The 144,179-nt window shown below is 40.3% G+C and overlaps 1 protein-coding gene and 2 pseudogenes across 7 annotated transcripts; 2 read left to right on the top strand and 1 right to left on the bottom strand.

The window, feature by feature from the left end:
• The first annotated feature begins 37,415 nt into the window (after positions 1 to 37,415).
• LDAH (lipid droplet associated hydrolase) lies at positions 37,416 to 137,144 on the top strand. 7 transcript variants are annotated; one of them, XR_016038535.1, is made up of 8 exons: positions 37,504 to 38,006; positions 41,291 to 41,446; positions 55,630 to 55,773; positions 73,078 to 73,247; positions 107,701 to 107,935; positions 116,270 to 116,511; positions 120,183 to 120,265; positions 135,663 to 135,798. XR_016038535.1 is itself a non-coding variant. In XM_055399144.2 (7 exons), the coding sequence occupies exons 1-7, from the start codon at positions 37,928 to 37,930 to the stop codon at positions 135,852 to 135,854; spliced, it is 1,059 nt and encodes a 352-aa protein (XP_055255119.2). In that variant the 5' UTR covers positions 37,504 to 37,927; the 3' UTR covers positions 135,855 to 137,144. The 7 variants fall into 7 exon arrangements, 6 of the variants coding, with proteins under 6 accessions (XP_088697335.1, XP_055255119.2, XP_088697336.1 ...); XM_055399144.2 differs by lacking the exon at positions 116,270 to 116,511 and having other exon boundaries at positions 135,663 to 137,144; XM_055399142.2 differs by lacking the exons at positions 37,504 to 38,006; positions 116,270 to 116,511 and adding an exon at positions 39,426 to 40,500 and having other exon boundaries at positions 135,663 to 137,144.
• On the bottom strand, positions 59,725 to 60,680 carry LOC129539016 (L-lactate dehydrogenase B chain-like; annotated as a pseudogene).
• Positions 103,816 to 105,829, top strand: LOC148776106 (nuclear pore complex protein Nup88-like; annotated as a pseudogene).
• Positions 137,145 to 144,179: the final 7,035 nt, after the last annotated feature.

Here is a 144,179-nt window from a genome sequence, read left to right as displayed (position 1 = left end):
TTGGAAGTGCAGGGGAAGCAGAGCCTATTATAATCGAACGAAATGCCAGAAAACTGGAAAGAGAGACAGGAAGCCTGGCGCTGCAGTCCATGGAGTCGCAGAGAGTCGGACACAACTTGGTGACTAAACAACAACAACAACAGAAGATCTTTAAGCTTGGGTAGAATTTCAAAAAGTCTAGAACAGGAAAAAAGCCATCCAAGGAAATGGAACCACCTCTGGCAAGATGCCATGGTAGAGAAGGACCTATTTAAGAAAGAGTCATTCAGTGTGCCTGGAGATCAAGTCTCTGGGAAAGAGCAGAAATGGAGGTAAGGCTTTGTAATTGGGACTGAGTCAGGTCATGCAGGACATTAGATAACAAGCTGGGCAAAGACTTTATTCTCAATGGATTCTGGTGATAAAAGTGAAAGGTTTTGAAACTTTAATTAGGACACCAGCTTCAGAGAGGAAGAGGAGGGGAAAAGAAACTTTGTAGTCATCAAACTGATTAAAGTCAGGTTGGATATGGCAAACAAGGGATGAAACCTGGTAAGAAGAAGAAGAAAGCCAAAGATTAGACCATGTGTATAAAAATATCCTCCCTGTGCAAGGTTGAAAGGAGGCACCCGACAAGTATTCATTGAAGTTGATGGTTCCAGAATTTGGAGTATGAAGAGCCAGTGATGATACTCACTGGGATCAGAAAGAGAAAACTAGGGAAGGAAATGATGGGTTAAGCCATGGGCAGCTTGCCCGTGAGGTGCTTAGAAGACTTCTAGGCGGGAATGGCTAACTGGCATTGGATAAACAAGACTAGAGCTCAGGAGGAAGATTTGGGATAGAGATGGAATCATTGATTTTGAAAGCACAGGTGAACGAACAATATAAATTATATCTTCCAAGAAGCATGTATAGAAGGAAACAGAGGGCAGGAGGGATCAATGTTTGTGGGATGGCATGGTTTGCAAAGGCATCATTATGCCCCCCATTTCCCCCATGGTATCTCCAGAGCCTGGGGCGGTCCTGGAAAAGGAGCAGATGCTCAATAAACGTTTGTCGAGCAGCGGAATGACTGAATTCAAGGAGCAGGTAGTCTGCACTTCATCAGAGGGGTGGAGAGGGATGGGACAGAAATGAGACTTTTCTTTTGCTGAGCATCAGCTCTCTACCAAGATACTGGCTTTACTTGTGGTTTCTCCTTTAAGAGAATAAAGTGATGTTATGTAAAGCTTTACAAAGCTTCAGAGTCAAGCTTTGTAGTGACCTCAGCCATCACACGGAGAAGGCAATGGCAAGCCACTCCAGTACTCTTGCCTAGAAAATCCCATGGACGGAGGAGCCTGGTAGGCTGCAGTCTATGGGGTCGCTACGAGTCAGACACGACTGAGCGACTTCACTTTCACTTTTCACTTTCACACATTGGAGAAGGAAATGGCAACCCACTCCAGTGTTCTTGCCTGGAGAACCCCAGGGACGGGGGAGCCTGGTGGACTGCCGTCTATGGGGTCACACAGAGTCGGACACGACTGAAGTGACTTAGCAGCAGCAGCAGCAGCAGCCATCACAGTGTCTGAAATTCCCATTGAGTTTTCCCTATCTGCAACATTTTTGTGTTTAGTATTCACTTAAAGAGTCAAGATGGGGCTGGGGGCTTCTCTGGTGGCTCAGATGGTAAAGAATCTGCCTGCAATGTGGGAGACCTGAGTTCAATCCTGGGTTAGGAAGATTCCATGGAGGAGGGCATGGCAACCCACTCCAGTATTCTTGCCTAGGAAACCTCATGGACAGAGGAGCCTGGTGGGCTACAGTCCATGGAGTCCCAAAGAGTCGGATGCGACTGAGTGACTAAACACAGCACAGCAAGTAGTCAAGGCAAAACAAAATTCCTTTGAGCTTGGAACATTCTTTTTTTTAGGAGAAATTTTTTATTAAGGTATAATCAGTATAACTATATTAGTTTCAGGTGTACATTAGGGTCTTTTCCAATGAGTTGGCTCTTCGTATCAGGTTGCCAAAGTGTTGGAGCTTCAGCTTCAGCATCAGTCCTTCCAGGGAATATTCAGGACTGATTTCCTTAGGATGGACTGGTTGGATCTCCTTGCAGTCCAAGGGACTCTCAAGAGTCTTCTCCAACACCACAGTTCAAAAGCATCAATTCTTTGACACTCAGCCTCTTTATGGCCCAACTCTCACGTCCATACATAACTACTGGGAAAACCAGAGCTTTGACTCAACAGACCTTTGTCAACAAAGTAATGCCTTTGCTTTTCAATATGCTGTCTAGGTTTGTCACAGCTTTCCTTCCAAGGAGCAAGCAAGTATCATTTAATTTTCATAGCTGTAATCACCATCCACAGTGACTGTGGAGACCAAAAAAATAGTCTTTCACTGTTTCCGTTGTTTCCCCATCTACATGCTATGAAGTTATGGGATCAGATGCTATGATTTTAGTGTTTTGAGTGTTGAGTTTTAAGCCAGCTTTTTCACTCTCCTCTTTCACCTTCATCAAGAGGACTTTTTAAGGCCTCTTTGCTTTCTGCCATAAGGGTGGTGTCATCTGCATATCTGAGGTTATTGATATTTCATCCAGCAATCTTGATTCCAGCTTGTGCTTCATCCAGCCTGGCATTTTGCATGATGTACTCTGCATATAAGCTAAATAAACAGGGTGACAATATTCAGCCTTGATGTACTCCTTTCCCAATTTAGAACCAGTCTGTTATTCCATCTTCGATTCTAAGTGTTGCTTCTTGACCGGCATACAGGTTTTGCAGGAGGCAGGTAAGGTGGTCTGTTATTCCCATCTCTTTAAAAATTTTCCACAGTTTGTTGTGAGCCACACAGTCAAAGGCTTTAGCATAGTCAATGAAGCAGAAGTAGATGTTTCTCTGGAATTCCCTTGCTTTTTCTATGATCCGATGGATGTTGGCAATTTGAGCTCTGATTCCTCTACTTTTTCTAAACCCAGCTTGAACATCTGGAAGTTCACAGTTCAGGTACTGTTGAAGCCTGGCTTGGAGAATTTTGAGCATTACTTTATTAGCGTGTGCTGCTGCTGCTGCTGCTAAGTCACTTCAGTCGTGTCCAACTCTGTGCGACCCCACAGACGGCAGCCCACCAGGCTCCTCTGTCGATGGGATTCTCCAGGCAAGAACACTGGAGTGGGTTGCCATTTCCTTCTCCAATGCGTGAAAGTGAAAAGTGAAAGTGAGGTCGCTCAGTCGTGTCCGACTGATTGACCCCATATACTGCAGCCTACCAGGCTCCTCCATCCATATAATTTTCTAGTCAAGAGTACTGGAGTGGCTGAGATGAGTGCAATTGTGCAGTAGTTTGAGCATTCTTTGGCATTGCCTTTCTTTGGGATTGGAATGAAGACTGACCTTTTCCAGTCCTGTGGCCACTGCTGAGTTTTCCAAATTTGCTGGCATATTGAGTGCAGCACTTTCACTGCATCATCTTTCAGGATTTGAAATAGCTCAACTAGAATTCCATCACATCCTCTAGCTTTGTTCGTAGCGATGCTTCCTAAGGCCCACGTGACTTCACATTCCAGGATGTCTGGCTTTAGGTGAGTGATCACACCATTGTGGTTATCCAGATCATTAAGATCTTTTTTGTATAGTTCTTTTGTGTATTCTTGCCACCTCTTCTTAATATCTTCTGCTTCTGTTAGGTCCATACCATTTCTGTCCTTTGTTGTGCCCATCTTTGCATAAAATATTCCCTTGGTATCTCTAATTTCTTGAAGAGATCACTAGTCTTTCCCATTCAATTGTTTTTCTCTATGTCTTTGCATTATTCACTTAGGAAGACTTTCTTATCTCTCCTTGCTATTCTTTGGAACTCTGCATGCAGATGGGTATATCTTTCCTTTTCTCCTTTGCCTTTTGTTTCTCTTCTTTTCTCAGCTATTTGTAAGGCCTCCTCAGACAACCATTTTGCCTTTTTGCCTTTCTTTTCCTTGGGGATGGTTTTGATCACTGCCTCCTGTACAATGTTACAAACCTCTATCCATAGTTCTTCAGGCTATCAGATCTATGTCTATCAGATGTAATCCCTTTCTGTTTGTCACTTCCACTGTATAATTGTAAGGGATTTGATTTAGGTCATACCTGAATGGCCTAGTGGTTTTCCCTACTTTCTTCAATTTAAGACTGAACTTGGCAGTAAGGAGTTCATGATCTGAGCCACAGTCAGCTCCCTGTCTTGTTTTTGCTGACTGCATAGAGCTTCTCCATCTTCAGCTGCAAAGAAATAATCAATCTGATTTTGGTATCAACTGTCGGGTGATGTCCATGTGTAGAGTTGTTTCTTGTGTTGTTGGAAAAGGATGTTTACTATGACCAGTGTGTTCTCTTGGCAAAACTCTGTTAGCCTTTGTCCTGCTCCATTTTGTACTCCAAAGCCTGTTACTCCAGGTATCTCTTGACTTCCTACTTTTGCATTTGATTCCCCTATGATAAAAGGACATCTTTTTTGGATGTTAGTTCTAGAAGGTCTTGTAAGTCTTCACAGAACCTTTCAACTTCAGCTTCTTCAGCATTACTGGTTGGGGCATACACTTGGATTACTGTGACATTGAACGGTTTGCCTTGGAAGTTGAACGGCGATAATTTTGTTGTTTTTGAGATTGCACCCAGTATTGCATTCTGTGCTCTTTTGTTGATTCCATTTCTTCTAAGGGATTCTTGCCCACGTTAGTAGATATAATGGTCATCTGAATTAAATTTGCCTGTTCCCGTACATTTTAGTTCACTGAGTCTTAAAATGTCTGTGTTCACACTTACCATTGGAAGTATGACCACTTCCAATTTTCCTTGATTCATGAACCTAACATTTCAGGTGCCTATGCAGTATTGTTCTCCGTATAATACAGCATCGGACTTTACTTACTTTCACCACCAGACACATCCACGACTGGGGGCTGTTTCCACTTTGGCTTAGCCTTTTCATTCCTTCTGGAGCTATTTCTCCGCCCTTCTCCACTAGCATATTGGGCATCTGCCAACGTGGAGAGTACAACACAATGATTGATATTTGTATTTATTGCAAAATAATCACCAGGGTAAGTCCAGTTAACATCCAAGTGAACTTGGGACATTCTTAACATTCTCTTCTGTAAAGACAACTCTCATATAACCAGAAACCTTGTGGTTCTTCTGGGACTGTTGTAAGTGTTCATCTAATTGACCAATTAATCATTTTCTAAGAGCTAGCACTATACAATATATATATACAATGTATATTGTATATATAATACATATGAGACAATATGGCTCAACCCTCAACAAGCTCAACATTCATACAGTTCAAATGTATGCATGTTCATTCATATGCATACATGGGCATGAATATTCATTCATAATATAATCTGTAATTAAGTACAGAATCTGTATTCTGTGGGCACACAGAAAACAATGAACAGCATAGTCATGTCTTAAAAGCAGAGATAGAGGTGGAAAGATCATGGAAGTCTTCACAAAAGAAAAGGAGCAAAAATAGAGCCTTGAGAACTAAATGGATCTTGGAGGGTTTTTGGTTATTGCTTTTTTCCAGGCAGAAGGGGCCATGTAAGCAAAGACGATGAGACGTGAGAGGGCCTGAGTGTGAACTGCTTGAAAAAGATGGGCAAGGAAGCTGGTGCATTATCCAAGAAGGGTTTTAACTTAGTGTAACATGACGGGATTTGTGTTTGGGGAAGACCCTTCTGGCAGCTAGTGTAGACATTGCACTAGAGCCTGGAAAGATGCCTAAACAGAGAACTTTATCCCAAGGTGCTTTCCTTTCCATACTCTTGTCAGCCACATAAGGGCCTCAGGAGGGCTGGATTTTGAGGACTGACATTTGCATATGGGTTTTGAACCATTAGAATAGGTTTCAGACCTACATGTATACATGAATGTGTTAGCAGTCAGCAGAAGGCATGGAGGGTTCAGACTTGTCATTGTGGGGGATAAAAATGAGGCTGCTCAAGAAAATAGCTCGATGGTTTGGTCTAATTTGTACTTACAAGTCTTAATTCATCATGAATAAGATTTCCTCTAAACATTATTAGGTTTGCACTTAACTTCCTAAAGCCCCTTCTGTATTCTAAGAAGAGTTTGCCTTCTGTGTTAACACTGGCCCCAGCTGAGCCCCAGCCCTAGACCCAGCCGCAGCTACAGGGAAAATTTCAAAGCTCTCTTAACCTCAACTTGGCATAGCTCCTTTCATCAGGATTTACTCTTAGTGATTTACATTTTAACAACTCTGTTAACACAGACCATCATTCTATGAAATTCAAGTGGGATTTGCAAAGAGCTCTTAGACCTAATACAGTCCTTTAGGTTGTATCTTGAAATATGGCTTAACCACCTCATCAGATTCAAGAGTTTTAACTATCCAAAACCATTTTTTAAGCGCTGACTTAATTGCTGTTGCATTTAACTGCCTTTTCACACACGTGTTAGGCATTTTGCACATATGTCACCAAATGAACTAGAGATTAAATTTCTACAGTAATTTCTTAAAAGCCAAGAAATAACAATGGAGGGATTTTATTCTGCGGTTTAAGATGCACAAGCCCTAGCATGTCTGGCAACAAACAGAAGCCAACAAACAATAGCCAGAAACCCATTCTACCTGTGGATTCCCACCTGGGAATCTTCTTCTACCTGTTGATTTACTCTTAAAGAATAAAAATACGTTGCTTAATCTGGCCCTTAATCTATGTCACAATGGGTGGTACAACATCTATGCCACATAGATGTTAGGTGAGGCTCCACATCAGGAAATTTTTATACAATGATGACACTCAGGGACGTGCCTTCTGAATGCCATCTGTTCCTTCCTTTACTCTCAGCATCTTCTTTCCCCTGGTCTGCAACTAAAGTCCCATTAGTTTCTGGGACTTTTTGGTAAGTGGATGGCTACCCAGAGCATGGCTATCAATCCCCTTGGTGCAGAGTGAGGATGGGACATGCCTTCTCTCGGAAAATTCCCACAAAGTCTGAGAGGATGAGCAATTTCACGGCATATGGGCAGGTAGGCTAAGGATCTCCAGTAAGAGATGAAAACCGACCCACCTAACCTGTAGAGTCAATGGCATCATTTACGCCTCCTAAGAGCTTTATTATTCCACAAACCTTATTTTTACCTTATATCTGATTTTTTTTTAATCAAGACATTCCCTCCTCACCTATCCCCCAGGCAGGGAGTCCATTCCAAGTGTCACTAAATTAACTACATTTAAAAAAATTGTTAACATAAACCTACTATTTCTAACAATCTATGAAATTGAACTTGTTTTTCTTTTCCTTTCTTTTTCTGCTTCAAGTTTTATTTTCTTTTGATGTTATAATAGAAACAGAACTTCTCTGATGGCTCAGACGGTAAAGCATCTGCCTATAATGTGCGAGACCCAGGTTCAATCCCTGGGTAGGGATCTCCTGGAGAAGGAAACGGCAACCCACTCCAGTATTCTTGCCTGGAAAATCCCATGGACAGAGGAGCCTGGTAGGTTACAGTCCATGGGGGTCACAGAGAGCTGGACAAGACTGAGCAACTTAACTTCACTATAATCAGAACAGCACACAGTGAAGAGTCCAGAGGTCTATATTTCAGCCTGGACCCTGCCAATACTACTGGAAACTATAGAAGGTCAATTAACGCTTCTAATTGTCAGATCTCTTTTCTCAAAGGAGACAGAAATTTGCTGGACCATGTGCCCCACAAGACGGTTGTGAGCCTTAGACAAGAACCAGGTCTGTGAATGAAGTCTAAAACCCACCATGAGCCACAGCAAAGAAAAGGAGTCTCATATTTTCCACAGATATTTCACATCAAGCATCATGTAGCTTCGATGTATTTAGTTTCCTTTGATAGCAACCATAACCCTGACCCGCAAATATTTCACATTCTTAGAATTAATTTAATAATAATTTGCTGCATGTGCTTCCTGCAATATTTATAACCGATCCTGAAAACAGTAACTTTCTCACATGGGAATTAAATATTTTAGTGGATATGATTCCATATTAAAATTGATTCAAATTATATAGCATCAGACCATCCATCATTCAAACCATTTCCGATCTAAGGGATCTGACAACATGTCTTCCTATACTGTCCACAAGGGCTGGATTATTCTTTCAGTCCACAAATTCTGATGAGGAAAACTCTCTGAAGAGTGCTGGCTGCAAAGCCCATGCAGCTGCTGGGAACTAGGAAGTGAGTGAATGAGGAAATTAAGGAGAAGCATGCATTATAGATTGTGAACTTTTGGAAGATTTTTACGGAGAAATTTTTCCATTTTTTGAAACAAGGCTTCTTTTCAGATTTCCACACTTCATCATAAAATTTACAATGATTTTCAAAATGTGTCTTTGGCAGTGGAGATTATGTTTGGTCTGGTAAAAGTCCTAGCAGCTTTCTTTTTTAACCAACAGCTCATCTAAAACTGTTTACCAAATCCAGAACATAAGAGAACTTACAGTGAGGTTTGGAGGGTAGCAGACCCCAAATCAGCTGATAGAAAGCTAATTCTTACTTGGATGGAGCCTGTGTGAAATATTTTTCACTTATGTATAGAACTGCTCAGAGCAATGTCTGTGGAGTTGAATTCAGAAGCTCTGAGTGCCAGAAACAACAACTGCATTAGATCAGGTCCAGGAACATGTAATAGGAGCAGAAAGAGGGATTTTCAAAAAAATTTGAGTTTCCTTTTTATCTGTAATATTGCTAATAAATGGAATGGCTACTATGTGAAATACTGGCACTTTTTTGGCTATAAAAGAGCCACATATACAATAAATATGAACTATTATGCTTTGTCAACTCTAGTTCACAGAGAAAGCAGTATGGACATCTCCTAATGGCTAGTGATATACTGAAGTGCATTTGTGTATTGATAAGGAGAATTTAAATATTTCTAACTTATTAACATATTATTTGAATTTAATTTCTCTGTTAAATATCTCTAACACTGAATAATATACTTCTGCTTGGGCTTACATATTGAGGAAAATCTGAATTGTATTAGTATTTGCTGATCGTGTACAGAATTCAGGCACCATATTTTCAAATTGTTTGCTTTTGTTTAAGGTCTTTCCTTTTAAAATAGAGTCTACAAAGTAATGTATATTTTATCATATTTAAGCATATACACATAGAAACCCTTAGAAAAAGTTAACATGCAGCATGTTAACAAAAAAAAAAAACCCAATACCTATAAAGGAAAAAAATAAATACCTATAAAAGAAAATAGTATGATTAGCCAAAAGCAAATTACCAAAAGGATTGACATGTTGTAAGACTATGGGTTTAGGAAATGTGTAGAAAAACCATGCTGTCTTCTTTAAGGGCTGCAGAGCAGAAATTAGCTGACTTCCACGTCTGGCAGCAAGATAGGCACAGATCCTACCTTGCTGAAAGACCCTTCTGATACATACCATGAAAATCACTGGATAAAATATTTTAAGCACTTTTTAAAAATGAATAACTGATTTGAAAAAAAAGGTCAGGAATCTTTGGAAGAAGAAAAAAACTGGAATTAAATGAATACCAAAGTCAGCTAATGAAACCACTACTAATGATGCCACTACCGGAAGAAAAATGGATAAGTTCTGCTTTAACTTCAACATCAGTTCGGTTCAGTTCAGTCACTCAGTCATGTCTGACTCTTTGCGACCCCATGAACCACATCACACCAGACCTTCCTGTCCATCACCAACTCCTGGAGTTTACTCAAACTCATGTGTCCGTTGAGTCGGTGATGCCATCCAACCATCTCATCCTCTGTTGTCCCCTTCTTCTCCTGCCTTCAATCTTTTCCAGCATCATGGTCTTTTCAAATGAGTTAGCTCTTCACATCAGGTTGCCAAAGTATTGGAGTTTCAGCTTCAACATAGAAACAGACTTTCCAAGTGTAATTCAAAATCCAGAGGCAATAAAACTGGAAGAAAATATTCATGACAGCTATCACAGATAAAAAGTTCACATATCTAATTTTAAAGAACTCTTTAAAGTTGGAAGAAAAAAGACGAAAAATCCTTAGAAAAAGGTGCAAACAGACAATTCACAAAAAGTGATTCAAATGGCCCTAGTGCATATGGGAAGATGTTTATCCTCATTCAGAATAAGAAAATGCAAGCTAAAACTGCACTGAAATGCTATCTCTTGTCCAATAGGTTTGCAGCAGAGGAGCTTGGCAGGCTACAGTCCAAAGAGTCACAAAAATTAGACACAGCTATGACAGAGCATGCACACATGCACCCATATACTCTGTCAGTAAGACTGTTAGAAATAGTAATAGTTTTACACATTACTGGTGGAACTGTAAAGCAGGAAAAAGTGCTATATAAAGAGGGGAATTTGACAATAACAAAATGATACATGTACTTATCCTTCAACCCAGAAATCCCATTGCTAAAAATTTACATCTGCAACAATACAAAAATTCATATGCAAAAAGCTATTCATAGTCGCATTATTTGTAACTACAAAATGTTGAAAACTACCTAAATATCCAAGCTTAGAAGATTGGTTGAATAAACTATGGTGCATACACGCAATGTAAAAAAAAGTATAAGGGTGATCTCTCTGAACTGCTGTGGATTTATTTCTAGGAGATATTATTAAGGTGAAAAGACAAAGTGCTATTAAGGTGAAAAGGCAAAGTGCTAAAGAATATATGTGTTATCACATCTTTTGTTAAAGGATGAAAGGAAAATAAGAACACATATACTTATCATTATAAGAAGGAAATACAGGATGGATTAACCAGAACACAACAAACTCTTAACAGTTTGTTAAGAGTTAGGAGGGATGGAGTAGAAAATATATGAGAAGTGAAACTTCTTTCCCTTTGAAACCATATTATTATCCTAAGAATTCAAAAAGGAAATTAAATTAATGAGAATAGAAATTGGAAGGAGGGAAAATGCCTAAAATAGGGCTTCTCAGATGGTGCTAGTGGTAAAGGATCCATCTGCCAATGCAGGAGACATAAGAGATGTGGGTTTGATCCCTGGGACGGGAAGATCTGGAGAAGGAAATGGCAACCCACTCCAGTATTCTTGCCTGGGAAATCCCATGGACAGAGCAGCCTGGTAGGCTACAGTCCATGGGGTTGCAAAGAGTCAGACAGAACTGAGTTGCCTGAGCAGCAACAAAGGGCAGTAAAAGGGTCATGGTGCATGAAAGGTAATGATCCAAGGGAAAAGTATGACATACACATGGTGAATGAAAAGAGAGAGGGAGAAAGAAGATGAGGGAGGAGAAGGAGAGCGCAAATAGTACACCTAATGGGATGACATGGTAGCAACAGGTGTACTGGGTTGGCAGCATGGCCCCCAAAATTCGTGCCCTTCCCAGAACCGCAGAGCTTTATTTATAAACAGGGTTCTTGCAGATATAATTAAATTAAGAGGAGGCCACACTAGAGTAGGGTGGGCTGTTAATCCTGTATGACCAGTGTTCTTAAAAGAAGAGAAGGAACGCAGAGACAGACACACACAGGGAGAAGGCTGTGTAATGAAGTAGGGAGAGATCGGAGTGATGCTTCTATAAGCCAAGGAATGCCAGTGTTGCTCCTGGCAATACCAGAAGCTGAGAGAACGTGAAACAGATTCTCCCTTAGAGCTTTCAGAAAGAATATGATCCTGTCAACACTTTGATTTTGGACACTGAGCCTCCAGAACCATAAGAGAATAAATTCCTGTTGTTTAAAGCCACCCAGTTTGTGGAAATTTGTTACAGCAGACACAGGAAGCTAATACAATAAGCAAATCTGGGTAACGGGTATACAAGATACGCTTTGTACTGTTTTGTTTTTTGTAACTTTTTGTAAGTTTGAAAGTATTTCCAAATAAAAACCTTCTTAAAGGATGTGAAGACAAACAACAGGAAGAAAAACAGAAGAACAGGGCTTCTAAGACTCTTAAGGATCTTGTCCCATTGCAGTCTCCCAGGAAGATTCATCACTGTAACTTTGGTCTAATGGAAAGGATTATAAATTGATGCACAAAAAAGCTTACAACAACATTTTCAAAGGAGTTTTATTGACTCAGACTGAAAACAGCAGGGTTAATACAAAATGAAAAGAGGTCCATTCATTTCCAAACTTCTATGGACAGGAAATGACTTAGAGTACTTCTCAGCTTCAGCCACATGTCATTTTTTAAGGAGAAGAAAAGGGGACTCACAGGCAGAACAAAGGGCCCAGAGAGTCAAGAGCCGTGGAAAGCAATCCCTAGGAGAAAGACTGAGCCCTAAGCAACATCCCCTAGCTGAATTTCAGAATAGCCCTGGGCAAGCAACTGCTGTGTACTCTCACGTTTCCTGTTTTTGAATGGGAAGGTTTCATTTCTGTATGTTGATTGTGTAAGGAATAGAGAATTTGTCTCTTGTTGTACTTGCTCAGTCACCAACTTCTCTTCATAGTCTCCAGGTTAAAAGGAGTGAGATGGACCTAGAGATTATCATACTAAGTGAAGTAAGTCAGACAGAGAAAGACAACAATCATATGGTATCACTTATATGTGGAGTCTTTCAAAAATGATACAAACGAACTTAACAGAAATCGAATCACAGTCATAGAAAACAAATTTATGGTTACCAAAGAGGGAAAGAGGGGAGATGGACAAATTAGGAGTTTGAGATTAACAGATACACACTACTATACATAGAATAGATAAACAACAAGGCCCTATTGCATAACACAAGAAATACATTCAATGTCTCATAATAACCTGTAATGGAAAAGAAGCAGCAGTTAGAACTGGACATGGAAAAATAGCCTGGTTGCAAATAGGAAAGGGAGTATGTCAAGGCTGTATATTGTCACCCTGCTTATTTAACTTATATGCAGAGTACATCATGAGAAATACTGGGCTGGATGAAGCACAAGCTGGAATCAAGATTGCCGGGAGAAATATCAATAACCTCAGATATGCAGATGACACCACCCTTATGGCAGAAAGTGAAGAAGAACTAAAGAGCCTCTTGATGAAAGTGAAAGAAGAGAGGGAAAAAGTTGACTTAAAGCTCAACATTCAGAAAACTAAGATCATGGCATCCGGTCCCATCACTTCATAGCAAATAGATGGGGAAACAGTGACTGACTTTATTTTTCTGGGCTCCAAAATCACTGCAGATGGTGACTGCAGCCATGAAATTAAAGGATGCTTTCTCCTTGGAAGGAAAGTTATGACGAACATAGACAGAATATTAAAAAGCAGAGACATTACTTTGCCAACAAACGTCAGTCTAGTCAAGGCTATGATTTTTACAGTAGTTATGTACGGATGTGAGAGTTGAACTATAAAGAAAACTGAACACCAAAGAATTGATGCTTTTGAACTGTGGTGTTGGAGAAGACTCTTGAGAGTCCCTTGGACTGCAAGGAGATCCAACCAGTCCATCCTAAAAGAGATCAGTCCTGGGTGTTCATGGGAAAGACTGATATTGAAGCTGAAACTCCAATACTTTGGCCACCTGATGCGAAGAGCTGACTCATTAGAAAAGACCGTGATGCTGCAAAAGATTGAGGGCAGGAGGAGAAGGGGATGACAGAGAATGAGATGGTTGGATGGCATCACCGACTCAATAGACATGGGTTTGGGTGGACTCTGGGAGCTGGTGATGGACAGGGAGGCCTGGCGTGCTGAGGTCATGGGGTCGCAAAGAGTTGGACACGACTGAATGACTGAACTGAACTGAATGGAAAAGAATCTGAAAATGAATATATATATATATATATATATTTATCATACAGTTCATGGGGTTATCGAGGCAAGATTACTGAAATGATTTACCATTCCCTTCTGCAGTGGAGCACATTTTGTCAAAATTGGGAAAGGAGTACATCAGGGTTATATATTGTCACCCTACTTATTTAACTTATGTGCAGAGTACATCTTGTGAAATGCTGGGCTGGATGACTAACAAACTGTAGTCAAGACTGCCAGGAGAGATATCAACAACCTCAGATAGGCAGATGATACCACTTTAAAGGTAGAAAATGAAGAGGAACTAAAGAGCCTCTTGATAAAGGTAAAAGAAGAGGGTGAAAAAGCTGGTTTAAAACTCAGCATTCAAACAATGAAGATTATGGCTTCTGGTCCCATCGCTTCATGGCAAACAGTGATGGGGAAAAAGTGGGAACAGTGAGACATGTTCTTTTCTTGGGTTCCAAAATCACTGCAGATGGTGACTGCTGCCACGAAATTAAAAGATACTTGCTCCTTGGAAGAATAACCATGATAAACCTAGACAACATATTAAAAAGCAGAGACACCACTCTGCCGACAACATTCCACATAGTCACAGCTATGGTGTTTCCATCAGTCATGTGCAGATATGAGAGCTGGACCATAGAAAAAGGCTGAGCACTAAAGAACTGATGCTTCCTAACGGTAGTGCTGGAGAAGACTCTTGAGTGTCCCTTGGACAGCAAGGAGATCCAACCAGTCAATGCTAAAGGAAATCAACCCTGAATATTCATTGGAAGGATTGACGCTGAAGCCGAATCTCTGAAACTTTGGCCACCTGATGCGAAGAACCGACTCATTGGAAAAGATCCTGATGCTAGGAAAGATTTAAGGGGAAAAGGAGAAGGGGATGACAGAGGATGAAATAGTTGAATGGCATCACCAACTCAATGGACATGAGTTTGAGCAAACTCTGGGAGATACTGAAGGACAGGGAAGCCTGTCATGCTTTAGTTCATGGGATAGCAAAGAGTCAGACATGACTGAGCAACTGAACAACAACTATATATAGTATACATATTCAAATATATTCAACTGTATTATATATATAGTCAAATTGATATATATATAGATAGACAGATATCAACAGGGTTGATTTCCTTCTTTTTCACTTAGGAAAAAGAAGAAAGAAAGAAAAAGAAAAAAAGGAATGAGACTCAAGGAGTTGTACCTGAGGAATGTTACCCCACCAAGGAGCCACATCTGCACTGGGACCTGATCAAGATAATAAGATCATGGGCTTCAGGTTGATTCTTAAATGAATGAGACTTGGTGGTCTTGAGGATAAGAAATGAGTGTATTTTGTACATGTGCAGGATAGAAGCTGCTGCAGTCAAAAGGCAGGTGTGGCAGAGGATATTTTCCAAATATGGTACAACAATACTTTCATTCCACATGCTCTTATGTCAGTGTGACTTGCCTCTTCTCCTGTTAACAGAGAAAGTCTATAACAAGGCTACTAGACTTAAGAAAGAAAAATATAGGAAGTCCAGATAATTTTTAGTCTATGACCAAATACTGCATGTGACATACTTAATACTAAAAAAAATATGATTTATTTGAAGCTCAAAGTTAACTGAGCATCTCATATTTTATCTGGCAACCCTAGAATTCCCCACCTTTAACTCTGAGTTGCTTTGTGATTGTGGCAGATGTGATGCTACGTGATTTCCAAGGCTAGGTCGTAAAAGGAGGCACAGATGCCTGGTTCCTCTCTTGGGTTATTTGCACTTAGAATATAGTCACCATGCTCTGAGCAAATCCAAGCAGCCTGTGGAGGGGCCCACATGGAGAGGAACAGGGCCTGCTGGCCAATAGCACTGGCTAAGCTCCCAGACAACAGCTGGTACCAACTTGCTAGTCATGCAGTTGTGTGAGAGCTACCTTAAAAATGGATCTTTACTCCAGCCTACAGTTGAGCCATCCCAGTTGTGCCACTGGGATTCAGGGTAGTATGCTACATAATATTAAGATCACTAGAAAACTAGGGGGAAAATAGAGAGAGATTGAGATTTTAAGGAACTGACATACGATTTTTGAAGTTTGGCAAGTTCAAAATCTGCAGGGTAGGCCAGCAGGCTGGAGACCCAGAGAAAAGCTGCTTGGGCAAACTTCTATCAAAGTTCCTTCTTGCTTAGGAGAGGTCAGTCTTATTAAGACTTTCAACCAACTGGATGGGGCCCACCTATGTTATGGAAGGTAATTTGCTTTACTCAAAATCTACCAAGTCAAACATTAATCTCATCCAAAAAACACCTTCACAAAAATATCCACAATATTGTTTGACCAAATATGTGGGCACCATGACTCAGTCAAGTTGACATAAAATTAGCATCACACACATCAAAGACTCATAGTTCAGGATTCCAGCGCTTTTCTTCTGGCCCCTGGAAAGTCCTTGACACTCTATTATGTACAGCTTTATTGGAAATAACAGAAATGCACACTCTTTGGTGCCAAAATTCACCACTGATTGGCACTGATGCTAAGTACCTAGATGGCAACTCCGCAGGTGTAACATTCATTTGATGATAAAACAGATTTGCAAAATCCCTTCAATGCATAGAGAAACTAACCCGAGCTGCAGGATTCTTTATCAGAACCCAGTGAAGTATGAGATAAAGACAAGTATAGTCTTAATGACAGATACACATGCTCTAAGGCTTTGACACTAATGACCAGTACCCAGAGATGAAAATGCTCGTGAGGGCTAATTAGCACTTTACTGCCCTTGGTACTTTCACTTACCCCTGACGAATAGAAAACAGGGAGATGAAAACATGCAGTGCTGCTCCAGACATGTTTCTGGAACCTACCCAAAAAGGCATGGGCGTGACAAGAGCTTCTCTTCCCACCTTGCAAAAATCCTATGGTGGGTGGAGGGGTGTCTTGCTCCAGGGAGGCCTGTGCATCAGTTCAGTTCAGTTCAGTTCAGTCGCTCAGTCGTGTCCGACTCTCTGTGACCCCATGAATCACAGCACGCCAGGCCTCCCTATCCATCACCAACTCCCGGAGTTCACTCAAACTCATGTCCACAGAGTCAGTGATGCCATCCAGCCATCTCATTCTCTGTCGTCCCCTTCTCCTCCCGCCCCCAACCTTTCCCAGCATCAGAGTCTTTTCCAGTGAGTCAACTCGACGCTCTCTCTTATCTCTCCACCTCTAAGTCGTATGCTGACCCCATCTCTCTACTTGTTTAGTCAAGTCAGTTTCTCCTCCTTGAAGGAAAAGGAGGAATACTCTTTATACCACACACCAAAATATTTCCAGAAATTTGGGTAGAGAGTGATTAATATGTTATATCCTGCAATATGTCTGTTTTTACTAGGTAAGACTCTACTTCCAATTTAGATTAACACTACAGAGCCAAGTTCCAGGTCCTTGGACCCTTACTTTCCAACTAGTTCATGTCCATGATACCCATAGGTCACATCTCGAAGAGAGTTTCTATTAGGCCCAATGTCTTCTCTAACTGGATACTCACGCATATCCCGAATTCCTATGAAGCTTGTACGTGATCTTACTCACTTCTTTGATCTAAAGAACAATCAGTCTAAGCTGGGCCACCTCCTTGAAGTGTGAATAAACCATGTAACCCCTTAACATCTTTGAGCTTCAGCTTCTTCCATAAGAGTAACACTTGCAACATGGCAAATACTATGTCTGCCTCACAGACTGTTGTGACTATCAGATGAGACAAATTCAGGGAAAATGCTTCAGAATTTAAAAAGCATAGAAAAATCATAAAATATAAATTATTATATCGTCAGATGCTTTATGCTGAAAAAATTCGGAAAACAGAAATTCTGTTTGCCCTCCCTTTCAATGGCATCATCCATCCCAAGTTTCAAAATTTTGAAGTTATTTTCAATATCATACTTTTTCATTTTCTATTCTGAAGGTCATTAAACATTTAAAAAAAAAAACCTACATTCCATCTAGGAAGTTCTCAAGGCTAGTTTTAATTCTCCCCCACCTACCTCAGCCAGCCGCCTCCAAATCTAATCCTCACAACACATAACTGCCATATGAGTCTTCTTAAACCATCTCTGTTCAGAATTCCATTCCCCTACTCAAGAATTACGAGAATCTCCTCACTTTCCTGTAGGATAAAGGCCTTCACTTATCTTATCTTTCACTGCTCTGCTTTATAATGTGCCAATCAGTAAAATTTCCTCGTGTCTTAGTTATTCCATTGCTCCTAATCTCCAGCACTTTGCTTATACTACTATTCTATACTGGATGATCCTTGCTTTATCCCATTCTTATTAAAAAAAAAAAAGTCTAATGTGGTTTAATGTGGTTTATAGTGTTCAGCTCAACCATAAATCATTAGAAGAAGGAAATGTTGATTTTTGTCTGCTCTCATAATAACACTAGTTCCATCAACATTGCTAAGATCTAACCTCTCTGAACATATGAATCCAAGCAAGATGCTTGATCAGGTTTATAAGTACATCTTGTCCTACAAGACTAAGCCAACTAGGGTAAAGATACTTTATTTAACAAAAATGTCCCATGATTGAGAAAAATTAGTACTTGAAGCAATCAACCACATTCCTTTCTGTTTACATCTAAAGTTATGAGCACTGAGAGCAATGGAAAAGATATTGTGTTCTAGAACAGAAAGCAATGTTTTAAAAGCAGCAAAAAGTAAACAAAAAGGAAAAAACCTCAGAAGATCATCTCAAGAAGTCTGTATCTTCTTTGGAAGTAATCCTCTTAAAGTATAATGTTGAGAAGTTAAAATGACTCCTGCAAATACAAAATGAATGTAAGTCAAAGATCGTATTCACTATTTTATTTTAATCATTATTAATTAGTAAGGGAAACATTAAGATATTAAGATCAGCTTCAAGAAAATTAGAGATTCCAAGGGAACTTTTCATGCAAAGATGGGCTCGATAAAGGACAGAAATGGTATGGACCTAACAGAAGCAGAAGATATTAAGAAGAGGTGGCAGGAATACACAGAAGAACTGTACAAAAAAGATCTTCACGACCAAGATAGTCACGATAATGTGATCACTGACCTAGAGCCAGACATCTTGGAATGTGAAGTCAAGTGGGCCTTAGAAAGCATCACTACGAACAAAGCTAGTGGTGGTGATGGAATTCCAGTTGAGCTATTTCAAGTCTTGAAAGATGATGCTGTGAAAGTGCTGCACTCAATATGCCAGCAGATTTGGAAAACTCAGCAGTGGCCACAGGACTGGAAGAGGTCAGTCTTCATTCCAATCCCAAAGAAAGGCAATGCCAAAGAATGCTCAAACTACCGCACAATTGCACTCATCTCACACGCTAGTAAAGTCATGCTCAAAATTCTCCAAGCCAGGCTTCAGCAGTATGTAAACCGTGAACTCCCAGATGTTCAAGCAGGTTTTAGAAAAGGCAGAGGCACCAGAGATCAAATTGCCAACATCCGCTGGATCATGGAGAAAGCAAGAGAGTTTCAGAAAAACATCTATTTCTGCTTCATTGACTATGCCAAAGCCTTTGACTGTGTGGATCACAATAAACTGTGGAACATTCTGAAAGAGATGGGAATCCCAGACCACCTGACCTGCCTCTTGAGAAACCTGTATGCAGGTCAGGAAGCAACAGTTAGAACCGGTCATGGAACAACAGACTGGTTCCAAATAGGAAAAGGAGTGCGTCAAGGTTGTATATTGTCACCTTGCTTATTTAACTTATATGCAGAGTACATCATGAGGAACGCTGGGCTGGAAGAAGCACAAGCTGGAATCAAGATTGCTGGGAGAAATATCAATAACCTCAGATATGCAGATGACACTACCCTTATGGAAGAAAGTGAAGAGGAACTCAAAAGCCTCTTGATGAAAGTGAAAGAGGAGAGTGAAAAGGTTGGCTTGAAGCTCAACATTCAGAAAACAAAGATCATGGCATCTGGTCCCATCACTTCATGGGAAATAGATGGAAAAACAGTGGAAACAGTGTCAGACTTTGTTTTTTTGGGCTCCAAAATCACTGCAGATGCTGATTGCAGCCATGAAATTAAAAGACGCTTGCTCCTTGGAAGGAAAGTTATGACCAACCTTGATAGTATATTAAAAAGCAGAGACATTACTTTGCCGACCAAGGTCCGTCTAGTCAAGGCAATGGTTTTTCCCGTGGTCATGTATGGATGTGAGAGTTGGACTGTGAAGAAAGCTGATCGCCGAAGAATCGATGCTTTTGAACTGTGGTGTTGGAGAAGACTCTTGAGAGTCCCTTATACTGCAAGGAGATCCAACCAGTCCATTCTAAAGGAGATCAATCCTGGATGTTCATTGGAGGGACTGATGCTAAAGCTGAAACTTCAATACTTTGGCCACCTCATGAGACGAGTTGACTCACTGGAAAAGACTCTGATGCTGGGAAAGGTTGGGGGCGGGAGGAGAAGGGGACGACGGAGAATGAGATGGCTGGATGGCATCACCGACTCTGTAGACATGAGTTTGAGTGTACTCCGGGAGTTGGTGATGGACAGGGAGGCCTGGCGTGCTGTGATTCATGGGGTCGCGGAGAGTCGGACACGACTGAGCGACTGAACTGAACTGAACTGAAAGGAGAATTTGAATACATATACATATGTTCATATATATGTATGAATATATATATGGAGTTTATATTTTTGAAACATCTTTGGAATGCTGAAATCGATTAGCTGCTAGATGTAAAACTGATTAACATTCTTAAGCTTGATAAAATGTTAATGTTTACACTTCTCTACTTCACAAACAGAAATCAATTTTATCTCTACCAAAGTCATTTACATTATATAGATAATAATCATATGTACTATAATCAATTTTTTATAAATTACCTTCTACCCCTATAGAAGGCCCACAGAAAACCAGTGAAAGAAGCACACCTGTTTACAATTAGACAAGCCTCAGATGCACACTAGACAACACTAGACAACATCTAGCACTACGCTGAAAGGACATCCATCAATCTCTTTTGCCCATTTCTATGTCCGGGAAGTTTTCTGATGGCCCCCATGTAGGCAACACTCCACAGACAAGTGGAATGGGGAAAGGAGAGCAGAGGTGGTCTCTGGTTGGATGGGCCAAGGCCACAGAAAGGAAAAAGAGAAGGGGCAAATTAAAGCTTATGCCTCACTACAGTGCTGTGGGTGGACCGAGGTGACCTCTACTCAATCCTCTACTTCCAGGACCTTTCTTACTGTCCCCAAGACCTTGCAAACAACCTAAACTCCCTTTTGTAACTTTCTGAAAACCTCCCAGCTCATCCAGACAGTAGAGATGTGTTTTACCACAGGCCAAGATGTGGTGGCAATCCTGAGCTGGTTCTGTTTGATTCAAGCTACACCTCAGTCACAAGTCTTCTACTCTCACTCACCACAAGCTTTCCAGACCAGGATGCTGCCTTCCTTCAGAAGGATTATGGATGTCCTAGGACACCAAGGAAGAGGCACTCCCACACAGGGAGGTTGGGTACATTCCAAACAGAAGCTCATAACTCCTCCTGAAGAAGGGCCATGAGTGGCAAGTTGATCACAGCTAGGGAGTTTCTCATTAGGAAGTTACATCCAAGGGCAAATAGCAAAGTGCCTCAGTCCAGGATATGTTCATCAAAAGGAGGCTTGTCTTCCTGTGGGCATTGGCCTAAATCTTTTTTGGTTCATGGGTAGAGAATACTTCGGTTGCTTGCTCAAGTGGGATACGGGGTGATCTTCGGATGCCATCTTTCTTCCTTCCCCTATGGTCCATCCCAGTTCCACCAATCTCTCCTCTAATTAGCTGTCTTTCCCTTCCTCTCACAAACCTCCCAGCCTAAAGAATGTCCTCAAATTTTCTCTCATCAAAAACTCTTCCAACCTATAGTTAGTTTCTCCCCTTTCACCAAGGCTTAGAGTTTTGAAACACAAAAGCAAGGATTGCTTTGTTTCTGTTTTTTGCTGTGTCTTTCCTACCCTGAGGCAGGGAATATGAAATGCCCACTTGACCCGGTGGGAAAAGGGCCAGGGGAACACAATAAGAGCAAAACTATACCACAAGCATTGTTTCAAAAGCACAGAGTAGATTTGAGACACCAGTGACCCAGCCAAGATGACATACCCAGCCAAGATGACAAGGCAACAGAGCTTACTCCATCCACAGTTGCACCCAGGGTCAGTGCTTCTCTTTCAAAACAGAAGTTGTTTGTTTACTCATTCAACATGTTAACATTTTGCAATTTTATTTTGTTGACTACTTAATTTGAGTAAATGAAGCATTATGCATAAAATATCAAATAAAAAATTAGAAAAAAACACTTGGCAAATGAATACAATGTCCAGATTCAACAAAGGTCAGAAATCACAGTGCATAAGAGAACTTCAGAGTTCAAATTGTCACTTTTCACTGAGAAAACACTTGTGAAGAACAAGGAAAAATATAAGAAGTGACTGAAGTTCACTGGACCTTTCAATACAATCCATGGTGATGAAGAAAATTTCCATCTCTATGCAGGTAGAGTCAGATACTGAAAATCCATGTGCCTCTGAATTGAGCATCTACTCTAGTAAAGGTATTTTCCTGTTAAAGTCTTAAGTACAAGTAAGGTGAGACATTAAAGGAAAAAGATTTCTATAGAATAAAAGCTACTTTTTTTCAGGAAAAAATTATTTGGTAGATAGAGTTGGGGGTGGGGGTGAGAGGGACTTAACTTGTTGGAATCTCATTCATAGCAGCTTGGAAAACTGGTGAAGAAGTTGTGTTGAAAATTGTTGGGAATTTCCTGGCAGTTTGCACTGTCACTGTGAAGGGTTTAGGTTTGATCATTGGTCAGGGAACTAAAATCCCACAAGTCGCTTGGCATGGCCAATAAAAGGAAAAAGAAAGAAAACTATAATCTTCCCAACATTTATTATTTATGCTATTATTGCTCATGGATATGCTACTGCTCGCTGATTTTTTAAAAAACTGTGAAATTCTTCCCCATAAAAATTTCAAATTTTTTTATTTCATTGAAAATTGATTTGTTTGATAACCTGGTATTTCATACTAATATTGAATTGGTTCTGCCACTAATATTGGTGAGTTCATGTAACAAATGGGACTATATCAAACTAAAAAGATTTTTCACAGCAAAGGAAACTATCAACAAAATGAAAAAGCCCGCCTATGGAATGGGAGAAGATATTTGCAAATGATATGTCTGATAAAGGCTTAATAGCAAAAATACACAAAGAACTCATACACTCAACATAAAAAAAAACTCTATTTAAAAATAAACAGGATTTGAATAGACTTTTTTCCAAAGGAAACATGCAAACAGCCAATGGGCACATGAAAAGATGCTCAAAATGACTAATCATCAAGGAAATGCAAATCAAAACCACAATGAGGTATCACCTCAGAATGGCTATTATCAAAAAGACAACAATTAAGACCAAGTGTTGGTGAGTACTGGGGAAAAGGCAGCCTTAATGCACTATCTGTGGGAGTGTAAATGGTTCAGCCACTATGGAAAACAGTATGGAAATTCTTCAAAAAATTAAAATAGGACTACCATACTAACCAAGAATTCTCCTTCTGGTTATTAACCCAAAGAAAACAAAATACTAATTTGAAAAGCTATATGCACTTCTATGTCCACTGTAGCACTGCTTACAATAGCCAGGATATGGATATCTAAATGCCCATAAATAAAAGAATGGATAGCAAAGATGGAGCACGTGCTTTCAATGGAATACTACTCAGTTATAAAGAAAGAATTAAATCTTGCCCTGTGAAACAATATGGATGAACCTAGAGGGTATTACACTAAGTAAAATAAGTCAGAGAGAGAAAGACAAATACTTGATGATTTCACTTATATGTGGAATCAAAAAAAACAAAACAGATGAACAAGTATATTTCTTTGGGCTCCAAAATCACTGTGGATGCTGATTGCAGCCATGAAATTAAAAGACACTTACTCCTTGGAAGGAAAGTTATGACCACCCTAGATAGCATATTAAAAAGCAGAGACATTACTTTGCCAACCAAGGTCCGTCTAGTCAAGGCTATGGTTTTTTCCATGGTCATGTATGGATGTGAGAGTTGGACTGTGAAGAAAGCTGATCATCAAAGAATTGGTGCTTTTGAACTGTGGTGTTGGAGAAGACTCTTGAGAGTCCCTTGGACTGCAAGGAGATCCAACCAGTCCATCCTAAAGGAGATCAGTCCTGGGTGTTCATTGGAGGGACTGGTGCTAAAGCTGAAACTCCAATACTTTGGCCACCTCATGCAAAGAATTGACTCACTGGAAAAGACTCTGATGCTGGGAGGGATTGGGGGCAGGAGGAGGAGGGGACGACAGAGGATGAGATGGCTGGATGGCATCACCGACTTGATGGATATGAGTTTGAGTGAACTCCAGGATTGGTGATGGACAGGGAGGCCTGGTGTGCTGTGATTCATGGGGTCGCAAAGAGTCGGACATGACTGAGCAACTGAACTGAACTGAACTGAACTAAATAGAAATATAGTCATAGATACAAAGTAAGACTGGTGATTGCCAGAAGGGAAGGGTAAGGGAAAAGCAAAAGAGGTAAACATTTCTAGTTACAAATGAGTCACAGTATATAATGTACAGTGGGTGGGGGGGGGGATATAGTCAATAATTATATAATATCTTTGCATAGTGAAAGGTGGTTTTAAAAAAGGAAGAAAAGAAATGAATGATCTTTTGGTCATTCATTTGGTCACCCTCACTCCCACCACCAATTCAAGAGTCATGCCTTGGCAGAAATCCATATGACACTTACATTATTTTAAAACATACAGTAACCCAGCTCTCCTAATAGGAAATAACAGAGTAAGAAAGATATATATATGAAAATAGTCCAATATTATACTCTTTGGTAACTGCTGTAAGGCTGGTATATTAGTAAAGATTAAAGTTGGAATTGGCGATGGACAGAGAGGCCTGGCGTGCTGCAGCCCATGGGGCTGCAAAGAGTCGGACACAACTGAGTGACTGAACTGAACTGAACTGAACTAAAAGTTGGTACACATAACAGAAAACCTAAATAGGGCCAAGTTAAAACACAATAAATAAATTTCTGTCTCTCATGTAAAGAGTTCAGAGGTACATAGTCCAAGGCTGTTAAGGCAATATCACAATGTTAATCTTAGATTTCTCTTTCTTTCTGCCCTACCATCTCTAACATGTGGTGTTTTCTCAAGGGAACCTTATAGCCCAAGATGAATGCTGGAGCTCCAGCCAATACATCCACATTTTAGGCAATATGTAGAGATAAAAAGGGCCAGTTCCAGTTTTCTCCTTTTGAGGAGATCTCTTAGAGGTCCCACTAAGCATCTATTTGTATTTCATTGGCTAGAGACTGACCACTTGGACACAAGAAGTTTGGGAATTGGGCACACTGCCACTCCAAATAAAATCAGGAATCTCTTACGAGTGGAAGGAAGGAGAAAGGATATTGAATTGGCTGTAAATTAGCCATCTTTGCTTCAGCAGCTGTGTACAAAATACAGTGGGAACTCTGTAGGAAGCCTGAGGCAGTGAAAGTCTTCACTGAAAAGATTCAGAATGAGTTAAAACAAAAGGAATTAATTAGCTTCCCCAGTTGGTAAAGAACATGCCAGGCCACACAAATAGTATGTGCAGAGACAGAGGGATTAGAACATAGCTTGTAGAGAAACTAGATAGTTTAGACTCCTAAAGGCAAGAGATGAGGCCAAAATAGAACATTAGGACCAGATTATGAAGACCTTATAATGCTAGATGGAGTGTGGGTTTCATATTTTAGGTAAGAGGGAGCCAAGAAGCAATATTAAGCATCAGAGTGACACAGTCTAATGTTTATGACTGAAAAATCATTCAGCACTCACATTAGGATATGTCCATTAATGAATGATACAAGGGGAATTCTCTCACATCTTAAATGGCTCTCACCCCAATAGAGTTGCTAAGAGATGTTAAGAACATCTCTAGTGCTGGGAGAAAAAGAAAGCAGGAGCAAGGCAAACAACTTGGCTAAAAACACTTTCCAAGACTTCCCTCCAAATGCACACACACACACACATATGCAACGCACTACAGACAAACCTAATATAAACACATTCCAAATATGCAGAAGTTTACAGAGAATCCTGGGGCTCAGATGAACATAAAGGAGGGGGACATTAAGAGATGGATTAAAAAAGTAACATTTAATTATAATTTATTCTTTTGTTCTGTCTTTTATAGATCAATCTCCCTCCACCACTGCTTAAATCCTATCTCACTCTTAACATAATGGAGAACCAATTTTTTTAATCAAAAGCCATTTTTAGGATCAAAGAGAAACATATTTCTAAGCGGATAGTATGTTAGTTATATCTTGTAACATCATATGGTGAAGGGTATTCAACTAAAATTAGAGATGATATTCACTGAAATTCTCAAAAAAATCAAATGCCTCCAAATCCAGCGGGGAAAATTGAATCTTTTTTTCTTCCAGGATATTTTTCTCAAGTACCAGCGGAAGTGCTAATGAGACACAGGCGTCCTTGCCATTCAGTGACAAATGTAATAGGTTACATGAAACCACAGAAAATGAGTCTATTTAAAAATGTCAGATACAACACTAAAGGAAAACTAGGTCTTGTATTTTTTCCTCTTGATCATGGTCTAATAGAGACAATTCAGAAATGATTTCTTCTGAACTTGGTGATATTCATGATTGAAATAGTGTTGCTAATGATAACAATGTGTAGAATTATTACATGGAAAGTACTAATAATGCAAATCATATGGTCTGTAGCTACAGTTCCCCTGCAGATTGTTTTTTCCTAGGCATATTTGATTACTCAGAGATTAGCATTCTAAAACTCAGATTTGTACTAACATACAGAGAATTGGGGTATAAAAGAACAAAATTAGACAACTAACCAAATTTTCACTTAAGCCAGCTTTGCCATGTAAAATAATGACAGTAGAAGGCAGAGGGCACTGAACCAAAAACATTGTTTTCAAATACTTGTAGCATCTTACACTGTTGCTTAGATCTATCAATAAATATTAATGTTCTATAAAATATTACATAATTTAAAAATACATAAGAAATTGCTAAATCAAAGGCATAACTCAATTTATTGTATTAAAAATAAGACACATATTTTGGAATCCTTAAACATTGCCTGACTTCTTAACTATGCTTTGAAGAAGAAAATAGAGTATTTTCTTTGCTCTGTTTAGAATTTTTTAAACTATCTTCATATCTCATACTGTTTATATATCTGATGGCTACAGAAGAACATTTTTTCTCTTTTGTAAGAGACAACATCTATAAAGATATATTAGGTCACTATGATTATAGATCATTTTCACTGGTTTTAAACGAGTAATAAAAAATAATTTAAAAATTGCCAACAAGTTAAAGCAGTTTCCTTTTTTTCATATTAATGAATTTCTGTAACTGTGTCCCAAAACTGATGGGTACAGAGCAATGGGATTTTCTTGAGAGTTCTTTTTGAGAAAAAAATTCCTTAGAACCAAAGGCTTGGCATCAAACAAATTATGACTATGACCATGAATGTCTCATAAAAGCAAAGACACAATGATAAATTTTTATAAAAGTTAATTAGAAAAATTATATCTTAAGTTCCATAAAATATACTTATCCATTATTTGTTCAAAAGATGTTATTGGTTGGCCAAAAGTTTGTTTGGGTTTTCATAGATGCTTATGAAAAAACCTCAACAAACTTTTTGGTCATATTCGAGAATTCATGATGTATTATATGTACATATAATATAGTATATAAAAGCACATATAAAGAAATATATACATAAGTATATTCAATATATGCTGTATCAGACAGTTTTGTTAGTTGATCATGCAATGATAACCCATAAATCTCAGCAGTTTACAACAACAAAGATCTATTTCTTGCTCCCATTACATGTCGTTCACTGGCTGCTTCCACCTCTATTCCATGTCTTCCTCATTCTGGGACCCTGGATAAACAAACAACCCTCATCTGGGATATATCGATCTTAGGGCAGAGAGAGAAGAGGAATGACAGAATTTCACAAGGCTAGCAACCTGCAATAGACCATCCGCTAACATTTCTTGTCCAAAACAAGCCACATGTCCTAATTTGATACCAATGGGACACAAAATATAACTTCTCAGTGGGAAGGGCAGAAAATTATTGGGAACAACTTTATTGCTTAAGAGACTTCCTGGAAACATGTTTATCCAAACAACAGACTGTTCAGTTCTTTTCTTCACAGGACAATAGATCTCTCAACTAGGCAAATCTGCTTATCAAATGCTTGTTTTAGCCATCAGTACTTCAGAAATGTGGAATAGAAGCAAAGCAAAGCAATGCTCAGAAGAAGATTCACAGCTGCAAAGTTTATATTTACAAAAGAATCTCAAGGTAGGAAAAAAAATGTCTAGGAAAGCAGAAAGGAAGGGTCATAAATTAAAAACTATTCAATAATGAATTTGAAAAGAAAAAAAAAAGAACATGTAAAACTATTGCATAAATCCAAGAACTGCTTCTTCCAAAAACAAAAGTCTTGACTAAAAGTCTTGGCTAAAAGAAGTCTTAGTCTACTTGGCTAATAGTATTCACTTGTTTACAAAACAGAAATGTCTAAGCCTTTATTTAGTTGGTATATTAGTTTCCTATGACTGCTGAAATGAATTACCACAAATACACTGGCTTAAGACAACACAAATATATTATCTTACAATTCTGGAGGGAAGAACTTGAAAATCAACTTGATTGGGCTAAAATCAAGGTGATGGCAGGTCTGCATACCTGCTGGAAGACCTGGGGGGAATCTATTTCCTTGATTTTTCCAGCTATTGGCTGCCTGCATTCCTTTGGATGTGGCCACTTCCTCCATTCTCAAGACAGCAGTATAGCATCTTTCAAGCTCTGTCTCTCTGACTATGACTATTGCTTCCACCATCACATTTCCCTCTGTCTTTCAGCTTCCATCATCACATATCTTCTCTGACTCTGATCTACCTATTTCCCTCTTCTATGACCCCTTGCTGGCATATTGAGTGCAGCACTTTCACAGCATCATCTTTCAGGATTTGAAATAGCTCAATTGGAATTCCATCACCACACTAGCTTTGTTCATAGTGATGCTTTCTAAGGTCCACTTGACTTCACATTCCAAGATGTCTGGCTCCAGGTGAGTGATCACGCCATCGTGATTATCTTGGTCGTGAAGATCTTTTTTGTACAGTTCTTCTGTGTATTCTTGCCACCTCTTCTTCATATCTCTGCTTCTGTTAGGTCCATACCATTTCTGTCCTTTATCGAGCCCATCTTTGCATGAAATGTTCCCTTGATATCTTTAATTTTCTTGAAAAGATCTCTTGTTTTTCCTAGTCTGTTGTTTTCCTCTATTTCTTTGCATTGATCGCTGAGGAAGGCTTTCTTATCTCTCCTTGCTATTCTTTGGAACTCTGCATTCAGATGCTTATATCTTTCCTGTCCTCCTTTGTTTTTCTCTTCTCTTCTTTTCACAGCTATTTGTAAGGCCTCCTCAGACAGCCATTTTGCTTTTTTGCATTTCTTTTCCATGGGGATGGTCTTGGTCCCTGTCTCCTGTACAATGTCATGAACCTCCGTCCAGAGTTCATCAGGCACTCTATCAGATCTAGACCCTTAAATCTATTTCTTACTTCCACTGTATAATCATAAGGGATTTGATTTAGGTCATATCTAAATGGTCTAATGGTTTTCCCTACTTTCTTCAATTTCAGTCTGAATTTGGCAATAAGGAGTTCATGATCTGAGCCACAGTCAGCTCCTGGTCTTGTTTTTGCTAACTGTATAGAGTTTCTCCATCTTTGGCTGCAAAGAATATAATCAATCTGATTTCGGTGTTGACCATCTGGTGATGTCCATGTGTAGAGTCTTCTCTTGTGTTGTTGGAAGAGGGTGTTTGCTATGACCAGTGCGTTCTCTTGGCAAAACTCTATTAGCCTTTGCCCTGCTTCATTCCATGCTCCAAGGCCAAATTTGCCTGTTACTCCAGGTGTTTCTTGACTTCCTACTTTTGCATTCCAGTCCCCTATGATGAAAAGGACATCTTTCTTGGGTGTTAGTTCTAAAAGGTCTTGTAGGTCTATATAGAACTGTTCAACTTCGGCTTCTTCAGCGTTACTGGTTGGGGCATAGACTTGGATTACTGTAATACTGAATGGTTTGCCTTGGAAACGAACAGAAATCATTCTGTCGTTTTTAAGATTGCATCCAAGTACTGCATTTTGGACTCTTTTGTTGACCATGATGGCTACTCCATTTCTTCTAAGGGATTCCTGCCCACAGTAGTAGATATAATGGTCATCTGAGTTAAATTCACCCATTCCAGTCCATTTTAGTTCACTGATTCCTAGAATGTTGACGTTCACTCTTGCCATCTCCTGTTTGACCACTTCCAATTTGCCTTGATTCATGGACCTAACATTCAAGGTTCCTAAGCAATATTGCTCTTTACAGCGTTGGACCTTGCTTCTATCACCAGTCACATCCACAGCTGAATATTTGTTTCACTTTGGCTCCATCCCTTCATTCTTTCTGGAGTTAATTCTCCACTGATCTCCAGTAGCATACTGGGCAACTACCGACCTAGGGAATTCCTCATTCAGTATCCTATCATTTTGCCTTTTGATACTGTTCATGGGGTTCTCAAGGCAAGTATACTGAAGTGGTTTGCCGTTCCCTTCTCCAGTGGACCACATTCTGTCAGACCTCTCCACCATGACCCAAAGAAAGGGAATGACAAGGAATGCTCAAACTACCACACAATTGCACTCATCTCACACGCTAGTAAAGTCATGCTCAAAATTCTCCAAGCTAGGCTTCAGCAATATGTGAATCGTGAACTTCCAGATGTTCAAGCAGGTTTTAGAAAAGGCAGAGGCACCAGAGATCAAATTGCCAACATCTGCTGGATTATGGAGAAAGCAAGAGAGTTCTAGAAAAACATCTATTTCTGCTTTATTGACTAGGCCAAAGTCTTTGACTGTGTGGATCACAGTAAACTGTGAAACATTCTGAAAGAGATGGGAATACCAGACCACCTGACCTGCCTCTTAAGAAACCTGTATGCAGGTCAGGAAGCAACAGTTAGAACTGGACATGGAACAACAGACTGGTTCCAAATAGGAAAAGGAGTACGTCAAGGTTGTATATTGTCACCTTGCTTATTTAACTTATATGCAGAGTACATCATGAGGAACGCTGGGCTGGAAGAAGCACAAGCTGGAATCAAGATTGCCGGGAGAAATATCAATAACCTCAGATATGCAGATGACACCACCCTTATGGCAGAAAGTGAAGAGGAACTCAAAGGCCTTTTGATGAAAGTGAAAGAGGAGAGTGAAAAGGTTGGCTTGAGGCTCAACATTCAGAAAACAAAGATCATGGCATCTGGTCCCATCACTTCATGGGAAATAGATGGGGAAACAGTGGAAACAGTGTCAGACTTTATTTTTGGGGGCTCCAAAATCACTTCGGATGCTGATTGCAGCCATGAAATTAAAAGACGCTTACTCCTTGGAAGGAAAGTTATGACCAACCTTGATAGCATATTAAAAAGCAGAGACATTACTTTGCCAACCAAGGTCCGTCTAGTCAAGGCTATGGTTTTTTCCATGGTCATGTATAGTTGTGAGAGTTGGACTGTGAAGAAAGCTGAGCGCCAAAGAATTGATGCTTTTGAACTGTGGTGCTGGAGAAGATTCTTGAGAGTACCTTGGACTGCAAGGAGATCCAACCAGTCCATTCTAAAGGAGATCAATCCTGGGTGTTCATTGGAAGGACTTATGCTAAAGCTGAAACTCCAATACTTTGGCCACCTCATGCGACGAGTTGACTCACTGGAAAAGAGTCTGATGCTAGGAGGGATTGGGGGTAGGAGGAGACAGAGACGGCAGAGAATGAGATGGCTGGATGGCATCACCGACTCGATGGGTATGAGTTTGAGTGAACTCTGGGAGTTGGTGATGGACAGGGAGGCCTGGCGTGCTGTGGTTCATGGGGTCGCAAAGAGTCGGACATGACTAAGCGACTGAACTGAACTGAACTGAACTGAACAACCCCTTGTGATTACACTGGGCCCACCTGCACAAACCAGGCTACTCTCCCCATCTCAAGATCCATAATACATTTCAATTACATCTGCAAAACCCTTTTTGTCACATAATGGAGAATACTCACAGGCTTCATGGATTGAGGCAAGGACGTCTTCAGAGGGCCATTGCTCAGTCTATGACAGTTAAACAGTTGGACAATATAGACAGACATTTTGGTTTATGACAAATTCCATTCTTATTTTCAGTTCAGTTCAGTTCAGTCACTCATCCGACTCTTTGGGACCCCATGGACTGCAGCACGTCAGGCCTGCCTGTCCATCACCAACTCCCAGAGCTTGCTCAAACTCATGTCCATCGAGTCAGTGATGCCATCCAACCATCTTGTCCTCTGTCTCCCCCTTCTCCTCCAGCCTTCAATCTTTCCCAGCATCAGGGTCTTTTCCAGTGAGTCAGTTCTTCACATCAGGTGGCCAGAGTATTGGAGCTTCAGCTTTAGCATCAGTCCTTCCAATCAATATTCAGGACTAGTTTCCTTTAGGATTGATGGGTTTGATCTCCTTGAAGCTAGTTCCAATCTCTACTTATTTCTTAATTTATAGAGATAGTTGAACTACATTTCCCATATTTTTCTTATCATTACGATACCGTGCTCTACCACTAAAAGCATCTTTATGGTATAGCTTCACTGAGGGGGACTAATGAATCACATCAGTGGATTACAACAAAACATTTAGAGTTGCAGTTACATAGCATGTGGTGAATGACCTTAAGAATCCTAAAATAAAAATACTATTCTAGTCTCTCTCGTATGTGTGTGTGTGTGTGTGTGTGTGTGTATTTTTTGAGGACCTGAACATCTAAACGTTGATGTTTGTCAGATATTTTTAGTTCATTCTTTTTACAAGCCAAGTGCCTCCATGAAGGCAGTGCTATCAGTGAACGGTCCCATAGTGAGACACTCCAAGTATCAAAGTTTAAGTGTGCTAGCTTTTAGGACTATCCATCTCTTTGGATTTCTGTGTAATTAAATGCCAAGAGGAACAGTATAACTGTAATATGGGAGTTAAATGTGACTTTGTCAACTTTTAGCTACTGGTTTCTAATTTATGTTTAAGATGAATCATTATGTCCTTCATAAGGAAGCTGCATGAAGCAATGGTATGTTTACATGCATTTAGAATTATTTACACCTAAAGGTTTACACGGAGAAGGCAATGGCAACCCACTCCAGTACTCTTGCCTAGAAAATCCCATGGATGGAGGAGCCTGGTGGGCTGCAGTCCATGGGGTCGCTAAGGGTCAGACACGACTGAGCGACTTCACTTTCACTTTTCACTTTCACACATTGGAGAAGGAAATGGCAACCCACTCCAGTGTTCTTGCCTGGAGAATCCCAGGGATGGGGGAGCCTGGTGGGCTGCCGTCAGTGGGGTCGCACAGAGTTGGACACGACTGAAGTGACTTAGCAGCAGCAGCAGCAAAGGTTTACAAATGAGAAAATGCACTATTAGAATTAGTTAAAACACACAATTCAAAATTTATTGATGTTCTTGACTAGTAGTTCTATCTCCAGAAAATATATTGAAGACAAATCTTAGTTGTCTTCAACACTTAGAAATAAATCTTTCTTTTTCCTATTTCCTTGTTCTTTTTTCTCTTTATCTTATTCCTTTTTGTATAAGATTTAATGTACATATCTCAACTCAAAGTCTAAATTAAGAGTTTCAACTTTCTGTGTAGTGGAATAATCAGATGAGAACATATTTTATTAATAAATGAAGGTCCTGCTAACAATCTCACAACATCCACCAGAAATATTCTTTACTATCATAAATATCTAAGTGCTGCCCACTTCTCTGTCTCACTCTCAAGAACCACTGTAACAGGGCACCTCCAACACTTAGAAATGGCAACAGTTGTTGGGGACACTTTGCAGAAGGAATGGAGGACTCACAATAGCAACGAATAGTCATGAAGTCAAACAATCAGAAGACCCTGAACTGCATCTTTTTTGTGGACACTGCTGGATTAATGAAATGTGGAGTCAGCCCTGAATGCTTTTATAATGAGTCCCCAGGTGCCACTGGAGGAGGTCAGCTTCTGGCCAACAGCCAGTGAGGAACAATGGCTGGCCAGCAATCATGTGGCTGAGCTTAGAGGTGGATTTCCCAGCCTCAGTGGAGCTTGCGATGTCTTTAGCCCTGACCAGCCAGCTTGGCTGAAATCTGATAAAAGACTGAGCTCCAGGTAGTCTCTCTGGCTTTCCTGACCCTCAGAAACTGTGCAATATAATAAATGTTTGCTTTAGGCTGCTATGTTTTGGAGTAATTTGTTAAGCAGCTGTAGGTAATAAATGCACTCCTCACTCTCTGTTACCCCACCTTTTAGTTCCCCTTCCACTGTCCTTATTATATTAATATATTTAAATTTGTTTATTTCCTATCCATTGGGAGCAAGTGTGTTTTTCTCTCTAGGCTGCCTTTGTGTCCTCAGTGCCTGGAAGAATGTTTGGAATGTAACAGGTACTCAGTAAACATTGAATGAGTAATAGCAGTCTAAATTTTTTATGTAAAAGGTGAAAGTGTTTCAATTTCATTTATTGTTTTTTAAATCAGTATACAATGGTCTTTACAGCCAAGTGTGCTTGTAGTGGACACCTTTGTGGAACGTTTGCCTGCTCACTAAATCCCTTAACTGTGGCAGAGTGTCCTTGTTTACAAGGTACAGTATGACCCCTAATGCTTGTCACTGATGATTGGACAACTGCTGACAACTGAGTATTTGGAATTTAAATCAAGGGAGTGAGAAAAAAGAGCCTCTCTGTGCTGGCTCCTGTGTATCAATGCAGACAGGCTACATTGTAACAGAACCATAAATAGCAACAGAGGTTTCTTTCTCTAATACTCATCACAGGATGGTCAATAGGTTTTATGCAACAGCAGCTACTCAAGGACATAGGCTGTTGGGACAGACATCATTCAAATGTTTCCATCATCTCACCAAAGGATACAGTGATATTTTGGAGGATTTCACACAAGAAATATCAACTGCTCAGCCTGGAAGTGACACAGTATTTCTCCTCACAATTCACTGGCCAAAAATACTCACATCCCCTTGGCCGCTCCCTTCCTACGACTCCCCCACCCCTGGCCTATAAGAGAAGTGCAATCCCAACAAATGCCTTGAAGGTCAAAAGTAGAAACTATTTGAACAGCAAATAATATGGGGATAATATAGACTGGCCAAAGATTTGGAAAGATAGATTTAAAAAAAAAAGATGGAACCCCTGTGGTTACTTTTTCTGGCACAGACTTATTTAATGAAATTGGAGACAAAAATCACCTGAGCAATGCACCTCAAATGCATATGCAAGAATTGAAAGAACTGCTGCACTTTAACCACACTCACTGGAATTTTGCACACATAGAGCTGTGCATTAGTAACGAGGGACAACAACACCTTGAACAAGTCATGTAGTGCTATGCATGTGTGCTAAATTGCTACAGTCGTGTCTGACTCTGTGCAACCCTATGGACAGTAGTCCTCCAGGGTCCTCTGTCCATGGGATTCTTCAGGCAAGAATACTGTTGCCATGCCCTCCTTCAGGGGATCTTCAGACCCAGGGATCAAACCCACATCTCTTAAATCTCCTGCACTGACAGACAGGTTTTTTACCACTAGCGCCACCTGGGAAGCCCCCATGTAGTGTGATTGCATTGTAATTATTCACTTATTCTGCGCATTTTGTAGGTTTCCAGACTCTACAGTCATGTATTAATACTGACCTCATTGGGGTTGTGTGAGGATTCAAAATGTTGATCCATGAGAAGCTCTAAGCACAAAGAGTGGCCTTTTATAAACTCATTGGGTTAACTAATATATTTGGAAGTAAACCAAAAGCAGAGAAGGTAATGAAGAGGTACCAATCAACTTCCAACTACCAGCTAGAAGATGGTGCCTCTACTGAGATATTAAATACAAAAGGATCAAGTCTTCTTTTCTATGTGTGGGGGAGATTACTGATTCGCCTGTCTACTTGTCTGCTTCGCCCTGGTGCCAGAAAACTATTTCGTTTTCTCTGCTGCATTTTTGGACAGACATATGCCACTCACCTACGTGCCAGGTGCTGAGGATATCAACAGTTCACAAAATGAATATGACTTTTGTCTTCATGGAGTTTAGGTATGTATGCTCTGTCAACTACAAATTGGCACTTGCCAAGAGCGTTTGCCAACAACTGAACAACAAGAAGGGAATTGGCCATCTGCCTCTGTGGAGATTAAACCCTGTGCTGGTGCAGCTGTTGACTTTCAACAACCCAAGGGAGTTCAGGGTGGAGTGAGGTACTCTGTGCTCCAGGAAATCTGGTGGGACAGGTCTTTAGATGGTTGGATGTTTTTAGGAACAGATTTTATTATCTCAACCCTTGCATCTCCTTATATCTAGAAAAGCACTAAATTCCTTCATGGTGACATCGGAGCCTTGTAACAACAAAAGCGAAAGTGAAAGTTGCTCAGTCACGTTCTTTTCGAACCCATGAACTATACAGTCCATGAAATTCTCCAGGCCAGCATATTGGAGTGGGTAGCCTTTCCCTTCACCACAGGATTTTCCCAATCCAGGGACTAAACCCAGGTCTCCCACATTGCAGGCAAACTATTTACCACCTGAGCCACAAGAGAAGCCCAAGAATACTGAAGTGGGCAGCCTATCCCTTCTCCAGCAGATCTTCCTGACCCAGGAATCAAACCAGGATCTGCATTGCAGGTGGACTCTTTACCAACTGAGCTTTCAGGCAAACCCTTAAAAAAGCATAAATCCCTTCATGGGGAAGTCAGAGGCTCGTGACAAGCAGATAACCTTTTGTAAAAAGGAGTGCCTAACTGTGGACATGAGTTTGAGTGAACTCCGGGAGTTGGTGATGGACAGGGAGGCCTGGCGTGCCGTGATTCATGGGGTCGCGGAGAGTCGGACACGACTGAGCGACTGAACTGAACTGAACTGAACTGAATGGTATTGAACTCTCCCCACTTCACCAAAATCTTACATATCGACCTTCCACTATTGACTCTCTGGAGCAATCTCTCAGAGCTATCTGGGGCCGCTGCCTCCCAGGCTGCAGTCCTTATTTTGCCCCCCAAATAAACGTAACAGGCAACTCTCAAGTCGTGCATTCTTTTTTCCGTCCACAGCTTAAGATATCTCTGAAATAGGGATCTTCATCATTTTGCTATAGGGCCGACTAGCAGAGGCTGGGTGTATTAACGCTAACAGGTCAGCTGAGACCCAACTTTCCCGTGAATGTGGGCAAACTAAAGGGGGAGATGCAACCAGTAAGGGAGGAAAAGTAAACAAGGGCAGAGGAAAACTCGGGGGGAAGACTTGGGGAAAGGGAAGCTTTAAGTGTATCCAGGATGATTAAAATAAAAGGCGGGTGAAATTCAAATGAAGGAGGAAAGAAAGTTCCAGCACAGATAAAGCTTTCCGGCGCTCTCCCTGGATCCGGGCCACCGGGTCCAAGCCAGGGTCAAGAATCTCGCAAAACTCGCCACACCCCGTGACCCGGAGGGACCCCGTTCCTCAGCGCGGCGCGCGGCGCGGCGCTCTGACGTCAGAGGGGGCGGGACTTCTGGTCCCGGTGACGCCTAACTCAGGTTTTGGCAGAAGGTGGTGCCTTCCGGGTGTCAGGTGAGGAGTTTCCGCCCATATTCCGGGGGTGCCTTTGTAGGAGGAAGGACGGCGGGACAGGCACTCGGGAGCTGGAGCCCTTTCTCTTAATAGCTCCTGCAGAGCCCGTGCCGCCCTTAGCCAGACTGCCGGTAGGAGAGTGGATAACAGTGCTGCGACCGCTTGGGGGCCCGGAACCCCTTTAGCTGCCGGCCAGCGGGAACGTACCATGTGGACCGCTAAGGGCAGCCTGCCTGTAGGGAGTCTTATGGCGGCCTCTTTGGGGGAGTAGGGGGCCCGGACTTTGGGCGGCTGGTAGGGAACAAGTGACTAGAAGTGGCCAAAGTCTGGGCTAGGGAGTCCAAAGCTCTGAGTTCTTGAACCTGCTAGGCCTCTAGCCCTGAGCGAGTCAACTCTCTCTGGCCGCCCTGGCTGTCAGTTTCCCACCTTGTCCATTGATGGTCTTTTTTGGTTTGGAGTCAAGTTTCTCCTCAGGATCAACCGCCTTCCCGCCGCCTCTCAAATCTGTTACACCAGGTATCCTTGAGAACTGACTGTTGCACCAGTCTCTGAACTTGGCACTCCTCTGAGCCTGGCGTGCTGCGGTCTGTAGGGACGCAGCGTCGGACACGACTTAGCCACTGAACAACCACCCCCACCATTTGTTTGAGGTTCACTGTAGTTGGTCAAATAGTTCTCTGGGATGCCAAGGTCAAAGTGGCGCTTGCTGCCTTGAACTTAAAGAGTGCAGCATTTTGGGAAAACAGTTGGACTTTTGTTGCCTCTACCGCATGTTATTTTTCAGAAATAGCCCGTATCTCATTTTGTCTTATGTATAAAATGGGGTACATTAGTAGCTACTTGATAAGATTGTTTTCTTAACTGAGATACTTCATGTAACACTTGGAACAGTACTTTGCACGTAATAAGCACTCAATAAATGTCAACTCTTAAAGCATGACCTGCCCACACCCCTGCACCGATTTCATAGCTCTCTTGAAGTTCTTTGCTGCAGGCTACTGGGTGATGGACAGGGAGGCCTGGCGCGCTGTGGTTCTTGGGGTCGCAAAGAGTCGGACACGACTGAGCGACTGAACTGAACTGGGAGTTCACTGTAATCTCTCACCTTTGAGATTTTTTATTTTTGCACACAGACAGGATGTTCCTTTGAGATCCATGCAAACTGTTGAGTGAGTCAATAGTTTGTTCCTTTTTCTTGCTGAGTAGTAGTCTATGGTATGGCTTATCATAGTTGGTATAGCATTCACTTTTTTGTAGTGTCGAATTATAGGCTGTTACAAATAGAACTGCTGTGAATCTTTGCTTGAATGTTTTTGCATGAATGTATTTTTATACTTCTAGGACAAATACCCAGTAATACAATTGTTGGGTAACAGGATGTGCATTTAGTTAACTCATGTGATTGTGTTTTTTTTCTTTAGTATCTTAATAGGTGAACTACATTGATTGATTTTTGAATGTTAAATATACCTGGAATAGATTCCACATAACTCATCTTCTATGTTGCTAGATTCTATTTATTAATATTTTGTTAAGGTGTAGATATGAGAGATCTTACTGTGTAGTTTTCTTTTTCTTTCTTTTACCTAAATAAAGTTAGAATCCAATTAATATAAGCAGATAAACACGTATGCTTAGCTGAGTAAAGCTTACCTAAATTGTGCAGATTGTAGCTACACTGTGTACCTGGATTTTAATCCAGCGTAAGTCTTGTTGCTTCCCAAAACTGATGATTAAAGATTGCTTGTAGGTGGTGCTTGAGGGCGGGGCCATCAGCCTTTAATAATATATATTAGAACACATTGTCTCCTGTTAATCTGCCCATTGTTTGCAGCACTGAATTACCCTGGGTTCTTAGGTAAGGAAGAAAGTAAAATTTTTTCTTTACTTTTTTTTTATTTGGCTGTGTAAGATTCAGAAACATAAGAGTGAAGTAAAATATGTTTCTCAGTGGTATTTTCCTTGAAGTGTTTAGAGTTATTGTTAGTTTTTTGCTTGTTTTCCAATTTTCAGAGACTGTTTGACTTTCATATCTGCATTCTTGTTAATTCTGTGACTAAACTCCTAAGATGTCATTTATTTCGAAGTTAAGTGTTTATGAGTTGAATATAGTTAATAACTTTGGATTCTCTTTCTGGTGCAAATCTTAAATTTAGCCAGTGTCCTCTCTGTCAGCACTCTAATTTAGTATTGTGTATAACAGTTAAATCTAATTGTTTCTAACACTTTATAAATGTCATAAGACCTTTATAAATATATTGTATTTTGTGATAGTTTTAGAGATTGGGCTACAGTGACATTTATTAGTGAACTAAAAATCAATTGAAAAGGTGAGATGATACTTTATTTACTTAGTCAGTCAACGTATTTTAATATAATTTTGAAAGGAGTCCCCACTTCATAAGTGAAAAATTTTCATTCCAGATAGTTTTCCACTGTTGACCTTTTGGGCTAGTGATTCTTTGTTGTGGGGGCCTGTCTTGTACAGTGTAGGGTGTTAAGCAGTATCCCTGGCCTCTAGTCAATAGATGCTGGTAGTAATACCTCCCCTGATACCAAGTGACAATAAAAACTGTTTTTATTTTTTGCCGTATGTCTTCTGGGGGACAAAATTTTCTCTGCTTGGAAGTCACTGCTCTAGAGAGACCTCACAGCCCATGCTGTGCCCCATGGAAGTGGGAGAGACTTGTCCTCAAGAAATCTTCTGGGAGAGTATATTGAAACCAGGGGAAAAAAATCCCTTCTTCTGCAGTGTTTCTCTTCCAGCCCATTCTTCAAGGTTAACATCATGTCAGTTGGCAGAGGGAAAATATTTAAAAGACCCAGATCCATTTGTCCAGAGAAGGCAATGAAGAGTGAATGTGGAGGCAGTACGTTGATAACTGGCACAAGGAGAAAAGCATTGGAAACATGGTGGGGGAGTAAAACATGGGCAAAGCTGTAGGAGCGAAAATCATGCAGACAACTGAGGAACTGCAGGGACAAGACAGACCAGAGTGCAAGACCAATGGTAAAGCAGTAAGAGGAGAAAAGGCTTGAGGGGAACTTATAATCTAGACTCTGGAGGGCTTTGAATGAAAGGATAGTTGAGGAGGAGGAGAGAAAGACCAATGAAAGTCTGGGACATGGTCCTATTGATAGAGGCAGAGGCAGAGATGGAGGGCTGATAGAAGTAATTTGGGACTGCATTTTTACACATATCTTGATTATTCAGAAAACTGTTTTATGGTTATTCAGAAAATTGTTTGTGATGCTATCTGATATTCTGGTTTTTTCTACCTACCCATTTCATAATTTAATAATACAATGCTTTAGTATCATGAAAATATAAAAAAAGGGAAAAACTCAGAGCTCATCAAGGAGTTCACTGTCCTTCTTTACCTTCTTATCTGGGAGAGTACAAGTGCAGCGAGAGCCTCTATTCCTTCACCAGACTTCACCAGCTCTCACCAGTAGAGCATATAGCTATAGGAGAATTCCAGCAGAGGGAAAATAAAAGTTAGTCGTGGATATTGTCAGTTTAGACTGGAGAGGAGAGTGGTAGGGTTTTTGTTTTGATTCACACTCCTCTATCGTCTTTAATTTCACCAGACATGTCCCTCTATTTCCCTACTTTGTGGTTTAATTTTTTTTTAATCCAAAAATCTAGGGTAGCTAAATAGTCATATATTTCCCATAACTCTTTGTGACATTTCCTTCTAGGTATATTGAATTTTGTCATCTTTATTCTCAAATATTGCCTTTGACTCAAAGTTTTATATTTTAGTGACTCTTCATATTGTTCTTCACCCCTTATTTAGAAATGGACTCAGAAATCAAGGAAGAAATTCCTGTGCATGAAGAATTCATTTTATGTTGTGGAGTTGAAACCCAGGTTCTAAAGTGTGGGCCCTGGACTGACCTCATTAATAATCAAAGCGGCACGAGGCCTAAGCTGCTTATTTTCATTATTCCTGGTAAGTTTAAAAATCTGGATAAGATGACTGTGTACAGATACATGTGACTATTTCTGATTTTAAAGAGAATTTGATAAATATAAAAATCCTTGTGGAAGGAAATAGAATCACTCAAACCATTGATAATAACGACCCTTAATACTTTAGTGGCTGGACTTTTTGTTTATCTTCTGTGCATTAATAATATATATAATATACACATTTTAAAAATCATGATGTATACCATATATATTGTTTTATAACCTGCTTTTAAAATTTTTTAGCAATACTTAGAATAATTAGAACTTTATATAGTATTTCTAAATAATTTTTATTGGAATTGAGCTGCAGGAATTGCTTGTATATTTTTGAGATTAATTCTTTGTCAGTTGCTTCATTTGCTATTATTTTCTCCCATTCTGAAGGCTGTCTTTTCACCTTGCTTATAGTTTCCTTTGTTGTGCAGAAGCTTTTAATTTTAATTAGATCCCATTCGTTTATTTTTGCTTTTATTTCCAATATTCTGGGAGGTGTCATAGAGGATCCTGCTGTGATTTATGTCGGAAAGTGTTTTGCCTATGTTCTCCTCTAGGAGTTTTATAGTTTCTGGTCTTACATTTAGATCTTTAATCCATTTTGAGTTTATTTTTGTGTATGGTGTTAGGAAGTGTTCTAGTTTCATTCTTTTACAAGTGGCTGACCAGTTTTCCCAGCACCACTTGTTAAAGAGATTGTCTTTTCTCCATTGTATATTCTTGCCTCCTTTGTCAAAGATAAGGTGTCCATAGGTGCATGGATTTATCTCTAGGCTTTTTATTTTGTTCCATTGATCTATATTTCTGTCTTTGTGCCAGAACCATACTGTCTTGATGACTGTGGCTTTGTAGTAGAGTGTGAAGTCACGCAGGTTGATTCCTGCAGTTCCATTCTTCTTTCTCAAGATTGCTTTGGCTATTCGAGGCTTTTTATATTTCCATACAAATTGTGAAATTATTTGTTCTAGCTCTGTGAAAAACACCATTGGTAGCTTGATAGGGATTGCATTGACTCTATAGATTGCTTTGGGTAGTATACACATTTTCACTCTTTTGATTCTTCCAATTCATGAACATGGTATATTTCTCCAACTATTAGTGTCCTCTTTGATTTCTTTCACCAGTGTTTTATAGTTTTCTATATATAGGTCTTTTGTTTATTTAGGTAGATATATTCCTAAGTATTTTATTCTTTTCGTTGCAGTGGTGAATGAAATTGTTTCCTTAATTTCTCTATTTTCTCATTATTAGTGTATAGGAATGCAAGGGATGTCTGTGTGTTGATTTTATATCCTGCAACTTTACTATATTCATTGATTAGCTCTAGTAATTTTCTGGTGGAGTCTTTAGGGTTTTCTATGTAGAGGATCATGTCATTTGCAAACAGTGAGAGTTTTACTTCTTCTTTTCCAATTTGAATTCCTTTTATGTCTTTTTCTGCTCTGATTGCTGTGGTGAGAACTTCCAAAACTATGTTGAATAGTAGTGGTGAGAGTGGGCACCCCTTGTCTTGTTCCTGACTTTAGGGGAAATGCTTTCAGTTTTTCACCATTGAGGATAATGTTTGCTGTGGGTTTGTCATATATAGCTTTTATTATGTTGAGGTATGTTCCTTCTGTTCCTGCTTTCTGGAGGGTTTTTATCATAAATGGATGTTGAATTTTGTCAAAGGCTTTCTCTGTATCTATTGAGATAATCATATGGCTTTTATTTTTCAATTTGTTAATGTGGTGTATTACATTGATTGATTTGCGGATATTGAAGATTTCTTGCATCCCTGGGATAAAGCCCACTTGGTCATGATGTATGATCTTTTTAATGTGGTGTTGGATTCTGATTGCTAGAACTTTGTTAACGATTTTTGCATCTCTATTCATCAGTGATGTTGGCCTGTAGTTTTCTTTTTTTGTGGCATCTTTGTCAGGTTTTGGGATTAGGGTGATGGTGGCCTCATAGAATGAGTTAGGAAGTTTACCTTCCTCTGCAGTTTTCTGAAAGAGTTTGAGTAGGATAGGTGTTAGCTCTTCTCTAAATTTTTGGTAGAATTCAGCTGTGAAGCCGTCTGGACCTGGGCTTTTGTTTGCTGGAAGATTTCTGATTACAGTTTCAATTTCCATGCTTGTGATGGGTCTGTTAAGATTTTGTTTCTTCCTGATTCTGTTTTGGAAAGTTGTACTTTTCTAAGAATTTGTCCATTTCTTCCAAGTTGTCTATTTTATTGGCATATAAGTGCTGATTCAGTTCAGTTCAGTTCAGTTCAGTCGCTCAGTCGTGTCCGACTCTCCGCGACCCCATGAATCACAGCGATAGTAGTCTCTTAGTGATCCTTTGTATTTCTGTGTTGTCTGTTGTGATCTCTCCATTTTCATTTCTAATTTTATTGATTTGATTTTTCTCCCTTTGTTTCTTGATGAGTCTGGCTAATGGTTTGTCAATTTTATTTATCCTCTCAAAGAACCGGCTTTTTGGCTTTGTTGATTTTTGCTATGGTCTCTTTTGTTTCTTTTGCATTTATTTCTTCCCTAATTTTTAAGATTTCTTTCCTTCTACTAACCCTGGGGCTCTTCATTTCTTCCTTTTCTAGTTGCTTTAGGTGTAGAGTTAGGTTATTTAGTTGACTTTTTTCTTGTTTCTTGAGGTATGCCTGTATTGCTATGAACCTTCCCCTTAGCACTGCTTTTAGTGTCCCACAGGTTTTGGGTTGTTGTATTTTCATTTTCATTCATTTCTATGCATATTTTGATTTCTTCTGTGATTTGTTGGTTATTCAGCAGTGTGTTGTTCAGCCTCCATATGTTGGAATTTTTAATAGTTTTTCTCCTGTAATTGAGATCTAATCTTACTGCATTGTGGTCAGAAAAGATGCTTGGAATGATTTCATTTTGAATTTACCAAGGCTAGATTTATGGCCTAGGATGTGATCTATCCTAGAGAAGGTTCCGTGTGCACTTGAGAAAAAGGTGAAATTCATTGTTTTGTGGTGAAATGTCCTCTAGATATCTCTTAGGTCTAACTGGTCTATTGTATGGCCCAAAGAACTAAACAGACATTTCTCCAAAGAAGACATACAGATGGCTAACAAACACACGAAAACATGCTCAACATCACTCATTGTCAGAGAAATGCAAATCAAAACCACAATGAGGTACCGTTTCACGCCAATCAGAATGGCTGCTATCCAAAAGTCTATAAGCAATAAATGCTGGAGAGGGTGTGGAGAAAAGGGAACCCTCTTACACTATTGGTGGGAATGCAAACTAGTACAGCCACTATGGAGAACAGTGTGGAGATTCCTTAAAAAACTGGAAATAGAACTGCCGTACAACCCAGTAATCCCACTTCTGGGTATACACATCGAGGAAACGAGAATTGAAAGAGACATGTGTACCCCAATGTTCATCGCAGCACTGTTTACAATAGCCAGGACATGGAAGCAACCTAGATGTCCATCAGCAGACGAATGGATAAGAAAGCTGTGGTACATATACACAATGGAGTATTACTCAGCCATTAAAAAGAATACATTTGAATCAGTTCTAATGAGGTGGATGAAACTGGAGCCTATTATACAAAGTGAAGTAAGCCAGAAAGAAAAACACCAATACAGTATAATAATGCAGATATATGGAATTTAGAAAGATGGTAGTGATAACCCTGTATGTGAGACAGCAAAAGAGACACAGATGTATAGAACAGTCTTTTGCACTCTGAGGGTGGGATGACTGAGGAGAATGGCATTGAAACATGTATATTATCATATGTGAAATGAATCGCCAGTCCAGGTTCGATGCGTGATACAGGGTGCTCAGGGCTGGTGCACTGGGATGACCCAGAGGGATGGTATGCTGAGGTAGGTGGGAGGGGGGTTCAGGATGGGGAACACATGTACACCCATGGCGGATTCATCTCAGTGTATGGTAAAACCAATACAATATTGTAAAGTAATTAGCCTCCAATTAAAATAAAATAAATGAATAAATAAATAATTTTTACTGCCTCATAACTGAACTGAACTGATAAGTTTATGATAGAACATTTATTCTGGGATTTGTCAACTGGGTGATATGTGATCTTTGCTGAATCAGTGTCAATAGAATGTTAGGGAAAGATACTTTATTGCACTTTTTAAAATTATGAGCTTGGAAAAAATATATATATATCAGCCTTAAAGATTAAAAATGAAACTGTAAATATGTATCATTTTATAGCACAACATATCATGTACACAGCTAGGCCTATGGGGTATTGTTATGTTTCTTTTCTTGTACGTTTTTGTTTGTTTTCCCTGTGTTAATAGTTATCTCTTGCTTAGTTGTCTATGTTTCAATCAGTAATTTATCCTAAAATTATTCTCTAGAAGTGAAAAAATCTTCTCATATTCTGAGTAATCAGTTTTCTGTTTTGTTTTAGTTCAATTTTTGGCACTACTGTGCCCAGAATTCTTCCACTCCAGTCTAGACTGGTTGCTCTCTGGGCCTCCTACACAGGTCATCTTGAGGACTCCTTTCACTTTTCTCTTGGGTTGGATTCCTTGTTTCCCAGTCCCATAATTTTCTTGGTTTATTTCCCTGTTTTCTGTGCACCACACCTGCTAGGAACTTCCTGAGAAGAGGTACATGGGAATTCATCTTTTAAAGGTCTAGCATGTCAGAAAATGTCTTAGAGTTCTAGGTTAGAGATGATAGTTTCCTTGGAACTTGGAGTAAATTTTCATTGGCTTCCAGAGTTTGGACTGTTTTTGAGAAGTCTTGGTATTTTTCTGATTTTTTAATCTTTTATGTGTGAAGTTCTCCCCCTCTGCTGGGAAAAAATACTTTAGATCTTTTCTTTATTCTAAGATTCTGAAATTTTCCAATCAAGCCCCGAGGTGTGGGTGTTTTCCTTGCATTGTATTTGGATTTTGGTGGACCTTTTTAAACCAGAAATTTTATTTCAATTCTCAAAGCTCTGTGTTCTTTCTTTTTTTCATAGTCTTCTGTTTCATGTTTTTTCAGTGCATAACCTTTTTTTTTTTTTTTGGCTTCTTGCATTATTAGTTGTTGCTGCTGTTTTCTGTTTCCACTAGTATTTATTTTTTCTCAAATGTTTGATAATCCTTGACTACCCTTTCATTTTTAAGAGGAAGACATAAACAGTTGATTGGAAGTTTGTATTCAGGGGTGGGGCTTATTCACAGATGGCCAACCATCCTAGTCTGAGGGGTTTTCTAGAACACACAACTTTCAGTACTAAAACCATGACAACAGGATAGGCAAAAGAGAATGGTTGGTCACCCTATGTTATCCTCACCTTTATCCTCACCTTAAGGTAATTTGATAGGGACCTAGCATTCACTGGAGGATTTCTAGCTTTCAGGATGTGTACCTGTCTTTTGAATTGTTCACTTTTCCCAGGAAGGACTCTTCCTAGCATCCCATTTGAGGCATGGATGCCCAGCTGCTGGTGTTAGAGCTGAACAAGGGAAAAGAGGTTGGAATTTCAGTGTTTCTTCTCAGTATAGTGCTTTTGTTCTCAGCTGGGCTATGATTTGTGATCCAGGATCTCTCTTTGTTTAACCTCTTCTGAAAATAAACTTCCAGTGTTCTGCCACAGTGTAACAGTCTTTCTGAAAAGCAGTCAGCTTTCTATTAAAATTAAAAATACATTTACTCTGCTAGTAGTGAGGGAGAGTTTGAAATTATAGGCATGAGAAGTGTTCTTTTGATGAAGCAGAGATTTGGAGGCCATGGTAGAGTGTAGGACTGAGAAAATAATTAGAAATATTATCTTGGACTTTAGAAGAGATATCTTTCTGAGGTTAGAATGAAGGAGGTGAAGTTGGTTACTGAAATGGAGAAGTGTGAAGGCGTGTTCAGAGAAACTAAAGTAGTTCCTGCCTTTTGACCTCTGTTTTCTCTGTTAAGAGTTGAGGTGATCTGTGGGGAGTAAGGATGGCAGAGGGTGATTGTGGCCTTGAGGAAGTTGGTCAGTGTTAAAAACAGCAAATATTCAGGATGAAAGGAATTATTGACCAAAAACAAATAGGTAGATTTTGAGTATGGCTGTGATCAAATACAGGTATATTGGGAGTGAAGTCTAAAAGGGCTGAAGGTCAAGCTGGAAAACAGCTATCAGAGTTGGGATGCTTTGAATGTAAACCATTTCTGGTAATGAAGAGACATATACCTGTGGTTCTTAAAGTTGTCAGAACCAACAGTATCATCTAATACCTTGTTACAAATGCAAATTTGGGGGCCCTGTCCTAAACCTAATGAACCAGAAACTCTGGGAGTGGGGCAATCCTTAAGAAGTCCTCTAGTGGATTTTTTAAATTTAATTTTTAGTTGGAGAATAATTGCTTTACAATATTGAGATAGTTTCTACCATACATCAGCGTGAATCAGCCATAGGTATACATATGTCTTCTCCCTCTTAAACCTCCCTCTCACCTCCCTTCCCACCTACCCCTCTAGGTTGTCACAGAGCATCAGCTTTTAGTTTATGCACACCACTGGTCTAGGCTGTGGCTACTTGAATTGGTTGCTTAAGTCAGATATAGGTGAAGTTCTTTGAATATGATCAGTATAATGAATTATGGGACAAAAGTGTTGGCTTAGTCAGTCCACCCAGATTTTGAAATCACTTAAGTCTATGGAGTGACAAGTGAAACTGACATCTCTTTTAAGGGTCAGGGTTTCGGGGAATGTGTCAGAATGACTGAAAAGTTGATGGATGAAAGTAGATGGCTTCAACCTTAGAGGAAGAGAGGTTGTTCCAGTAGGATCAACTAGTTATGGAGAAACAGCTTACTCTATACTTACCCACTCAGAGATGTTCATTCACTCGCTCACTGGTATGAGGTACCAGGAATAGTGTGTTGCAAAAGCCTTTGCTGTTATTGAGGCGTAGGAAGTTTTAGAGAATAGTGAGGTCTCTATTACACATGGACATCACCAGATGGTCAGTACCGAAATCAGATTGATTATATTCTTTGCAGCCAAAGATGGAGAAGCTATATACAGTCAGCAAAAACAAGACCGGGAACTGACTGTGGCTCAGATCATGAACTCCTCATTGCCAAATTCAGACTTAAATTGAAGAAAGGGAAAACCATTAGACCATTCAGGTATGACCTAAATCAAATCCCTTACACTTATACAGTGGAAGTGACAAATAGATTCAAGGGATGAAATCTGATAGACAGAGTGCCTGAAGAACTATGGACAGAAGCTTGTGGCATTGTATAGGAGGCAGGGATCAAGACCATCCCCAAGAAAAAGAAATGCAAAAAAGCAAAATGGTTGTCTGAGGAGACCTTACAAATAACTGAGATAAGAAGAGAAGCAAAAGGCAAAGGAGAAAAGGAAAGATCTACCCATCTGAATGCAGAGTTCCAAAGACTAGCAAGGAAGATAAGAAAGTCTTCCTCAGTTATCAGTGCAAAGAAATAGAAGAAAATGATAGAATGGGAAAGACTAGAGATCTCTTCAAGAAAATTAGAGATACCAAGGGAACATTTCATGCAAAGATGGGCACAGTAAAGGACAGAAATGGTATGGACTTTAACAGAAGCAGAAGATATTAAGAAGAGGTAGCAGGAATACACAGAAGAACTGTACAAAAAAGATCTTCATGATCCAGATAACCACAATGGTGTGATCACTCACCTAGAGCCAGACATCCTGGAAAGAGAAGTCAAGTGGGCCTTAGGAGGCATCACTATGAACAAAGCTAGTGGAGGTGATGGAATTCTAGTGGAGCTATTTCAAATCCTAAAAGATGTAGCACTGTGAAAGTGCTATACTCAACATGCCAGCAAATTTGGAAAACTCAGCAGTGGCCACAGGACTGGAAAAGGTCAGTTATTTTTTTCATTCCAATCTCAAAGAAAGGCAATGCCAAAGAATGTTCTAACTACCACACAATTACACTCATTTCACACACTAATAAAGTAATGCTCAAAATTCTCCAAGCCAGGCTTCAACAGTATGTGAACCATGAACTTCCAGATGTTCCAGCTGGGTTTAGAAAAAGCAGAGGAACCAGAGATCAAATTGCCAACATCCATTGGATCATCAAAAAAATAAGAGAGTTCCAGAAAAGCATTTATTTCTGCTTTATTGACTATGCCAAAGCCTTTGACTGTGTGGATCACAATAGACTGTGGAAAATTCTGAAAGAGATGGGAATACCAGACCACCTGACCTGCCTCTTGAGAAACCTATATGCAGGTCAGGAAGCAACAATTAGAACTGAGCATGCAACAAGAGACTGGTTCCAAATCGGGAAATGGGTATGTCAAGGCTGTATATTGTCACCCTGATTATTTAACTTATATGCAGAGTACATCATGAGAAATGCTGGGCTGGATGAAGCACAAGCTGGAATCAAGATTGCCAGGAGAAATATCAATAACCTCAGATATGCAGATGACACCACCCTTATGGCAGAAAGTGAGGAAGAACTAAAGAGCCTCTTGATGAAAGTGGAAGAGGAGAGTGAAAAAGTTGGCTTAAAGCTCAACATTCAGAAAACTAAGATCATGGCATCTGGTCCCATCACTTCATGGCAAACAGATGGGGAAACAGTGGAAACAGTGACAGACTTTATTTTTCTGGGCTCCAAAATCACTGCAGATGGTGATTGCAGCCATGAAATTAAAAGACGCTTGCTCCTTGGAAGGAAAGTTATGACCAACCTAGACAGCATATTAAAAAGCAGAGACATTAGTTTGCCAACAAAGGTCCATCTAGTCAAGGCTGTGGTTTTTTCAGTAGTCATGTATGGATGTGACTGTTGGACTATAAAGAAAGTTGAGCACTGAAGAATTGATGCCTTTGAACCATGTTGTTGGAGAAGACTCTTTAGAGTCCCTTGGACTGCAAGGAGATCCAAGCAGTCCATCTTAAAGGAAATCAGTCCTGAATATTCATTGGAAGAACTAATGCTGAAGCTGAAACTCCAGTACTTTGGCCACCTGATGGGAAGAACTGACTCATTTGAAAAGACTCTGATGCTGGAAAAGATTGAGGGCAGAAGGAGAAGGGTACGACAGAAGATGAGATGTTTGAATGGCATCACCGACTCAATGGCCATGAGTTTGAGTAAACTCCGAGAGTTGGTGATGGACAGAGAGGCCTGGCATGCTAGAGTCCATGGGTTTGCAAAGAGTCAAACACAACTGAATGATTGAACTGAAAGGAAGAGAGGCCATTTAGAGAGAGCCAGGTTTAAGATATGGTGAAAAGATAGAAGGAGCATTCACTGAAGACACTGTGGAGAAAGGGAAGCTTAAAACATTTGTTTCTTAATTGTCTCATGGTTTCCTAGTGCTTTGATCATTTTCAGATCATTTCATTTCCTGGTGTTCTTTTATATTTGCTCTTCTATTCTCCTTGCCACCCTTGGCCCTTTTCCTTGGACTTTGTGCAGGCTGTAGACTGGTACTGCTCTTTAGTTTGTGGAGTTCAGAATTGTATTTTATCTGGGGGCTAAGTCTATTTGTACTGTGGGGAGAATTAGGATGACAGTTTTTCAAAGATTGTTAAGCCTCTATATCCCTCACGTTTAGTCCATCTCAGTAGACTGACATAAACCTTTTATTTTAAATCACTTTGCTTACACACATAGCAAAATTTGTCCATGACTTTTAAGTTAGTAATGATGATAATGAGGAATTTTTAATTGGAATGCACAGACTGAGGAGCTTTTAATTTAGTTTCATCTTTTCCACTGAACTTTTGGTTTAGAATTTCTGCTACTAACATACTTGGACTTTAAGTAGTGAAATAAGAAAAAGGAGATAGTGTGGGTGTTTACATAGAATATATTGAATCATTATAGTTCTCAAGTGGTCATATAGGGATAGTGGAATCATGTGGCATGTTCTGTGTTATGAGTACACTGATTGGAGTTGGAGAAGACAAGACTTTATGGAAAACTCGAAGCCCAAAGTTCTATCCACATGACAACGTTCTCTAGATGCTACGCCACATTAATTTGATATATGGTGGTTTTTGTCCCCTACAAGGTTAACTGTTAATAGAAGACGTAAGTCTATAACTGCAGTGTTAAGTAGCTAAGGGATTTTTGGCAATTGGAATCTAGAGATAATCACCACAGCCTCCGTTATATGCTCAGGCATTTCACTGTATGTATATTCAAGCCGGTGTTTATAACACATTTTTATATCCTTTGATAAAATTTATGACTTTCATTTCTGTATTGGAATGTTTTTGAGCATTCTTACACCTGGAGATGGATACACACACACACACACACACACACACACACATATACACATATATATTTGATTTTAATTGTATAAACAAGACCTTTTTAATTTTCTCTGTGGTTTCCTAACCAGGAAGTTTAGTTCATGGTTCATAAAGTGTAACATAAGCCATAACATTTAAGTGGTGAAGTATGCAATGACATTTAAACATTTTGCATTATATTTTCTACCTCCGTCTCTAAGTTGGATCTTTGTGTTACTGGCCATTGTGTACTCTTTAGGAGCCAAGTTCTTTATTGCTTGAGGGCCTTTGCACCTATTTCTACATCCTAGTATTCTTTTCCTCAAATCTTTACATAGTGGATTTCTTCTCATGTTTTGAGTTTCAGCTAAATGCCACCTCCTCAGACATTTTTCTCAGGCCATCCTAATCTCCTCTGTCATATGATCCCATTTATTTCCTTCGTAGAAGTTATCATACTCTTGAGCTGTCTTATTTTCCTTCTTAGTTATTTGAATATATTTGCCTACTAGAATATAAATTACAAAAAATAACTATAAATATACAAAAAAGAAGCTATGTACTGAATGGAATGAATGGACTTGGAGTGGTTGTCATTATCACTGACTTGCTGGAGATAAAATAGTGAATCAGAAGGATTAAGGGAATTTGCTTAAGATCTTACAGTCATTAAGAGAAAGAACTTAAACCTGGAGATAGGGAGGAAAGATTGTTTTCTAGTAGTTCCATCATTAGTCCTCATTCATTCTGGTATTATCTGTCCCGTCATTGTGACTATTGTGTCTAAATCATGAGGTTTATCTTTGGATTTTCCTTAAAGTTAAACCAGTTTAACTTTCTCTACATCCTAAAGTTACAGAATGCTGCATGTTATTAAAAAAATTTTAAAGTACTAATAATTGTAGTAATAATAGTAGTAGTAATAAAGATAATAATGTCTATTCATTACCCTTAATGAATGCTTTAGAGAGCTGTTGTGAGGTTAAGTAAAACAAGGTATGCAGAAGATCCTAGACTAGGTAATTTTATGTTCTTTTTAAAATTCATTATTATTATTTTCTTCTGTGTGTTCTTTCAATTTTCAGATATTTATTTATCTGAGCATTTATCATCTGTGTGATAGATACCGTGAGTAACACCTTGGGCAAGCTATTTAACCTCTCAACTTCAGTTGCCTAATCCCATAACATTGAAATAATAATAATACTAAATGAGTTAATGTATGTAAAACACTTAAATACTGCCTGCCATGTAAAAAGTTATAGCACTTTAAAATGTTGATTATTACTATTGTCTTGCCCTGTGAAGAAACCTATAAAGCTTTGCTTTATTTGTGTTTTTTTTTAAGACTTTTTTGATGTGGACCATTTTGAAAGTCTTTATTGAATTTGTTACAATACTACTTCTGTTTTATATTTTGGTTTTTTGGCTTCAAGGCATGTGGGATCTTAGCTCCCTGACCAGGGATTAAATTTACACCCTCTGTATTAAACGGTTAAGTCTTAACCACTGGACCATCTTTGCTTTCTGAAAGACATAAAATATTTGAATATTATACGTGACACTTCTAGAAGGTTATACTCAGTAATGTAGAAAATATAAAATATTTCTGTTTGTATATAAATGAGATAAAATTCAGTCAGAATTCCAAGAAGAGTTTTAACAATTTAAACTGGTGAAAATAATTCTAAGGACCTACCAGTTACTGAAACATTAAAAAAAAACAACCCAATGTGATAATCAAGATAATATGGTGCTGGCAGAGAAGAAAGTGAAAACTAAGTGAAATTATTTGAAATTAGAATTAACTAATGAATGTAGTATTAAAATGCAGAAATATCACTTTGCTGACAAAGGTCTTTCTAGTCAAAGCTATGGTTATTCCAATAGTCATGTGTGGATGTGAGTTGGACCATAAAGAAAGCTGGAACACCGAAGAGTTGATGCTTTTGAACTGTGGTGTTGGAGAAGACTCTTGAGAGACCCTTGAACTGCAAGGAGGTTCAGCCAGTTCATCCTAAAGGAAATCAGTCCTGAATATTCATTGGAAGGACTGATGCTGAAGCTAAAACTCCAGTACTTTGGCCACCTGATGCAAAGAACTGACTCACTGGAAAAGACCCTGATGCTGGGAAAGATTGAAGGCAGGAGGAAAAGGGGATTACAGAGGATGAGATGGTTGGATGGCATCACCAACTCTATGGACATACGTTTGAGCAAGCTCTGGGGGTTGGTGATGTACAGGGAAGCCTGGCATTCTGTAATCTATGGGGTCGCAAGAGTCGGACACAACTGAGCAACTGTACTGACTCACTGAATGGATGTAAGAATTCAGTACTGGATCAGAAGACATTTCAAATCTATGTAGAAGGAATGAGTTATGTAATAAATGGTCTTGGGACACTGCTATTCACTTGGAAAGAAGTTGGATTGCAACTTCTTGTAAAGTTTGTACTTTACATTCAAAAATATTCCAACCTTACTGAAGATTTAAACATAAAACAAGAATAAAACATGAAACAGTGTCATCACATCCAACATTGATGTTACAGTTAACTCTGTTCGGATACACCCCTCTTCCCTTCTTTCTCCTCTTGCTGCACAGCAGTTAATCAGCTGACCACTTTGCTACACTGCTTATGTAGGAAACTAAAACATATAGATAATGAAGAAGAAATCAGTAAAATTTGACAAGGGTGACAGAGGTTACATCAGTGCAGCAAAACCCTGTCATGTACTTGCGAAGAGGAGAAAACCTAGTAGCATTAAGAAATAGGTACATTGAACAGACAAACAGACATTGATGGAAATGGTCTAATATTTACAAAGGCATCATACAGATGATGATTGTAAGATGAAAGCCCCATTTCACTCTTTTGTCCCAAAGATGTATCAGATCGACTGTTTTTTTTTTTAATTATTGTTTCTTTATAGCAAACCCATATCAAAAATATGTTCTGTACATACACAAGAAAAATCTATGAATATCAGTTGGTGGTCTTTTCCTCCAGAGATCAAATCATACATCTCTTTACAATATAAATACTTGTAATAAAAGACCAGAAATCACTTAGTAGACTCTTTAACATTCTGTTTGTGAATGATTCTGACACTGATTGGTTTTTATGCAGCTTTCACTGGAAAAGACTCTGATGCTGGGAAAGGTTGGGGGCGGGAGGAGAAGGGGACGACGGAGAATGAGATGGCTGGATGGCATCACCGACTCTGTGGACATGAGTTTGAGTGAACTCCGGGAGTTGGTGATGGACAGGGAGGCCTGGCGTGCTGTGATTCATGGGGTTGCGGAGAGTCGGACACGACTGAGCGACTGAGCTGAGCTGAGCTGGTAACTGCTCACAGGCAAATGTTGAAGGGGCTTACAGGCAGTATTAATGATTTTAGGCAATGCAAAGACAATCAAAGGTGTTTAAGTAGGGTGCTACTCTGATTTGATTTGAGGTTTGGAGAAATCTATCTAAGTACCCTGAAGCATAGATTCCAGGGGGACAAGAGTAGATAGAAGAGCCTTTAGGAGGCTGCTGTGGGAAACACAGTGGGAAGTGGTAATTAGACAAAGTTGAGGTGTATTTTGGAAGCAAAGTCAACAGGACCTCTTGGTGAATTGGATGTAAAGAGCAGGGAGGAACCAAGAAAGACTTGTGCTGTTAGGACTTGGTTTATGATTGGTGGTTCCACTTATTAAGTAGAGGAACGTAGAGGATGAGTTTATTTGAAGCCACTGGAGAACAGACCAGTAGGAGATATTTTCTAAATGATAATTCCCAGACTTAAGGTATAAAGGATACGAAAATTGAGTTGTACAGGTAATTGTTACTAAATTTGTATAGGAAAGTATAAGGAGATATCTTTCTTTTTCAGTCTGTACTTTGTTTATTGTTTTGGTTAATCTAAAAGTCTGTGTTTCTTTTCTTAGGTAACCCAGGTTTTTCTGCATTTTATGTGCCATTTGCAAAGGCTTTGTATTCTGCAACAAAAAGACGCTTTCCAATTTGGATTATCAGTCATGCTGGGCATGCCTTAGCCCCCAGAGGCAAGAAGATTCTTACAACCTCAGAAGGTATGTCTTCGTTAACATTTGCTTTCTTTTAGAAAGGTGAATGGGTGTTCATATTTCTAGAAAGCCTGCTAAGGTTAAGAGTTACACCAGTGGAAACCTCTGTTTATGGCATTACACCCATGATGCCACATTCCAGTAATTTTAGGATTTGCAGGGTCATTTTAATTATTCTTCAGGTAATGTTTTTAAAGTTTGGGCAAATTAGATAGTTTGTCTAGGACTTACCATCTCTGTTTACCAACTAGTAATCAACTATATATTTATAAATCATGTACTGTAGTTGCAGGATTGTATTAAGAGGAATGGGGAAGTGTTCCAGGATATAGTCCTTAGCCATGGTTCTTACTCTAGAGAAGCTCTCATTCCCACATTTGGAGAGTGACTGAGTGATATTCCCTGGCCTGCGATCATGTGGATACTTAAAGAGTAAACAAAAGAGAGAGTAAAAGAGTTTTAACAGTTGAGTAGAATTTGAATTTGAGGGGTAGATGTGGGTGCAGAGGTGTAACAGGCAGAAGGATTAACATGGGGGAAGAAGAGAGATTCAGTAGGTACTTGAGGGCTGGGCAGAACCAGATTCGGAGGAGCCTTGAAAGCTGAGGGTAGAACTGTGTGGTAGATTGCTGGAAGCCTTAAATGGAGGAAGTAGATCAGAGAGCTACAAATTACCTGCTTTTAATTCATGAGTATTCTAGCATGTTCACTCTTCTAAAAAAAAAAAAAAAAAGAGTAGAAACAAGATAAAACAGTTTCTCTGTGGGCATTCCCTAAGGGTGTGTGTGTGCTCCATCACTGTGAACCCGTGGACTATATGTAGCAAGCAAGCCAGGCCTCTCTGGCCATGGAAATTTTCAGGCAAGAATACTAGAGTAGATAACCATTTCCTCCTCCAGGAGATCTTCCCCACCCAGGGATTGAACCCACATCTCCTGCGTTGGCAGGCAGATTCTTTACCTCTGAGCTACCTGGGAAGCCCATTCCTAAGTCTTTGTTAATCTGAACTGGGAGAGAGGTGGCTCTGGCTTCATTGCCTAGTTTGCCCCTGTTTCTGGTATGCTGCTTCTGTGGTGTGAGCATCTTCTTGTACTTATCAAGCCAGCAGATTTGGAAAACTCAGCAGTGGCCACAGGACTGGAAGAGGTCAGTCTTCATTCCAATCCGAAAGAAAGGCAATGCCAAAGAATGCTCAAACTACCGCACAATTGCACTCATCTCACACGCTAGTAAAGTCATGCTCAAAATTCTCCAAGCCAGCCTTCAGCAATATGGGAACCGTGAACTCCCAGATGTTCAAGCAGGTTTTAGAAAAGGCAGAGGCACCAGAGCTCAAATTGCCAACATCCGCTGGATCATGGAGAAAGCAAGAGTTCCAGAAAAACATCTATTTCTGCTTCATTGACTATGCCAAAGCCTTTGACTGTGTGGATCACAATAAACTGTGGAGCATTCTGAAAGAGATGCGAATACCAGACCACCTGACCTGCCTCTTGAGAAACCTGTATGCAGGTCAGGAAGCAACGGTTGGAACTGTACATGGAACAACAGACTGGTTCCAAATAGGAAAAGGAGTACGTCAAGGTTGTATATTGTCACCTTGCTTATTTAACTTATATGCAGAGTACATCATGAGGAACGCTGGGCTGGAAGAAGCAAAGGCTGGAATCGAGATTGCTGGGAGAAATATCAATAACCTCAGATATGCAGATGACACTACCCTTATGGCAGAAAGTGAAGAGGAACTCAAAAGCCTCTTGATGAAAGTGAAAGAGGAGAGTGAAAATGTTGGCTTGAAGCTCAACATTCAGAAAACAAAGATCATGGCATCTAGTCCCATCACTTCATGGGAAATAGATGGAAAAACAGTGGAAACAGTGTCAGACTTTATTTTTGGGGGCTCCAAAATCACTGCAGATGCTGATTGCAGCCATGAAATTAAAAGACGCTTGCTCCTTGGAAGGAAAGTTATGACCAACCTTGATAGTATATTAAAAAGCAGAGACATTACTTTGCCAACCAAGGTCCGTCTAGTCAAGGCTATGGTTTTTTCCATGGTCATGTATGGATGTGAGAGTTGGACTGTGAAGAAAGCTGATCGCCGAAGAATCGATGCTTTTGAACTGTGGTGTTGGAGAAGACTCTTGAGAGTCCCTTATACTGCAAGGAGATCCAACCAGTCCATTCTAAAGGAGATCAATCCTGGGTGTTCATTGGAAGGACTGATGCTAAAGCTGAAACTGCAATACTTTGGCCACCTCATGCGACGAGTTGACTCACTGGAAAAGACTCTGATGCTGGGAAAGGTTGGGGGCGGGAGGAGAAGGGGACGACAGAGAATGAGATGGCTGGATGGCATCACCGACTCTATGGACATGAGTTTGAGTGTACTCCGGGAGTTGGTGATGGATAGGGAGGCCTGGCATGCTGTGATTCATGGGGTCACGGAGAGTTGGACACGACTGAGCGACTGAACTGAACTGAACTGAATGGTAGAGGAAACCATATGTGATAGGGGAGGGTTGAAGGGATAGGTGATATGGGAACTCTCTGGGCTAATCTGCTTAAATTTTCTACAACTCTAAACCATTCAAAAAATAAAATCTCTTAATAAAGTAAATACTAGAGTTTTTTATTATTTTAATATTTGCATTATACTTTTTTCATTGTATTAGTTCAGACTCCCATAACAAAACTCATAAACTTAGGTAGCTTAAATAGCAGGAGTTTATTTTCTCATAGTCTGGAGAGTGTAGGTCCAAAATTAGAGTTTCAGCATAACTGCGGTCTAATGAGAGCCCTCTCCCTGGCTTTCAGGTGACCACCTTCTCTTTTTGTCCTCACTTGACAAGGGGCAAGGAGGGAGGGAGAGAGAGTGAGAGGAAGGATGAGAAAGCAAGAGTGAGAGCTAGCAAACAAGCTCTCTGGTATCTCTTCTAATAAAGGCACGAATCCCTCCGTGAGGGCCCCACCCTCGTAACCTCCTTCAACCCTAGTTACCTCCCAAAGTCCCCATTTCCAAATACCATCACACTGAGGGCATGCAATTATTCAGCACAAAAAATTTAGGGGACACAAATATTCAGTCTACACAGTCATGAATGGGAATGTCATGTATCCACGTATTAATTTGATCACAAGTATTGGTCAGAGTATATATATGACATTATACCTCAGCAATAGTAGAACATTTTACTGAATATTTGTTCAAGCTTTAGTAGCTGCGCTTCAGTCCATCCTCAGAAGTATTACCTTACAGGTGTTAGAAGCAGGCTCTTTGAAGTCTCAATCCTGTTGAGTAGCAAAGGATAAGTTTCTGGTATAAGTGGAAATTCTTTCCACATTCATGAACATCTGCAGGCATGCTAAATTGTTTTTATTTGAAGAAGTGGGTAACAGTTAAGAGGTCATTTCTGTTTTTATCCATGTCCTATTTTTGGCTTTTAACTGATACATATGGTCAAGACACAGTGTAGTTATTGCAGAATTTGAGAAACAAAATTACCCTTGTGCATACAGAGTAGATACTTTGGTTCTGTAGTTAGTATGGGGTTTGGTTCTCTTTTCTTTAGTCATGGATCAAACTATTTATGTATCATCTCACTGTGAACATCACAACTCCCTGGCTCTTGACCTCTCCTCTGAATTCTTACATTTTGTAGTATAGATCAGCTTCCTGAAATGTTAGTATTCCAGAATACTGTGTTAATTTTAAATTAACTTTAGCGTCAAAGGCCACCTCTTTTTTTTCCCCCCCCCCCCCCCCCCCCGCACTACACTAGTTTATTTTATTTGTTCAAGAACTTGTCTTGCAAGCATAGGCTTTGATTCTGGGAGTCCAGATTCACATGCTTAGGAAGATAAAAGCAAACTGTGCCCCATGTACTTGGATGAAAACTAAAGGCTCGTGGTTAATCACACTGTAATTTTAAGTTTCTATAGCCTAGCAGCCAGAAGTCATAGGTCCTTTATGTCCTTCTGGATGCCCCAGAGGGTATCTGCACTTTTCCTGAGTTAGGCAACCTCTTCATCCTTCAGCTTCTGGTTGATAACGCTGGTTAACTCCCGAGTGTTCAGGATACATGGAAGACTCAGGAACACTTCATTCTCAAAGTCATACATCCCCTTCACCATTGTTGACACTGGGTGAATCCTGAATTCAATAAGATCAGCCACACTTAATCGAATAGCCCAGATGGTGTCGCCTTTGAGCTTGATGACTTATAGGCAGTTTCAACCACCATCTTATGCACTTCCTTCCAATTTTCGCTTTGATTATCTGTTCCCATTTCTGGATTCAGTTCCTGGAGAGAAATGCCTGCCACATTCACTTCACTCCATACAGCTACACTTGAGTCATCATGTTCTCCTAGGATCCTTCCATGGCAGCTGCTGGGATGAATGCCAAGTTTTTCAGCCATAAAGTAGTGAAGTCTAGCAGAATCCAGATTACATCCACTGCCTACCACACAGTGGTTGGGTAATCCATTTAGTTTCCAGGTAACATACATGAAAATATCCACTGGGTTGGAACCACCAGTCAGGATTATACTTGATGATCTGAGGAATGATGAACTTAAAGACATTAATGTTCCTTTGAAGCAGATTCAGACAACTCTCTCCCCTTTGCTGGCGAACTCCTGCAGTTACCACCGCAATCTTGAAATTGGCAGTGACAGAGTAATCTTTGTCTGCCACAGTTCTTGGTGTCTGAAGGAATAAGCTTCCATGCTGCAGGTGCAGCATTTCTCCTTTGAGTTTACCTTCCAAAACACCCACAAGAGCAAGCCTATTAGTCAGAGACTTTCCCAGAATGCTGATGCCACATGCAATACCGACTAGTTCAACACCCACTACAATAATTTATTGTTTGGGACCGTTGCCTCTTCTGCAACTGGTGGCAATCAGGTTTTCTTTAAGGGTTGAAATTGTGCCCTGGGGAAAGAAAGTTCTCCAGATGGCTGTCAGGGTCACAGAAGAAGATAAAGTCAGAAGCCTGCTCTCCTAGGGTGTAGGATCTGCAAGGAAGGAGGAGGAGGCAGCCTTGGCTGCCTCTTAGCTTCCTCTACTGTGATTCCAACTCTTGTTTAAAAATAATTTTATTTACTTATTTTGGCTGTGCTGGGCCTTCTTCATTGCTGCGCAGGCTTTTCTCTAGTTGCGGTGCATAGGCTTCTTATTGTGGCAGGTTCTCTTATTGCGGACCACAGGCTGTAGGATACAAGGGCTCAGTAGTTGTAGCTCCCCGGCTCTAGAGCACAGACTCAATAGTTGTGGCTCACGGGCTTAGTTACTCTGTGTCATGTGGGATCTTCTCGGATCAGGGATTGAACTGTATCTCACGCATTGGCAGGTGGATTCTTTACCACTGAGGCACCACGGAAGCCAGATGCCAACTCTTCAGAGGGCAGTCTGAGTTTTCTTTTTTCCTAATTCCATTTACTCACTAAATCTTTGAGTACCTGCCTTTTAGTATCTTTGAGCCTGCCTCTTTGCTAGCACTTACAGAAAAATACCTCTGTGCTTAATGTACTTTACGTTGTTTAGTATCCAACATCCGCTGGATCATGGAGAAAGCAAGAGAGTTTCAGAAAAACATCTATTTCTGCTTCATTGACTATGCCAAAGCCTTTGACTGTGTGGATCACAATAAACTGTGGAACATTCTGAAAGAGATGGGAATCCCAGACCACCTGACCTGCCTCTTGAGAAACCTGTATGCAGGTCAGGAAGCAACAGTTAGAACTGGACATGGAACAACAGACTGGTTCCAAATAGGAAAAGGTGTACGTCAAGGTTGTATATTGTCACCTTGCTTATTTAACTTCTATGCAGAGTACATCATGAGGAACGCTGGGCTGGAAGAAGCACAAGCTGGAATCAAGATGGCTGGGAGAAATATCAATAACCTCAGATATGCAGATGACACTACCCTTATGGCAGAAAGTGAAGAGGAACTCAAAAGCCTCTTGATGAAAGTGAAAGAGGAGAGTGAAAATGTTGGCTTGAAGCTCAACATTCAGAAAACAAAGATCATGGCATCTGGTCCCATCACTTCATGGGAAATAGATGGAAAAACAGTGGAAACAGTGTCAGACTTTGTTTTTTTGGGCTCCAAAATCACTGCAGATGCTGATTGCAGCCATGAAATTAAAAGACGCTTGCTCCTTGGAAGGAAAGTTATGACCAACCTTGATAGTATATTAAAAAGCAGAGACATTACTTTGCCAACCAAGGTCCGTCTAGTCAAGGCTATGGTTTTTCCTGTGGTCATGTATGGATGTGAGAGTTGGACTGTGAAGAAAGCTGATCGCCGAAGAATCGATGCTTTTGAACTGTGGTGTTGGAGAAGACTCTTGAGAGTCCCTTGGACTGCAAGGAGATCCAACCAGTCCATTCTAAAGGAGATCAATCCTGGATGTTCATTGGAAGGACTGATGCTAAAGCTGAAACTGCAATACTTTGGCCACCTCATGCGACGAGTTGACTCACTGGAAAAGACTCTGATGCTGGGAAAGGTTGGGGGCGGGAGGAGAAGGGGACGACAGAGAATGAGATGGCTGGATGGCATCACCGACTCGATGGACATGAGTTTGAGTGAACTCCGGGAGTTGGTGATGGACAGGGAGGCCTGGCGTGCTGTGATTCATGGGGTCGCAAAGAGTTGGACACAACTGAGCGACTGAACTGAACTGAATCATGTTCTGTTTAGAATGATAAATTTATAGATTAAGTGAAATCCCTCTGTAAATTCCTTCAAAAATTCTAATTGCATTTTTTTCATAGGAACAGAAAAAAATCCTAAAATTTGTATGGAGCCACAAAAGATACCAAATAGGCAAAATAATCTGGAGGAAGAGGATTGAAGTTCAGGTTCAAAGTTAAAGTATCACACTTCCTGATTTCAAGCTATATTACAAAGCTAGTGATCAAAACAGTGTGGCAGTGTCATAAGAACAGACCAGTGGATCTGAACAGAGAGCCCAGGAAAAATAAAGGCTCAACTAATCTTTGACAGGGGCACCAGGAACACACAATGGGAAAAGGAGGGTATCTTCAATAAATGGTATTGGGAAAACTGAATATCCACATGCAAAAGAATGAAAGAGAACCTATATCTTACACCTTACACAAAAATGAACTCAAATGGATTATGTTTAAGACCTGAAACCATTAAACTCCTGGGAGAAAACATGGGAGAAAAACTCCTTGACTTTGGTCTTGGCAGTGATTTTTTTGGTTATGACTCCAAAAACATCAGTAACAAAGGCAAAAGTAAACATTTGGGACCGTATCAAACTGAAAAGCTTCTGTACAGCACAGGGAACAGTCAACCAAATGAAAAGGTGCCTATAAAATGGAAGAAAATATTGCAAACCATGTATCTGGTAAGGAGATAATTTCTACAGTGTATAAGCAACTAATACAACTCAATAGCAAAAGCACTGATAGCCTTATTTTTAAAATGGGCAAATTTTCCCAGAGAAGACATACAGATAGCCAACAGGTTTATGAAAAATGCTCAACATCATAAATCATCAGGGAGATGCAAACCAAGACCTCAATGATATATCACATCACACTTGTTAGGATGGCATTTCTCAGAAAGACTAAAGTTAGCAAGTCTTGGAGGATGTGGAGAAAAGGTCACTCAAGCAGTTATCTAGGTTACCGAAGCTTCATGGGTAGAGGTGACCTAGTTCTTACCTGCTTGTTTTGCTGGTAGCTGGGTCATTGCAGCTAGCAATATGTTTATTCAAAGTGGATGTCTCATCAGTCAAAAACTTAATGGCAGGCACATATACTCACTGTGCGAGGTGATGGATGTATTACTTGGTCTGGTTGTGATCATTTCACAGTCTATATGCATATGAAGTCATCACCTTGTACACTTTTAAAAACAGTAATGTTGTACAACCTAACTATATGCAAATTTTGTCAGTCATACTTCAGTAAAGCTGGAAAGAAAAAATAATTGTTGAAGCTGGACCATGGATACATAGAGATCTATTATACTGTTCTCTGGACTTGTGCACATTTGAAAACTTCCACTCTTCAAAAAAAGACTTTAAAGAAAGAAAAAGGATTATAGAATCTTAAAGCTGAAAGTGGGTGCTCATGCTCAGTTGCTCAGGCCTGCCGACTCTTTGCGACCCCATGGACTGTAACCCTCCAGGCTCCTCTGTTCGTGGGATTTTCTAGGCAAGAATACTGGAGTGGGTTGTCATTTATACCTCTGGAGGATCTTCCTGACCCAGGGTTCAAATCCACATCTCTTGAGTCTCCTGCATTTGTAGGCAGATTCTTTACCATTGCACCACGTGGGAAACACCTAAAGCTAAAAGTATCTTCATTAAATTCCATCTTAAACCCTTATTTTTCAAGGAAGGAAAGTAAGGCCCAACAGGGCTAAATGACCTTGTGTTGGTGAATGGTAGAATCCGGACAGGAAGCCAGCACTGCTGATCCTGAGGTCAGTACTTTTAGTCCTGTGGTAGCTCATCCCAGGTGGCTGGTGCAGCAAATAGCCCTTCCGTGGTCACAAATTGTATCCTGGTCTGCCATACTTTTCCTGCTGTGACTTGTAGCGGGAACTGGGTAAATGAAGTATTGATGAGATTATGCAGCTCGGCAAATGCTTGCCTAAAGCCCTCACAGTGCTATTTTTCATAGTGTCTTTCTCTTTTTACATGCATGTGTGTATATATTTTTCTGTGAATGCAATGTACTTGTGAGCCTTTTACACTTAGCTTAAGTACTAGGGTATGCTTTGAAAGGCAAGTAACTATGGATTACCTAGTAGTGAGAGATTTTGTGAAGTAAAATTGAATATATAGATTTCATTGCCTTGATTAAAAACATCTATTTCCACAACTATCACCTTCAAATGTGACTGAAAGTGAATCAAATGTGTGGTATACACTTGCTTTACCTTGAAATAGTTTAAAAGATACATATTTCATTGTTCTAAGTTATTTCTTCATACATACTCAAAGAAAGTTGGGGGTTTATTACAGCAGTTTTCCTGTCAGGAAATTTATATGTCTGCTTAGAATGTGCTTTGGCTATCTTTGTGTTGTGTTGGAACACAGAGGTGTTAAAAGAATTCTTAGGAAACAGGCTTGCTTTACATACTCAATCTCGAAAAGCTGCCAACTGGCCTATTATCTTAAGTCTGGCACAAGAAGAGATAACCACGGACAGGAGGAGATATGAAGTAGTGAAAATACCTCCTAGTACTTTTCTTTCGTGGTGTTGAAACTTGTGGTGATTAGCTAGTGTGTTATATTCCTACATTCAGACCTCAATGAGAAATACCATCATAATAGAAACTCTGTATTGAATTACGTATTGAGAAGAGTACCTAGCTCAGCTATCACAGTAAGCTTTTAAGTCGTACTTGAAGACAAAAACGTTGAACAGAATGTGAGTAGCGACTTTGAAAGTTGGAAATAGACTCAAAGAATAACCCTCCATCGATGGTTCTCAATCTTTGGCAGTTATCAGAATCACTTGGAGGATTTATTGGAACACAAATTACTGGGTGCCACCTCCTAAGCTGTTGATTCAGTATATGTGGGGTGGGACCTGAGAATCTTCCGCATTTCTAACAAACTCCTAAGTACTGTCTATCCTGGTACCACATTTTCAGAAGTCCTGCCATAGATCTTCACGAATAAAGATGTGAAGCATTTTCCTGGTGGGGAAAACCAGTAGAAAGTATCTGTTGTTACGTTTGAATTTCCAGAAAATGTCTTTAATTCTTGATTTAAAATGACATCTGATTATTTACAACTTTATTTTGAGTATACTTATTGCTTATTTTTTGCTGCTTGTGTGCTCTTGGAGTTAATGACAGTAATTAGAGCCTGGGGCCTTTGCTACTAATGAGAACAGTGCCATCTAGAGGCATTAGCCCAAAGGGCCACCACAGGGCCAAAGGAAACTGGTTTCTAGAGGAGGGTGAAAGGGCAATTCATGCATCCTCAAGGACTTATCGGAAAAGGCAATGGCAAGCCACTCCAGTACTCTTGCCTAGAAAATCCCATGGATGGAGGAGCCTGGTAGGCTGCTGTCCATGGGGTCGCTAAGGGTCGGACACGACTGAGCGACTTCACTTCCACTTTTCACTTTCATACCTTGGAGAAGGAAATGGCAACCCACTCCAGTGTTCTTGCCTGGAGAATCCCAAGGACGGGGGAGCCTGGTGGGCTGCCGTCAGTGGGGTCGCACAGAGTCGGACACGACTGAAGTGACTTAGCAGCAGCAGCAAGGATTTATCAACAGCCTACTGGATTATTGTGTGTGGTGCTATAGAGGTATATGAAGAAATGAGAATGCCGCCTTTTAGTGAATTTCCACCCGTGTTGTGAGTAACCCAAAAGTTCTATAAAGGGCAGATGGGGGTCTGAGCTTCACCAGTCACCCCACCCCCTACCCCCCACCATTCAACCAGAGCAGTTGTGCTTTCATCCGTTTTACATACTGGAGGCTGTATTTGTAAACGCACACTACAGTCAATTGATTTGGATAGGCAGGACAGATATATTATTCATCATGCAAGATTATTGTTCTAAAGTACAGGTTTTCTGACATGCAAAATATGGTGTGAAAAATATATAACTACTGAGAGAAAAGATATAAGCTCTGACCACACATCAAATGTTGAAAGTATGTTTTGCTTCTTATTAGCACATGTTAAAATTATGAACAGTTGGAAATAATATTCTAGTTGCTCCACATTATCACAGTCATAAATTGAGTATAATTGGGAGAACAGATGTTAACCAATGTCAGAAGGAGGTGATTCAAGGGGGAGAAAAAGTGTGAAAAGAAAATTTGAGGAATTAGGAGTATAAACTCTTTCTGGCTTTGATTTAGTATGGAGTCAACTTACTTGATGGCAGATTCATTATCAACCATTTTAAGTCATTTGTTCAAAACGTGTAACATAAAAGCTAGAAATCATGGTTTAGTTTCACCTGATAAAACATGAACTAAAAAAATTACACAGTCTTTCAACTAATGATGAATTTGGGTGATGTTTATCCAGAGAATCATTAAACCACTTCCATTCCAGTACCCAAAACTGAAAGAAACAGAAAAACCAGTAGGACTTCTCTTGCCAGGACTGATTGGCAGAGGAACATGGAGGTTACAGGGAACGACTACATGCTTTCAAGGCAGGGACAGTCAGTCAAGTCTCAGGGCTCACAAGAAATAAACAAGTGAGTCAGTGGTAGAAAGAAGCAGAAAACCAAAGGGTAGAGCAAGAAGAAATGTTGAGAATCAAGCAAATTGTTAGATTCTCATGGAAGACAGAAGAAAGCAGCAGACAGGAGCAGGGAGCCAAGCATTGTAGCTGAGGTCCTGTAACACAGATGGAATCATTGTCCTTCCCTTTGAGATCCCTGGGTATCTTCTCACTGCTTATACAGTGGAGACTCCTGGGTGATGTTCAGGGTCCTATTGATCTAGTCTCAGCCTTCCTTTCTAACCTTATACGTTCTACCTTTCCATAACCACAAACCGACACAGAATTCATTGCGGTGTCCAAAATTATACTCACAGTTTTATGCCTTTGTGTTGTACTATCATGAATTTAGAGTAAATTTCATTTCTCTTTTTAGTTATTTGTAGATAATGCTAAGCAACACAGGATATTGTTTCGTGTGTTTTTTAAAGCTTGACCTAAAGAGCAAGCTGTACATTCATCTTGCTTAAAGTATTCTTTAAAATATGAAGTGTTGTTTTTCGCCCTTAATCTCCATGTATAAACTGTTTAATTAAAGTTATTATTAAGGTATAGATTTGGAGTAATGATGGGAGCAGGATAGGAGATTTCACTGGTTGAGAAAATTCTGGTGTAAGATTTAGAGAGTTTCTCAGTCTAAGACTCCTCAGTCTGAGACTGCAGGCTCAGTCCTAGCAGAAGGCTCATGTAGCACTAATCTTTGGTCTTGTTAGATCTATGGTCATTGGTGACTTGTAAATATTGTGTGTGTGACAATATATAGTAAAATGTATGCATTTAGATTCAGTGCGTATCAAAATAAATATGTATGTGGATATGTTGTTAAAATATGTATTGTTAAATTTAGACCATTGTGATAGTGTTCAAATGTGTAGTTAAAATTACAGTTATAGTAGTGTGAATATAATAAATGTATTTTCCAGGTATCTCTCGGTTTATGTGGAGAAAGGCACAGTACTTTTTATGAATTCAAGATGGTATTACTTTCCTGTTGTGATCCAATAATACTCTATTAAGGAAACGCTTGAGCTATACTTACTTCAATATTGTGTAATAGTATTTTTATCTACTTCTGTTTCCTCTTATTAGACTGTGAGCTCCTCGAAGACAAGGGAATGTATTGTATTTACATCCATGTTTTCTGTATTTTCATGGGCCAGTAAATCATTGTTTTCTGTCAGAATCGTCAATTTAGTTCATGTGAAATGAAAGAAAATAATAGTTACCAGTGTACCTGAAGATATACAGGATGCATAATATTTTGGCCCAAAATTGACAGAATTTTAGTAACTGGATCAGTTTGAACAAATAGATGAAAAGTAAAGGTGAAGTATTGATATAACTTAATTTCTCAAAGAACAGATTATACTACCTTTTTAAAATAAACTCTATAATCAGTAAATGAGCTATGAAGTGGATTTCATTGAGATGGGTCTAAGAAATAGGCTCAGGTTCTAGAAGGGAGTTGTCAATATCCTATTCAGGGCCATATATTGATAAAGAATTAGTAAATTGGATTCAGTTCAGTTCAGTCGCTCAGTCGTGTCCAACTCTTTGCGACCCCATGGACTGCAGCACACCAGGCCTCTCTGTCCATCACCAGCTCCCGGAGTTTACTCAAACTCATGTCCATTGAGTCAGTGGTGCCATCCAACCATCTCATCCTCTGTCCTCCCCTTCTCCTTTCACCTTCAATCTTTCCCAGCATCAGGGTATTTTCCAATAAGTCACTTCTTCACATCAGGTGGCCAAAGTGTTGGAGTTTCAGCTTCAACATCAGTCCTTCCAATAAATATTCAAGACTGATTTCCTTTAGGATGGACTGGCTGGATCTCTTTGCAGTCCAAGGGACTCTCAAGAGTCTTCCCCAACACCACAGTTCAAAAGCATCAATTCATCAGTGCTCAGCTTTCTTTATAATCCAACTCTCACATCCATACGTGACTACTGGAAAAACCATAGCTTTGACTAGACAGACCTTTGTTGTCAAAGTAATGTATCTGCTTTTTAATATGCTGTCTAGGTTGGTCATAGCTTTTCTTCCAAGGAATAGCGTCTTTTAATTTCATGGCTGTAGTCACCATCTGCAGTGATTTTGGAGCCCAAAAAATAGTCTGTCACTGTTTCCATTGTTTCCCCATCTATTTGCCATGAAGTGATGGGACTAAATGCCATGATCTTAGTTTTCTGAATGTTGAGTTTTAAGCCAACTTTTTCACTCTCCTCTTTCACTTTCATCAAGAGGCTCTTTAGTTCTTCTTCTTTTTCTGCCATAAGGGTGGTTTCATCTGCATATCTGAGGTTATTGATATTTCTCCTGGCAATCTTGATTCCAGCTTATGCTTCATCCAGCCCAGCGTTTCTCATGATGTACTCTGCATATAAGTTAAATAAGCAGGGTGACAATATACAGCCTTGACGTACCCCTTTTCCTATTTGGAACCAGTCTGTTGTTCCATGTCCAGTTCTAACTGTTGCTTCCTGACCTGCATACAGGTTTCTCAAGAGGCAGGTCAGGTGGTCTGGTATGCCCATCTCTTTCAAAATTTTCCACAGTTTGTTGTGATCCACACAGTCAAAAGCTTTGGCATAGTCAATAAAGCAGAAATCGACGCTTTTCTGGAACTCTCTTGCTTTTTCGATGATTCAGCAGATGTTGGCAATTTGATCTCTGTTTCCTCTGCCTTTTCTAAACCCAGCTTGAACATCTGGAAGTTCACAGTTCACATACTGTTGAAGCCTTTCTTAGAGAATTTTGAGCATTAGTTTGCTAGCGTGTGAGGTGAGTGCAGTTGTGCGGTAGTTTGAGCATTCTCTGGCATTGCCTTTCTTTGGGATTGGAATGAAAACTGACCTTTTCCAGTCCTGTGGCCACTGCTGAGTTTTCCAAATTTGCTGGCATATTGAGTGCAGCACGTCCACAGCATTATCTTTTAGGATTTGAAATAGCTCAACTGGAATCCCATCCCCTCCACTAGCTTTGTTCATAGTGATGCTTCCTAAGGCCCACTTGACTTTGCATTCCAGGATGTCTGGCTCTAGGTGAGTGATCCCATCTATTAATTCAGGCAGTCTTCAATTTGGAAACAGTTTGTTCCAAATATACTTAGTTGACTGTAACTTGGAGGGCATTTTCCCTATAATAAGAATGCTATAAATCATTTCCATGTTATCCTGATTTTGATACAATCGATTGTGATTTTTTTTGCAGTGTTTTATGGAGAGTAAGCTAATGATTCCTGGAATTTTTTTCAGAGTATATTAATAAGAGATAAAGTATACAGTCAAGTATATAGATATTCTTTTAGCTTTTAGTTTTTGCTAGTAAAGTAATATCCAGAGAGCACATTGAAATTTTTTATTATTGTTTATTTATACAAAGTACTTTCCCCATTAATCTCATTACTTCAGAAAACACTAAATGGTGTGTTTATCTTGGCAATCTACTGAGCAGTTCCCAGAGTAAAAGACAGACTTACCTCTGAAATATTCATTTCAGTAATGATTTGAATTATAATCATCCTTAAATACAGAGAAGACTATGGCAACCCACTCCAGTACTCTTGCCGGGAAAATCCTATGGACGGAGGAGCCTGGTAGGCTGCAATTCTATGGGGTCGCTAAGAGTCGGACACGACTGAGCGACTTCACTTTCACTTTTCACTTTCATGCATTGGAGAAGGAAATGGCAACCCACTCCAGTGTTCTTGCCTGGAGAATCCCAGGGACGGGGGAGCCTGGTGGGCTGCCGTCTATGGGGTCGCACAGAGTCGGACATGACTGATGCGACTTAGCAGCAGCACCATCCTTAAATATGTTATAGGGCCTTATTTCTAGGATCAATGAAGTTTTTAAATGTTTATTGTATTTAGCTCATTTTCTTTCTCTTTGCTCTAACCATGTAAATGTTTTTGGTGTCTATTTGAGGGAGGCCTTAAATGACAGGAATTGAAATGATCGCCATCATAAGTTTCATTTCTGAAATAGTTTATGCCAGACCCTTCCTCTGTGCTTTAAAGTGTTATGCAAGCAACATTCCTCAGAGGCTAAAACTGCTATCTCCTGTTTATATGTAAAGAGACTTCAGCCAGAGGTTGAAGGATTTGCATGAGTCACTTAGTGAGGGGTTTAGCTAGAATTTAGAAACAGATTTATCTTGTCTCTGGTGCTCCTGATCTTTGTACCATACCATACTGTCCCAATGAAAGGACGGTTTCAACATTTTCAAAAGTTGTCTATTTTGAAAAATAAAGAACTTGGGTCACACTTATTGTAGGTATTTGTTTTGCGGTATCAGAACAATGTGATCACTCCTGGGTAGAGTGATCAGAGAAAACTTATGAGCATAGTGAACCATCTGTGGGGTCGCACAGAGTCGGACACGCCTGACGCAACTTAGCAGCAGCAGCAGTGAATGTAAGAACTCAAATAGAATATTAACTAAATCAAAATTTGGATTTGGAGACATCAGAGGCCCCATGAAAATCAAATTCTGTCTCTTCCCAATTCTGTTTTATGTTGAACTTCCTTGTTAAATGGAGAATGAATTCTAGACTGACCTGAAAAGAAGGATCAGAGCAGAACGCGGGTCACCGGGGAAATCACCTGTTTCCGTAGTACCTCTGAAATAGGGAACTAAGCCTCACTGATCCAGCAAAAAGCTTTTCAGTAACTGTATGCCAGGCATTGGAGGAAAAGATAAGCAAGACATGAATAGTACAGCAGTAGTAAATTAGAAATTCTGTGGTGAGACAAACATGGGACGTTGCAGAAACTGAAAGAGGGAAGGCTACTTTACTCCTCATCGGCTGAACCATAAAAAGGTTTCTCAGAGGAGGTAACACTGGTTGAGCGTTTGAAGGATAAAAAGGAGTTAACTAGATTAAGAGGGCACTGAGCACTGAAGGAAGAAAAACCAGAGTGTACAGATGAAACTGAAGAGCAGTTATTCAAAATGAGTTTTAGATATTTTTATTATAGTTTGCATCAGTACCTTATAGGAATCGTGAAGGCAAGAACTTTAGTATTCCAATGATTCAAATTTTAGAAAACAATTGACTACGTTGTGAAATTTTGAAACATACTACACTGTCATTGAGGTTAAAACCCCGATACATGTTCATTCAGTTCAGTCACTTAGTCATGTCCAATTCTTTGTGACCCCATGGACTGCAGCACGCCAGGCCTCCCTGTCCATCACCAACTCCTGGAGTTCACTCAAACTCATATCCATTGAGTCGCTGATGCCATCCAACCATCTCATCCTCTGTCGTCCTCTTCTCCTCCTGCCCTCAATTATATGTTGATAGGGAAAACCTATTGAAGTTTTCTCTGCTCATAGAGTATCAGAGCTGGCAGCATGCCAGGACTGTGCTGGTTAAAAGGAACAGTTTGAAACATTTCTACTTAAATGTTTCAGTCTTGATTTCTCTAAACAAAGATTATCTGGAAGCAGTGTCATAGATTTTCTTGGCTGTCTACTAGTCATAAAACTGAGCCTAATGAGTGGTTTTCAACGTGTGGTCCTGGGACTAGCAGTATCAGCATTTTCTGGAAACTTAGAAATGCAAATTTTCAGACTCTAGCCCAGACCCACTGAATCAGAGACTCTGGTGATGGGGCCTAGCAGTCTGTGTTTTAACAAGTCTTTCAGAGGATCCTGATGCATGCTAAAATTTGAAAACCATTGGCCTAAACTACAGTAGTTCAGGGAATAATTGAGAGTCATAGGCTTCAAGGACAGAGACCTGGGTTTGAATCCCACTGGTCCCATTTCATAGCTATGTAACTGCCAATCTATTTCCTAACATCAGAGCTTTGGTATTTTCTTCTGTAAAATGAAGATAAGAATGTTCCTTCTAGGGTTGTTGCGAAGATTGGTAGATATAATTTAAGTAAAACACCAACATTGTGGCTTGCACATTGTAGGCTTTCAATAAGTGATAGCTACTACTATTGTTACTGTTTTTTCTTTTTTTTTTTTGTTAAGATATTTTCCCTGGTGAAATGATTGCTTTCACTTACTGAATGAAAAGTACTTATATATTTCCTTTTAGATCCAAATGCTAAAGAAATTAAGGACATCTATGGACTCCGTGGTCAAGTAGAACACAAATTAGCTTTCCTGAGAACTCAAGTGCCAAAGGAAATGAAGCTTGTGGTCATTGGCCATTCTATAGGCTCCTATTTTTCCCTTGAGATTCTGAAGCACGCACCTGAGCTCCCAGTAAGTATGCCTCCGGAGGTGACTGTCGGTACTTGATTGTGCCCTTGCACAAGTCCTCTTAGATGTCCTTTGCTCTTTTGTCTCTTCTTTAATTAAGTAGAACATGGAGAGGGATCCTTGGTGGCTACCTTTACCCTGTCTCTGTAGTACTGTGGGCCCGTGTTGAACGTATGTTCGTACCTTTCCCACAGTGTTTCAGAAATAATGCTGAAGGAGGTAGGAATTTTCTGAATAAATATCTGTGTTTTAAAAAATTAAAGCACAGTAAATTCAAAAAACTAAGATTATGGCATCTGGTCCCATCACTTTGTGGCAAGTAGAAGGTGGGAAAGTGGAAACAGTGACAGATTTTATTTCCTTGGGCTTCAGAATCACTGAAGATAGTGACTGCAGCCATGAAATTAAAAGACACTTGCTCCTTGGAAGGTAAACTATGACAAACCTAGATAGCATATTAAAAGACAGAGACATAACTTTGCTGACAAAGGTGCATATAGTCAAAGCTATGGTTTTTCCAGTAGTCATGTACAAATGTGAGTTGGACCATAAAGAAGGCTGAATGCCTGAAGGATTGATGGTTTCAAATTGTGGTGCTGGAGAGACTTGAGAGTCCCGTGGACTGATGGAAATCAAATCAGTCAATCCTAAAGGAAATCAACCTTAATATTCACTGAAAAATCTGAAGCTGAAGCTCCAATCAATACTTTGGCCACGTGATGCAAAGAACTGATTCACTGGAAAAGACCCTGATGTTGGGAGAGATTGAGGGCAGGAGGAAAAGGGGGTGAGGATGAAATGAGCTGGATGAGGATGAGATGGCTGAAATGGGATCACTGACTCAGTGGACATGAGTTTGACCAAACTCCAGGAAATAGTGAAGGACAGGGAAGCCTGGTATGCTGCAGTCCATGGGGTTGCAAAGAGTCAGACATGACTGAACAACAACAACAGATAGTTAATTTATAATGTTTTAGTTGAGCAAATGCCTTTTAATCTAGGGTGATCTGGAGTTTTTAAATTACATATAACCTGCTGTTGTTCATAAAGCAATATTTTAAAGCAGTCACCAATGAGACAGAGGCAAGAGTCTTGTCTAGGAAGAGAATTGTGTAAATATTCATTTTTGCTCTTGTTTAGTCGCTAAGTCGTGTTCGACTTTTTGCAACCCCATGGACTGCAACATGCCAGGCTTCCCTGTCTTTCACTATCTCCTGCAGTTTGCTCAGATTCATGTCCAGTAAATTCTCATACCTCCTCTCAAAAGGAGGAAGATTTATCATCACCCTTGTTGACGGGCAAACAGCTGTGCTTAAGGAACACTAGATCATTACTTAGTCTTAAGTCCGCATCCTTACCTGCTTTGCAGCTTGGCAGCCTTTTTGAGACAGTCATTCATGAATACTTACTGGGCGCCACTACGCGCCAGAAGATGAGTGAGACACTGGAGACATAAAGACCTGTTTAAAGTGCCAGGAAAGCTAGCAAACTATGCAGCACCTCAAAACAGAACCTCATACTTTTACTGACATATACCATTGAAATGATGCGTTAAATGCGATTCATAACAGAGATTATTTCCTCATTCAACAAACTTACATATTCAGCACTTGCCATGTAACAGGCCTCATGCTGCGTTTTGACGACATCCCAGTGAATAAAATAGTCTGTGAGGCCAAGAGAGCCTGAAGCCTAATAGAAAACACAGACTAACCCATAGGTATGGTACGTACTGTCTTATGTGAATAGAGAGTGTGTGGGAGCATGAAGGAGTGCTGTTTAACCTGGTAATCTGAAGGCAAGACAGGAAGTGATTCTTTCCTGGAATCTCCCTAGCCTGGGAGATTTTCACTCCATGTGATAAAACATCCTCAGTGGCATCTCAGTTCAGTTCAGTCGCTCAGTCGTGTCTGACTCTTTGAGACCCCATGAACTGCAGCACGCCAGGCCTCCCTGTCCATCACCAACTGCCGGAGTCTACCCAGACCCATGTCCATTGAGTCGGTGATGCCATCCAACCATCTCATCCTCTTTCATCCCCTTCTCCTCCTGCCCTCAATCTTTCCCAGCATCAGGGTCTTTTCAAATGAGCCAGCTCTTTGCATCAGAGTATTGGAGTTTTTGCTTCAACATCAGTCCTTCCAATGAACACCCAGGACTGATGTCCTTCAGTCTCAGAGCTCACTAGAAATTTGCTCCTTTTCCCACCGGCTTAACACTTAACTTCTTCCTTATAATTGCCATTGGGAAAAGTACAACTGTAGCCTCCTGGGGTGAGGTGTTTCATACCAAATGGGGGCTGTTAATTTCTCACATTGGGTATAAGAAAATATATATTTCATTTTAAGTGTGAATTCAATCAATTCTAGATCACATTCTATTCACTGTATTATTGCTTCTACTCTATTTCCACCCCCCCCAGATAAAATATTTCAATTAGAAAGCAGGCTTCCCTTTTGTTTTTAGCATTTAGCATGGCTTCTGATCTCTGTTATGCCTCTGAAGCTCTCTGGTACCATGTTATGAGGTTACTGTTTTCATAATATCCAGTCCGAGCCCTTAGCAGTTCTCTCTGCATGGTTGCTACAACTCCTTGCTCTGGAAACAAGACACCTAGGTTCAGACAGTTGCTGTCATACTTTGCTTGCATGACCTTGGGCAAGTTATTGAATCTCTCTGTACCTTTGTTTCCTCATCTGTAAAAGGGGGATAGTAATATGTTCTTCAAAGGACTTTTGTGAGAAATTATATAAAGAATGGTGGCTCAGGCGGTAAAAGCATCTGCCGACAATGCAGGAGACCCGGATTAGATCCCTAGGTTGGGAAGATCCCCTGGAGAAGGAAATGGCAACCCATTCCAGTACTTTTGCCTGGAAAATCCCATGGACGGAGGAGCCTAGTAGGCTACAGTCCATGGGGTCGCAAAGAGTCGGACACGACTGAGTGACTTCACTTTCACTTTCTTTCATATAAAGAATGATACCTAGAACTTAAAAGTTCTATGTAAGTATTAGCTATTATTATCTTAGTGGAAATAACTGGAAGCACTGGCTCAGTCACTAGGTTAGCTACTGTGTTAGTAATCTCAACTCAAAACTTAACAGTATAAAGCACTACACATTTATTCTCTCCCAGTTTCTGTGGATTGGTCATAACTTGGCTGGGTCCTCTGGTTCAGGGTCTCTCACGAGACTGTAATGTCTTCCAGGGCCATGGTCTCATGTGAAGAACTGAATTGAGGAGAATCTGCCTTCACTCCTTCAAGTTTTTTGGACTGAGGGCCTCAGTTCACCACTGGCAGTTGGGTAGAGGCCACCCTCAGTTCCTTAGAATGTGGGCCTCTCTAACTTGCCCCATCAGAGCAAGTCTGGGAGAAGAGCCAGAGAAAGAGTCTGCTGGCAAGATGGAAGTCACAGACCATAACTTAATTACAGAAATGATATCTCACTACTTTTACAGTATTCTCTTTGTTAGAAACAAATTACTAAATCCAGCCCAAACTCAAGGGGAGTGGAGTATACTAAAGCATGAATATTAAAAGGCTAGGATCACTGGGGGCCAAGTCAGAGGCTGCCCACCCCACCACTACCCCAGTTAGGATTTCACTTGTGTGATGTCCTGTCAAGCATGTGGATATATAGGCATATATATAAATTAAAATACCAAATATATTTCCTGGTGTAGGAAGTAACTTGGTCCTGTCAAATAAAATGTAGCAAACTGATATGAAGTATAATTTTTGGTTATTAGTTGTTCCAAGTGTTTCAAAAGCTTTAAAACCATTTTTGAAAGTGTACTTGCATGTTTGAAATAATAATAGCATTATTATTTGTGATGGTTAATTTTACATGTCAGCCTTTTTGGTCTAAGGGGTACTCAGATAGTTAGTAAAACATTTCTGAGTATGTCTGTGAGGACCAGAGAAAATCAGCATTTGAACTGGACTGAGTAAAAGAGATCTGCCCTGACCATGGTGGGCAGGCATCATCCAGTCTTGAGGGCACAAATAGAGCAAAAACTCCAGGAAGGGCAGATGCTTTCTTTCTCTCTCCTAGAGTTGAAACAGCCATCTTTTCCTGCCTTGTGACATTGTAGTTCCAGGTCTCAAGTTTCGGCCTCACCTATTCCCCTGGTTCACAGGTTTTTTAACTCGGACTGAATTATGCAACTCACTTTCCTGGTTTCCAGCTTGCAGGTAGTATGTGGTGTGGAATCTCTTAGCCTCTCTGAGTGTGCGAGCCAATCCCTATAATAAATGTTTGGGCTCTGTTTCTCTAGGAAACCCTGACAAATACACTGTTCTGTAAACATAGGAAAAAAAGATCCATTTCTGAGTCCTTCGATTTGTTAACTTCGAGATCTTTCCTTTCAGTTTTTGTTCCTTTGCCCCACATCCATTCTGCATGTAACATTTAATTTTTCCTGTGCATATTTGAAAATAGATGTTGAGCACATTTGTTTTGAACTTCTCTCTCTTTTTTGGCTTGTGTTCACATATCTGTTGGGAAAGAAGTAGTACCATGCATCTTACAGTTAACATAGCTTCTTGCAGCTCCTCAGCTCTATCACTTTCTCATTAAGGATCTGCTTTCAGGTGTTCCTGCCCTTGCAGGAATAGTGGTGAAAAGAGAAAAGGCAGATGAAACATGAGGTTAACCTAGTCTAATTGTGGAGACATAACTCATGCTGTGATTATAGAGTTTCCAGAGAAACACAAGAGGCTGTGTTTTCTTATAAAGGGTGTACTCTAGAAAATAGTGCGTGCAATAATAAATTGTCCATAAAGGTTACCCGGGGAGGAGGGTGAACATCTGTATGATTTTTTTTAAATTGTTATTCAAAAGCTTTATCTGGTTTCAATTAACTGCACTGTTGAAGTCCTCCCCCCAATACACACCCCTCTTTAAACACCTGGCCCAGCTAATATTGGTGGTGTGATCCCTGCTGAAGTGTTGAAATTTCAGTGTCTCTGGCCTAATCTCAGACGGCACAGTGCCTGCATGCCTGAAGTTAGCATGATACGCTCCATTTAAGATGTATTTGACAATCAAATAAGTTTGTATTAGCCAGAGTGTTGCAATCCCTAATCATTTTGCCAAAAATAAGTTAGCTGTTATGTTTTACAACATATGAAGTGTGATAATAAGAAACTTGTGTTTCCATCTCTTATGTTATTTTTACTGGAATATTTGACTCCCATAAGATTTTTGAGGACATATGTGTAGTTTAGTAGCTGGTTTATTTGGTTTTATTTTGGTTCAGTTCTTTATAATATTTTTGTAACTAATGATAGGAAACTATGGTCATAAAATAATTTTAAGAGACTTACTGTATATTTTACATATAATGTCTGACCTATTTTTTAATATACTGAAGGAAATAATCGATTCACTCTTAAAAATCTCATATTAAAAATTTTGTTTGTTTCTTCAAGCAAATTTGGTAGAATAATAGAAAGTCTTCATATATTTTGACATGAATGTCCAGAATAAAGAATTTTTAAAGGAAACTTGAGAAAACAGATAGTTGGAAGATTGTTCAATAGCACTGTCATGACTCAAAATAATAAACACAATTTCAGATTAGTGGGATCTTCAGCCTAGTCCCATCTTTAATTTTATACGTAGAAATGGAGAGAAAAGTGCCTTGCCAGGATTCAGCCTTGGATCTATCTTAATCTAGGGGTAAGATATGATTACAATAACTGTGGATCTGTTGTTGTTGTTTAGTCGCTAAGTCATGTCCAACTCTTTTGTGACCCCCATGGACTGTAGCCCACCAGGCTTCTCTGTCCATGGGATTTCCCAGGCAAGAATACTGGAGTGGGATCTCCTTCTCCAGGGGATCTTCCTGATCCAAGGATTACACCCTTGTCTCTTGCATTGGCAGGCAGATTCTTACTACTTGGAAGCCCACCTGTGGGTATAAAGAAAGTCTAAAGAAGATACCTGATGGTTCTCTAAATCTTTGGATGGTGGCAAAGCCTCCAGATAGTATGGAATGTTCCTGGAGTGTACACAACTAGCTCCATGCAACTCATTACATTGTAGCTCATGGAGTAGTAGACTCCATGAATGAAAAGATAAAAAGTATTAGTGGCTCGGTCCTGTCTGACTCTTTGTAACCTCATGGATTGTAGTTCACCAGGCTCCTCTGTCCATTAAATTCTCCAGGCAAGAATCCTGGAGTGGAGTGCCATGCCTTCCTCTAGGGGACCTCAACCCCAAGGATCAAACCCTGGTCTCCTGCATTGCAGGCAGATTCTTTACCATCTGAACCACATGAATACTGCTTTAGCAATGTGGGGCAGAAGAGGTGACATGGGAATAAAAATGTAATCATCTCACTATCTAGAACTTTCCTTTAAATCAGTCCTCTGTATGTTCAAAATATACCATCTGATTCTTCCCCAAAATTACCTAAAGTTCAAGTTTGGGAGTTGAAAGCCCCCAATTCTTAACTGGGCATTAAGTCATAAAGTGAAATTCAAGTAATTTAACTTTTATTTTCCTCTAACAATTTATATGGCATTTAAGGATAACACTTCCTCCCTTTCCAAGGGTACTAGATCCTTCAAAACTTAATTTTTTATATTATTTGGCCTTCCTTGGGGAAAATGCACAATACCATAGAGCTTTCTTTGTCTATCTGGTTGGCAAAAATACCTTCTCTCTAAATGAAATTTCCAGATTACTTAAACTTACTCTTTAAAGCCCTAGACTATTTTATCCATTTGGATTAAAACTTGTCTAAAACATATTTTTAACTTATCTGCCTTCTTCAACAATCTATGTTGATTATGGAAGAACTTTTCCCTAATGATTCAAGGACATCGTTTTGATACTATTATACAGTAAAATACAGTTAAAGGGATTTTGCCCATGTCCTGAAATTTCTTAGATGACAGTACTTTTTTAAAAAAGAATTCTCACGTCTGTTTATTTTATAATTATTCCATCTCCTCTGTCAGTGTTAGGTACCATTTATCCTCCCTATTTTGTTGCTACTGATTTGCTGCAAATAGAGAAAACAGATAATTGTAGAATTTTTTTTCAAGTAAAAAATGAACACATCTTAAATGAAGATATAAGAGTAAAACTGGCAAAATTAAGTAAATGGATTTTGACATTTCTTAGAGAAATAATAAAATAGCTTACTTTCTTTGGTTTATTATGAGTATCCCAGTGATGTATGTAGATAATCAAAATTTTAGTATTTTAGTGAGATACTCAAAACACACCACAAGTACAGCTAAGAAGCTTGAAAAACTTTACCAAAAGAGTTAAAATAGCATGTTGGATCATCTCATCTGTGTGTTGAATCAGAAGTACATCTCATCTAATTTAGGAAAAAAATAAATTCAAATACTCTGAAAGAAATGAGATCATTGAGCTTGTGGTATACTTGCACTATTCTAGTGAACCTACTTGTCTGCAGAGTTAGACATGCTCCTGAGAAACTTTTATATGATTACACTAAGTTGTGTTCAATAGTTAAGATAATCCAGAGGTGGGGGAAGGGTGGGAGATAATTCATTTCTCAAAATAACTGTTGTCAAGAGTCCTGTCCCTAGATTAATTGATAAGAAGCAGAAGGCAAAATGAAGTCTCATGAGGCTCTGAGTGATTTGAAAAGAGAGGTGACTTCTAACTGAGAAGATCAAACAAAAGCATCATTGAAGAGCAGGTGTTTGAGCAGAGGAAAGATGAGTCAGTATTTAGAAGTAGAATTTGATGGGGTTTTTGGGGGGCAAGGTGGGAGTTGCTATCCATTCTAAGCAGTGGGAAATGTATGGAAATAAAGAAACGGTTTTTATCCCTGGGCACTGGTCGGATTTGGATGCAGCACAGTGTGCATGAAGGGGGCAGTGGGGCAGGAGAACCTAGGCTGATAAGAGTGCAAGTGCAAGAGAGTTTGGACTCTCTTTTCTGGACAGCATGGAGCCGCTGAAGGACCTGTGATAATAATAGTCATGCACTGGGTAGATTAACTTATCAGTGAAAAGGAAATGAAATGGAGAGAGTATAGAATCAAAAGTGAACAACCAACTGAATAGGCAAGTTGCCTAGTTCAGATGAGAAATAATGAAGATAATAGACAGGATTCACCCAGGGACATTGTTAAAGAGAGAAAAGAAACAGGTCATAGATGTATATTAGGAAAGTGACTTCATTTGGTGGAAAGGAACATGGAGAGGAGGAAGCAGAAAAAAGGCAAAATTTATAATAATTTTCCAGACAGTTGGCTGCAATCCATTAGTGGGTCCTGAATTCACTTCAGTGGGTTGGAGCCTGTGGATTAGTCAAGATACGGTATACTATGCCTTGGTAACACAGTATCAGTGGCTTTTAACAATAAAGATTTGTTTATCACTCTTTGAGGATAGGCTGCCCTCATGTAATTCTCTCCATGCACTCTTATTCCAGAACCCAGGTTGATGAAATAGCATCTCATGGCAGAGAATAAAGAGGAAATAGTGAGCCACACTTTGCCTTTTAAAACCTCTGCCTGGAAGTGACATTTGTCACTCCTCATACTACACTGGACAGAGAAAGTCACATGAACAAGTCTGTCAGCAGGGAGGCCATGGAGTACAGTCCTCTTCAGAGAAGGAAAACATGTTTGTAAACAATAAAACAGCATTTAAAAATAATAAAAGTAAAATGAAACAAAATAGAATAGAAAATATTAATTTTATGGTTATAAAAGTATGTATTGTGGAATGTTTATTTCACTTTTTATGAGTATGTGTTGAAATCCTAAGTTACAACATAGAATGTATATCTTATTGTGGGTCAAGGTAAGAAACTTGAAGGTCATTAACCTCGACTAGGGTATGCCACAGAAGTGAAGAAAAGAGAAAGGAGAATGTCTGGAAAGGCATAGGTATGTGGTAGATTAAAGAGGATCACAGATTCTTTGCCATTCCTTTCTCAGGAGGTGAGTCTCCTTCCCTTCCTCTTTAAATTTGGGCTGGGTGTGTGATCTGGTTTCACAGTGGGATACAGAGGAGATGATGTTCTGGTACTTCCAAGCCCAGGCCTTAAGGGGACTGGGAGCTTCCATTTTCTCCCTCTTGGAAGCCAAATGCCAAATTAGAAGTTTAGCAACCCTGAGACTACCAAACTATGAGGAAGTCCAGGTTGGCCACACAGAAGGGGATCATGAGGCCCCAGAAGTGGGTGAAACCTTCTTAAACTTTCCATCTGCTATGGGAAGCAGCCAAGTAAGTGACCCAAGTCTATGCCATGTGGAGCCAAAGTCTAGCTGAGCCCTGTTTGAATTCCTGACCCACAGAATCAGAAAATACATTTGAGGATAGTGTGTTAGGTAGGAGTAGATAACTGGGATAAAGTAAAGAAGTTGAATGTAACTACAGTTGAAGAGAAGGAAAATTGAAAGCTTCTGGTATTGGTAATCGGAAGGTCATTGATAAACTGGAAGAGAATATTTTTAGTGAAATAATGGGAGAAGGACGTTGAAGAAAGTTAGGTGATCCAGGAATTGGCCAGTGAAGTGGAGAAGATAAGATGTTAAGGAACAAGTTGGTCAAGGAAACATTTTTTCTCTGTAAGTGGGAGAGAATTTGGCATCTGCTGGCGGGAATAGCCCATGTAGAGAGAGAGATGCTGAAAATGAAATAGAAATGTTTATTGGAACAGATTTCCTCCTCTTTCTCCTTTAAGCCTACACACTTGAATACTTGGATTTTTCTTAATCTTCATATCCTTGCAAAATGGTTTTTGTGCCTTGTGCTTGGTTCTTCATATAAGCCCAGAAACTTGAAACAGTTAAAAATTTAAGTTATTGTCATTACTAATACAGTTTATACATTCATTTGAAATTTACAAAACATGTTCACATATAACAAAGTTATTAACAACCTAATCTTTTCCCATTTTACAGGTAAGGAGAACAAAGTTCCAAGGAGTTACGTCTTATCCTTATGTTAGTTAGCTGCTGCTGCTAAGTCACTTCAGTCGTGTCCGACTCTGTGTGACCCCATAGACGGCGGCCCATTAGGCTCCCCCCGTCCCTGGGATTCTCCAGGCAAGAACACTGGAGTGGGTTGCCATTTCCTTCTCCAATGTGTGAAAGTAAAAAGTGAAAGTGAAGTCACTCAGTCGTGTCCGACCCTTAGCGACCCCATGGACTACAGCCTACCAGGCTCCTCCATCCATGGGATTTTCTAGGCAATAGTACTGGAGTGGCTTGCCGTTGCCTTCTCCGGTTAGTTAGCTAGTAAATGGCAAAACTAGGACTTTATATTCTGTTCTCTAGCTTTCCTATCATTGGCCTTCAGGTGAGTTAGTTAGGAAAGTTATGATTATAAATAATTAGAGCAAGTTATTTTGACAAACCATCAAAACCTATTTGACCTAAACTTAAGGTTTCAACTGTTATTTATTAAGACTTGAGTTCTTCAAATACACAAGGAGGGTTTTAGTGGGAAGTGGGTGAATGCTTTTGAAGGAAGTGAGAGAGAACTGGGAGAAGCAGGAACATGGCTGAATGTCTGGATCATGGAAGATCAAGGGAGTTGGTACTGAGGCACAGGCAGGGGCAGAAACTAAACTCTAAAGACAGTGAAGCAGAAACCTAGAATTGAGCTGGGGCAAAAGGAAGGATAGAATATGAAGGGAATTGGAAGATTCTGCAAACACAGTGGACAATAGTTCTACAGTTGTGTCTACATGACCCATTAGTGAACCCTGGTGCAAGAAAACCGCAGGGGTCAGGCAGTCAGCAACTACTCTGCCTTGTGAAAGACTCTCATAAATCCCCTATTCTGGGGAGAGTTTGTGCAGAGTATGATGAAATGCTATCTTTCTAATCATGTATGTATATTTTAAATACATATTTGTTGTCTGTATATGTGTGCACACACACACATTGTCTTTTCTGAACTACCCACAGACTGCCTTATTGAAAACTAGACACGTGGAAAGTTTCAGCTTCAGCCATTTTTCAGTTATCTGCATATTTTTAAAAAAGATCCTGAAATTGCTTTCAAAGTGGAAAAATTGTGTGGGCTTTTTTCATCTTTTCATAACTCAAGAACTATTTAATATATTTTTCTCAAACTTTGCAAAAAAAAAAAAAATCACCTTTGGGCTGAAACCAAGCATGGAAAATTTCACCACAAAGGGCTAATTTTTTGGAAAGCTGCAAGAAAGTGAAAACAGGAGTTTATAATAGAACATTCTTCATGCATGTTAATACTTAGTACTTTATCTAATGCATTTCATCTGAGAATTTCTGAACACTTTTCAGATTTAAAAATTGAGCCATTTTAGTATTTGTGGTCCATGATAGACTGTCAGATATGGAAAATTCTCTGCATCCGCTTAAAAGTTTGGAGTATATTAGGAGTTAGTGAGATATGTTTACTGTCTCACTACAGATAGGGCAGATGAAGTGAAGTGGCTACTAGCCAGAGAAAGCCTTACATTTACTGCTTAAACACATTTTAATCACCGCCTCTTCCTGGGGCTTCCCAGGTGGCTCAGTGGTAAAGAATTGGCCTGCCAATGCAGGAAAGTCAGGAGATACAGTTTTGATCCCTGGGTTGGGAAGATCCTCTGGAGGAGGAAATGGCAACCCACTGCAGTATAATTGCCTGGAAAATTCCATGGAGAGAGGAGCCTGGCTGCTACAGTCCATAGAGTTGCAAAGAGTCGGATGCTCCTGAGCAACTAAGCGCTCTTCTTGGTCCAGGAGTAGTTGTGAGTAGAATATATTTGATGACATAAGACTTTAGATTCATCTATCTGAGCCAGTAGTTCTCAAAGCAGTATCAGCATCATCGGGGATCGGATAGAAATGCAAATTATTTGGCACCACTTGAGATGGGAATACCAGACCACCTGACCTGCCTCTTGAGAAACCTGTATGCAGGTCAGGAAGCAACAGTCAGAACCGTACATGGAACAACAGACTGGTTCCAAATAGGAAAAGGAGAGTGTCAAGGCTATATATTGTCACCCTGCTTATTTAACTTATATGCAGAGTACATCATGAGGAACGCTGGGCTGGAAGAAGCACAAGCTGGAATCAAGATTGCCGGGAGAAATATCAATAACCTCAGATATGCAGGTGACACCACCCTTATGGCAGAAAGTGAAGAACTAAAGAGCCTCTTGATGAAAGTGAAAGAGGAGAGTGAAAAGGTTGGCTTGAAGCTTAACATTCAGAAAACAAAAGATCATGGCATCTGGTCCCATCACTTCATGGGAAATAGATGGGAAAACAGTGGAAACAGTGTCAGACTTTATTTTTGGGGGCTCCAGAATCACTGCAGGTGCTGATTGCAGCCATGAAATTAAAAGACGCTTACTCCTTGGAAGGAAAGTTATGACCAACCTTGATAGTATATTAAAAAGCAGAGACATTACTTTGCCAACAAAGGTCCGTCTAGTCAAGGCAATGGTTTTTCCCGTGGTCATGTATGGATGTGAGAGTTGGACTGTTAAGAAAGCTGATCGCCGAAGAATTGATGCTTTTGAACTGTGTTGTTGGAGAAGACTCTTGAGAGTCCCTTGGACTGCAAGGAGATCCAACCAGTCCATTCTAAAGGAGATCAATCCTGGGTGTTCATTGGAAGGACTGATGCTAAAGCTGAAACTGCAATACTTTGGCCACCTCATGCAACGAGTTGACTCACTGGAAAAGACTCTGAGGCTGGGAAAGGTTGGGGGTGGGAGGAGAAGGGGACGACAGAGAATGACATGGCTGGATGGCATCACCGACTCGATGCACATGAGTTTGAATGAACTCCGGGAGTTGGTGATGGACAGAGAGGCCTGGCGTGCTGTGATTCATGGGGTCACGGAGAGTCGGACACGACTGAGCGACTGAACTGAACTGAAGAATCTTAAACTCTAGGCCTGGGACCCACTAATCGGTGTTTTTTAACAAGTACTGTAGGTGATTCTGGGGTTTCCCTGGTAGCTCAGATGGTAAAGAATCTGCCTGCAATGCAGGAGACCTGGCTTCAATCCTTGTGTCAGGAAGATCCCATGGAGAGGAAATGGCTACCACTCCAGTATTCTTGCCTGGACAATCCCCTGGACAGAGGAACCTGGCGGCTACAGTCCTTGGGTCACAAACAGTTGGACACGACTAAGCACACATGCATGCAGGTGATTCTGGTGCATGCTCTAGTTTGAGAACTAGAACTTTCTCCAGAAACTTGGAATGTAGAATGTTCAAGATGTTATGGACAATTAAATCTGTCCTTGGTCTTTTCATGACATGTCATCTCTGTCTTCTCATATCATTCCTTGGAAGCAAGAGGAATATTTATCAAGTTCTCTAAAAGAAACATCTTCTTTTCTGTATTTCGTGTGTTCTAGTTCTTTGCACCTAGGATCTTATCCACAAGTACAGCTAGTCCCCTCGAGTAAAGGTGTTGATACAGGGAAACAGCATTACCAAGACCGATTTTCTCATTTCAGTGATTCAGGCCTGGGATGGGACTATATTTCATTCTCATTTCTTTGAAGTCTTAAGTTCCAAGATTTAAGCAGCAAGGTGGCAGAGGTCTGTCAGTGGATGCTGATTTAAGCCCTGGTTTTTTGTGTATAAGTTCTCAGTCATATGCTTCACAGAGACTTTCTGCATTCCAGCAAACTCCACTGTCTATATTTTTATATGTTTAGGCAATGAAGTAATTATATATGTGGCATTGTAACAAGTTTTGAGAATATTCTCATGGTGACAGAAGAGGACCTTTATCTAATCACTGGTATCCCAGCTTATATGGGTAAAACTTAGGCATATTCTCGGAGGGAGTTTAAGGTATATTCTTCAGTTGCAGTCCATTTTGATAGAAATGTGAATATTATCATCTAAACTAATATTAATGGAAAGGAAAAAGAGACATCTTTTAAAATTGATCACTTAAAAGTGTTATTATGAAAAATTTCGAACAAAAAAACATGTATAATAAATATCCAGATAGCCATTATCTGAATTAACATAGCTACTAATATTTTCTCTTTTCCTATTTTTTTTTCAGATATTTTCAGATAAATTAAAGCCCTCATATTTTCACCTTTAAAAACTCCACTGCATCTTTTAAGAAGGATTTTTTCTTGTATAACTACCATGTCATTACACCTAACAAAATTAATGGTATTATCTAATATAGTTCATATTCAGATTTTTTTAGTCCCAGAAGGTTGTTTTACAGTTGGTTTGTGAGTCCTTTCTTTACATTAAAGGCTTTTCTTTCCAATCATAAAAGTTAATATATTTGTAAATTTCAGGAAGGTAAGGAAAAAGTTTTTTTTAAAAAGTGTACTGTTATTTATTAGGATGTATTTCATTTCAGTTCAGTTCAGTCACTCAGTCATGACCGACTCTTTGTGACCCCATGAATCACAGCATGCCAGGCCTCCCTGTCCATCACCAACTCCCGGAGTTCACTCAAACTCATGTCTATCGAGTCGGTGATGCCTTCCAGCCATCTCATCCCCTGTCGTCCCCTTCTCCTCCTGCCCCCAATCCCTCCCAGCATCAGGGAGTCAACTCTTCGCATGAGGTGGCCAAAGTATTGGAGTTTCAGCTTCAGCATCAGTTCTTCCAATGAACACCCAGGACTGATCTCCTTTAGGATGATGGATGTCCTTGCAGTCCAAGGGACTCTCAAGAGTCTTCTCCAACAACACAGTTCAAAAGCATCAATCAAAGAATTGGCGATCAGCTTTCTTCACAGTCCGATTCTCACATCCTTACATGACCACTGGAAAAACCATAGCCTTGACTAGACAAACCTTTGTTGGCAAAGTAATATCTCTGCTTTTTAATATGCTGTCTAGGTTGGTCATAACTTTCCTTCCAAGAAGTAAGCGTCTTTTAATGTCATGGCTGTAATCACCATCTGCAGTGATTTTGGAGCCCCAAAAAATAAAGTCTTCCACTGTTTGCCCATCTATTTCCCATGAAGTGATGGGACCAGATGCCATGATCTTAGTTTTCTGAATGTTGAGCTTTAAGCCGACTTTTTCACTCTCCTCTTTCACTTTCATCAAGAGGCTCTTTAGTGCCTCTTCACTTTCTGCCATAAGGGTGGTGTCATCTGCATATGTGAGGTTATTGATATTTCTCCCAACAATCTTGATTCCAGCTTGTGCTTTATTCAGCCCAGCGTTTCTCATGATGTACTCTGCGTACAAGTTAAATAAGCAGGGTTACAATATACAGCCTTGATGTACTCCTTTTCCTATTTGGAACCAGTCTGTTGTTCCTTGTCCAGTTCTAACTGTTGCTTCCTGACCAGCATATAGGTTTCTCAAGAGGCAGGTCAGGTAGTCTGTTATTCCTATCTGTTTCAGAATTTTCCACGGTTTATTGTGATTCACACATGATGTATTTAAGATATCTAATTCCCTTGTAGATATTTAGTATAATTAAAGATTAAATTATTAACCATTTTACTATAATTATTATTTATTATAGTATTATAATTTAAGGACCTTAATTCTTTCAACAACTCTTGAAGGAGGCTATGCTTTTCCCATTTTATACATGAGGAAACTGAGAGTTAGAAGGACAGAAGAAACTTGTTGAAGGTTAGACAGCTTATTGGGGATGTGCTAGAATATGAACCCACATTTGTTTGACTCCAGAGTCCATGTTCTCAGCCACTAACTAGTCTTATTATTAAAAAATAATTTGTGGACATCAGGAAAAAGAATAGCAGCTTCTCAGATAAAGGTACAAAGGACATGTACAGATAATTCACTGAGGAAGAGTTAGAATAAAGTCTATCCAGAAATGTGTACTTAGCACAATGTAAGACACAGTGCTTAATAAACTAGTGTATGGTAGTAGTTAATAGTGACCCTATTGACTATGGTAGTACTTGATGTTTGATGAGTGTACCTCAACAGTTATCAAATGAGTTGCTGCTATTGCAGTATTTTAAAGAAAAAGTTCAGTGTTGTGTGTATCTACCTCTGTATGCATTTTTAGAAAGTCTGAACAGGTAAATACCATGTGGCTTGCACTCGTTGTCTCTGGGGGAGGTAGAAGTAAGGGTGTATAGGAAGTGGATACTATATCATTTCTACTTTTTACAATGATCATGTGTTACCAGAAAAAAATAATTCCTATGAAAAGTGTTCATAGCCTTTTAGCCTACTAATTCTTTTCTTTGGAATGTATATTAAGAAACTAATCTCAAAAGTAAAGAACACATTCATGTACAAATATTATTTATTGTATCAAAAATTGTAAACATCCTAATGTCCAACTATGAGGGAAAGTTTGAATATGGAATGTGCAATTATTAAAATATTTTTAAAAGACATTCTAAGACATGAAAGATAACTGTAGAATATTAAGGATGCTGTAATAATAAAGAGAATGTGGAGAATGTAGAGCACAACTATTGGAGAAGGAAATGGCAAACCACTCCAGTATTCTTGCCTAGAGAATCCTGTGGACGGAGGAGCCTGATGCGCTGCTGTCCATAGGGTCGCACAGAGTCGGACACGACTGAAGCGACTTGGCATGCATGCATGCATGCATTGGAGAAAGAAATGGCAACCCACTCCAGTGTTCTTGCCTGGAGAATCCCGGGGACGGAGGAGCCTGGTGGGCTGCTGTCTATGGGGTCACACAGAGTCAAACACGACTGAAGCGACTTAGCAGCAGCAGCAGAGCACAACAATACCTCAAGAGATAACATGCGTTTAAAAGCTTGAAAAGAAATGAATACAGAGGGTGTGTTTGAGTGTTGTGTTTTGGAGTGATTTTCACCCTTAAAATTTTCTTTTAATGGCACATATTTTTGTAATAATTTAATGGTTATATGTTTTCTTTCCTTTTTTAAAAAACAGTTTGATTTTATGACTTTGTAACAGAAAGTTGGTTCAGAGAGATGAAGTTTTTGGTAACTTGTTCCACAGCAAGAGATAACAATCACAGGGGGAAAGAAAGGAGAGCATCAACTTCCTGGTTTCTCTGCAGGAAAACTCACCCCTGAAACCAATAGCGGCTCTCAGTCAGTAACAGCATCTTCAGCAGTAGCAGCCATCCTAGCTTTTTAACTCATCCTACTCCATTCAGTTTGAGCAGGCTCCGGGAGTTGGTGATGGACAGGGAAGCCTGGCCTGCTACAGTCCTTGGAGTCATAAAGAGTCAGACATGACTGAGCAACTGAACTGAGCTGAACTGAACTCCACTCAATTAGTTAGGCTTTTTCCATTCCTTGCAATTTTTTTTGTTGTTGTTAATAAACCCTGCCTTCTCCCCTTTCACAAAATAATCTGGGTTGTGGATCGGTATATATCTTGTTGGCTTGCCTCATGATTGTTACTAATTTTTGAATGTGATAATAAAATCACAAGTTGGGATCAGCATCATCGTTCAATCCTACTGCTAGGGTGAAGCAGACCTATTTCAAATCTCATCAGACTGTAAGTTTCATAATGGCTAGAACTTTCAGAGGCCCTGGGGTATGAGCGAGCAAGTGGCACATGCCAAGTCAGTTGTCTTTGTGAATAACCTGGCAGTTGGTTGGATACAGGTCTGAAAAGCGTAGCTCGTGCCTTGTTACATTCAGACCTTATTATGCCAATGAACTGGATGTTCACAGAAGAACAGATTCTGAGCCCCAGTGGATGCAGCATAGCAGTCAGTGAAGAGATAACATAGAAGAAAGTGGAAACAGATGAGCAAAATTCTGTGAAATTGGTTTTTTGTGGCTATTGTTTATTCCAGCCAGAAGATTCTTTGCAGGTCTGTCAGTTTGTGGAGATGAGAACTATGAATGTGATGGTTATGAAAGGAAAAGACTCTTTAATATGGTTTCCCTGTGTGCATGAGGCTGGTCTGCCCTCCCTTCTTGCTATTATGGAAAATCTGTGAACAATATGCAATGTAGGCCTCAAAAAATTCCCTGAAGTGGAAAAAGCCTAGCAGGCACTAAATGAAAGATGCTTCACAAGAACGAAATGTGGTTGCTTTGAGATCTGACGATCCGAGCCAGTTCAGACGAATTGTGTTTGGTTGGGAAGAAACTAGATTTTATCAGGTATTGGGGAGATATACTAAAAAATGGATAAAGACTGAAGGCCAGCATTGTTTCTGACAACCTGTTCCTCGGAAACCAGACAGTAAATAATTTCCCATTGTCAGTCATAAGAGACCAGAGGAAACAACACACGAATGAAGTCTGTAGACAGTCCAGAAACTCCACCGCAACCAATAATTGTATCTTCTCACCCGCATAGTTGTGGGTGCTTCTGTGTAAGTCAAGCTGAGTGTTAGAGAGTCAGCCTTTTCTTCTTTCATAACTTGCTACCCTCAGAAAAGTGCTGAGGAGCTTCTTGTGCCTACTACAGAGGGCCTTCAGTCATGTCGTATGAATGCTGATTGACGTGGATTCAGAAGTGATTTCATAAAATCTTGGGGCTGATTCTGATCATCAGCGTGCCAGGGGAATTCTCCTCAAGGTCCTCTGAGGGAGGTGGCCTCAACTTGTCCCCTTTGGCCATAGTCCCTACGCCTGCCCTGTACATATCTAGTACTCCCGCCTAACTATTATTATCTCATATTAATAACTCATGTCCACTTCCTTTCTGTTTTTCCTACCACACCTAACTGATGGCTTCTGTCCACCATTTCAAGTCATCTCAATGCAAACTTCTTTGTGAACTCTTTCGTGATTCTTCCAAGTCATTTTTACTGTTCTTCCTTTATAACCCTTTTTCTCAAAATTCTTGTGTATTCCAGCTTGCATTATAGGTATTACATATTTATATGATTCTATTAGATTTTTGAGCTTATTTTTTTAAATTGAGGTGTAACTTTCACATAGTAACTTTTTTTCTCTTGCTGCTTCAATCTGGCTGTTCTTTCCTATTTCTAGTTCAGTAACCCTCTTTTCAGCTGTTAATATACTTCTTTTAAATCCATCTGTTGAATTCTCAATTTCATTCATTCTATTTTTTGCTTATAGAATTTCCATTTTATTGTTTTCATAGTTACCGTTTCCTAAAATTCTACATCTTGTCACTTAATTTTGTGATCATGTTAATCACAGTTATTTTGAAGTTATGTCTGACTTTCTCCTTTGAACTGTCAACAGTGTTTAAAAGTATAATTTTATTCCTTAAAAGTAAAAATTCAGAGATGACATATTTGAAATAAAAATAAATGAAAACTGTGTCTGATAATTCCATTGTCTAAGTGTCTTATATTATACATTTCTGCTTTCTCCTTTGTTTTCAGTTATGTTGTCTTGTTCCTCAGTATGTTTGTATATTAGGGTTCTCCAGAGAAACAGAACCAATAGAAAGTGACTAACTCTAAGGAATTGGCTAACACAGTTAAGGAGGCTGACAAGTCCTAAAAACCAGAGTCAGTAAACTGAAGACCCAGGAGAGCCGATGGTGTAAGTTTTGAGTCCAAACACAGGCCAACTCAAGACTCAGGAAGAGCCAGTATTTCGGTTGGAGTCTTAAAGACAGGAAAAAACCAATGTTAATCTCATCCAAAACACCCTCCTAGACACACCCAGAATAATGTTTGACCAAATATCTGCTAACCCCATGACCCAGACAAGTTGACACTGAAATAAACCATCTCTGCTTGTTAAGTTTTTCTTCAGTTGAATACCTGACATTATATTGATATATGAAAAGTTATTAAGACAATATGAGGCTTCTGTCTTCCTCCAGAGAGGATTTACTTTTGCTTTTGACTAGCAGTTATAGTCAGGCTTCCCAGGTGGCGCTAGCAGTAAAGAACCTGCCTGCCAATGCAGGAGACAAGAGTTGTGGGTTCGATCCCTGACTCAGGAAGAACCCCTGGAGGAGGGCATGGCACCCCACTCCAGTGCACTTGCCTGGAGAATCCCATAGATAGAGGAGCCTGGCGGGCTGTGGCCCATAAAGTCACAAAGAGACTGAAGTGACGTAGCACAGCAGTTATAATGAGGATCAGTCACTTTAATACGATGAGGAATGCGCCTGAATCAGGGCTATCTTTGTGAGGCCTGATACACCGCTGCTTGTAAGGGGTAGCCAATTAGTAGTTCCCACTGAGAGCCCAGCATGCCTTCTCTTTAATGGGCACCAAATGCCCAAGTTTTGATCGTTGAGCCACAGAAGATTTCCAGAAACTCTTCAATTTCTTGGCTGTATAGCCATTGCCTGCAAATTGGTAAATGACTAAGAAGAACTGTTTGAGCACACTTCTCAGAGTTTCCTTTGTCTCTAGAATTTTGGCCCTCCAGGTCTCTTCTGCCTTTGATACTTCCAAAGACACTTAAAAAAAAAACTAAACAACTTTTTCCAGCTTTTCTAATTGTTCTTGGCAGGCAGATGGCTCTGCAGTAGGCTAGTTTGCCATCCCCACACCCCATCACCACCATTACTGCTTCTGCCTAGCTTCGCATTCTTCAAGCTTTGCCTTGAGAAGTATGCCATTTCGAGTTCTTTGTTTTTCGTGTGACCTGTTTTTTCTCTGGACAGTTTTGGAATCTTCACTTTATCCACATTATTATGTTTTGGGATGACATTCCTTGGGCTGTTTATTCTTTTTAATCCAGAAACTGGCATTCTTACATCCTGAAAACTTTTCTCGTATTTTTTTCCTGCTTGTTTTCTCATTGTTCACATGTTAAACCTTCAGGAAAGATTCTGTTGATGTATTTCATTTTCCATTGTTCATCTTTCACTCTTTTAAAGTTCTGTATGATGAGAAATGGATAATTTCCCAGCCTTATCTTGGAATCCATCTAATTAAACTTTTGATTTCAGCTTTCATACAGATAATTTCTTGTTCCTTGTTCCCTTTTTGTGGAGTCTTTTTCAACTTTGTGGGTGTTTCTCTCTCTCTTTCTCTGAGGAAAGCAAATTTTGGGGGTTTTGCTGTATCATGCATTGTCTCTATTCATTCTGAATCTTTTTATCACTTTTTGCTTATGTTGATCTATAATAGAAGCTTCCTCAAATGTCTGACATTCCTTTGTTATCTGTTCACATTTAGGAATGAAGCACCGGAAATCCTTGGAGGTTTGTGTGAGTGTGGGCCTTGTCAAGTAGGCAGCTTCACAGCAGTGTGATGGGATAGGTGTCCTGACTTTTTTTTTGGTGTTATTTCCCAGTGTCACTATCAGTGTGTTCTTTCTCTAGAGCCCTTCAGTTTCTGAAGTTTTCAAATCTCCTGCCCGAAAGCATCATCATTGAAGTGAGACAGTGTGAGAGGCTGGTGAAAGTGTCAGCGTTCACGTTGGGCTTTCCCTCAGACCTCCTTTCCATGAACAGCCCTTTCCCCTGCCTTTCCCTGTGCCTGGAAAGCTCTCTTCTTCAACTTTTGTACGGAATAGACCTTCAGCCCTGAACTGTGGCTGGAGAGGGGAGTTGCTTGGGGGTATTGGCTGAGGCAGTGGACCTGGGGGCACTGCCCCTCAGCTTTCCATTTGTTCAGTGTCTGTCTCCTTGCACTGTCATGGAGTACCTGGTGGGGACTTGAAGGCACCCATGAACCAGGAAAGAAGCCCTGCCCTCTTAGAGGTCATAGTCTGCCAGGGGGAGATGATAATGAACATAGAAATTATGTTCAAAGGTGAGAGAGAGGACCTTGATAAAAACGATGGAGCAAGATAAAGGAATTAGAAGTGCCACAGCTGGGGGATAGAGGGCAGTGGTGGACTGTACTTCATTTTTATAGCCTTCTGTGGAAATAATTTCAAACTTACCGAAGAGTTACAAGAATAAGAATAGTACAGAGAACGCTATGTACGCTTTATCCTGACTTACTGTTATTATTTTGCCTCATTCTCTTTGTTATTTGCTCTCCCTCTCCTGCCCCCCTACACACACACACACGTATATGAGAGGAATGGGGGACTCAGTGTATGTGTGTTGTGTGTGCATGTGTGTGCATATATATAATGTATATATATCTCTGAACTAGTTGAGAGTTAAATATATTATGGCCCTTTGAAGTGAGCGATTTTTTTTTTAAGCTGGTGACTAAAATTTGAATTTGGTAACAGAGTATGTGATTCCCATTTTCATCATGCAGTATTTTCAGATACCATGGGGGCATTTTTAATTGGTAAATTAGTGATATTTGGATGTCAGGTGCAGCATAATAAGAGCTGGCAGGAATGTGTAAAGGCTTGGGAATGCAGGCCTGTCCTGGTAGGGACGGTAAGGCCTTCCCAGAGGCACTTGGCCTCTCTCTGCACTCTGCAGGAATGGAGGCCTTAGAAGTGCAGTGAGGCCGAGGTGAGACTCAGGAGCCAGAGTGTGGCGCAGCTAAGCCTAGGAGATACTATGGCTACAGGGGGAGGGCTGATCCACTTAAGGAGCTGGTGTGTCTGGGTGACAATAGGAGCCAGAGCACCCCCTTCAGAGACCTGTGAGGGAAAAGATAAGATAGGTACGTCTCTGATACATTGTTATTTTTTCCTGAATTGAAAGGAGGACAGATTCTTACTTATTTCATGATCAAAGCTGGTATTGGGGTTTATGGACTTCCTTCAGTTACTTGGGCGTAACCTTTTGCTGCGAGTTAACAGCTTGTTTTTCCCAGGTTTTAATCTCTATCTCACGGGGTCTTAGCTTTCCCAACTGTTGGATCTGCCTGCTGCCAGACAAAATGGGACGTGCTTTGCCATAATCCATGACTTCTGAGAAGTCGTAATTTTGACTTCTGAGAAGCTCGGAGGGTTTCCTGAGACAGCTTCTGTGGCAAAAATCCCTTGTTGTCTGGTGCTTTGTGCATGTGCCCTGCCATGGGGCCTTCCCTAGTCTGAAACCCTGTGATAGATACCATTGCCTTGTCTTCGTACAAGTATACAGTGGTATTTTAGTGTGTGTAACTGAAGTGTACATGTTTCACAGCATCTTTCATGAAAGTTAAACGGGGAAGAATCTTTTTTACTGATTTCCCTTCTGACCGCGAGTTCTTGTCATCAGCACTTTGCTTATGCAGGTATTCAGTGAATGTTTGACAAATAATTTCTCTTTCCATGGCACTTTTCAAAGGTTCCTAGGCCATGATGAAGAAGAGGTTTCTTGTGCCTATTTTATGTTTCTCTTGTACTTTTATTTCCAATAGCCTTGTGCCTATTGTGTGTTTGCCATAAATCTCTCTTCCATTAGACTTCAAGTTCTCTAAAAGCAGAGACTCTGTCTTGTTCACTGTTTTGTCTCCAGCTCTCACCACAGCATCTGGTGTATTGTAGGTGCCAATATGTCTTTAATGAATGAACAAATGAACAAGCCAGAAAACAATCAATAAACCCAATGAATGACTCCTTCCTCCCTCTCCAGTGGTTCAAGCTTTTAAAGACTGGAGTTTCTAACTTAGAAAAGCCCCAACTCCATCGTCAGTAATTCAGGATTTTGCTTCCTGACCTGCATAGGGTATTCCAACTCCAAGCTTAAGGAATTGCCAAGTAAGATTTTTGGTCAGCAAAGCCATTCTTTCAGATCCTGTGTAGCTTTGCTGTTGTTAAAACCAAGAGAAAGCTGATGTTGCCAGAGCCCACGGTGGTACTGTGAGAATGTCAGAGCTGTACATGTGAGGGTAGCTTTGCTATTGTCACCATTCAGTGAGTTCTGGGGCTACCTGGAAAACACTGTTGAGTTCAGAATAACAGGGACTCTGTGATAGATTGCTGGACTCCAGAGCAGCTTGAGCATCATTAGTTTTCTGTTTCTGTTTGAGTTCTTAGTTATTCTGAATCTGAAAGACTCAAAAGGAAGTAGATTCCAAGAGATTTTAAGCTGAGGAGAAGAACATTTTACATTCAAAATAAAATAAATCTGAAGTGTATAAAATGACAGAAGCTTGAAAAGCATGGGTTGTAGGAAGATTTTGATACTGTGTTTCAAATGTGTAAGTGTAATCATATGTAAATATCAATGCAGATATGTTAAGTATTCCTTGTAATTTGCAGCCCTGAAATGTAGATTAAAAGCATGAAATGACTTTTTTGTTTTTTTATATTCAGATAATTAAAGTGTAGAAAAATCTGCCCCAGAAGATCTGAATATAATTCACATGAATGAAAAATGGTAAAAGTAGTCAGTCTCATGAATGTCATCTGTCTCATGCAAAACATTGCAGTGGCATAATTTTTTTTCAGTATCAACTTTGAAGGGTCTTCTTTCTTAGGATTTAGGGTTATTTCTGAAGTTGAATGATTTGGAACACTTGTAAATATTGGCCTGTCTCTAACAATAATGGTAGCAGTTGTTTCAACCACAAAGAGTTACGTTACCAAACAATAATAATTATTAAGAAATTCTTTTGTCTGCAAGTATATGGTGTAATTAATGGATGGCATAGGATTCCCAGGTGGCTCAGTGGACCAAAGCAGGAGATGCAGGTTCGATCCCTGGATTAGGAAGATCTCCTGGAGGAGGAAATGATAACCCACTCCAGTATTCTTGCCTGGAAAATTCCATGGACTGAGAAGCCTGGCAGTTTACAGTCCATGGGGTCGCACAGAGTCAGACACAACTTAGCAACTAAACAATCACAACAGTGTGCTCTGAAGTTATCCTTCTTGGATTCATCTTTATCACTTTGTAACTAAATCTCAGTTTTCTCATCTATGGAAAAAGAAACTTACTTGATAAGGTTAAGCATTAAATGAGATTATGTATATAAAATACATTGATAGTAAACTACCATTACTGCTGTTATTGTAAGCACTTTCCTGGTATGGGGCATATTCCTGTCTTACTGATGTATGAAATTGTTAAGACAGAATATAAGATCTCAAAAAGCAAGCTTTTGATCATTAAAATAGAATGGAATTTTCAGCTTATCAACTGCATCATGCGTGTGCTCAATCGCTCAGTCGTGTCCAGCTCTTTGCGACCCCATTTTTTTTCAGGCAAGAATACTGAACTGGGTTGCCATTTCCTCCTCCAGAGGATCGTCCCAACCCAGGTATCAAACCTGCATCTCCTGAGTTGGCAAGTGGATTCTTTACCACTGAGCCAGCTGAGAAGCCATAAACTGCATACATATGATTCAGTAAGCTGAATAGCCTTATCCTAAGGAGAGGAAGACATGGCCTTTGGGGAGAAGAGATAAACTAGGATTATTCCTAGGTCTGTGTTTTGACTACTAGCAACTTTATCTTTTAATGCTGCCTGGTTTTTCTTGCATGTTCTCTAACATGTCTTAATGAAGTTGGCAGTCATATGAAAGGAAAAACTGTGTGCTATGTGTTCTTGTTTTCAACTTGTAGGAAGTACCCTGCCATTATCACAGCAGGTGGGCTCAGCTGATAAGCAAATAGGGAAAGTAGCAGTGATGCCATTCTTCTTCTTAAGATGTTGAAGTACCATTTATCATGGCTTCATTTAGTCATAACAGATAGACATCATTGCTGTACTCCAGAAAAATGGATGCATCTGTCATAAGCTATCTGAACATAAGCTATCTGAACAGTATATTGGACGGTTTTTTTTTTTTTAGATTTTACTCTGTTTAAAAATAAAAAGCCTATTTTATGAAACAAATTGTACACAAACCACACCTGAACTTCATGCTTCTTACCTTATGGCTATACTTCAAATTGTTTCCTAACTTCCTTTCTGGAAGATCATTCATAATAATAATAAATTCAGGAAAAATAAATATCAAAATACTGTTTCCAGTGTCCAAAACGTACCCTGTATAAAAAGTCCCAGTGTGTATATTACTTTCCTATACTAGTCAAGAAAATGTGGTTGTGCTTCATTACCAAATGTTGACTCTGTTAGATTTCATGTGAGAATGTGAAATATATGAAAATATTTCCTTAGAGTAGAATGAATTGGCCAGCCTAGAAATTCTTTCTTTAATAAGACAGTAACATAAGAAAATGTTTTGTCATGTACCCAAATTTGGAAACTTTCTCTGCACAGCTGTGTTATAAAATCAGGTATATTTCCTTGACCTCAGTGATCTTTTTTTTTTTTGCCAATAGGTTTCTACATGAATAAAAGAAATTTTTATTATTATGCCTTACCCTATCACATTTGGACTATAAATTTCATTGAAATTATCATCATGATATGTAGGAAAAGTCTAAGTTTCACCCAACAGGTAATAACTGTTGCTTTCCAATGGCAAGAGAGGAAAACCAGCCTAGTCAACTAAATATTAATTGTGATGAACAATCTTTGGTCTCCTTATATTTTTAAGAGGTAATGATGCATTCAGAGTGCACATTAGAACTTCCTTATTGTTTCGGTACATTCCCATGATTTCATAGTGCACTTTAAATCTCAGCTTGTTATTGATACAGATCAACCAAATGTAAGCCTGTAGTTACTCATGTATTTTTAGAGTTTTTCTTTGCATGTAGTTTTGTTTAACATGGGTCACAGTAATGGATCGTTTATACAAAGTAATGAATTGCTTCCCTTTTCTGCCAGCTGATTTGATCAGTCCGAAGTTCCTTAGGTGCTGTGGGTTACATAACTAGTATGGAATCTGTATGGTACGTGTTTTAGTATGACGGTAACTGTATTAACCATTTATATTCTCTAAATCTTTGAGGACATTTTACTGAACACAAGGAAGCCCGTTATTTTGAAGTGAATAAACTTGAAACTAAAATGAACATTGAGTTACCTTACATTTACCAGACTTCTTGGAAAACAGATTATTTTCATTAGTTGATTGTTCTGGCTTACTGTAGATAGGGTGGGGAGAAAAAAAATTTTCTTTCTGACTTTCCCATTTTAAAGGTTTGTCATGTGTTGTAGCATATTTTCCTGCTTTTATGAGCAGAGTACAATAGAACACAATTTAGTTTTACTTTCCTGAAGAATTTGTAGCACCTGAAAGGACTAGTTCTGAATATTTTCTCTTATCTCTGGTGCCATTATAAATGCAGAAGGTTTAGAGGGTTAGGATTAAATGTACTGACCTCACCTTTTATTTTTTTATAATTATTTTTTTAACCAAATCCCTGATAGTAGTTGGTTTGGTTATTTACTAAATTTACTTTTAACTTTGGTTAAAAGTTACTTAGAGGGAAAAATTAGATTGGAATTGAATTGTTAAATTGTAGTTAGTGGGGATTGCATTATTCAGTGATGTCTAATTTTCAAACAAAATTACCTTTGTTCTTTCAGGATAAAAAATCCAGAGAACATATGAGCAACAAAGCTCAGAATGTCTCCTTTGAAGCTTGCTAATTCCCTTTTATTCACAATTCCAACCAATTTATTTCAAAGAATAAACAGAATTAGAACACCCTCATTATTAGCACATGCAGATCTACTTAATGTTCATTATACCATAGTATTCCATTAGATAGATATATCATAGTTTATGTAACCAATCGTAATTATGGACATCCATCTCCAGTCTTTTGCTATTCTAAATAATTCTGTTCTCCAGTTTTCCCAGCTGCATTTCAGTTCAGTTCAGTCACTCAGTCGTGTCCGACTCTTGCGACCCCATGGACGACAGCACGCCAGGCTTCCCTGTCCATCACCAACTCCCAGAATTTACTCATACTCATGTCCATTGAGTCGGTGATGCCATCCAACCATCTCATCATCCTCTGTTGTCCCCTTCTCCTCCCGCCTTCAGTCTTGCCCAGCATCAGGGTTTTTTCAAATGAGTCAGTTCTTCGCATCAGGTGGCCAAAGTATTGGAGTTTCAGCTTCAGCATCAGTCCTTCCAATGAATATTCAGGACTGATTTCCTTTAGGATGGGCTGCTTGGATCTCCTTGCAGTCCAAGGGACTCTCAAGAGACTTCTCCAACACCACAGTTAAAAGGCATCAATTCTTCAGCTCTCAGCTTTCTTTATAGTCCAGTTCTCACATCCATTCATGACTGCTGGAAAAACCATACCTATGACTAGATGGACCTTTGTTGGCAAAGTAATGTCTCTGCTTTTTAATATGCTATCTAGGTTGGTCATAGCTTTTCTTCCAGGGAGCAAGCATCTTTTAATTTCATGGCTGCAGTCACTATCTGCAGTGATTTTGGAGCCCAAACAAATAAAGTCTTTCACTGTTTTCATTGTTTCCCCATCTATTTGCCTGTATTTATGTATCAGCTTTTTTTTTTCCTCCACTGATACCTTTATCGTAAATTTAATTCCCATATATGTTCAGGTCTGTTTCTAGACTCATTTCTGTTCCACTGAGCTGTGTGATCCTTTTCTGATCATACAGTTTTAACTATCATGGCTTCATAATGGGTACTGTCAGTAGAGCTGATCTCCCCTCTTTCTCTTCTTTTTCAGAATTCCTAGGTTTGATGTATTTTATTTTCCAGATGAACATTAATATAATTTGTCAAATTTCAAAATAAGGATCATCTTATTTAGTATTTAGTTGGGATTGGATGAATTGAATTGATCAGTTAACTTAGTGGGGGAATTTATATCTCCTTTGCCATGGAAGAACAAATGTCCCTTTGGATTTTAAAGTTCTCTTTAGATAAGCATAGTACATTTCTTTTTATGTTGGTGTTTAGCTATTATTTTTATACATGAAATTTTATGTTTTAAACATAAACCAAAAATAGTCATTTTACCTTCCAATATTTCTGTTGTTCAATCACTGTCAAGTCTGACTCTTTGCCACCAATATGTCTAACTCTTTTTTTAAATCATGAAATTTCATTGATACAGTACTTCTAGGACACTATTAAGGATGCAGTAGCCAAAGTAATCTTACTAAGATGGAAGTCAAACATATCATCCCTGTTTTCAGAACCCTTCAAAAGCTTTTCAGTGACTCAGAGTGGAAACCAAAGGCCCATTGGACCATCCATCCACTGCTGCCCCTGTGATTATGATGGTCACAACTGAGCTGCTCTCCTTTCACACACTGTGCTCCGGCTGTACTGCCCTCCCTGCTTCTCTTTTTGTAAAATATTTATTTATTTATTTGGCTGCACTGGGTCTCAGTTGTAGCACTCAGTATCTTTAGTTGTGGCATGTGGGATTTGGTTCCCTGACCAGGCCCCCTGCATTGGGAGCACAGAGTCTCTGCCACTGGACCACCAGAGAAGTCTCTCTTAAACACCAAATTAGGTTCTGTCTTATGGCCTATGCACTTGCTCTTCCCTCTCCCAGAAAACCTCTTTTTCCAAATATCTTCTGCTCATTCCATAGCTGCCTTTGCATAAATGTCACCTTTCTCTGAAGCCTTCACTAAAACACCTCATTTAGAGCTACACCCCCACTTCCAGCAGTTTCCAGTCTTTTTTCAGTATCTTCTGTCTTTCCTACCCCACCATAGGACTTGAAACTTACTAGTATCATCTCTTAATGACTTAATAATTATATTTTTATAAATGAAACTCATATCCATATCCAATGCAGAAAGCCAAATATACTCAAGGCATTTTTGAAGAACAAGAAAATGGGGTTTAACTTTCTCTACCAAATACCAAAATCTAAAGCTTTAGTAAATAAGACATTGTGCTCTGGGCACAGAGTTAGAAAAGTAGGTCAATAGAACAGCTTAGAGAGCCCAGGAAAGGACCTTTCACATACAGGATTTGCTACAGAAGTGTCAAAGCAGAAAAGCAGGGGAGGACTGGCTTTGCAGTTAATAGTAGTATAACAATTGAGTTTCCATATGGAAAAAAAATCATTAGACCCATATTTCACTCCACACGTAAAAATCAGTTTCAGGTAGATTATGGACTGAAAAAGTGAAAGACTAGGCCATCAAACTCTTAGAGATATTATTGAAGAATATTGGCTGCCAAGGAACCTGCAGTGACTGTACTGTGGCCAGCCTGGCTTCCTGACCAGATCGGGTTCCTTTTGCTCCAGGTGGGACTAACAAAAGAGAGCCCAGCTGAAGCTCAGGAGTTGGTTTCTTCATCATTGTCTTTGCTGCCACTGCAGCTGCTAAAGAAACCTGCTCTCCAGTGTTGAGGGAGAATTCTTCCTGGGCAGTGGGGAAGGAGGTCCTTCATAGCCCTTCAGCTAGGAGGATCCTGCAGGGCAGTATGAAGCCCTTCCTCTCTGAGTACCAAAGATTGCTCCATATAAACCCACCCCTGTGTGAAATCTCTCAAGTCCTAAGACCAGCAGAACATTTGTAGCTCTTATAGGAATTATAGGACTCATGACACTAAAATTACCCAAAAGACAGGGGAAGAAATCTGAATTTGAAGGTATAAAGCCTGTGGTTAACTGTAGCACCTCTCCAGTTGCTAAAAGATTTTTTTATTGTTTCTCTCTCTCAGACTCTTAAAAAAGCATGCTGTTTGGTATCCAAGTTAAATGCTAGAGCTCTGAATCAAACTGCTAATGTTAGACAACATGATAAAATTTATTTTCTGTGTGGAGCTCCAGACACCCACCAAAGTGATTGTACTTTCAAAAACTGATGCGGAAAGGCTAGCAATTATGCCATAATAAGTGTTCTTGTTGATCCACATCAGTAGAACTTGGTATATTGTTAGATTTCTTAATTTTTGCCACTCTGAAGGATATATTCCACATGTCTAAGAGAGACAGCAGCCCTGTTTGAGCTGTTGGGAGCAGTCCTGAAGAATATCTTTGGACAGAAAGGTGAAGGTGAAGCAGTAGCTTGCCTACTGTATGTGGACAATGAGAATAGGGAGGCCTGTTCGGGAGCCCTGGAGATGTCAGAAGGCTGTCAGGTCTTTACCGATGCTCCCCGAGACTGATGATAACTATCACTGGGATGCTTGTCCTCTGCACTCTGCTTACCCTGTGTCCTCAATGTAATCGTCATCACGGGTGGGTCAGGAATGCTGTGTCCCTGTGTGATGCTAGAAGGGGATGAAGAAGATGACCAGACACCAGTAAAGCCCTGGGATTCCGAAGATGATCTCATTCCTCCTCTGTTTGTGTTCAAATGCATTGAGTTGGAGTTCAATCTGGAAGTGGCATCCAGGAAGAATGATTCCTTTAACTGACTTTTCTTGTCCAGTCAGACTTCACAGAGACCCCGTAACCTTTGTGTGACTCTTTATATATAACCTTTGTGTAAACCCACTGAAACGCAGGCAGCAGGCTCTGACTGGAGGATTCTGGATCATCTCTGACGTTCTGGAACCCACAGTGATCTGCATCACAAGTACCCATGAATACTCCATAAGGCCTTGATTCAGTACAGTCCATCCAGCTTCTCCTCTGCTTTTTACTTGAGAAGACGCCAAGGTCGCAGAAACTCAGCGTTCATTCAGAAAGCACATCGTGAGCATTTTGCAATGTGTTGTTACCAGTCCAGCATTTTAAAAATCATCTGAAAAGGCTGTGGTTCTCAGCTCCTAAAGAATGCCTTTTATTTAGTCATCATGCAGGCCTCAGGGAACAGTATATTCTTACTTATGAGACAAAGAAGAACATCTAGCAGAGATCAGATTATTGTGACTGAAAAAGAAACAACGAAAAGATCTCAGATATTGTTGACAGAAAAGGAAAAGCCTGTAGGAAATAGCTAAGCCCTTAGCTGCTAGATACGACCAAGCAAGAACAAAAAGATATGATAAGAAAAAAGGGTCCTCCACAGTTTTTACTCTCAAATCCCTGCTCTCTATCAGTGAGAGAGACATGAAAGCAGAGTGACAGGTGTTACCTGATCAATGTAACATTTGGTCAGTGCCATCAAATAGATTATTATGAAAAAGGACTGTCGATGGTAGGAAGTGAAAAAGAGACTGAGTCCACAAAACCCCACCTTTATTATCAGGTCCTACCAGGAGAAATACATCCAGTTCATCCAGAAGGAGGAATGTAAATATTGAAATGGTAAATCACTGATGCCTGAAATCAAAGGAATAAAAATAGACTCACAACTAAAGTTAAACCCAGCCCAAGGCTTAAATCCACATTGTAGAGCAGATAAGAAGTTAGCATTATCTAATTTCTGAAAAATCTGATTTCTAAAATATTTTTTGAATGAAAATAATAATATCTTCATGATTTGAGGTTGTAGCCGAAAGACTGATGCTAAAGCTGAAACTCCAATACTTTGGCCACCTCATGCAAAGAGCTGACTCACTGGAAAAGACTCTGATGCTAGGTGGGATTGGGAGCAGGAGGAGAAGGGGATGACAGAGAATGAGATGGCTGGATGGCATCACCGACTCGATGGACATGAGTTTGAGTGAATTCCGGGAGTTGGTGATGGACAGGGAGGCCTGGTGTGCTGTGATACATGGGGTCGCAAAGAGTCGGTCACGACTGAGCGACTGAACTAAACTGAACTGAAGGACAGAACTGTAACTGTAAAAGAAAAGACTGTTAAATTCAATTGTATAAAACAGAAGAGTTTATCTCCATTAAAAAAAAATAAGAATAAGGAATGAACAGGCAAGTCAAGAACTACAACATGACAAAGGGCTGGTATCTAGACTAAAAAGTACCTTCTACAAATCAATAATTTAAAAAGACAGTCTAGTAGTAAAATGTGAGACTTAAATAAGACATTTTCAGAGGATGTATAGAAAATGTTCCCAAAACATAAAAAGACATAAAATCCTTAAATCAGAGCCATAATGAAATACCTCCAAATAACAGGTTAGTCAATTACAATTATAATAACAAAGTTTTCCAGAACAAATATATATAACAGTATGAACCCTAATGTCTGATGGTATGTGTATATACTTAGTCCTTCAGTCGTGTTTGACTCTTTGCTACCCTATGGACTGTATCCTGACAGGTTCCTCTGTCCATGGAATTCTCCAGGCAAGAACACTGGAGTGGGTTGCCATTCCTCTCTCCAGGGGATCTTACCAACCCAGGAATTGATCCCAGGTCTCCTGCATTGAAGACAGATTCTTTATCGTCTGAGCTATCAGGGAAGCCCATGTCCGATGGTAGGGGAATACACTGGTACAGGTACTTTGGAAAACTATTTGGAACTACCTACTAACACTGCAACTAACATGCCAACCATATGTCCACATATTTCTACTTTGAGATGACATAGTCAACAGAAATACATGCACAAGAGATGTGTAAAAACATCAGCATATTTGTAGTAACAACCCAGATATCTATCTATAAAATCAATTGTGTTGTGTTCTTACAATGGAAAACTAGATAGCCAAGGTAATGAGCTATTTCTATATGCATCAACAAGGATGGATCTTATAAACAATATTGATTGAAGGAAGTAAAATAAAAACACACTGCATGATTACATTTGTATCAAGTTCATTAACAGACAAAAATTAACTATGGTATTAAGAGATAGGTGTTAGTCTGCTCGAACTGCCTAACAAAATGTCATAGATTGTGTGCCCTAAACAACTGACATTTATTTTCTCAGTTCTGGAGTTTGGAAGCCCAATATCAGCATGCCAACATGGTCAGTTTCTGGTGATACTTCTTCCTGGCCTATAGACGGCCATCTTCTCTCTGTGTGTTCTCCAGACCTCTTTTCTGTGTGCTCCTGGGAAGAGCGCAAGCTCCAGTATCTATCTTTTTGAGGACACTGATCTTACCCGTGGCTTCACAAGGAGCTCACTAGTAAAGAATCCGCCTGCCATTGCAGGAGACAAACAGGTTCAATCCCTGGATCAGGAAGATCACCTCGAGAAGGAAATGGCAACCTGCTCCAGTATTCTTGCCTGGAAAATTCCATGGACAGAGGAGTGTGGCAGGCTACAGTCCATGGGGTCACAAAGAGTCGGACATGACTGAGCAACTGAGCATGCATGCTTTATTGAAGTTGAATCGGTTGTTAAAAATATATTTCATCCTGGGCTTCCCTGGCGACTCAGTGGTAAAGAATCAACATGCCAGCACAGGAGACACAGGTCAGTCCCCAGTCTGGGAAGACCCCACGTGTTGTGGAGCATCTGAGTTCTTGTGCCACAGCTGTGAAGCTGGTGCTCTAGAGCCTGGGGAACCGCAGCTACTGAAACCCTTGTGCCCTAGAGCCGGTGCTCCGCAACAAGGGAAGCCACCACAATGAGAAGCCTGCACATCACAACTAGAGAGTAGCCCCCACTTGCCACAACTGGAGAAAAACCCATGCAACAAGAAGACTCAACACAGCCTGTATGTATACATACATACATACATATATACACATACATGAGCCTGACAGACTACAGTCCGTGGGGTTGCACAGAGCCGGACATGACTGAAGTGATGAAGCAGCAGCAGCATATATACATATGGTCATACGTTGGTAAACCACTAAAATGGTAAATTCATTTCTACTTTCAGCAATCCTTCAAAGGGAATGGGAGTTGCTGTCATACTCAAGAACTTATCTAGGTATCTGATTTCCTCCTCATCCTGAAAATTAACCCCTTCAACTTGAGGGACATCCTTATATCCTACCCAGATTGGTTGAGGGCTGAGAAGGCAGTGGATGCTACTTCTCAGTCTGAATAGATCGTTAGCCATGTTCTAAAACCTAGTCATTTGTGGATACTATATAGAAGAAATGAGAAAGCAGTAACTTATCCCTTAGGAAAACTTCTCATCAAAATTTTTTTTTCATTTTAGGTAATTCGCTCCATTTTGCTCTTTCCAACAATTGAGCGAATGTCTGAGTCACCCAGAGGCAGGTTTGCCACACCTCTTTTGTGCTGGCTTCGATATGCTCTTTATGTTCCTTGCTACTTACTGCTTAAACCATGGCCTGAGAAAATCAAGTCCTTGGTGACCAGAATGGTCCTTCAAATGATGGACATACCGAAGGAATTTTCCTATCTGAATACGTTGGAACCGTTCTGCCTTGGTAAGCACGTTTTAAAATGTATATGTTTATTCTTATATCAGAAAGTGTTACGAGAATAACCTCAGACAGTGGGTGAGTCTCAAACAAGGAATTATTTGTTACATTTTTCTCCCAAAAGTTTAAAACTAGAAACAAAATGAAAACAGTGAGGGATATTCTAAATGACAGAGAAGCCTCATCAGGCTTTAATTTTAAAACTTATCCTTCTGTTTCTCTACTCTAGCTGCAAGACAATGAAAAAGAATTCTTGTCTGTCTACTATATATGGAGTCCTTACAGGAATCCATGGTGTTCCCTGTTAAGCTCAGTGTATAAACTGCAAAAATCAGCGCAAGGAAACCAGGCCTAATATCCCCATACAGTGAATAGACTATGATTTTGCTTTGCTCTTTAGAAGTTTTTGGAGAGATTTAAGTTATAAAAGTGATAAGTAGTAGTCATGGTAGTATAACATTGGAGGCTTTACTGATTCTAGTTTCTGAGTATGCCAGGGAATGTTTTTGGTACTTTACTTTTTGGCTTCAAATGTTATTTTAAAATGTAATTTATATTTTATTTAGTACTAATTTATACTCTATTTACAAATGATTTTAATAATAAAATTATGCTACCTCCATAGTCTGTAAAATGGAGATAATAATATCCTGTACCTCAAAAGATTATTATAGGATTAAATGTGATAATGTATGCAAAGTGCCTATCTAGTATTTTATTTATAATAATTCTCCAATGAATGATATAGCAGCAGTTGCAGCAGCAGCTAATAGCACTGTTCTAAGCTTTTACCTGTAGTCCTCAGAAGAACTAATGAAGTTCAGGTATGCCTGTCCCCATTTTACAGATGAAGATACTGAGGTTCAGAGAAGTTACATGGTTTGCCTGAAGTCACACAACTAGTGGGTAGTATTCAAATTCCAGCAATATGCCACTGTGTTAAGCTTCCTTTTACTGTAGCTGCTGCTGCTTTCTCTTTGCTCCAGTCAAGCATAAAAGCAGGACTACTGTCTAAAGTTTATGATACTCACCTACATTGATTCCCACAATTTCATGTGCATAGTGAATTCAGAAACAAGTCACACCCCTGCGTTTGTAGTTATACAGCCACAGATTATGCAGGATGTGTTTTCCTAAATAGCAAGAAGCAGTCATCACAAATACAAAGTTCAGTCTATTTTCTGTATTTATGGACTCCCCCCCAACAATATTCTACCAACACCTATTGTTTATTATAGGCTTAGCAAGGCAGAGGAAGAAGATAAGATAGGGAGAAGGGAAGCCAGGCTTGGAACAGTCATAAAAATCACCAAAGATTGAAGTTGGAGATGTCCCTTGAGGACCTGCTGGTCCAGCCCCTTATTTTTTCCCTCATAGAAGAGAAAGAAATAGCCTAGTAAGTGAAAATAGCAATGACTGTAAGTCAGACACCCTCAGTGGAATTACCTAGAATTACCACTTTAAAATCTACATAAGGAGACATATTAAAAAAAAAAAAAAAACACTATGAGTAAATCAAAATAGAATTCTAATACATTCAGTAACACATAGACAGGCCAGAGAAAGAACATAGAGAAAGAGAAAACAGCTATCAGAAAACAAATAATAAAATGGGAAACAAGCTCTAACATTACCAATAGTTACATTAAAGTGAATGGTCAAAATACACCAATTAAAAGATAGATTGACAACATGAATTTAAGAACATAACCTGAGTATATGCTATCTTCAGAAAATGTATTTAAAGCATAATCATATAGGTAGGTTGAAAGTAACAGAATGGGAAAAGATATATCATGCAAACATTAATCAAAATGAACCAAGAGTGATTATTTTAATATCAGATAAAGTGGACTTCAGAGCAAAGAAAATTACCAGGAACAGAAAGGGACATTTTTTACTATTACATAATGATAATAGTAAAAGAGTTAATCTGCTAAGGAATCATAGTAATTCTAATATATGTATGTACAAAACAAGTACGCTGCAAAATACATAAAGCAAAAACTGATACAACTGAAAGGAGTAATAGACAGAGCCACAATTACAGCGGGATACATAAATACCCCTCTCAACAATAGGACAGAAAGTTAGCAAGGATATAGATGAATTCAGCAACAGTATCAACCAACAGGATTTAATTTATAGAAAATGACAACTCACTCCAGTATTCTTGCCTGGGAAATCCCATGGGCAGGGAGTCTGGTGGGCTGCAGTCCATGAGGTTGCAACGAGTTGGACACGACTGACACAACTGAGCTGCTAGGCATGCACACACATAGAACACTTCACCCCAAACATCTGGGTTTCTGATAGGCATTAGATAGACTTGTGCTTTCCTTCTGCCTCTTTAGCAGTGTTCTCTAAACCCAAATCAAGACATGGGATGTTAAAGTTTTCTTTGTTTTTCTATATATACTTAGTGATTGTACAACACATTACATATGACATGTGATATGTTTAATATTTTTCTGTTAAAACAGATACTTATGTAAAGATTTTTTTCATTTTTCCTACACCAGAATTATAAATACCCTCTTGAAGAAGTAGGCTCCATAAGTTGTGCTCAAGAGAAAGGAATCTTCCTTTCAGCTGCAGTGATTGACTCCTCCTGAGTCTTTGGGAGCCCTGAATGCGGGCATCAAGGAGAAAGACAGTTTAGGCATAGGACATGTTCCCCTCCATGACTCAAGGCTACCAGAGCCTTCCATCTGCATTGTTGCTTGGGGGAACTGTGGAATTTCTTTCCCATAGTACAGTTACGCGATGTGCAAAATAGACTGTAAACCAGACTAAACACTCAGCCGTGTTGCTTCATCTCTGTTCCAAACAATCAACTTGCAAACAAACTTTTGGAGCACAGCCCTTATATTTCTGACATCGCTTCCTTCTCTGATTTTCTGTTCTCTTCCTTCTATTGATAGATCTGGCTTTCTAACATCCAAGTAGCCAGTACTTTAGTAGTCTCTTTTTTCCCCTCATTACTCACCCGATCTATAATAACTTTGGGTAAAGAGAAAGAAGGCAAGAATCACCTGTGTTCTTTCTGCTTTGTGTTCTTGGTTTATTCTCTACAAGGATGCTTAGTTCAATCTTCTGCTCATGACAGTAGGCTAATCCTTAACCAAGCATCTCCATCATCCTAGCCAGCATCTTTTTACCTCTCCCCTTTGGATACCGATTCAACCTTGCCTCTTCTCGCAATGGCTACCACAGAATGTACCTTTACCCTGACTTGCCCTGGCCATCCCACTAGTGATTCCTGTTACCTTGCTTAGGACAAATGGAAGAAAGTCCCAGATGAGAGAGGCTGATACTCATAAATCCCTGACCCTTGAAGATGGTTAGTGTATTCTAACCTGAGCTTCTATCCCATGAATGGTGAAGGTTAATCAATATTTCAGCCAACCACTTGAGTTGATGACATGATTTTCATTTTACACAAAGAGAGGGCTCATCGGGGGAAAGGAATACCAGATCTGAGATCATTCACAGTGGTGAAATCTATACCCTGCAGACCTCCCTCCTCCAGACCTACTTCTCTGTGGTTTGACTGTCATCCAGACAATGACCTCCAGTATACCAGTCGGACCAGTTTACCTCCTAAAAGGAGGACTTGCGGTGTTTGCACATTATGTAATGTCTGTGCTTCAGTAGAAATCTTACGGAAACAAACGGAGGAAGTTTGCCAGTCCAAGTGGTGGATAATAAATCCTGACCTATCTGGATAGAAACAGATTTTCTGTATCCTTTAGTTTATACACATACTTTTTTGTGGTAGTAAGGTCTGAAAAGTTCAAGGAACCAAACTATTCAAATATTACAAATGCTGTTGTCCTTTTGGAAAAAATGGTGGTTCTTATAGGCTGAGAGTCTGTGTATTAGCCCTCTTTACCAGACTGAGTAAAACTTCCTTTCCTATCCAGCATTCAAGATAGAGTAGCCTTAATTCAGTTAGTGTACTTTATAAACTTCACCATGTGTTCATCAGTTCAATTTATGTAACTAGATTGTTTTGCATATTACTTTTAAAGAAAATGTATGGGGTTTTTTTCCTTTAATTTTAATTCTGTAATAGTTGCTACTATGTATTTTCTTTATAATAGATGTTCTTCTGTTTCATGAGAAATAGACTTCTCACTGAGACAGCTAAATTGGATTTTCTGATCAAAGCTAAAAGCAAATATATTTTAGCTTAGCAGTATCACAGATCAAGATAATTAACGTTAAAAAATATTCTAGAGTCTTTTTGTTAGTTAGACCAAATTGATGTCTTAATTCCTTTCACTTACCTAATTAGAAAAACATAGTGCAGACAAAGGGCATTCCTGGCAGAGTGCATTACTTTTGTTTCATGCATTCTTGTAAGAGATTTTTTTAATCTTTCCTTTCCTTAATCAATATGGAAATAACTTTTAAAAGCATGTACAGTTATATGAACTGAAGACTATTCAATGAACTGCTGACACATAAGCTTCACTAAAGAATCACAGATTTCCTCTCAGGATATTTTTTACTTAATCCCAGAATAATATTTTGAATAAGACAAAACCGGACTCGCATGTTACCTAGTCTCTCATTTTTGTGTGTAACTTAAGAAAATCCATTAAAAACCAACTTCAGCTTTAATTATTCATGGAAGTTAAGCCTTAAATTCAGCAGTGAAGGAAAAAAATTTTGTGTGTGTGTGGTCAGTATTAGGATTTAGGCAAAAGGTGATTAGGTATGGTACTAGAATATCACCTCTGGTTTAGAATTAAATGACTCAGTGAAGGTTTTATTATTTTTTTCTATAGAAGTTTATGTTTTTAAATGCCATGTACTCAGTGAGTGATATAAACACATTGTAAATTTCAGTTTTCTAATAAAAAATAAATTTAAAAAAGGTTTAAGAGTGTGTGTGTGTGTGTGTATATATATGTATATATATATACATATATATATTTAAATTATCTACCCCTCTAAAAAGTTGTATTTTTTAAAAAAATCATATGCCTTGAGTTGTGTGTTTTACTTTGATGAACTCTGTTACATTGATAAGACTCTCTGTTTACAAATCAGATCAACTATCTGCCAACTTGGCTTCCCCATGTCAGCGTCTAGACTCTCTTGTGACATCAGTTCTTGCTCTACGGTCAAGGAAGGCAGTAGGTTTTTCCTCCTGACCCTCCCCCCAAACCTTCCCCTAAAAAGAAAACCACAAGCCCAGTCCCTACCCATTTATTTTATTTAACAACCCTTACTGACACTTGCCATGAACCAAGGACCTGGATAATCACTGCTGCTGCTGCTAAGTTGCTTCAGTTGTGTCCGACTCTGTGCGACCCCATAGACGACAGCCCACCAGGCTCCCCCGTCCCTGGGATTCTCCAGGCAAGAACACTGGAGTGGGGTGCCATTTCCTTCTCCACTGGAGAGAATAAATGAAATATAGCTGTTTATATATATATATATATATATATATATATATATAAGCACCCTAACATTACATTTATATTTATATAACACGGTAGAGGAAAACAATGTGAGGAATTTTAATATATCACAGTTAGGACTGATATGAACACAGATGACAGGGCAGAAATGATACCGAGAAAGGGAGAAACTAGTTCTATCTAGGTAAATAAGGGAGAAGACAAATGAATTTGGACTTGAAGATGACTTGGGAATTTTCCAGACGGACAAAATGACATTAAGGTAGGTGATTAGGTTAATTAAACAGAAGACAGCCTTCTGTTTTAGATTATGTTTACTTGGAGAATTTAGTGATAGCATTTAGCCTGTGACATGAATGTCCTATTGGTCTTCTGGTTTTAGCCCACCTTCATTTCGTTCCTTCACCACTCCACTGTGAGTTGAAGTCCTGTAGTAATATTTAAACACTAAGCAGATTTCAGACGATGATGGTAGCAAATAAAATAGAACATTAGACTCAGTGAGGTTTTTTTACACCTGTATTTAGATTTGTTATGAAATGAGAGTAAGTACCATTCTTCTAAATCATTTTCTTCCCTTCATGTTTTGTTTCCATTACTCCTACTACTAGATATTTCCTTCACTGTGGTTCTTGAAACTCTGATTTCTGCTGGGTTTCCAGGAATGCTGTCGACAGTCATTGCCAGGAGAAATGTGTTTTCCCCTTAGGAAATTACGCTTCTATCTGGTATTATTGTTTCTGACCACTGTATTGTGTTACGAGCATTTCTGAGGGAAGAAAAGGATGGCTTCCTTGGAGAGTTACTGGAAAGGAAACTTGTATTCTACTTTCTAAAAGCAAACAACAAAAAAGTGTACTTAGATAGGAAATTACCAGGAAAAACAAAAATGAGAATAAAGGTGAGGTACATCCCCTGATGAAAATTTTGCTTTTTAGAAATATAAGATTCCTTACACGTTTTTTGAATTTTTATACATTTTACTAATTCAATAATAACACTGCAGAAAAGTGCCTGAAACATAAAAATGTTTACCTCCATGAATGATCAGAAAGCAAACTCCCATGTAACTTCTACCCTGCTCAAGAATCACCATTGCCTGGATATCACAAGCCACTTTTATGCCCCCTACATATCCCAAGTCCACTCCTGAGCTCATTCAGGTTGTCATCAGAATCTAGTTCACTTGGCTTTTTGATTGTAGTTCCTATCTTCTTGCTGGTTGTCAGCAAGAGGTCCCTCTCAGATCCTCGAGGTTAGTTTCATATCCTTCTCACACGGGCTCTGTCTTCAAACCAACAGCAGTGCATTTCATCCTCTTAGGACTTTGAATCTGCAACTTTCTCTTCTGCCACTAGCCAGAGAGAACTCAGATTTTGAAGGACTCATGTGATTAGGTCAGGCCCACTGGGATAATCTCCCTTAAAGTCATCTCCACTTTATAACATAACCTAGTCATGGGAGCAATAGGTCATCTTACTCACAGGTTTCACCCACACTCAGAGGGGATTGATTATAAAAGGGCAAGGATCGTATGTGTCATCTGAGAATTCTTCCTACCAGAGACCACCTGTTTTCTGCTGTTCTGAAATGCCACCTTTGTCAAGAATTAAATAACCATATATGTGTAGTCATTTCTGGAAGAATTTATTTAGAATCAATATTATTTCTTCTTTGAATGTTTCATAGAATGGACCAATGAACTCATCTTGCCCTTGAGTTTTCTTTGTGAAGAGGCTTTTAAGTTACAAATTTAATTTCTTTAATAGATACGAGAAGTATTCAGGTTACCTATTGTCATGCATGCTTAGTCACTCAGTCGTGTCTGACTCTTTGCAACCCCATGGACTGTAGCCAACCAGGCACCTCTGTCCATGGGGTTTTTTTTCCAGGCAAGAATACTGGAGTGGGTTGCCATTTTCTCCTCCAAGGGATCTTGCCAACCCAGGGATCAAACCCACGTCTCCTGCATTGCAGGCAGATTCTTAACTGCTGAGCCATCAGGGAAGACCCTATCTGTTGTCAAGTGAGCTTCAAATTTGTGTCTGTGTACAGACTGTCTGTTTCATCTGAATTTTTAAATTTCATGGCAAAGTCCACAAAATTACCTGATTATCATTACTTTGCCAGCAAAGGTCCGTCTAGCCAAGGCTATGGTTTTTCTAGCAGTCATATATGGATGTGAGAGTTGGACTATAAAGATAGCTGAGCACAGAATTGATGCTTTTGAACTGTGGTGTTGGTGAAGACTCTTGAGAATCCCTTGGACTGCAAGGAGATCCAACCAGTCCTAAAGGAGATCAGTCTTGAGTGTTCATTGGAAGGACTAATGTTGAAGCTGAAACTCCAATACTTTGGCCACCTGCTGCGAAGAGCTGACTCATTGAAAAGACCCTGATGCTGGGGAAGATTGAGGGCAGGAGGAGAAGGGGACAACAGAGGATGAGTTGGTTGGATGGCATCACCGATTCGGTGGACATGAGTTTGAGTAAAACTCCGGGAGTTGGTGCTTGACAGGGAGGCCTGGCATGCTGTGGTCCATGGGGTCGCAAAGAGTCGGACTCGACTGAGCGACTGAACTGAATTGATCCTTTTGATGTCTGTAGTATCTGAAGGGTTGTCATTTCTCATTCCTGATATTGGTAATGTTTTCTGTATTCTCACATTTTTTTCCTGAACAGACTGGCTATAGAGATTTATCAGTTTTATTGAACTTGCTTTTAGTTTCATTTAGTTTCTCATTTGTTTTTCTGGTCTCAATTTGATTAATTTCTGCTGTAAACCTTATTACTTTATTCTGCCTACTGACTGGAGTCAGACCAACTATTTTTTATATCAATATACATGAGTATGTTAAGTCCTTTATTTAAGAGAGAGAGAGACTATAAACTGTGTTTTTAAAAAGATCCGGCGAGAGACGCCCGGCTCTGGCGGCGCAGACGCGAGAGACCCCCGGCTCCGGTGCAACCGACCACGTGCAGAATCGTGGCGGAGAGGAGCTGCCCCGCGCCCAGGGTTAGGATGGTGGCCGAGAGGAGCTGTACCACGTCCAGGAGGCGGTGGCTGCTTGGGCACCGGAGGGCCGAGAGGAGCTGCTCCACATTCAAAGCAGGAGGGGCGGCCTTGAGGAGATACCCCTCGTCCAAGGTAAGGTACAGCGGCTGCACCTTGCTGGAGCAGCTGGGAAGAGATACTCCACGACCAAGGGAATATAAGAATCCAGTGTTCTGGGGAGGAAGGAACAAGACGGCGAGACCACTTTCTCCCCCACAAATTCATCAAAAGAACATTTGAATGCGGAGTAAAGTCCACAAAACAACTTCTGAATACTGGCAGAGGTCATCAGGCTCCCAGAAAAGCAGCCCATTGTCTAAGGAGAGAGAAGAAATCCAGCTCCACCCACCAGAACACCGACACATGCTTCCCTAACCAGGGAACCCGGACAAGTCACCCGTCCAACCCCACACACAGCGAAGAAACTACACAATAAAGAGAACTCCACAAACTGCAAGAAGAGGGAAAGGCCACCCCAAGCAAAGCAATATAAGCAAGATGAAGAGGCAGAGAAATACCCAGCAAGTAAAGGAACAAGATAATTGCCCACCAACACAAAAAAAAAGAAGAAGATATAGGGAATTTACCTGATAAAGAATTTCAAATTTTGATGGTGAAAATGATTCAAAATCTTGAAAGCAAAATGGAGTTACAGATAAATAACGTGGAGAAAAGGATTGAGAAGATGGAAGAAAGATTTAATAAGGACTTAGAAGAAATAAAAAAGAGTCAGTATACAATGAATAATGCAATAGATGAGATCAGAAACACTCTGGAGGGAACAAGCAATAGAATAACAGAGGCAGAAGACAGGATTAGCGAACTAGAAGATAGAATTGTAGAAATAAATGAAACAGAGAGGAAAAAAGAAAAATGAATTAAAAGAAATGAGGACAATATTAGAAACCTCTGGGACAATGTTAAACGCTCCAACATTCGAATCATAGGAGTCCCAGAAGAAGAAGACAAAAAGAAAGACCATGAGAGAATACTTGAAGAGATAATAGTTGAAAACTTCCCTAAAATAGGGAAAGAAATAATCACCCAAGTCCAAGAAACCCAGAGAGTCCCCAACAGGATAAACCCAAGGCGAAATACTCCAAGACACATATTTATCAAATTAACAAAGATCAAACACAAAGAACAAATCTTAAAAGCAGCAAGGAAAAAGCAGCAAATAACACATAAGGGGATTCCCATAAGGATAACAGCTGATCTTTCAACAGAAACTCTTCAGGCCAGAAGGGAGTGGCAAGACATACTTAAAGTGATGCAAGAAAATACCCTACAGCCCAGATTACTATACCCAGCAAGGATCTCATTCAAATATGAAGGAGAAATCAAAAGCTTTACAGACAAGCAAAAGCTGAGGGAATTCAGCATCACCAAACCAGCTCTCCAACAAATGCTAAAGGATCTTCTCTAGACAGGAAACACAGAAAGAGTGTATAAACTTGAACCCAAAGCAATAAAGAAAATGGCTACGGGATCGTACTTATCAATAATTACCTTAAACGTAAATGGGTTGAAATTTTCAAAAAGGCTAGGAAACAATTCTCAAAGCCATCAATAGTTCAGTGTTGAGTTCATGAATAGTTTTTAAAGTTTGGGACAAACTGTAGTATTTGTTATTTGAAGTACTATTTGTAATTGGCATATTACGATGTAACATTGGTCTTCATATCCAACTTAAAACACCTAAAAATGCCTAACAGGTTTTTAGATTTGTGAATTTTAGTTGATATGTATTTTATGATGTTACTAAACCTGCAGAAATATTGAAATATTTCAGAGAACTTATTCACTGTACATTTAATTTATTTTATTTATAAAAGTTATGAACTGTAGAAAGTTTTACTTGTTGGGTCAAATGCTTGTTGCATTTGAAGTGCTAGTTACAAGAAAATCAAATACCTTCAATGTATAAATGCTATTAAGTTTTTAAAGGACTCTGGAGTATAAGTAAGTTTGTTTAAAGAAATTTAGTCTATTCAACCTGAATCAGCTCTGTCAAACATTAATTAAAAGCCTCATTTAAAATAAATAAATAAATAAATAATGGTGGTGGGAGGGAGGGTTGGGAAGCTGGCTGGAGGTGGAGGTAGTGAAGTTTATTAATCTAATTAAAAATGAAGTTGCATTTCCATTTTCCAAAACCACCCATCCACCAGTGTACTGTGTCACTAGACATTATGTACAATTTTATTTTGCGACAGAAACCATTACATTTAAAAATTCATTACAGCAAGGTTAGTTAGACACATGATGGATGCAGCTTTAATCCTGCCATATATTATTACAGTTAAAATGTAAATGATGAAAAATATTTTGTGCTTATCAGCATTTATGTGGAAATGTGTTTTACAGTGGTATATGGTGTTGCTGCTGCTGCTGCTGCTGCTAAGTCACTTCAGTCGTGTCCGACTCTGTGTGACCCCATAGACGGCAGCCAACCAGGCTCCCCCGTCCCTGGGATTCTCCAGGCAAGAACACTGGAGTGGGTTGCCATTTCCTTCTCCAATGTGTGAAAGTGAAAAGCGAAAGTGAAGTCGCTCAGTCATGTCCGACTAGTAGCGACCCCATGGACTGCAGCCCACCAGGCTCCCCTGTCCATGCGATTTTCTAGGCAAGAGTACTGGAGTGGCTTGCCATTGCCTTCTCCGGTATATGGTGTTATATTCCTATTATTGTGATGAAAAAGAAAGCAATACAAAAAGACGAAGTGTTTATTAAAACATGAAAAAAAAAAAGAAATAAATGGTTTTGCAGCACTGAAGAGATTATAGAAAGTAAATAAGCTAGATCAGACCTGTTGTATGTAGTAATTTTATAGTTTATTTTAATTATTTCAGTTGTAGAATATTGTTATACTGTTCATTAGTTCTGATTGTTCATATTAAACTATTGTAATGCAAAAATAAATAAATAAATAAATAAAATAAAACAAAAAAATAAAAAAATAAAATAAAAAGATCCACTTATGATTTCAAGAGATGTACTTAAAATGACAAAAGATTAAAAATAAAAGACAAATAGGAGGATGATGCCAAAAAGAAATCAAACTAATAGTAATAACATCAACCAAAATGGAATTCAAGGCACAGAGAATCAAATGAAAATTTGTGGAGAAGTACCAGAAAGTCTTTACTACTGAGCTACCAGGGAAATCCACAAATTTGGATTATCACTGGCTTTCTTCCTCCTTTCCAGATATTTGTCATCTTGAAAATGGGGTCACTCTACCTATTTTGTGTATAATAGGTATAATAGGACTGACCTTCATTAACAACTAACTCCTCAAGATCATTTAAACTTATTTTAAAACAGACATTCTTTATAGTTGTGTCCTTTCTAAAAAAAGTTACCAAGATGTTTTAATGTTTGCAACTGTGTGTGGTTTCCCTGGTATGCATGATTTATCTGTTAAAATGTGTGATTCTAATCCTTAAATCATAAAAATACCTTGATCAGGTACAGTGACACACATCTGCTGTGATATCTGACATTAGGCCACTCATACAGCTAAACGTTGCTGCTGAGAAAGCCAGGTGAAGGTAAAAGAGAGCCTTCCATAGGGCACGCCCTTGTTTCCAGAGTCAGTGCATGTCACTGACTCACACGCCTCTCTTGGCCTCACTGACATCTTACATCACATAGCACTTGCCAAAAGAAAAGGGTGAAACAGGAATTGACTACAATTAATTTGACTTTTGTGTTTGTTCTATATATCCTAAATGTTTGTCTTTTTTTTTTTTTTAACATAGTTAACGCTGCCTACCTTGGGAGCCAAGAAATGAGGGAGGTAGTGAAGAGAGACAACGAAACCATCAAAGAACATTTACCTAAGGTAATCACTTTAGTGCTGCAGTACTTACTGAGGATGAAAGGCTAGAGTTGGTTAGAATTTGTAAGACCTCAAGGATTTGTAAATTTCAGATCATGTTCTAGTTAACATAGTCCTTGAAAGTTGCATAGAAAATAAGTAAAGCTGACTACATAGTTACTTAAATATGTTTTACCACCTGTTTTGTTGGGTTTATTTTTAGAATTAATACTTCTCTCTAGAGCTTTGTACTGAAAAGACTCACAATAATATTTATGGGGAAAAAAAGTTATAAGCGAAACATTGGAAAAGAACTGACATTCCTGTGATCTGATGACTCAGTGAGCCCGTCTTTCTTATTCTCCAATGCACTAGTGTAGGAATGCCCAGTTCCGACATCAAGACCAGTTTTCTATACAAGCAGGTGCGGAAAGGGAATGTTGAAATAGCACTTTTAAGTTGCTGCTGTAAGTGATAAAACCATAATACAAGCATATTTGGAAGTACCAGTTTCTGAAACTGTGAGGGGCCATGGTTTAGGATGTGTCTAAGCACCCTTCTTGCCTGGAGAATCCCAGGGACGTCAGAGCCTGGTCGGCTGCCGTCTATGGGATCGCACAGAGTCGGACACGACTGAAGTGACTTAGCAGCAGCAAGCACCCTAGACTCTTGAGAGTCTCTTGGACTGCAAGGAGATCCAACCAGTCCATTCTAAAGGAGATCAATCCTGGGTGTTCATAGGAAGGACTGATGCTAAAGCTGAAACTCCAATACTTTGGCCATCTCATGCGACGAGTTGACTCACTGGAAAAGACTCTCATGCTGGGAAGGATTGGGGGTGGGAGGAGACGGAGACGACAGAGAATGAGATGGCTGGATGGCATCACCGACTCGGTGGACATGAGTTTGAGTAAACTCCGGGAGTTGGTGATGGACAAGGAGGCCTGGCGTGCTGTGATTCATGGGATCGCAAAGAGTCGGACACGACTGAGCGACTGAACTGAACTGAACTAAGCACCCTAGAATTTAGGTGGCCCTGGTACTCCCATGGCATAGTTTACCTGTCTGTCCATTCTGAATAGGATAGAGTTGTGCCATCTAACATGATAGCCACTAGCCACATGGGGTTTATTCGTGGCTCCTCTGAATTGACCTGTGCCATAAGTATAAAATACACATTGGATTTCAGAAACTTAGTACCAAAAAATAAAAGTAAAATATTTAATTAATGTTTATATATTAATTATATGTTGAAAATGGTAATATCTTAGATACATTTAGTTAAATAATGGATTGGCCAAAAATTTTGTTCAGAATTTTCCGTGTGAAGTCACAGAAAAAGCCAAATCAACGTTTTGGCTAATCCAATATATTATTAAAAGTAATTTCATCTGTTCCTTTATATGACACTTTAAAAAATGTAATTATTAGAAAATACACTAAATATTTTTTGTAAAATATAGTTAACTATAGAGTTTTTTTGGTAATTACCTGCATGCCTTTGTATTTCTGTTGGACTGTGCTAATAAAGAACTTTGTAGTCAGTGCTGACGGAGAAGGCAATGGCAAGCCACTCCAGTACTCTTGCCTAGAAAATCTCATGGACGGAGGACCCTGGTAGGCTGCAGTCCATGGGGTCACTAAGAGTCAGACATGACTGAGCGACTTCACTTTCACTTTTCACTTTCACATACTGAAGAAGGAAATGGCAGCCCACTCCAGTGTTCTTGCCTGGAGAATCCCAGGGACAGGGGAGCCTAGTGGGCTGCCGTCTATGGGGTCACACAGAGTCGGACACGACTGAAGCGACTTAGCAGCAGCAGCAGCTGAACTGTGCTGAACTGTGACATCTGCTGGATGCAGTGAAATGAGCCCCACTGAGTGACCAACTCCTACAGGGCCTAGGAACCTACAATCTGCAAGTAAAATCTTAGATACCCTGCTATGTTTAGAATCTTGGAGACATTTGACTTAAACTTGCCTATAGTTAATTCATATTTCTATAACCTCCGAATAAAATTATCTTAAAGCAAGAAATGTATATGTTCTTAAAAAAATATTTTTAGAATATTGATCTATCATAGGTTCACCCAGAGAGGACTTTTGAAAGTGCCAGTCTGTTTGTCTTATGACCACAGTGGTCATCATATTTCTAAAATAGCAGTTGGCTGGAGATTGAAATTTTGAAGACAGAGAATACCCTCACTAGCTGAGTGGGGAGGTTGGGGCCTCACAGGGACCCTCTTTCCAGGGCTTGCAACTGTTTCCAGTCCCTGATGTCTGTGAAAATGCAAGAAAAACAGTATTTTATTTTTTAGTTAAATTATAAGTGAAAAAAAAAATCCATGGGAAATAACTGCAAAAAAAAAAAAAGTGTTAATGTAGCCAAAAATTTAAAAAATAAATTATAAGTGAATTTGTTTCAAAGCCTCGTTTAAGTTCGCAAGGCTGGAAGTTGATAAAAACAACTCAGTTCCCAGTTAAGAAGACTGGCAGATGCTCATTTCCGAAACTGACACTTGCTGAATGGCTGGATCCGTCACGTGTCGTATTCTGTCTTAGCACCTGTGGAAGCCAGCTGCTGCGAAGCGCTCATCATTCCTGGATTCTGTGTGTATGTCGTGCTCAGAAAGAGGTCAAAGGAAGGTGCTAACTTATTCCTGTCCTAAGTTAAATCCATATGCAAGTGTAATCATTCCCAGATAGAGGGCCGCTCATGGTAACAGTGTCAGGACTGTACTTTGCAGAAACTTTTGTGGGAGAAATATGGAGGTATAATGGTAGATGGCAGGCGTTTCAAGGTTAATGTTAACACACAGTCACAGGGCTAAACCTTTCCAGCTAGAGGGAATGGTTTTATTTTGTTTTTAAGATAGCATTGAATGTATTCATGAAAGTTGGGAAAGCATGGCGTGTTTAGTTTAATGATGCAAAACTACCTGCAGTTAATTGACTACCCTCTCTACCAGCCACATCTGAATTCTCCCCCAGAATAATACAGTTCCAATTGCTAAGTGAAACGAGGTATAAAAAGACAGGAAGTTTATTGCAATTTTTTGTTTCTGTAATGGAAAAAAAAGGAAACATGCTGTAATTTAATATTGGTAAAAAGTTGAATCACCATATGTCCCAGTCTGCTTGAGAAAGTAAAGAAACGAAAGGGCACACGGTTCTAGCAAAATAGTGGGCACTTCCCCACGCCTTCTGAATCAATTCCCAAGTCTAGACATATCCCTATTTTATTTTTTTTAGTGTTTATTTATTTATTTGGCTGCATCAGATCTTAGTTGCAGCACTTGGCAGGATCTTTCATTGCAACATGTAGACTCTGTTAATTATGGCATATGGGCTTTAGTTGCTCCATGGCACGTAGGATCTTAGTTACCTGAACCAGCATCCCCTGCATTGCAAGGTGGATTCTTAAGTGCTGAAACACCAGGGAAGTCCCCATATCCCCGTTTTAGGTAATTGTAGTCACAGATACTCTGTCCCATCTCAGCCCAAACATAAGCATTCAGAAATATCTTTCCTGTTCAGGACTGCACATTGTGAGGATGTTTTGTGCCACACATTTTGTTGCAAAAATCATTCATTTATCTGTTACTCAACTTTTAAAACAGTTCTGGAAAATGTATCTTTGTGCCATCCAGGCAGGAAGCCACAGTAAAATTCGTCTAAAAACAGTCACTCTACTGCCTCATGTGGTTGGCCTTTGGATTCTTTCTCCTCTAGAACACTGTCGTAATCAGCAGGCTTTGGATCTAAATTCAAACTTTTTACCACTGCATTTCCATATGAGGAGAACTTTTTAATCTTCTTGAAGCTAATGGGCCTTTTTAACTCTGAAAAGTCTCCAGAGTTGACTGTCTTCCTTCTTTCCAGGGTCTGGAGACTTTCCACCCAGAGTCAGCAGTGCTTCAGCACTACAGACGATTGTTTCCTTTTCCTGAAGCAAAGATATCAGACTCAGTTGTCTCCAAAAGAGTGGAGCAGGGCCTGTGGCATCACAGGTTGTGTTCTTTCCTCACCTGAGTAAATTCTACCTGCCCTTTAGGACTTGGCTCCATTGTCATCTTTAAGAGGGCTTCCCTAGCCCCAGGTTTTGGTTAGAAGTCCTCCCCTCGGTGCCCCTGGCTCCATACGTAGAGTTATAATATTGCATTTTTTACATGGCATTTAAATGATCGGCTCCCACTCCCACCCTCCTTGGAGGTTTTTCCCACCTTAGTGTCCGTGTGGCCTAGCACGGTGCATCGTATTTGGTGAACAATCAGTTAATGTAGACTAGATGGATGGACAGGAAAGCTGTGAGAGTATAGATTCTAAGCCTTTTTTGTGCCATGGATCTCTCTGACTGTGTCATGGATGGACTCCTCAGAATAATATTTTTTTAAGTGCATGAAGTATATTTTTTACCACAAAAAGTTATATTGAAGTATCACTATCCAAATACATTAAAAGCATATTTGTGATGTATATTATGTGCATCTTTACTAACAAAATAAATGAGATACACTATCAGTCAGAATTACTGTTGTAAATTTGTAGTGATGTGAATAAAAACTTTTAGTTTACCTACAACCAGTGTACTGTAATTTGAAGATTTCAGTAATTTTATAGATGACAAACAATAGATATTTCTAATCCTTCTGAAATCATGGTTCAGTTCAGTTCAGTCGCTCAGTCGTGTCCGACTCTTTGCGACCCCATGAATCACAGCATGCCAGGCCTCCCTGTCCATCACCAACTCCTGGAGTTCACTCAAACTCATGTCCATCGAGTCGGTGATGCCATCCAGCCATCTCATTCTCTATCGTCCCCGTCTCCTCCCGCCCCCAATCCCTCCCAGCATCAGACTCTTTTCCAGTGAGTCAACTCGTTGCATGAGGTGGCCAAAGTATTGGAGTTTCAGCTTTAGCATCAGTCCTTCCTATGAACACCCAGGATTGATCTCCTTCAGAATGGACTGGTTGGATCTCCTTGCAGTCCAAGGGACTCTCAAGAGTCTTCTCCAACACCACAGTTCAAAAGCATCAATTCTTCAGCGAACAGCTTTCTTCACAGTCCAACTCTCACATTCCTACATGACCACGGGAAAAGCAAAGTAATGTCTCTGCTTTTTAATATGCTGTCTAGGTTGGTCATAACTTTCCTTCCAAGGAGCAAGCGTCTTTTAATTTCATGGCTGCAGTCAGCATCTGCAGTGATTTTGGAGCCCAAAAAAATAAAGTCTGACACTGTTTCCACTGTTTCCCCATCTATTTCCCATGAAGTGATGGGACCAGATGCCATGATCTTCATTTTCTGAATGTTGAGCTTCAAGCCAAACTTTTCACTCTCCTCTTTCACTTTCATCAAGAGGCCTTTGAGTTCCTCTTCACTTTCTGCCATAAGGGTGGTGTCATCTGCATATCTGAGGTTATTGATATTTCTCCTGGCAATCTTGATTCCAGCTTGTGCTTCTTCCAGCCCAGCGTTCCTCATGATGTACTCTGCATATAAGTTAAATAAGCAGGGTGACAATATACAACGCACTCAACATGCCAGCAAATTTGGAAAATTCAGCAGTGGCCACAGGACTGGAAAAGGTCAGTCTTCATTCCAATCCCAAAGAAAGGCAATGCCAAAGAATGCTCAAACTACCACACAGTTGCACTCATCTCACACGCTAGTAAAGTCATGCTCAAAATTATCCAAGCCAGGCTTCAGCAATATGTGAACCGTGAACTTCCAGATGTTCAAGCAGGTTTTAGAAAAGGCAGAGGCACCAGAGGTCAAATTGCCAACATCCGCTGGATCATGGAGAAAGCAAGAGAGTTCCAGAAAAACATCTATTTCTGCTTCATTGACTATGCCAAAGCCTTTGACTGTGTGGATCACAATAAACTGTGGAACATTCTGAAAGAGATGGGAATACCAGACCACCTGACCTACCTCTTGAGAAACCTGTATGCAGGTCAGGAAGCAACAGTTAGAACTGTACATGGAACAACAGACTGGTTCCAAATAGGAAATCATGGTTAGAGGTTAGCAAAAAAGGATACATTCTTTTTCCTGTCCAAGTTCACATTACCCTCTTCCTACAACTGCCACTGCATCTACCCATGAATGTGTGTGGACCTGTGGACCCCAGGTGAAGAAACTTTGCTTTGAAGCCCTGGAGAAGGTTAGGCAATGTGGTGTTAACTCTGGCTTGGGCACTGGCCTGAGAACAGGAAGCCATAATGTGCTACACTAGAGAGTGTTTTGAGTTGTTGGGGAGTTGAAGGGTTTAAGAAGAAGGGTAATAATCAAGGTGATGTTCAGGAGGTTTGACAACCATATCCCTTAACCACTGACCCATCAGAACATACGCCATCTGTGAACAGTCAGTTCAGAGGTACCAGTTCATATCAGTTAGCCCAAGGAAATGTGGCTAGATTAACCAGTGAGGGGAATTATTTGGAAAAATGCGTATCAGAATGTTGGAAAAGAATGAAACTTGAAGTGGGAAAACCGTTTCGAAGACTTTTATAAGAACTAAGGCAAGGGAGTTGGGGGTAAAGATGGGGGTAGAATTTGGAAAGATCCAGGAAGTAGAATCAAAGACACTTGCACTTATAGTTCATGAAAGCATGGAGACGGAGTAAGATTATTTCTCTGCATTTGGATTTTGTAACGAGATAGGGAATATGGGAGGAGAAGTGCCAACCAGTTGCAGGAACTGGTTGAGAAAGTAGTTCCTTCTGGTCCTTTTGTCCTGTGGGACATCCGGGGGACACGTGTCTGGCAGGTAGCTGGATGTATGTGGATAGGAAGCCTAGAAGAGGAATCTGGGCTGAACTTTGATTTGGGAACGATGAGGATATATTTGGAGTCATGAGCACGGGTAATAGTAACCCAAGGAAGTATGTAAAATGAGGAGAAAAGACATATAAAGGCTGATCCTTGGGGAACACAGCTAAAAACCTGGGAGGAAAGAGAGGAGCTAATGACTAAGATGGGAATAGTGGGGGAGGGACGGGAATGAGAGCCAGGATGGAGTAAACCAAAGCAAGAGCATCAACTGTACGTTTTCGCCACCCCAGTCCCAATCCTTCTGGGAGCCCCCGGGGTATGCTCTGCATTATGAGGCACCTGGTGTGTCTGAGGCAAACAGGAGGTCAGCGTTCCCTCGCTCTGTCATTGTTTTCAACTACAAGGGGATGTATGTCTCGTTCACAGAAAAGTGAATTAGTGTTTGGTTTACAAACTTGAAGTTTTCATTTAAAACTCACTTAGGAGGGAAATTCTAAACTGCCGTGACCATCCTTGGCCTAGGCTCATGGAAACAGCTGGTGTGTGCTACTGCCAGACGGAATTCGAGCATCACTATCAGTCAATAGGGCTCTGAAATCGTTCCCAGCAAGAGCACACGAGACGCTGCTTTCTGACCACAGTGGGCAGCGATGGGAGGATTGCCTGCAAACGGCGCTGCCCCTGCCCCGAGAGGGCCAGCCTGGGGCCACGGTGTGGTTGGGAAAGGGGCCGAGGGTCCTCAGGAACAGGGACCCGCCTCCGCTACACTCGCCCCCTCCCGCTTAGCCCGCCCAAGCCCAGAGGTGCATGTTGCCTTTGGGAACGAACAAACCTCGCGCCTTCTCTGTGGACCTGGGCATGCAAATCCTTCAGACACGCCCACGTCCCGCTTAGCCAAGCATAGGACGCGCTCCCTGGACCCCACTAACCAAGACTGCCTTTCCGCTAGCCTCAGCCTGAAACTGATTGTGTTAGTTCTGCCTGTTCAGTCTGAAGCCTGTTCAGAATACCATAATCATCCTGGAAATAGATAGTCTGTTTGGGTCTCAGTCATTTGGACCTAAAGACCTCCGTCTGAAGCACCTTTGTGTCAGCACACCCTGGAGCTTTTCAGTTTTCTAGAAGAGCAGGATCCAGAGGAGGAGAAGCATATGGGAAGCAGAGTCCTGAGAGTCACCGCCTGAGGTTCATGCTCCAGCTCCACCGCTTGCTTACTTAGGTGACCTTGGTTAAGTTGCTGGACTTCACTGTGTCCCCTTTTTTTCATCAATAAAGTGGTTTAATAATAGTATCTATTCTCATACAGTTATTCCAAACCTGTAATGCTACATATAATTCATATAAAGACCTTGCAAGAGTATCTAGCATATACTAAGCATTGAACAAAAGTTTATTATTATTATAAAGTTAGTCATATCCTAGGTATGCCTTTGAGTACTTTAAAAAGACTGCCTAACTTTTCCTCTCCCTACCCACCCCCTTCAGGACTTCCCTGATAGCTTAGTTGGTAAGGGATCCTCCTGCAATGCAGGAGACCTTGGTTCAACTCCTGGGTTGAGAAGGTCTGCTGGAGAAGGGATAGGCTGTCCACTCCAGTATTCTTGGGCTTCCCTTGTGGCTCAGCTGGTAAGAATCCACCTGCAATGCAGGAGACCTGGCTTCAATCCCTGGGTTGGGAAGATCCCCTGGAGGAGGGAAAGGCTACACACTCCAATATTCTGGCCTGGAGAATTCCATGGTCTGTGTATAGTCCATGGGGTCATAGAGTCAGACATAACTGAGCGACTTTCACTTTCACCCACTCCTTCAAATGTTTTCATTCTGTAATGAAAGGTTTTCGTAATATTAAATACGTAGCCAGTCCCATTCTGGCCACTTCTTCCTATTAGATGCCTAAGGGAGATGTTGTGTGGGAGCAGCAGTGAAGAAAAACAGTGTATTACTTAATCCTTACCAAAACTTCCAGTCCCCTGGTGCCGAGAATTCAGGTAAGCTGTCCTCGGCCATTCCTCTAAGTTAGTTAAGCAAGACCCTTCTTATCTGCCGGTTTCCTGAGGCGTATAACCAGGGAGAAACAGACGCACAGGGAGATGAGTTTGCTGCTGGTGCCGCATGCTTTCTTGCTTCACCAGAGGAAGACAGATGCCTTGGGTCAACTCCTCACTCTAGTCCCACGTAAGGAAGAGATGGAACTAGATATCGATGCCCCAGTGACTTCCACTTGGGAACGAGCAGGCTCTGGCTCTTTAAACTTGAGTCGTGCAGAGAGGAGAAAGCCCCACTTTGCAGGGCTTTCGATGCGTGATCTTTCCAGTTTCTTGGAGAGTGGCCCAGTCTATAACCCGCTTAGACCTCCTCCAATGCCTGCAGGGGGAGCAGGGCTCAGTGCTCCTGAAGAATCGTGTGTTCGTTCACCTCTGTCCTCGGCCACATTTTTTAATCTTCAGGGATTTTAATTCCCATTTTGTTAAGAATGATAACTGACCCAGTTCTCGATGAAGGAAAGAAAGGAAACAAGGTAAACGGGACGATGAACTTTCTGAACTCTCCCTTTCTTCGGCAGTTGTTCAGGTTCTTAAAAACGGTTGCTCAGCCTCTTATACAGAGTAAAATAAGTCAGAAAAAGGAAAACAAGGACTGTATATCAATGCATATATATATGGAATCTAAAAAAATGGTACTGATGAACCTAGTAGAGAATAGACTTATGGACACAGCAGGGAAAGGTGAAGGTGGGATGAATTGAGAAAGTACCATTGACATATATACACTATCATATACAAAATAGATAGTTGGTGGGAAGCTGCTGTATGACACAGGGAGCCCAGCCTGGCACTCTGGGATGACCTAGAGGGGTTAGACGCGGGGGGGAAAGAGAGGGAGGCTCAAGAGGGAGGGGGTATATATATATATATATAAATACAATTATGAGTTATTTGCATTGTTCTATGGCAGAAACCAACACAACATTTAAGCAATTTTCCATTCCAATTAAAAAAATTTTTTAAGTGATTGCTCAGAAAGACTACAATGAATTGGATAAAGCTTTGTGATTGTTATTCTTCTGTTCCCAAGAAGGATGGGATTTTCAAGTAACTGAAAGGAGATGCTTGTATTACAAAATAGGTTTCCTTTAATGTTGCAGGGTCAAGGCTTAGGTGTCTGACTTTGGGGGGACAATAGAAAGAGGAGCCTATTGCTCTTGTCCAGCAATTCCTATGACGCCTGCAGTCCTAGTGAATTACTGCTTAGACAGAAGGAATTTGGATAGGTTTTTTTCCTGATTTTATTGAGATAGAATTGACACATAACATTGTATTAAAATGTACAACATAATGATTTAATATATGTATATATTGCACAATGATTATCACAGGTTTTGTTAACATCCATTACCTTAATTACAATTTTTTTCTTGGGATGAGGACTTTTAGTGTCTGCTCTCTTACTGACTTTCAAATATACAGTATAGTGTGACCTGTCGTCACCACAACTTGTTTATCTTATAACTGGAAGTTTATAGCTTTTGACAACTCTCACCCATTTCCTTCACCTCCTAACCTTTTAAGACTCCACATATAAGTGAGATCATACAATGTTTGTCTTTCTATGTCTGATTTCACTTAGCATAATACTCTCAGGGTCCATCCATATTGTCACAAATGGCAGGATTTCCTTCTTTATTTATAGCTGAGTAATATTTATTATCACCAGATAGAGATTTGTGTGTATGGCTTTTCTTTGTGTTTAATATCTTAAGATGTTGATATATCATTGACAGTGATTTTTGTTAGTTATTAGTTAAATCAGATATATAAACTTGTGTCATAAGGTGGTTTTTAGTATGTCTTCTGTCCTACAGTAACGCCTGTATTAGTAATGCATAAAAGCCAGCAACTCCACGTACACTAAAACAAAACCTTGCTGCATCCCTCAGGTCAGAAGTCAGGCTTTCCTCCTACAGCACTTTGTCTGTCCCTCTCTCTACCTGTTATGTTCAAGGGCAGCTTGTACCTGTCTGTGTTCTTCCCTACTCTGGAGCTTCTCTAAGGCAGAGCTGTCTTACTTCTGAATTTCAACCACTTAGCCAGTGCCTGGTGGGATATAAATTTAGAGTCATTTTGGGTGGAAATGCTGTGAATCTGTCAGATTCAGCAGCAAAACGTGAAAAGAAAAAAATACATGAGAAAAGACAACTGTGGCTCCTATATGGGGGCAAGCTTCAACAATTCACAGGGACATTTTAGCAGGGACATATCTCCTTAGGGGCAACAGAAGAGTTAAAGGAAAATATGTCTGTGAGTACAGAAATGATAGTAACCATAATGCTACCTTATTGTGGAAGGTACCCAGAGAAAAGCAAAAGCACAGTCCTAGACAATCAGAATCTAGAAGTGAGAAAATTAAACTTTCTATTTAATAGAGAAATGATTACTTAACATAAATAATGAAGATGGGAGATAATAATGTATACTCTTGAACAATTCCCATGCATATCAAAGCAAGTGCCAAGGAGAAATACCATAGGAAATAACGTGTTTTCTTATAAACGTTTGATTTAAACATCCTACTGATAGCCTGAGATTCTTAGTTAACAGTTCCAGTATTTTCACAGCGGTAATCACCCCCATGACATGCAGCACCCTAGAAGAACTACATAGACTTAACCTGTCGGAGACTGTCAGGTTCAGTTAGTTTTCATAACCAGTTCAAGATTTCTCAGTCTTCAGGTTTGTGTTTTCATACCATGGTTCTGTTTATTCTTAATTGTAAACAGTGATATAAGGTTCTGACTAGTAATGCTCTCTCTGGATTTATAACTGAATTTTTAATTGAGTTATATTCACTAATTGTTTCAGCTTAATCACATTGACTCACTAAGCCTAAATTTCCTTTTCTGTAAAATAGGATTAAAATACCTTCTTCAGAATATTATTGTAAGAACTCAGTGAACACAAAACTTAACATAGAGCCTGGCAAATTATTGTCAGTTTTCTTCAGGACATCATTACTTGTTGCAATTCATTTTTACATATCAGTGTATTAATAGTAATGGTATACACTCTTAACCACTATGCTTTGGTGTCTGGTTGTTTCTTTCTTTCTACTTCACCTGTCCTTCCCCATCCCCCCAGCACTACCTTCACACACCCCATACTTTTCCAGTTTCCTGTTTAGGGCTACAGGTGCAGAGTCCTCTGTTCAGATCTATTGCCTGTGACTTAAAATCCAGAGGGAACAGGAAGTATCTTGAGCCAATATATGTAAAGGCATTAGAAATAACCGTGTGTTTGACTTATAAGCCAAGATTTTCTTACAGAGCCCTTCACTGAATATAGCCTGAAGAAGAACTTAAAAAAACAAAAACACCTTGCCCCACTATCACTGAGAAATATAACCAGATACAGCCCTCCTCAAAATAATTATAGTCATGGAGGACTGAGAGATAAAATCAAATGAATGTGTGAGGAATCTGTGATCCTCATTGTTAACGCTGTCTTCAACACTGACATCACTTTGTGTTGAGGTTCCTAGTACATGCCTTGGACAGTGCTTGCTCCATAACTACTTGGACAGGACTTGTCTCTTGATACCTGAAGGTAGGTGTATGTCCCTGTAATCCATATTTATTATTCCTGCTCAACTGTCTGACACCTTCATGCATGAGGAAAGAAATGGTATTTCCCCAGTGCTGGACTTCTCAATGGAGACACTTCAGGTTATAATTGCCTCACTGAAAAGTAAATGCATCATAGAAATAGTCTTTGAAGAGTTAGGTGGAAAGCAAATATCAGGTGTCACCATGATGCTGTCCTCCTTGTCAGACACTTCATTGGGAACAATCTTTTTTGCCTTGCTTTCCTTCTCACTGACCCTTTTGTATTAGAGTTTTTCACACAACCTCACCACCATAGCGTGCATTGGCATTAGGACTCCCAAAGTACTCTTCTTGGTGAGAGAAGAGAGCACTCTGGAGCAGAGGAACAGACAGACCTGATGGCCACGAACCCAAGCCTGAATTTTGAATTTCCAGATTTTTTAACACAGTATGTTTAAACATACTCTGTTTAACAAGGTATGTTTCATACTCTGAGGAAGTGCTGAACAACTGTGCATAATGACTGTTCCAGATGCTGTTTCCTGGATATAATTTAAAGGATTCTTGGTGCTAAGAGTAGGGAGTGGTTTAGAGGGAACCTGAAGTTATTAGCCCTATTGGTAGATCATTAATGCCTGCAGACAGCTTGTACTCCCAACAGTATTTCAAGGGGAAGCTATGGTAGGGTGGTTGCTGAGAAATTTTGAGGAACTTATTTGTCCACAGCCGGCCAGAATCATCACCCACTGGTTGTGAAGTTGCAGCATTTTAGAGCCACAGAGAAAAAGAACCTGGCAACTCTTGTTCTCCAGGAAACAAAAGCAACTTCATACTCTTCTAAGAATCCTGGCAAAATGAATTCTGGTTTTGGTACTTTGGCATACCCAGAAATGGTTGTAGTGAGAAAAATAGGAGAATAACAAGAGTACGTTAAGTGAGAAATCTGTGAGCCACAGATCCTTTGCAGCTTTCAAGACTAAATCCCAGGGACAGCCAGAAGAATCTCTATGAAGTGATTCAGAATAAGTATACAACTCAAGGTTGAGTTGTTAGTAATTGACTCTCTGGAGTACTACATTAAATATTCTCCCCTTTAAAGTGTTTCTTAATTAACCATCTCTTTGAATGTTGGTTATGTCATAATGTTACTCTACTAAAGGCTGGTATTTTTATAAGATTGACTTCACCTCTCCTTATTCGGATAATGGATTTAATGATCCAAGGAGAAAATTAACCCAGGGGCACTGACACTTATTTCCTGTGTCCTCTTCCCACCTCTACTTGATCCCCTCCAGAGGTCTCTCTTCGTCATTGCAGCCAGAGTAAGTTTCCTACCACACAGACTCAGGCATGTCACTTCATTGTGTGAAGTCTTTTGTTAGCTCCTGTGGACTTCAGAAGAAGGTACAACCTCCTTAGTGGGGCTCAGAGGCTGTTCAGGACTTCATTTCTCTCCATCTCCTCTCCCACCACCTACATTCTAACCACTTCTAATTACTTCCAATTTCCAAGTGTGCCATGCTCCTTCATACATTTTATTTGCTTGGTATGCTCTGCACAGTGTGCCCCCCCTCCCAGGTTGAAGACTCAGCTTGGGCATCAGTGCCCTGGGGAACCTTTCCTGCCCACTGGTTCCCACCAAATACCCTCATCCGGGCTACTTGCCTTGTGTGCGCGGTGCCTCCAGTCTTCCTCCCCCAGAGACTGCATCTTGTTATCTGTTTTCCAGGTTCCTAGTACAGAGAAGATGCTCAATAAGTATTTGCCCAACAGATTAATGGTTAAGCATTTGAATGAGTGAGCAAATTTGGTGTGTTGTGGAAATATAAGTGACTGTAACTAGCCACTTAAGAGCTGGAGCCAGGCATAACTCTTTTTTTTCAGTGATGACAGATGTCAGAGGGGCCAAAAAATTAGGGTGTGTGTGTGTGTGTAGAAATTACCTATATGTACCTTTCTGAATAAGATTTCACTTTTGTTGCCTTTTTTTTTTTAATTGCAGAAGTAGAATATAGTTTTTTGGTGAAGAACAGCAGCTTAGAGCTAGATGTTAAGATAAAGATGTATGTGTGTATATATATATACTTATAAATGCACATGTAAATATACATACACACATCTATTTATGTGTGTGTATATATGATTAAGTGCCCATAAACATATGCACATATGTGTGCATATATAAGCATATGTATGTGTGTACGCATATGTGTTGGAGAAGGAAATGGCAACCCACTCCAGTATTCTGGCCTGGAAAATTCCATGGACAGAGAAGCCTGGTGGACCGCAGTCCATGGGGTCGCAAAGAGTCAGCCGTGACTGCACATATGCATATGTGTGCATACATGGATGTGTGTGTGTGTGTGTATCAGAGGCTGGGGCAGATCAGTATTCAATAAGCATCCTAGGAATGCTTCCTCAAAGGAAGCTCTCTCTCCATCCCACCTGCTTGCTGTCACCTGAAGGATGGCTGTAACACCTCCCCCTGAATCAGCATTCTCTCCCTGCTCCATGGAGCCTGTTTGTAGAAATATCATAGACACTCTCAGGGTTCTGATCACAATTCATCTGCTGCACTGAGAAACCTGAGTCCATCTGATTCATCTTTGCATACATTCAATAAACATGTCCCGTGTGCCTAGCATGTGGCTGTATGAAAACTGTTAATGTGTAATGAATGGTTGTAAGTCACTCAGTGATCATGTACGTCTCAACAACTCTTCCTTGCCCCTCTCAGCACACTTTGCAGTGTCCATCCCAACCACAATGTACACTACTTTGCTGGCGAGTCCTTTTAGTGGATTATGGGTGACGTATCACAGAGGGCTCTTCCTACATGTGTTTCTTAACATCAGATGCCAAGATTTACTCCCATAAACCATGAAGGCTCACTGCCTTGAGAGAGCCACTCTGCAGCAAGCTTTGGGACTAGCGTACAGGGCCAGGTGCAGAGGCTGTTTTCAAAGTATTGTAGATTGCTTGTGTCAGATCCATGTTGGGAGGGGAAAGTGTTTTCTAATAAAGTGTTTTTGTCTTGTCTTCTAGCTTATATTTTACTATGGTACTGCAGATGGTTGGTGTCCACAAGAGTACTATGATGACATGAAGAAAGATTTTCCAGAAGGAGATATTCGACTCTGTGAGAAAAAAATACCTCATGCTTTTATCCTCAGTTTTTTCCAGGAAATGGCCAACATGGTAGCTGACTGGTTAAAGGATGATCTGTCCAAAATGTAAATCCTGACATAAGGTGCAAGCACTGACAGCTCATACATGGAGGCAGTAGGTATACTGCCTCTTACTAATAAGTAGTGTACTTTAATAGGTAACTGTCTAATTTTAATATTTGACGTTAGAAGAGAAAAAAGTGAGAGTGAGTGGCTTAAAAAACTGTCAGTTCCCAGCTCCCCATGCTACAGACTGCAACAAACACAGTTGACCAATATTCCCTAGAATTAACAACACATTCCCAAGACTCAGGGAACACAGTGATCTAAAGCAAGACTTTCACGTGTGCATGAAATGCCCAGTGGCGCCATCAACTTAATTTTGATAGGCAAGATCATTGCACAAAAGGAAATCTAAATTTTTTATTTTAATTTACAATGTAGAATAGCACACCCCCCCCAAGAAAATTATGAAAGAACTACTAGAAAATGTATAAGAGCAGTGAATGTCAAGTGCGTAGTCAGACATGTGAAGCATATGACATTATGAGGAGAATACAGTCATCCAGGAAGGGACAAGCAGTGGAGCTTGGCAGTGGACCCAGGTCTCTCTTAAGGACAGAAGCTGAAGGTCAGCCCAACTAACTTTGCACAGATCTTGGCTGAAATCACCAAAATCAGACTGGATACCAGGACAGCCTGCACACCCTGCCTCTTACTACCTTGCAGCGTGTCTGACCACCAGGTCAGCCTTCTGTCTGGCCACCAGTGCACAAGCCCCAGCAGAGCCAGTGGCAGGGGACGCACTGCCTGTCTCCTTCCCTGAGGTGAGTGATTTCCAGATGTGCCCACAGTAATGAGCGAATAAAGCTCATCAGACTTACCTCTGGTCAACTAAGAGCTAATAAGCATTACTGAAGGATCCTGACTATACCTTCCTCCACAGCCAACCAGTAAGTCCTGATTGTGAGCTCCTTGAAGGCTTCCGTTCTCCAGAGCCAGCATGGGGTGACACTGAGCTGCCTCCATGAACCTCGTACCTGCCACAGGCAACTGCCCATTCTGTGATTTTTTTCAGTCAAATTCCACTGCAGACCAGCAATGAGCCAAGTACTATAAAGACCTTGAGGATAGACTGTTAGCTACACTAATGATTCTTTTCTTCTGAAAATCTTCCAGGTAGTAAACTTTGAAAGGGCATCTTTAAATTGCTGAATAGAGGATCATCACAAATGACTTCTCCAGTTAGTTGGAAAGAATTGTTTTACTAATGTACAACAACAACAAAAAAACACCCATTATGTGAATTCACCCTCTCCGGACACCTTGAGTTCCAATAAAGAAGAAGCTTGTTCTCTGATCTAGAGCTTGCTAACAATATTGCTTCCTTCCCTAAATTGATTCAACCCTGGGACCTTAGGATTTACTTAGCCAGTAAACCCCACTGACTGCGGAAATTGTTGATGATAGAAACATTCCATTTTTTCTCCTGGAGAAAATCCCTCATGGTGCTATCATTTTGTAAGAACAAGAGGATGTTGTCTTTCTTCTCAAAACCTAAAGCCCTCTGATGAAAGGTTCAGCTCTGATATGCTGCCAACCCAGTGGTGAATGTCAAATAAGATAGGATCCTTTGGCCTGGCTTCCACATCAGAGCAAATGATGTCTCAGAAGGGAGGAGCCCAGCTCCAGGCAAACGGTGCTCTCAGCCCCAGAAAGGGGCCAGTAGATGTATAAGTCATTGGCAGAAGGCTGCATACATAAAGTCTTTATTGGCAGAAAGTCCTTACTATGTGGAGAAGCCTTCTAGAAATCTAATGTTAGGAGCTGGGTCTCAGGGTTCTCAAGTACCTTGCATACAAGAGATGTTCAATGAGATGCTGAAGCACTTAAGCAAGAACTAGGTAAATCATGCTACTAGACTCAAGAATAACACGCCCAGCGTTTCTGTTAGCCTTATTTTGCAATGTTACTTCATGTTTCAGAAGTCCACATGTATGAAATTATATCTGATAAACCAAAGTTTACCAGAGCTTAAAAAATAAGTAAAATGATAAAGTAAAAGATACTGGCTTCTAATTCCTATTAATCATCTAAGCACCAAATGAATTTTCAAAATAAATATTTTACCCACACTTTATGATCTTGCCTAGCCTGACCGCTGTGTTGGGGAGGAGGAGTATAGTCTTCACATTCTCCTGAAGTAGACTCAGGTCATAGCCTCTCAAGTAAGGGCTTCCTAGGTGGCACTAGTGGTAAGAAGCCATCTGCCAACCCAGGAGACTTAAGAGATGGGGGTCTCCATCTCTTAAGAAAAGGCAATCCACTCCAGTATTCTTGCCTGGTGAATCCCGTGGACAGAGGAGCCTGGCAGGCTATAGTCCATGGGTGGCAGAGTCAGACACGACTAAAGTGACTTAGCACACATGCACACGCTCAGTTAAACTGAAAGCCACTTTTTCAATGCTTCTTTTAGAGAGGGAAGGATCAGATTTTGGAAGATTGAAGCTCGTTTTATTTCATTAGGAATTAAACCAAAGTGTTCATGCATGTGTGTGAGGTGATAAGGAACTCTGTAAGGTGTGAACTCTGGAGGCCTTACCATCTGTGTGATTTTGGACAGCTTCATCTAATTTCTCCATGTCTCAGTGTCCTCATTCATAAGATAGGATTAATAATAATACGTACCTCATATTGTTGGAAGAACGGGATGATTAAATGAAAGCATTTAGCACAGTGCCTGACAAAGAGTATCTTCTCAATAAAGATTGGCTGTATTACTGATTATTAAACATCATCATAACATAAACAAAAGACTGAAGTTGGTAGGCAGTGGATGAAATCGATTTTCCAGAAGCATTTCTGCCTGTGTATGCCAGTGAGCCACTGGGATGGTCCTTGTCAAAAGGTTTAATAACCTCCTCTGGGGTTATCTAGTGCTGAGTGAAAGGCCTACACTGGAAATCACGACTGGTTGTCCCCAGTCTGCTCTGGACCACAAGGGAGAAGCTCCAGAGGCTGCCCCTGTGGCTTTTTGTGGCCAGTTATTCAAGGCAACAGCCCACTTAACCATAGGCCTCTCCACTCAACCCTTGAAGAGCCAATGACTTCCAAAGGCTTGATTTTTATTCTACATTATATTAAAAGTAACTTTAATTCCAGACTTGAGGGAACACAACAACTTAATGTAATACATGATTCTGGGTTAGATGTTATATAAAAAAAAAAACAACTCTGTTGGGACAGTCTGCAAAACTTCATTGCATGGGATCTAAAGTTTTTAAATGGGAGTAAGAGATCAATGGTAATTTTCTGATGTCAACGGTTTTATTGTGGGTAAGTAGGAGAATGTCCTTATTTGCAGTGAAGACACACTGAAATGTGTCGGAGCCATAAGACATTATGTCAGTTTACTCTCAAATAGTTCAGAGGAAAAAAATGTTCTTTGTTCTTGCAACATTTCTGTATGTTTGAGATGATTTTGAAATGTATACAAATAATTATTTGGAAAAAAAAAAAGCACACTCTCTCCTTCTGCATCTGTCTCCTATTGCTTCTTTTCCAGAAAGTGAATTACTTCTTCTAGGAAATAAATGAAGACATAAAGACTGTGTTTCAAATCGTGGGTCTTTCATTTATTAGGTGTATGATGTTCAGAGGCTTCACCTCCCCTCCCCCACTGTCCTCACCCTTGAAAGCTCTTGAGTTGCTTTAGGACCTTGGAAGGGTTTTTGTTTATCTTTCATGGGGTCAGGTGAGGTCTTGCATACAGTATTTAGCACCCTGTCTGGTAGATGTTCTATTAAATGGTACCCAAAGAACGACAGCACACTTGTCTTGTACTCTCTTCCCTGTGGTGCTGTGCAGGACTCTGCGATTCCCTGTTTCTGCATCGTTTCGCCCAGCCTGAGACCTTCTAACTGTCTCAGCGTTTCTGATTCATGTTGATAAAGGAGGGGACCACTCCCCGACCTGACACAGCTTTCTGACCCCAGGCCACACAGGCCTCCCACACACAGCCCCAAGCACCCAAACATCCCCTCGAGGAACTTATAGTCCTTTAGAAAAGATGTAAGAAGCAAAATGTTTTTGTTTTGTTTAATTGTCTGGGGTATAGTTACTTTACAGTGTTGTGCTTCTGCTATACAAGGAAGGGATCAGCTGTTTGTATACATATATCCCCTCCCTCTTGGCTCACCCCACCCCTCCAGGTCATCACAGAGCACCGAGCTGAGCTCCCTGAACCATACAGCAGCTTCCCACTAGCTATCTATTTTACACGTGGTAGTGTGTATATATGTCAACCCCAATTCATCCCCCGCTTTCCCCCCAACAATCTCTATATGTCTGTTCTCTCCATCTGCATCTCTATTCTTGTCCTGCAAATAGGTTCGTCTGTACCGTTTTTCTAGATTCCATGTGTATGCATTAATATGACATTTATTTTTCTCTCATTGACTTACTTCACTCTGTATGACAAAGTGTTTCTTAAATGACAAGAGATATAATCTTTGTTCCCGGCCTCCTCCTGCTGGAGAGAAGAGACATCCCTGGGCTCTTCCCTCCCTTGGCGGGGTTGAGCTCGTGAGCGACCAGGTGTGCTCTGTGAACAAATACATCTCTGAGGCCTTCAGGTTGGAGCCCCTCCAGCTGAGTAGCATTAAAAGATTGGAAGATGAGACAGGGAGGGGTTTGGGGTGCGATGTCTCAGGCACCAGGCGGTGGGGGGTGGGCGGGGGGCAGGGGGACAGAGCTGAGGCTCAGTTCCACATTCTGGTCTCTGCAGCTCTGTCCAGGGCCACCCAGTGCTCCAGAGATGCTCACTTCTGTCTGCTCCTCAGAAGTGCCCTGAACCTCTGGGATCCACTGCTCCAGCTTTGAGAGTGCCCAGGCCTCGACCCCACCCCCTGGAGGCTTGACTCAAAATACCAGCTGCTTCTGCCTCCCAGAGCCCTCTCTCCCTCTCTCCTCCCGTCAGAGCTCTCTTGGCCCCCCTGATCCCGTCCCTAGTGAAGCACTTGCTGTTACTGCAGGAACTGGATTTTTATTCTCCCTGCCCCACTATTAACACTCCTTCCTGCCCCTGAAAGAAGAGTCCTAGGAGATCAGCCTTGTATCTAGTTACTCTCTATGCTCAGGGCTTATAGCATAAGGCCTGTCACACAGACGAGTCAATAACTTTTCTAAATTAATAAAAAGTTGTTGCCATACTTAATATGCAAGCTCTCAAGAAATACAGTTCCCTCAGTCGGTCGGACTTCTCAGAGGATCACATCGCTGGGACTCCTTGTCCCTCAGAACTGAGTGTGTAAGTGGAATTGTGACAAGGACTTGCTCGTTTATCCCTTAAGCACTTCCCCAGCCTCACTGTGCACTGCTGAGTCAGATTCCAGGACACAGGCTGGCCACTCTCAGCAAGGCCACTGCATGCCGTGGCCCATTCTTTGGCTGTCCGACTGCAACTGTTACTTCCATTCTTCTGTGATTAGAAAACCTCTGGACTTTGGGTATTAGCAACGACCAAGTATGTGGTTATTATTTGTTGTGCGCTAACCCCGTGCGGCACCCCAAGTGGGAGTCACAAGCAACAATACATGAGCCCCGGCTCTGAGACAGCAGAGCATTTTCATTTTGCATCGCATTCCTCAGACGTTCTGGCAGAAGGGCTGTGCTGACCTCCCCACGCTGGGACAGACTCCCTTGCTGGGTGAGTCTGTGAGAAAACTCCTCTTCCCGGGATGGGAATGTGACCCTGTGACTGGGCGGCCATGACAGCCAGGGCTGCGGGTGCACCTGCAGGGCCTCCCCCGCACCCACAGGGGGACCAGCATCCCGCCTCTGCAAATCCTCGCTGCGCGGGCTTCGCACCGCATACGGGCTTCCTCCCGCTGGCCGCCGCTGCAGGGCCGAGCACCTGCATGTGATCAGGGCTCGGCGGATGCCCCCAGCCTCACGGTCGGTGGCTGCACTCTGGTGACACGTCGCAACGGACGAGCTTCTCCCCAGATCACCGTTCCTTCTGAGCAGAAGAGAGCTTCCCTGGGGTACAGGAGCACAAGGCGTCCACAACCAGATCAGGCAGCTCCGCTCTCAGGGAGGCAGCAGGTGGTGGCATCGTGGCCTCAACCTGCCTTGAGACAAGCAGGCAGTGGGCACACCGGGGCCGGGGACCTGGGGGAGCAGAGAAGTTCGTCTTCGCCTCCTTTTAGCATCAGTCATTGCAGGGCCTTTAGACCATCTCTCATCAGTGTTTGGGAAATAGGATAAAATTTTAAATGCGGCTCCTGACTTTCCCTTCTCCCTGTAACTAGCCCTTCTCAACTGAAAGCGTACTCCTCTAACCACAGAATTCCAGGGTAGGTTAAGTGAAGAATGAAAAATACAAAAATGAAGAACTGACCGAGGGTTGTTATCATCGAAGTAGTAAGACTTTATTTACCTTTTTCAATGGCAGAGTCATGAAGCCTATGTGTTTACAACAACCCGCCAGATGAGTTAGTTGTGGTGAACATTTTTCTGCCAAAGAAACTCCTTGGAACTTACCTGGTGGTCCAGTTAAAACCCTGTGCTTCCAATGCAGGGGGCACAGGTTCAATCCCTGTTTGGAAACTATTAATAAGATCCAACATGCCCTGCAGTGCGGCCAAAACGGGTTTTTTTATTTTATTTTTTTAACTTAGAGGCTCCTTTATTTAGTAGTCATGAAAGTAAGAAGCAAAAAGGGAGCTTTCTGGATTTACCTTTCACCAGAGAAAGACACATGACATGGGGACAGGCATTAAAATCCCACAAGAACACTGGATTACAGTGGGCTGCATCACTCTGCGAAAAGGTGAGTCACACTGGCCCAATCCATATCCCAGAGAAGGTGATCCTGGTCACAAGTCAATAGTGAGGCCAAGTCCTCATCCCACAACTGCTGCTTCGTCACTAGTTTCCCAGAAATACTTAGAAACGGATGAAATCAACAGCTTTCTCATTCAACTATAGCAAACAGCTGGGAGACGAAGACTGTGTGGTCCATCCTCTCCTGCCCAGTCTAGGAGAGCTGCTGAAGGAGCCGAGACAGCATCACCAAGCACAGATCTCTGTACTTGTCCAGAAGAGTATCGAGAAGCAGTGCCCTGTCAAACTCGCGGCAGGACTTTCTGGTTTTCCTGACGCATGTTAACTGGCCTTGCAGAGGAAGCTGCAGCAGTGGGCTTCTGCTGCTAGGATTCACAACTGTGCAGCCTCCAGGGTGGGGGGCCTGGTTCCTAGACCCAGCAGCTGCCCAATACATCTGTAAACAGAATCTGTCCACCCAGTCTGTGCTTGGAAGGACTGTGACCACTCATTACCAATGCCAGTGCTTGTTTTCCAAAGAGAAGGTGTTTTCCTCTGTGTTTTGGCCTCTTCTCCCCTGAGCCCAAGCTTGATTCTTCTCCCGTCCCCTGCCATGGCTTCATACCACGTGTGGCTGCACAGTCTTCTCTGCAGTGTCACACCAGTCAAAGACCCAGGGAGCAGCAGCCCCATGGTTCGAGCACCCACCTTCCCGGACTCAGAGCCTGAGGTGTTCATGGGGGGGCAGTCGGTCAGCTTAAAGACTCATGGGCCCAGAACCTCCAGTTTCAATGTACCCACTCCTAAACTCTCAGAGGTTGACTGCTATTCTCAACACAGGAAAACACGATAACAAGTCAAAAAGTGGTTCTCTAAAGACCAGCCAAGAGCAGTTTTAACAATAAAATATTTAATCAACTTATCTGTACAAAATATTAAGACGGTTAATGAAGAGTACACAAGCACGTTTAACAAATATATACTGCTATATAACTGTCCAGAAAAATAGATTGCTGTTCTACAGTTCATTTACATTACAATATGTACAGTCTATTTAAATTTGAGAATACATATACACAGTGGGTTTCTACCTGCCCTTGAAGAGTTCCCTGCTAGCCGGCCTTGGCACAGGGGTGGCATTCACGATGTCAGCTCATGCCGCCCAGATGACCAAGCCGGTCAGCAGGGAGACAAATGGCCCAAGCTCCAGCCCCCAAGCTTCAGGCCGAACCAGAGCTAGAAGACAGGTGACAAAGGAAATTTCAGCTTGTGTTAAATGAGTCTAAAAACCTCCCCGGCTTCCCCATCTCACTCCCAAGCCAAGCTGAGAAACAGTGTCATTGCAAAACAAAAGGGGCATCTATCCATGCCCCCAAATCGTTGACTGTTTTTAGCTGCTGACGGAACGGCATGTTATTCAGCTGTGATGGCATCGCCGTCATTTCGAGTTTCGCCCATTTCCTTTAAAATCACCGTATCGGCACTGGAGGGCATGTTTGGCAAAGGGCAGGGTGCCCATCACATCAGACGCCACTGCCCGCCCAGCACCTGCGCAAACACACCACAGGTA

Source organism: Moschus berezovskii, chromosome 11, assembly GCF_049115385.1.
Source record: "Moschus berezovskii isolate FMDL1 chromosome 11, NW_MosBer_1.0, whole genome shotgun sequence".
NCBI lineage: Eukaryota > Metazoa > Chordata > Mammalia > Artiodactyla > Moschidae > Moschus > Moschus berezovskii.
Note: the sequence above shows the minus strand (reverse complement) of the source record. Positions and strands in the feature narration are given on the sequence as shown.

Coding starts and splice junctions, on each gene's coding strand:
- LDAH (XM_088841208.1), top strand. CDS start 37,928: ATGGTCTTTTTTGGTTTGGAGTCAAGTTTCTCCTCAGGATCAACCGCC. Junction 38,007..41,290: donor TCTCAAATCTGTTACACCAG/GTATCCTTGAGA, acceptor CCCCTTATTTAG/AAATGGACTCAGAAATCAAG. Junction 41,447..55,629: donor GCTTATTTTCATTATTCCTG/GTAAGTTTAAAA, acceptor TTCTTTTCTTAG/GTAACCCAGGTTTTTCTGCA.